The sequence below is a fragment of the Panthera pardus genome, unplaced genomic scaffold (assembly GCF_024362965.1).
Source record: "Panthera pardus isolate Hobbes unplaced genomic scaffold, ASM2436296v1 HiC_scaffold_22, whole genome shotgun sequence".
In the NCBI taxonomy this organism is placed as follows: Eukaryota; Metazoa; Chordata; class Mammalia; order Carnivora; family Felidae; genus Panthera; species Panthera pardus.
Window position 1 is genome coordinate 7,293,573 of NW_026526788.1, and position 102,438 is coordinate 7,396,010.

At 43.9% G+C, this 102,438-nt stretch overlaps 1 protein-coding gene across 2 annotated transcripts; it reads left to right on the top strand.

Moving 5' to 3' along the window:
* Positions 1–26,834: 26,834 nt before the first annotated feature.
* Positions 26,835–98,928, top strand: ACTN2 (actinin alpha 2). 2 transcript variants are annotated; one of them, XM_019418903.2, is made up of 21 exons: positions 26,835–27,139; positions 55,701–55,815; positions 56,741–56,860; positions 57,653–57,739; positions 61,463–61,550; positions 63,307–63,385; positions 67,236–67,317; positions 71,611–71,696; positions 73,349–73,441; positions 75,204–75,434; positions 78,184–78,331; positions 80,072–80,222; positions 83,667–83,775; positions 85,681–85,821; positions 88,008–88,190; positions 90,002–90,136; positions 91,270–91,449; positions 92,097–92,243; positions 95,714–95,779; positions 96,891–97,049; positions 98,714–98,928. In XM_019418903.2, the coding sequence occupies exons 1-21, from the start codon at positions 27,014–27,016 to the stop codon at positions 98,870–98,872; spliced, it is 2,685 nt and encodes an 894-aa protein (XP_019274448.1). In that variant the 5' UTR covers positions 26,835–27,013; the 3' UTR covers positions 98,873–98,928. The 2 variants fall into 2 exon arrangements, with proteins under 2 accessions (XP_019274448.1, XP_019274449.1); XM_019418904.2 differs by lacking the exon at positions 71,611–71,696 and adding an exon at positions 70,377–70,462 and having other exon boundaries at positions 26,890–27,139.
* Positions 98,929–102,438: the final 3,510 nt, after the last annotated feature.

Here is a 102,438-nt window from a genome sequence, read left to right on the forward strand (position 1 = left end):
GTGACAGGGCATTTGGGGTACTTTTGGTTGGCTGTTGCCAGGGAATGTGACAACTTGTCTCTCTTTCTCCATCTCCAACCCCCCTCTCCCACCGGAAATACACACATAGAGACATAGTCATGCACACAGCAGTTTTCGTCAACTAATACACACCTGGACATTGTAATTGTAACGGAGATGGACAGAAGAGGCTGTGGTTGGGGAGGGAGCATGGAAAAAAATAAAAGGAAAGGATGAATTGGCTGTTTAAAAACTGGGGCAGGTGAAGGGGTCTTGAGCAAAAGTGTGAAGTCTTGAAGTTGAAAGATCTCGCTAAGAAAGGTCTCCAAATGCAAGCAGAGCTAAGTGGTGTTCCAGATGTGACAGCTGGAAAGAAAGCCCATCTCCTGTCTTCTGCACAGACTCGGATAGTACCCAGACATCCCAGGTCCTGGAGGTGTTGGGGCTCCTAAGTTGGTGCCCTACTGTCGGGCAATCACTGAAGGTGGATCCAGGGTCCTTCCATAAGACAAGAGGCAGAGGAAGGCGAGGTCTGGCACTGCGGGGAAGTGAAGAGAACAAATTGCTTTGTGACTACCTGAGGATCACCTCCTCCCCAAAGTTTTCTAAAAATAAGTGTGGGAGTCTTCCAGTGGGCCCAAGATGCTGTTGTTATGCACATGGTGCTGTTGAACTAGTCAGTGTCTGGGTTAAGAATGACATCCTGTTTGGGGCACCTGGGAGGCTCAGTCAATAAAGCATCCACCTCTTAATTTGGGCTCAGGTCATGATCTCTTGTTTCAGCTCACGTCACGATCTCACGGTTTCTTGAGTTCGAGCCCTGATTCCAGCTTGGCACACTGACTACCTGGAACCTGCTTGGGATTCTCCCTCTGTCTCTGCCCCTGCCCAGCTCACGCTCTCTCTGTCTCTCTCAAAATAAATAAAAAAGAGAGAGAGAGAGAGCATGAGCAGGAGAAGAGCAAAAAGAGAGGGAGAGAGAGAATCTCAAGCAGACCTGTGATCGCAGTGGGGCTGGATCCCATGACCCCGGGTCATAACCCAAGCGGAAATCAAGAGTTGGGTGCTTAACCAACTAAGACACCCAAGTGCCCCTTTTTAAGTTTTAATGCAATGAAAATATATCCTGCAGAAATGCTAACTGCTCATTATCTTGTATTACCACAGTCTCCTTTGTAAATAAAATTAATAAAGCAGAGGTCTGGGGAAGAAAATTGGATTAATATTTCTGGGACCTTCTCATCTGTAACAATGATCTCCAATTTCCTCTAAGCTCTAACCATACCAAGCTTCCATAATTCTATGACTTAATTCGACAGGGCTATTTGCAAAACAGGAAGGTTGGATGGCTCATGAAGCAAAAATGAAATGGAAATTTTCATTTCCTATTTTATCACTTTGAGTCAGGCTCAGCTGTAGTTGTAAGTGTCTCAACGATCTGGAAGCAGAATCTTCTAGAAATGAGGTCCCATTATGAAGGGGCGAGTTTGTCTCCTGTTCCATTCGTAGTACTTTTGCCCTACCTGGGCAGAACCTCTGAGCCCTCTCACACCTCCCCACCCATCCTCCCTGGGCTGATGCCCTTGCCCCCTACACTGGTGACTCCAAGAGTCATCGTCCAAGGACCACGCCCACGAGCCAACGTGCATCTGTGCACTTCAACTCCCTGGTTCCTCCTCCTTAGTGGAGACCCCTCCCAACCCACCCCTTGCCTGTGTGCTCTGATTCCACCCCAGCAACCCCTGCCAGAGACCCTTCCTTGTTTCCCATTCCTCCCTGGAATCATCACTCTTGCTCCTGGATTCTTTCCCTCAACATTCAGATTTGCCTTCATATGTTCTATTTTTCTGCTTCCTTCCCTTTTTTCTCATCTCTTTATGGATAAAGTGTTTTTTTCCCTCAATCCAATTTTTCCCCTTTACTACTTGAAAGTTATTTCAAGTATTGTATTTCTACTTTTTATGGTAACTACAGGCGAATTACCACATGATATATAAGGTAACAGCTTCTGAAGTTATACGACATCCCTATCTTCCCACTGGACCGCACAAGGAACATGTCACCTTTTCCTAACGTACACATTATTGTTGCCACGTCTTTACCTTCCAACTTGACTTTTTTTTTTAATGGTGGTAAAATATACATGACATAAAATGTACCATTTTAACCATTTTTAAATGTATGGTTCAGAGGCATTAAGTCCATTCACATCGCTGTACAGCTGTCACCACCACCCATCTCCAGGACCTTTCCATCTTGCAAAATTAAACTCTATACCCCTTAAACACTAACTCCTCATTGCTTCTTCCCCCCAGACCCTGGCAACCACCATTCTATTTTCCGTCTCTGTGAATTTGAACCCGCTAGGTACTTCATATAAGTGGAATTATACAGTATTTGTTCTTTTTTCTTTTTAACGTTTATTCATTTTTGAGAGATGGAGAGACACAGAGGGTGAGTGGGGGAGGGGCAGTGAGTGAGGGAGACACAGAATCCAAAGCAGGCTCAGCTGTGCTGAGCTGTCAGCACAGAGCCTGACGCAGGGTTCAAACTTGTGAACCACAAGATCATGACCTGAGCTAAAGTCAAACGATTCACCAGCTGAGCCACCCAGGCGCCCCCTACGGTCTTTGTTCTTTGTGTCTGGTTTATTAGCATAATGTCCTCAAGGTAACCTATGTTGTAGTATGTGTCACAAGTTCTTTCCATCTTAAGGATGAATAATATCCCTTCCTTTTTAAAGGATTAATAATATTATAACTAATTAATTATATAATCGATTAATAATACAATGAATATGTGTCACATTTTGCCTCTTCATTCATCCATGAATGGACACCTTGGGTTGCTTCCGTCTTTTGGCTATTGTGAATCACGTTGCTATAACATAGGTATAATGAATCCCTTTGAGTCCCTGCTTTCAATGATTTGGGGTAGATGCTAAATCATATGGTAATTCTATGTTGCTGGCTGATACGGTCATTCTATAGTTAACTTTTTGAAGAACACCATACTGTTTGCCACAGCAGCTGAGCCCTTTTATATTTCCATCAGCAGTACGCAAGGGTTCCAGTTTCCCCAACGTTCGCCAACATTTGTTATCGTCTGTGTGTGTTTTGTTCAGTTTTTGGTTTTGGGTTTTTTTCGTTCGTTTCTTTTTGCTTTGTGTTTGGTTTTTGTTTTTGTTTTGTGTAGGAACCATCCTAATGGGTAAAGGGTGGCAGATTTGGTTTCCTTTTAATCAACATGACGTTTCCACGTTCAAAGTGTGTGAAATGTTAATGATAGGAAAATGTGGTCAATACCAAAGTCCCCATTTGAGTCTGAAACTTTTCCAGATACGTGGCTGTGTGTTCGTGTGGGCAGTTCAAGTACTCTGGCACTGAGTTCTCTTGTGACATTGTGGCTTTGTAAGATCAGGTGGCTTTTGGGTTATAAAGGGAAAATGAAACAGCGTTCCAGTTTTGTGCTTTTTTTAGGGCAGAGGCTGGCAAACGTTTTCTGGGAAGGTCTGAATAGTAAACACTGTTTGGTTTTGTTGGCTACGTATATGGTATCTGTTGCAACTATTTGTTAGTAGACTTTGTCCAAACAGGGTTCCATTGTCCGCACATTTTATTTTGACTTTTTAACCATCAAGACATTACTATTTTTGTTGGTAGTTTGTTTTTAAGATTACCTATGTACTCGCCGCTTTTGGGGGTGTGTTTTCTTGCTTCTCGGACCTTCTGGCTGAATTTCCTTTCTTTTCCATTTTTTAGAATATCCTTCAGAAAGGGTCTATTGATGACAGAACCTCTTAGATTTTTGCTTTCCCTTAAATGTCTTCAATTGACTTTAGTTGTTCAAAACCAGTTTTGTTGAATATGATTCATGTTGATGATGATGTTCTTATAACACTTTAAAGTGTCACGGGTTCAATGCTTTACCGCACTTTTCTACTGTCTTCTGGCTTCTGTTGTTGCTGTTGAGAAGTAGATGTGAACCTAACTGTTGCTTCTTTGTGGTAATCTGTCTGGGTTTTCTAACTGCCTTCTCTTAAGATCTTTCTTTCTTTTTGGTGATCTAGAGTTTAACCATGTGTCTACATTATTTCTTTTCTTTATTATACTCTCTTGCTTGAGAGTCAATAAATTTCCAGAATCTGAAGAACAGAATCTTTCATCAGTCAGGACAATCTTAAGTCATTATTTCTTTGAATATTGCCTTCTTCCCATTCTCTGCTTTGTCCTCCTACAAGTCCCAAGGGTAATACTTGGATTGTCTCGGGGCACCTGGGTGGTTCAGTGGGTTAAGCATCTGATTTCAGCTCAGGTCATGATCCCACAGCCTTTGAGTTCGAACCCTGTGTTGTGTCGGGCTCTGTGTTGACAGGTCAGAGCCTGGAGCCTGTTTCTGACTCTGTGTCTCCCTCGCTCTCTGCCCCTCCCCTGTTCACATGCTGTCTCTGTCTCTCTCTCTCAAAAATCAATAAACATTAAAAAAAAATACTTAGACTGCCTCATGTTATCCTCCATATTTTTAAACTTTCTTTCATATTTTCTAGCTCTTTCTCTCTGTGTTGCATTCTGGATCTTTTTCCTTTTTTTTTTCCCCCCCACATCAGTCTCTGGTTATTTACTTTCATTTCAAAATATCTGTATTAGTTTTCTCTTTCTGCCATAGCAAAATACCACAAATTTAGTGGCTTCAAACAAGTACAAATGTATGATTTCACTCATCAGTAGGTCAGAAAGCCATTGACTATGGCTGTTTTCCCCTTGCCCATCTCCCACAAGACTGAAATCTGTGTTGTCAGGAGTGTGTTCCTTTCTGGAGACTCCAGAGGAGAATCTGTTTCCAGCTTATTCACATTATTGGTAGAACCGAGCTCCATGTGGCTGTAGGACTGAGATTCCCACTTCCTTTCTGGCTGGTAATCAGGGATTGTTCTCACCTTCTAGAAACTTCCTCAGTCTTTGGCTCGTAGCTCCCCTGTTCTGTCTTCAAAGCTAAGAGGGTCGAGTCTCTCTGACACTAATGCCTCCCATGTCTCTCTCCTGCTGCATCTGTCTCTGACAGCAGCTGGGGAAAGTCCTGTGCTGTTCAAGGCTCAGTATGACACTGGGCCCACCCAGATAATCCTGAATAATCTCATCTCAAGATCCATATCCTTAATTCCACCTGCAAAGTCCCTTTTGCCGCGTAACATAACATATCCATAGGTTCTAAGGATTAAGAAATAGACATTTGGGGGAGGATATTATTTGGCTTATCACAGTATATTCCTAGCTGTGTCTAACCTGCTATTTAACTCTTTTGGGTTTTAATTTCTAATTATTATATGGCTTTTTAAAAAAGTTTTACTTTGGTTAATTATTTTAAAAAATTTAAAAATATTTATTCATTTTTGAGAGACAGAAAGAGACAGAGTGTGAGTGGGGGAGGGGCAGAGAGAGAAGGAGACACAGAATCCGAAGCAGGCTCCAGGCTCTGAGCTGTCAGCACAGAGCCTGACGCAGGGCTGGAGCCCATGAATTGTGAGATCATGACCTGAGCTGAGGTCAGACGCTCAATCGACTGAGCCACCCAGGCGTCCCTATTTAATTATTTTAGAATAGTCTTGTTTTTATAGTCCCTTGCATCTTCCTTATGTTTTTAATTCTCTTTTATTTCTTTCAACATATTAAGCACATTTTATTTTATATCCTGACTTTGACAATTCCAGTACCTTAAATGTTAGTGAGTCTGATTTTGATACCTTATAAAATATTTTTGTGAGTCCTTTCTTCTGTCTTCCTTACGTGTTTTGTGAATTTTGAACAGGAGCTTACATTCTTGTGGGTTTAATTGGTGGGGAGTTTTTGACACCATTTTTTCAGGTGTGTGATCTCCCAGACAGTGTTTGGGTTTACTGCTACCAGGAACACTAGCCATTGATGACCATTTTTTTGGTTTCGTTTCATTTAAAAACTTTATTGAAGCACAATTAACATATCATAATGTACACAACTTTAAAATGTATCACTTGAGGGGGCTCCTGGGTGACTCAGTCAGTTAAGTGTCCAACTCTTGGTTTCGGCTCAGGTCACGGGCTCATAGTTCATGAGTTTGAGCCCCACATCCGGCTCTGTGCTGACGTTGCAGAGCCTGCTTGGGATTCTCTCTCTTTCCCTCTCTCTGCCCCTCCTGTACTCTCTCTCTATATGTTTCAAAATAAATAGATAAACTTAAAGAAAAACTCATAAAATGTATAATTTGATAAAATGCATATGCATATACCTGTAAAGCCATCACCACAATTAACAAAATCAGGGGTGTCTGGGTGGCTCAATCGGTTAAGCGTTTGACTTCGGCTCCCATCATGATCTCACGGTTTGTGAATTCGAGCCCCGTGTTGGACTCTGTGCTGACAGCTGGGAGCCTGGAGCCTGTATCTCCCTCTCTCTCTGCCCCTTCCCTGCTCATGCTCTATCTCTCTCTGTCTCTCAAAAATGAATAAATGTTAAAGAAAGAAAGAGAAGAAAAGAAAATAAAATGAACATACCTGTCACCCCCCAAAGTTTTCGGGTGCTGCTTTGTAATGTCTCATTTCCACCCTTTTCCATCCCCCAGGCAAACACAGATCTGCTTTCTGTAACCACAGTTTGCATTTCCTAGAATTTGCTATAGATGGAAATCATGCAGTATGTACTCTTTAGTGCCTGGCTTCTTCCTCTTGGCATAATTATTTCGAGATTTAGCCATATCATTTTGTGTGGATCATGTGTTCATCCCTTTATTTACTGAAAAATATCTTTTTTGTTGTATTAGTTTCCTGGGACTTCTGTAACAAACTGCCACTAAATGGCTCTGAACAACAGAAGTGTATTCCCTTGTGGTTCTGGGGACCAAACGTCTGAAGTCTGGCAAGACAACGCCTGCAGGGCTCTGGGGGAGAAATTGTCCCCTGCCTTTGCGAGCTTCTGGTGGCTGTCTACATTCCTTCCCTTGTGACTGCCTCCCTACCATTGCTGCCTCTGGGTCACATGACCTCTGCCCCTCGGCTGCTTCCTTCCTCCTCTGCAGGTGGCTCTTATTAGGTCACTTCTCATGGTATTTAAGGCTCATCTGAATAAACCAAGATTGTCTCTTAGCTTCAAACATCCTTAACTTAATCCTACATACAAAGACCCTTTTTCCAAATCAGGTAAACGTCATTCCAGGCATCAGGAATGTCTTTGGGGGGCAATTTTTTCAGCCTATCACAGCCTACATGGATCATGATGATTTTATCCATTCACCTGTTGATGGATGCGTGGTGTATTTTCAGTTTGGGGCTGTAACAAATATGGAAATTCGTGCATACATCTTTGTATGGACATATGCTTTCTTGTCTCTTGGGTGGGTATCTAAGAGTGGATTGATTGGAACATATGGTAGGCATACGTTTCACTTCTTAAGAAACTGTCAAACCATTTTTCATCAGCTGTGTATAAGTTCCAGTTTTTCTGCTTCCTGTCCAACACTTGGTATATTAAGTCTTTTTTAATTTTAGCCACTCAAGTAGGTAGGTAATGTTATCTCATGGTGGTTTTAATGTGCATCTCTCTAATAACTGTTGATGTTTGTGCATCTTTTCTGTGATTATTTTCAACCCCTAGGCTTTCATTGATGAAGGGTCTTTCCAATATATTGTCCACTTTTTAATTGGATTGGCTCTTCTCTTATTATTGAGTTTTGGAACATTTTTATATATTCTAAATTTTTTAATGTTTGTTTTTGAGAGAGACAGAGAGAGAAGGAGAGCAGGGGAGGGGCAGAGAGAGAGGGAGACACAGAATCTGAAGCAGGCTCCAGGCTCCTGTCAGCACAGAGCCTGACGCGGGGCTCAAACTCACAAACCACGAGATCATGACCTGAGCCAAAGTTGGACGCTTAACTGACTGAGCCACCCAGGCACCTGTTACATATTCTAGACATAGTTATTTCACTAAATACTATTTGCAAATATTTTCCCTCAGAGTGCTGCTTGTCTTTTTAGTCCCTTCACAGTGTCTTTTCACAGGCAGAATTTCCTAATTTTGATGAAACCCAATTTATCCATTTTTTTCTCTTTTGTGGGTAATGTGTTTGGTATTATATCTGAGAAACCTTTGTCTAACCAAAGGGCAGATTGTCTCCTAGGTTTTCTTCCAGAACCTCTACCCTTCTGTGTTTTACATTTAGGTCCATAATCCATTTTGAGTTAATTTCTGTGTAAGACATAAGGGATGGGTCAAAGTTTATTGTTTTGTATTGTTTAGTTTTAAACTTTCTTTTGCCTATTTTTCATATGATTATTTGTTCCATCACCATGTTTTGAGAGGACTATGTTTTCTCCATTGCATACCTTTGCAACTTGGTCAAAAATTAGCTGCTCATCGGGGCACCTGAGGGGCTCAGTCGGTTGAGTGTCCGACTTCGGCTCAGGTCGTGATCTCACGGTTCGTGGGTTCGAGCCCTGTGTCGGGCTCTGTGCTGACAGCTCAGAGCCTGGAGCCTGCCTCGGATTCTATGTCTCCCTCTCTCCCTGCCCTCCCTCTCTTGCACTCTGTCTTTCTCTGTCTCTCAAAAAATGAATAAATGTTAAAAAAAAATTAGTTGCTCATATATATAGGGGTCTATTTTTGGGGACTTTCTACCTTGTCCCATTGAACTATTTGTCTCTTATTATGTCAATATTACATTGTTTCATTGTTTGGTTGTATAAAAATTCTGGAAATTAGGTAGTGCTTGCTCTCTGACTTTGTTCTTCTTCAATTTTGTTTTGGCCACTGCAGATTCTTTACATTTTTACATAACTTTTGAAACCAGTTTTTCAATTTTTACAAAAAGCCTGCTATGATTTTTGACTGGGATTGCACTGAATCTATAAACCAGTCTGGGGAGAAAGTACAGCTTAACAACATTGAGTTTTCTGAGCTATGAGCACAGGTCAGTATATCACTCCTTTTATTTATGTGTTTTAAAATAAACTTTTATAATTTTCAGTGTATAGGCCTTCTATATCTTTTGTCATATGTATCCCTAAGTAGTGCATGCTTTTTGATGCCATTATTAATGCCATTATTTTTAAATTACGCTTTCTGATTGTACACAGATGGTATATAGAAATATAATAGATTTTCGTACATCAGTCTTACATCCTACAACTTTATAAAACGCATTGGTAGAATTTACCAGTTAAGCCATCTGGGTCTGGGGTTTTCTTTGTGGAAAAGTTTTCAACTACAATCTCGATTTCTTCAATCAGGCTATTTAGGACACTTATTTTTTGTTGAGTGAGATTTAGTGAATTATGTCTTTCAAGGAAGCCATCCATTTTACCTAAGTTGATGACATTTAGGCGGGGGCATACAGTTGTTCATGATATTCCTTTATTATTGTGAGATAATATAAAATACATGTATTGGTCTCTCCCTCTAGCTCCTGGCACAGAGCTCCTGAATCCCTTGCAATTTCCTACGTGATTAGAACATTAGAAGTATAGCTAGTTCTAATATTTGTCTTTGAACCCATCCCTGACACACGCCTTTTAAAAGCCCTGTAAATTCCTGGGGCGCCTGGGTGGCTCAGTCAGTTGAGCGTCTGACTTCGGCTTAGGTCCTGATCTTGTGGTTTGTGAGTTTCAACCCCACATCAGGCTCTATCTCCCTCTCTCTGACCCTCCCCGGCTCATGCTGTCCCTCTCTCTCTCACACACACACACACACAAACACACACACACACACACTATCTCTCTGTCTCTCTCTGTCTCTCTCTCTCATGTACAGGTATGTGCACACTCTCAAAAATAAATAAACATTAAAAAAACAGGATTTTCAGGAGGATGTGATTTACCTGTGGGGGAAGCGAAGGGGAAAAAAATAATTACAAACAGAGAGGGAAGGAGGCAAACCATAAGAGACTCTTAAATACACAGAACAAACTGAGGGTTGATGGAGGGGGAGAGAGGAAAATGGGTGATGGGCATTGAGGAGGGCACTTGTTGGGATGAGCAACTGGGTGTCTACCCCCAAAACCAAGAGCACAGTGTATACACTATATATTAGCCAACTTGACAATAAATTATATCAAAAGAAAGAAAGAAAGAAAGAAAGAAAGAAAGAAAGAAAGAAAGAAAGAAAGAAAAGGAAAGGGGCTCCTGGGTGGCTCAGTCGGTTGAGTGTTCAACTTAGGCTCAGATCATGATCTCATGGTTCGTGAGTTTGAGTCCTGCATCAGACTCTGTGCTGACAGTTCAGAGCCTGGAGCCTGCTTCAGATTCTGTGTCTCCCTCACTCTCTACCCCTTCCCCACTCTCTCTCTCTCTCTCAAAAATAAAATAAAACAGAAAAATTTTTTAAAAAGCTTAGAATTTCAGCCTCACCCTCCATCTTCCAGAGAGAGAAGGGGGATTAGAAATGGAGTTAATAATTAATCATGCTTATGTCAGGAGGCCTCCAAAAAATCCCAGTAGTTCAGGATTCAGAGAGCTTCTAGGTTAGCAAGCACATCCACGCCGGAGGGTGATGCACCCCAACTCCATGGAGGGTCCTGTGCTTGGGACCCTCCCAGACCTCCCCCATGTATCTCTTCATTTGGCTGTTCATCTGTATCCTCTATTATATCCTTTAACAAATTTTATAATATCCTAAGTGTCTCCCTGAGCTCTATGAGTCACTCTAGCAAATTAATCAAACCCATAGAGGGGGTCATTGAAACCTCCAATCAGTAACTGGTTGGTCAGAAACACAGGTGACAACCCAGGTTTGCAACTAGCATCTGAAGTATGTCTATGGGATGGGGGCAGTCTTGTGGTGCTGAGACCTTAACTGTGTGATCTGATACTGTCTCCAGATAGATAGTGTCAGAATTGAGCTCAGTCAGAGGATCCCCAGCCGGTGTTGACTTGCTTATTGTTGAGAAAGCCCCGCACACAACTGGTGACCCAAAGTGTCAAAAGTGAAGTGTTGTGTGTGAGAGGAACACACAGGAAGAAAGACACAGTCTGGAAGACCTGGCTTTTTCCCTTAGGAAACTTTTTTTTTTAATTTTCTCTTTCAATTTCTGTTTAATGTCTGTTTTTAATTTCTATTTAATATTTGCAGAATCTGGTATTTGAGACTTGGAAAATGGATGTGAAAATGTTGATACTCTGGTTACTTTATTGTTGTGAGCAATAAAGTCCTTTATCTCTGATCCAGTGGTCTCATGTCTTCTGCCTGCATCCATGACACTGAAGCAAGGCCAGATCATTGACTTGCAAATAGGGTAAAAATCTGCCATTTTTTACTTCCTGACATCCATCCTTTACTTTTAACCTTTTTGTGACTTTGCATTTAAGGTGAATTTCTTCTATCTTTAACAAAATGCAAGGGGAATCTATGGAATGAGAGACAATATTTTCAAATCATGTAACTGATAAGGGATTAATACCTTAAATATATAAAGAGCTCATACAACTCTACAGCCAAGAAAAAAATTTTTTTGATTAAAAAATGAGCAGAAGAGAGACATTTTCCCAAAGATATATAGATAGCCAATGGGTCCATGGAAAGGTGCTCAACATCATCATCAGGGAAATGCAAATCAAAACCACAGCAAGATGTCACCTCACGCCTGTCAGAATGGCTCGTATCAGAAAGACAAGAAATAGCAAGTTTTGGCAAGAATGTGGAGAAAAGGCAATGCTTGTGCACTCTTGGTGGGAATGTAAATTGGTGCAGCCACTATGGAAAAACAGTATGAGGCTTCTCAAAGAATTAGAAATAGAATTACCACGTGAGCCAGTAATTCATTTGCTGATTGTATGGCCCTTTGGAACGTCAACTTTTCAAGGAAGACTCTTGCATTTGACTTTCTCTACCAGTGTCTCCTAGCCTTTGTCTTCTGTGCTTTGCGCCCTGCGCGTATGTCCATGAGATCCTGCTCTTTTCTTCTGTTTTTAGCAAATGTCCTCAGGGTGAAATTTGGCTTTGGATGTTAGTATTACTTCTCATAGCTCCTACTTTGAATTAGTTTGGCCTTCTGGGCATGTTTTACTTTATTGCCAGTTCATCCCTGTGTGTGCAGAGATGTTTTTAAATATTTCATCCAGTCTACTAATTGACTTACGTGATTGAATTTCTTTCAATACCCTGCCCTATTAGAAAAACTTCACCGTTTCACAGAAGGGAGAGTGAGGTGGATGGAAGAGGGCTTCCATCGTCTCATAAACTTCACTAGACAGGTAATTATCTCTCTCTATAAACAAAACCCATCCTGTCAACTTCTCAAAAGTACCTGTTCTATTACCAATGGAGTCACGATGATCCCCTTTCTTAAAAGTTGCCTCTCTATGGTACTAAACATTTATAAACATTTTTTTTTTTTGCATATAGTATGTCATTTGCTTTTTATAATACTCCAGTACTCCTGGTAAAATATGTGAGGCGGAGATTATTCATATCTTACAGCTAGGGAGGCGGAGGCTTGGAGAATAGTTTGTCCAGCATCACACAAGGGATAAGTCATAATGCCGAATTCTGAATTCTCAAGTGCTGGTAATGTGAGATGTGACTTCGATCCTTACAGGAAGTAATTTGTGCAAATATGTCTCCAACTTGTTTACTTATTTTTAGTTTAAACGCATTACCTGGTTGCTATAGTTGAAAGGTTTATGATCAATACTATAGCACAGAATGTGCAAACACAGTGTTTCTCCAACTTTATTGTGCACACATGCCTGTTAATCCTGTTAAAATGCAGATTCTGATTTGTGAGTTCTAGTCTGCCTATGGTTCAGCCTGAGGCTCTGCTGTGTAAGAAGTCCCCAGGTGAGGTGCGGCTACGGGTCCAGGAAGAACCGGCCATTCTTGGAGTAGCAGGGGTTCGGCAATGTTTGCAAAAGAACAGAAGTTACAGCATGAGGGGCAGGAAAGAGTGGTTACAATGTCCTGGGCTAGCAACCGGGTAACGTTGCCTCTGAGCTTAAAAGAAATGCTTGGCTGCTCTATGCGTGTCCCTCCCACCCTTGTGTCCACCCATCATTGGCCCATGAGTGAGGCAGCAGCTCCCTCCTGGCCTGATGATAGGGCACATTGCATATAGGTGCAATGAAAACACCTACATCAACACAACCAACCAAACAACCAACAAGAAAGCGTTTGCAGGATGCTAGAATTTGAAGTGACCATCGAGATTTTATAACCCAGGTTTTTCGTTTTCTGTATGTATTGAAATCTAGCTCAGAGAGGTAACGAAAGCTGCCTGCAGCCCCATAGCACAGCCGGGACCCCGGTCAGCTTGCTCTAATTCCAGTTTGTCTCTGCCATAGCACACCACTTCTCCAGGCGGCAGCGATGGTTAGAGTGGGAGCAGGCCCCTTAATTTCTCGGCCTCAGTATCCTCATCTGTGAAGTGCGAGAGCTAGACCTGATCTCTAGAGTCCACTATCTCTAATTCTCTGAAAGTCGTGTCTCCTTTATTTCCCATATTAGAAGAGAAGAAGAAATGGGTCCCCCTCCTTTAGACCAAAGGCAATTAACCCAAGCACATAGTGGTGTTTAAAATAAAATTTCAAGTGGGAATGTACTCTTTCTGCTCTTAGAAGCGAGTTTCTGATTCTAAGACTCTATCAAGTGAGAAAATTGCATTGCCTTTTGCCTCATGGCACTGTCTTATTTTCAGCTGAGCTGCCTTAAGGACTAAATTACAGGAGGGACTTGGAACCTAGCTTATCTCTGTGACTGAGAAAACAACAAAAACTCATCATCCTGTCCCTTTATTATCATCCAATCCCCCAGGAGGGAACTTTAATAGCTCCTCAGTTGTGGTCTTTCTAGATCTTCTCCACTGCCTGGCTTTTTATTTTGTTCAGACTCTCAGGGTCCATTATGAGGGATTGGGAAAGAGATACAGTGTAATGGGTCCTTAAAAAGATGCTTTTGAAGATTTCTTTCTGATAAAGGAAATAAAAATTCCTAGGGATTTTGTGATTTTTTGAGAAAGCAAGCATATTTTGTATGAACATTCAGAAAAAACAAATTGCGTTACTCAACACCCCATACAAAATAAAGAAAATGACAACAGAACAGGAAAATTTCAGGCTTTCTGCCAAAGAAAAGCAACCAGCCTTTTAGTATATTCAGTAGATCCATAGAACTTGATTAAATGCAGACTAACAATAACTATTTTTTGAATCTCTGCTGGTAAAGGTTGGTCCCACCACTAGGCTGTGTCCCGAGCATGGGACCTCACCTCTGCAAACACGCTTGAGCAGGACATTAGCAACGAAGCCTCCCAAGTCTTTCCTGACCAGACCTCTCTCCGGTGTTCCAGATCACAAGCTTGAGTCTGACTATTGGACATGTCTTAAGATGAATTCACCATCTTCCCCGCTCCTTCCCCATACCCGCCCCTGTCCTTCCTCTGTTGTCTCAAGGAATAGTACATATACCCACTGACCAAATCAGGAACTAGGAAGGAATCTACATTCCTTTTTCTCTCTTCCTCTGTCTCCACTTAATCCATTAAAATATCTTCTTCTACTTTCCAAATGTCTCCCAGAGCCATCCCGATTGTCACTGTCCCGGCTGCCCCTTGGCTGCTGGAATGATTTTTCTAACAGGATGATCCAGTTATGATCCCCTGGGCAAAATCTCCAGGGGGTCCTCCTGACTTACAGAACAAATCTGCACTGTCCAGTGTGGTACAGAAGACGCCACCTCAGGTTTGGACCAGCCCATGTGCCCACGTGTCCAGTTGTATTTCCTGCTCTGCCCCACACTGTCACCGCACATCAGATTCTCATGCTCAGGGCTCTCTACCCTGAGAGCAAAGGCTCCATACCTTTGCCCGCGTTGTTCTCTCTTCCTAACCACCGACCTCAGCTTCTATACCTGGGAAACTCCTGCTCATCTTTCACACCTTAGCTCAAACCCAGCCTCCTCTGAAAAGTCTGCCTCGTCTCACCTGAATCCTGTCTTCCCGTACACCTGCATGTTTGCATATATTTCCATTACAACTATTGAATTATTGTACTGCAGCCCTTCTGTTGTGTGATTCTCTCCCCTGCAGTCTGTGAGCCCCTTGGAAGATAGCAATTTGTGTTGTTCTTGGTATCACCAGCATGTACCATGGTCCTTGGTACTTAGAACAGACTCAAAAAATAGTTGCTGAATAAAGAAGTGAACTTTTTGACCTGCCTTGTCCAAATTGTTTGGCTAAGCCAGAGGTGATTCATAGACAATTTCTGTCTTGTTATACTGGAGTATTCTTAAATTGGAGTGGCCCAGGGAGGTGGGTCATCCAAGAACAAGAGTTGAACCTCCTTTCCCCGAGCACGTTTGGCAAATTCTTTTGCCTTGGGTTTCCTTATGCTCTCTTGACGAGAATCACTAGACTAAATTCAAGAATCGCATCAGAGGATATTTGACCAACCTGGATCAGAATCAACCAGCTAAAATGAGATAGACTCAAAGGGCTAAGAAGTTTGAAATCGGGCAGATATGTATTTGAACCCTAACTGCAGTATTTACTACCTGTGCACTGATTTACTCATTGATTTGACAATCATTCCTTTTAATGGTCTACTACATGCCAGAGGTTGTCCTAGATCCTGGGAATAATGAAGTCTGATATTAGTGACGCACTTTGCATGTGCCTAGCATGCCCTTGACATGTGGTCAATATTATCAGTACATTCCTTTACTAGTTTTGACATCTAAAATTCAGACACTGGCACCCTAAGGGATGAAAAATATGTCAACATGGCATTTAAATGTGGTATTTAGTATGGTGCTAAATACATACAGTTTTTGAGGAATTATTCCGTCACCCAAGTTCCATCAAAATTATAAAACATGCAAAAGTCTTGGCTCACCTCTTTCACTTCCTCCTTGTTCCCTTCTAGCACAGTGCTCTGCCCTTTATCTCACATCCTACATTCCCACCCGCCATAGCATTCTCATTTTCCAGATGTTTAAATTAAATCAGACTACCTAGAGCTTAATCTCAAATTCACCAAATCCATCTTGAACGTTGCCTGACTAAAATAAATGGGTGTTTGCGAACAGTCCATCAACCCTGCATATCATCCAGCGTCCCAGCCCCCACAGGAGAATGCCCTCCTGGGGCTAACCTGGATTGAGTGATTCTGAGGGGCAAGTCTGGCCAGGAGAGGGTCTCTTCCTTAGAGATTCAGATTTGCCAAAATGGAGAGTAGGGGAAGTGGAGTCAGATGGAAGGCAGGGAGTCCAAAGGCATTGCCCAAACAAGGGCAAGGAACTGAGGCAGATACCAAGGGCTGGAGAAATAATCCAGGGTGTGAAGGAGCCGTGGACTTGAGTCTAGTGCCTGGTGGACTGAGCAAACGGGATGTGACCTCCAGGAATGCATGAGACAGGGCTGCTGCTGCCCCGGTGCTTTCTGAGCTGTGATGTGAAGGTAATCTGCAGAAACAACATCTACATCCTAAATGGTCCTCCAGTTAGTGGACTATTTGGGACATACATTTTTGAGCAGATGGAATTCTGATGTTCCTTGCCTTCTGAAATTTCAGGAGGACACATATCCTTCCCCTCTCTACCCTTCCTACATACACACCAAGACTGATGGTCAAGAGGTTAAATAAACATTATTGAGACAGTGCTGCCTCTAGGAAGAATGATCTGCCTGAAAGATACACAGAGGTATACGAGATATAGTCTATGGCCGTACCACCCTCAATGCACCAATCTTGTCTGACATGCAAGATACAGTGTTACAGTATTAAAAAAAAGTTGCATACACTTCATGTAGCTTAATCCTATCTTAAGTTTTTAAAAAATAATACTCACGTTGTGTGAATACACATACAAAACTCTGAAAAGGTTCCACACGAATCTGTCAACGCTAATTGTTCGTAGGGTTAGGGAAAAGCATTCCATTTATAAATGTACATTTATAAAAAACAAACAAAGTGAAATACCCCAAAGCACTGTTGAATAGCTGTGTCTGCACCCCACCCCCCTGTCCTTTTTCACTTCCGGGGGGGACTCTGAACCTTGGGCAACTCAAGAAAGCTGTAAACATCATCATCAACAGAAAGAGGATGTGGGCTGATGCACTAACAAATGTGGAAAATGCCAAGGTTTCCTGTCGTTCTACGTCTGTTCTTAACAATAAGTAACAATAATTGTATTGGATTTTATCTTGTGTAATTTTACCCACACGGCTTTCTGGTTCTGTGAGAAAAAGACCTAGGTGTCTTAACTGACGGTAAGTTCAATAGAAACCAGCTGTAGGCGGACAAAAAAAATCAAATGCAAAATTAAGCTGGATTAATGGATGTGATGTTTGGTTCTCGATGGTGTATTGTTCTCTGAGCTGGTGAGAGCACAGCTCGAGCAATACAAGCTATCATTTATTATAGATGTAACATGTGCCCATGGTAAAAAACAAATAGTTCAAAATTCTATGAAACAAATAGTTGAAGTTCCCGCATCTTTCCACCCCCTACCTATTCCCCACGGTTCTCTGATAGGAACAGTTTGGAGTGTTTTCTTCTAAATGCAAAACATTTTATAGACATATATAATTTTCTTCCACAAAAGCCATCACTTTTGAAAATTGCCTTTCGTTTCTAAATCACAGACATCAAAATTGAGAGATTCAGCCTCCTACACACGGACATGTGTCCATGTCTAAAGGGTAGATTCACAAAAATACAATTTCTGGGTCAAAGGGTATATTTATAATTTTTGATAAGTGCTAATAAATCCTTTCCAAAAAGGTTGCATGGAATTCACATTTTAGAAACCTGTACACACACGCACACACACACACACACACGCACACACACACACGAGTGTGTTCAGAAAAACAATTAAGAGGGTAATATGACATCGCTGTTGAATGTATGGGTTTTGTAATAATCCACTTCATGTTTGAGCTGTGTGACCTTGAAAGAGTTCTACAACCTACAATCATAGCCCCTTTCCTCCTGGGTGGATGAGCAGATTTAATGGACACTTTCTATAACAAGATTACCACAGTGTTTATCACATCAGGAGCCCTTAATAGATACTATTAATGTGGGAAAATCTGGAAAACAAGTGTCACTAGATAATGGAAACAAACTTTCTGTGTATTGCTTATTGTCTTAAAATATTTGAAATGTGATCATGTAGAATCAGATTAGACATCTCTACAGCTCCAGAAGACAGGGCTACTAATGGGTAGAGGCGACCTCACTTTTCCCAAAAATAAGATGAGTTCAGGGGCCCATAGATTATTCCATTTGGTGGGCCTACGTAAGAAAAAAGAACACAAAATTATGAACGCAAAATTTGGTACAGAGTCTTTGAAAGGCCATACAAGCAAAGATCTCTGAAATTTAAGATTCAGTGAATCTACTTTTCGATAAGTCACTTTTGAGGTGGTGAGTCTTCCGCGACTAGAAAATTATTTTCCAGTCATACCAGCCATCCCATAGGTCTAGAAATAATGCAGGTAAGCAAGTCAAAATTTTTTTCTTTATGGTATTCTCCAGTTGGTTCCTATAGTGGGCGGGAGCTGGAGTAGCTAACATCGAATAGATCTGAAATTCCTGTTTCTATGAATCTAGAAGTTATTACCCTATATAAAAATGGCCTAAATATATGTATTCAGAAAAAGAAAGAACAAGTAATTCACAATGTTAGTTACTATCGTATACAATCAGTATGAAATCAGAGTTAAGTTTTTTTGGGGAAGCAAGGATTGTGTGATTGCAGTGAAACAGGAGATTGGAAAGGGGACTGGGCAGGCCCAAGAAAAGATGACAGGAGGAGACAATGGAAGGAGGAAACCAGGAAGGGAGGAAATGAGTAAGGTTGGAATATCATTGGCAGGCTATTTGGATTCTTAAAGAGAACGTGATTCTTGAGCCATGGGATTTTTCGTTAGCTTGAGGCGAGAGAATGGCTGGTGAGAGTTAAGGCAGTTGACCTCAGAGAAGCCTTGATGAGGAGCCTGTGAGAATGGAGACATGCCTTCTCACTGTGGTTCTGTCGCTGGTTAGTTGATCTCAGCCAGATCCCAAGAGTGCCTGGTAGTGTTTAACAGCAGTCCTGGGTTCAACTTCTGTTTCTGACAACTGTTAGTGATACCATTTTGGGCGAGTCACTTAATTTCTCTAAGCCACAGGTTTTCCCTCTGTGAAAGGGGATAGTTATACTTACTTTGGACATAGGTTTTTGTGAGATTTAAATTAGGTAGCATCTGAAACATTCTCCGTAGTTCCTGACACAAAGCAATTAATATATGTTGACTGTATTTATCGATTTTTTAAAAATTATGGACATCTACCATATACTGTTTTTTTTTTAATCAGGTGTAATTGGTATTCCAAATAGTATAAGATAAGTCCTCTAGGAGTGTATAATCCAGTGAGTAAAATTATATATTATTATTTGCCATTCAAAGCAGTATTTGTTAGTTACATATCTAAAGGTTATTTAGAATGCAGAGGTGACTCACTTCAGGCTTCAATTAGCAGGCGTTGTGTTAGAGGAGAAGGCATTTTAGATGAGTCTCCCAAAAGAGGCAGAATTTTAAAATTGAAACTTGTAAGATATATTGAAAGAACTACCATTGATAGATACCGAACCAGTACAAATTATTGAGGCAACAGGGAAATACACAGTTAATTTTAATTGTAATTTTTTAAAGTTTATTTATTTTGAGAGAGAGTGAGAGACTGCAAACAGGGAGGGGCAGAGAGAGAGCGAGAGAGAATCCCAAGCAGGCTCTGCGCTGACATCTCAGAACCAATGTGGGGCTCAGTATCACGAACTGTGAGATCATGACCTGAGCCGAAATCAAGCGTTGGGTGCCTAACTGACTGAGGCACCCAGGCGCCCCCAGAAAGTTTTCTTATGCCCTTTGTAAGCCTCCCTCCTCACCCTAGCTTGCATTTTCTGGAATTTTATATCAGTTGAATGGCTGATCTATATGTAGGCATATGTTTAATTTTTTAAGAAACTATCAAACTGTTTTCCAAACTGGTTGTACCATTTGATATTCCCACTGACAACATAGGAGAACTCTAATTCTTCCATGTTCTTGCCAGCACTTGACATGTTCAGACTTCTTAATTTTAGATATTTTTATGGGTGAAGTGGTATCTCATCATGCTGTGTGTGTGCGTGTGTGTGTGTGTGTGTGTGTGTGTGTGTGTGTTTTAAGTAGGCTTCACACACAGTGTGGAGCCCAATGTGGGGCTTGAACTCATGACCCTGAGATGAAGACCTGAGCTGAGATCAAGAGTTGGATGCTTAACCAACTGAGCCACCAGGTGCCCCATCACGGTTTTAATTTGCATCTTTCTAGTGACCACTGATGTCGAGCATTCTTTCATGTGCTTGGTTGCCTTTAGTATTTGATGAATTATCTGTTCAAGTCTTTTGTCCATCTTTTCACCGAGTTGATCATTTTCTTACTGTCGCACTGAGTTGTTGATATACTTTTGGATATAAGTTTTGATTCAATATATGATTTGCAAATGCTTTTACTATTTTTCCATACTACTGAGTTCAATTTCCTAATATTTTGTTGAGGATTTTTGCATCTGTGTTAATTAGGGAAATTGGACTGTAGTTTTCTTTCTTTTTTTCTTGTTTTGTTTTTGTTTGTTTGTTTTGGATTGGTTTGTTTTGCCTGGATTTGGTACCAAGATAATTCTGGCTTCATAAATGAATTCATAAAATGAAATGTTCCTCTCTCTTCCATTTTCTGGAAGAGATTGTGTAGGATTGGAGTTATTTCATTTTTAAATTTTGTTAGTATTGTCCAATAAAGCCAGCGAGGCCTGGAGATTTCTGAAGATGATTTATTTTTTGCACATTGATCTTATATCCTGCAGCACTGGTAAATTCATTTATTAGTCTAGTGGCTTTTTTGAAGAACCCACTGAATTTTCTACATATTTATTCTGTAATAATTATTATTATAGAACTTATTCTACACTAATATAATAATCCTATAATAATAATGATTTATTATAGAAATAAAATAAAGAGTTTTATTTCTTCTTTCCTAATTTGGATGACTGTTTTTCTTCTTGACTGGTTGCCCTGGCTAGAATTGGTAGTACAATATTAAAAAAAAATTTTTTTTAACGTTTATTTATTATTGAGAGACAGAGCATGAGCATGGGAGGGGCAGAGAGAGGGGGAGACCCAGAATCTGAAGCAGGCTCCAGGCTCTGAGCTGTCAGCACAGAGCCTGATGTGGGGCTTGAACCCACAGACTGTGAGATTGTGACCTGAGCTGAAGTCAGACGCTTGACCGACTGAGCCACCCAGGAGCCCTGCTAGTACAATATTGAATAGAAGTTGTGATATCAGATACACCTGTTACGGTCCTGACTCGTTTTTGTTTTTAAGGAGAAAGCATTCAAGTTTTTAATAGTAAATTTGATGTTAGCTATGGTTTTTCTGTTCTTTTTTTTATATGCCCTTAATTAGCTTCAGGAAGTTTCTTTATAATCTATTTTGCTAGAGCTTTATCAGTAATGGATGTTGGATTTTGTCAAATGCTTTTTCGTATCTATTGAGATAATCATGTGGTTCCCCTTTTTGAGTCTGTTAAGATGGCAATGAATCTGTTTTTATAATCCAGCAATTCCACTTCTGGGTATTTATCTAAAGAAAATGAAAGCACCGACTTGAAAAGATATGTGCACCCTTGCATTCATTGCAGCGTTATTTCCAACAGCCAAGATACAGAAGCCACCTAAGTGTTTACTATAGATAAATGGACAAAGAAGATGTGATACATATGTTTTTAACAATGGAATATTATTCAGCCATGAGAAAGAATGGAATCTTTCCATTTATGAGAACATGGATGGGCCTAGTGGTATTACGCTAAGTGAAATAAATCAGACAGAGAAAGATACATACCATATGATTTCACTTACATGTGGAATCTAAAATCCAGGCAAATGAACAAACAAAACAGAAACAGAGTCATAAATATAGAGAACAAATGGGTGGTTGGCAGAATGGAAGGGGGTAGCATACACGTCAAATAGGTGTAGAGGATTAAGAGGTATAAACTTCAGTTTTCAAATAAACAAGTCACAGGATATAAAGTATATAGTCAATAATATTGTAATAATTTGGTATGTTGACAGATGATCAACTAGACTTAGCATGATGATCATTTCACAATGTATATAAACGTTGAATCACAATGTGGTACCCCTGAAACTAATATAATATAGTCTGTCAACTACACTTCAATGAAAACTATAAAAATTGATTGATTTTTGAATATTCAAACCACTCCTGAATTCCTGGAATAAATCCCACTTGATCATGATGGATCCAATTTGCTAAAATTTTGTTGAGAGTTTTTGCATTGATTTTCATGAGAGATACTGATCCATTGCTTCCTTATACTATTTTTATCTACCTTTGGTATCAGACTAATACTGGTCTCATAGCATGAGTCAGAAAGCAGTCCTTTCTCTTTAGTTTCCTGGTTGTATATAACTGGAATTCTTTCTTAAATGTTTGATAAAATTTACCACAGAAGGCATGTTGCCCTTAAGAGATTTTATGTGTGTTTGGGGTGGAGTGGGTGGGAGAAGTTTTAAACTACCAATTGAGTTTCTTTAATAGATGCACGGCTATTCAGAATTTTTATTTCTTCTTGAATGAGCTTTGATAGTTTGTGTCATTAAAGGAATTTTTTGATTTCATCTAAGCTATTGAATTTATTGGCATATAGTTGTTAGTAATATTCACATATTATTCTTTTAATATCTACAGAATCTGTAATGATGTCACCTCTTTCATTCCTGATATAGATAATTTGCATTCTTTTTTTTTCTTTTACAATCAGTGTGGCTTTAAGTGTATCAATTTTATTGATGTCTTTTGGTTTCGGTGTAGGCTTACTGATTTTATTAATTTTCCTCTACTGGGTTTCTGTTTTACATGTTTTCTCAATTTCTGCTTTGATCTTTATTATTTCCTTCTTTTGTTTACTTTGGGTTTACTCTGCTTTTTTTTTTTTTTTCTAGTTTTTTAAGGTGGAAGCTTGAGGTCATTAACGTAAGATAGTTCTTTTCTTTCTTTTAAATTTTTAAAATGTTTTATTTATTTTTGAGACAGAGAGAGACAGAGCATGAGCAGGAGAGGGGCAGAGAGAGAGGGAGACACAGAATCTGAAGCAGGCTCCAGGCTCTGAGCTGTCAGCACAGAGCCCGATGCGGGGCTCGAACTCATGGACCGTGAGATCATGACCTGAGCCAAAGTTGGACGGTTAACCAACTGAGCCACCCAGGCACCCCAGATAATTCTTTTCTAATATAAGCACTTAGGACTACTAATTTTCCCTTAAGGACTGTTTCAGTGGCACCCCCAAACTTCTGATCTATTGTGTTTTCATTTTCATTTAGTTAAAAAAATACTTTCTAATATCTCTTTTCATTTCTCTTTTGATTTTTTGGGTTACCTAGATGTTACTTAATTTCCAAATATCTGGGGATTTTCTAGAGATCTTTTGGTTACCCACGTCTAATTTAATTCTATTGTGGTCTGAAAGCATACTTTGTAAAACTTGTATCCTTTTAAATTCATTGAGAGTTGTTTTATGGCCATGAATATGATCAATCTCACTGCTCATGCTGGTTTTCCATAATCCCCAAGTTTCACAGGTGTAGCCGGTTCACACAGTGGGTTTCATTAGAAGAGAGGAACACTGAACTTGGGGATTCATGACTTTTATGGCAAGAAGCAGCAAGACTGCTCTTTGTTTATGGGTAGACATTACCTCATCTGTCAAGGTTGCCCATTGCAAATACAACCTCGAGAAATGGCCTCAATAAACTGCTGCCAGGGTCCTGCAATTTTGGCATACCTGCAAGAATATGTAGGCATCCTCAGGACCACGGTGGATCACCCCTCCAACGATGTCACTGAAGCTCTTTTCGTTCTTTTGGATTATTTTTTTTCTCTCTGTATTTTGGATAGTTTCTATTTCCATGCTTTCAAATTCACTAATCTTTTCTTTTGCAGTGTCTAATCTGCACTTAATCCCGCAGTGTATTCTTCATCTCAGATATTGTAGTCTTCATGTCTAAAAGTTTCACTTAGGTCTTTTAAAAATATCTTCCATGTTTCTATTTAACTTTAAATTTTTTAAAAATGTTTGTTTCTTTTTGAAGGAAAGAGAGAGACGGAGCATGAGCAGGGGAGGGGCAGAGAGAGAGAGGAAGACACGGAATCCCAAGCAGGCTCCAGGCTCTGAGCTGTCAGCACAGAGCCCAACATGGGGCTCGAACTCACAAGCCACCCAGGTGCCCCTATTTAACTTTTTGAATATACAGAACATAGTAGTAATAACTGTTTTAATGTCCTTGTCTGGTACCTAATTTGTGTGCCAGCCCTGGGTCAGTTTTGATTGATTGTTATTCTCATTATCATGGATGATGTTTTTCTCTCTCTTTCACCTGAGGGAATCTTTGATTGCTTGCCAGATTGTGGTTTTTACATTGTTGGGTGCTGGATATTTTTGTATTCCTATAAATCTTCCTGAGCTTTTGTTCTGCGATGTAGTTCAGTTACTTGGAAACAGTTCAGTCACTTGGTAACAGTTTATCCTTTTGGGTCTTGCTTTTGTGACTTTTATGACTGTTTGATGATTTGCTAGTCTGGGTTAGAGTCATGCTCATTCTAGGAGTAGCCAAGGAATAATTAGTTCCACAGTACTGAGACAAGTCATTCCCAAGTACTCTACTCTGCTCCACTGCTCTGTGAATTATGAGTCTCTGCCATCCGGTGGTTGGAGCAGACACCCGCCTGGCCCTGTGTGAATGCTGCGCAGTCTTCCCCTTACTCCTCTGAGATGGCTGTCTCAGTATATCATTTAGTGTAGGGGTAATTTCCCCCCACTTCTGAATACTCCATCTGATGCCCCGTGAATTGTGAGGTTTTCCACTCTGGTTAAGGAAAACAGGAACGACTCAGGCCCTTTATGAATTCCAAGGACCATTGCTTCCGGGTCTTTTGGCTGCTTCCTTCCTTGGCCTCGGGTATTTTTCTCCCATGCATTCACTGATCAGACTAGAGGGACAGTCTCTGGAAATCTCCAGGGTTCTCTCTCTTTGCAGCTCTCTCCTCTTCTGTAATTGGGTCTTGCAAAATCTAGCCACCTTGGTCTCTCTGAACTCCCAGCCTAGGGAGACCATTGAACTACCCGTGGGTCCCCTTTTATTGTATTGCACCTTAGAATCTACTCTAGGCAATAAACTGGGGAAATCATAGTTTTCATGTTTTTTTTTTTTTATTTCCTTCCATCATCCTCCTTCTTTGCCTGATGACCAACGTCTTGAAGATCTTTGTTTCATAGATATTTTTCCCCTCGATTTTGGTTGTTTCAGGACGGATGGTAAATCTGGCTTTTATTCCATCTCAGCTGGAATCTGAGGTCCCCCAGTTAATTTTTTTAAGACTAAGATGACAGTTTTTATCATTGTCGATACAGTTTCTAATTGTTAAAGTTTAGTGACAAACTTGTTCAGAGAGTATGACTTTAATGCAAAATATAAGCTTAAAATCTTAAGTTTAAATCCAGGCAAATTAGTGCAGTCACTGTTTCCAAGAGTGCTTATTCCTTCAACAAATATTTGAGCACCTACTAAGTAGTAGACATCCTTCTAGTTGCTGGTAATTCCGGCTGTGAACAAGGCAAAATTTCTGCTCTCATGGAGTTCATGTTCTTTCTAGTGAGTATGTTTCACAAAATGTTAATGCAGCATATATGCTAATTTGTCAAAGTCGTTTTGCAAAAAGCTCAAAATAATAAAAGTAAGTGATGTAAAAATTCTGAGGAACAATGATAAATCTGAGCATAGTTTCAGCTTGAAACATGTGAAGAAATTAAAAGCTTTTGAATCACGAACAGCTATGGAGCATCTGTGGGCAACTTTTATTCAATTTGGACATGAACTTCAGAAGGCACGTTTCCTGCCTATCAGCTCACATCTAGTATCCCAGTGTGTGGATTACAGGAAGCGCTTAATAAATATTCGATGAAAAAAATTTCAACCTGCTTGTCCCAAAGGACCTCACCTCGGTTCCTCCAGGGCATAACCGATAGGGAACAGCTAACCAGACCACAGGAATGAAAAGGCTTATGTGCAACATATCAAGGCGAGTTTTAAGTGTAACATGAAGCTGGCTGCTTGTCCTCCATTGTCAGTTCTTTTAAATTTATGACTGGCAGGTGAGAGCTGATCCTTCCCGCCTTTGGTTCGGTTCCTGACATTTTAACACGGTTGATCCAAGTCCCCTGCCTTGATTTCCCCCAGGTGAGGGCGGGTAGAAGAAAACGAGGGGATTCTGTAGCTTTTAAACTTTACTTTTCAGGCGTGTATGTGCGTGTTATCTATGGAAATAGGTGGAAAACGTGAATATGCAAATGATATCTGGAAAACTTGGAGGCGTTGGAGGTGGTCAGGGATCCCGACCATGGGTGCCCCCTGCCCGGGCCCGCGTACACCCACCCCTCCTCCCCTCCGCCCCGTAACCGGCTCGGGCGCCCGCAACCGAGCCCGCCGCGAGGCAGAAGGGTAAGTGGGAGGCGTGGGCTGGTGCATGCAGGCTCCGCTCGCGGCCAAGGAGGTTTGCTGCAGCCGGGCGATCGGGGACCCCCAGCCGCCCCGCGTCCCAGCCCGCCAGCACGTGCTCGGCGCAGCGGGGGCGGGGGCAGAGGCGGGGGCGGGCGGAGGGCGGGGCGGGGGCGCGGCCCGGCGGCCACGTGACGGGCGGCGCGGGTATTAAGCGGCGCGGCAGCTGCTCGCGGCTCGAGCTGGTGCTTCGCCCGCGACCCAGCGTCTAGGCGTGCCGCCCCGAGAGGAGCCGCGCGAAGGTCACCCCGCGCCCGCCAGTCCGCCGCCCGCGCCTCTGCCGAGCTCCGCGCGCCCGCCGGCCCCGCCGCGTCTCCGCCCGCCCGCCCGTCCGTCAGTCCGTCCGTCAGTCCGTGCGCGCCCCGCCGCAGCCCCGGCCCCCCGAGCGCCATGAACCAGATAGAGCCCGGCGTGCAGTACAACTACGTCTACGAAGATGACGAGTACATGATCCAGGAGGAGGAGTGGGACCGCGACCTGCTCCTCGACCCGGCCTGGGAGAAGCAGCAGAGGAAGGTCAGCAAGGGCCCCGTGCCCGCCGTCTGCGGGCTCGGCCCGCGCGTCTGTGTGTCCCGGTCCCCCCGCGGGCTCGCCCACTGCGTGCACCTGCGAGTGGGCGCGCGGTGGAGGTGTTGTGTTGTCCCGTGTCATCGTAGCCCGCGTGCCCCGTGAGGAAGGAGAACACGTCCAGGGACGGGCACGAACCCGGGCGCCCTGCGTGTGTGCGCGCGCGCGCGTGTGCGTGTGTGTCTGTGCGCGCGCGTGTGTAAGTAACTGAAGAGTCACAAAACGAAAAACGTTAAAGGGGGAACAGTGTATGTGTTTCTGCTTTAACCAGTGTCAGACCAGAACCTGAAAGTCTCAGGTCGGTCTGCTCCTGACCCCTGGCGTCTGTGACCTTCGCCGCAAGAGTTATACTAACCTGCACCACTGTGTTCACTTGCCCCCAGCCCATCTCTCCTCAGATGAAAATGTCAAGTGAACATCAGCGTCAACGGGATAGTCACAGGGCTGCCCGAAGAGTAGATTTGCAAATCATTTCTTAAGTGTTTGGGGCTCCTAAGAGAGGGATGCTGTATGGACACTAGACATTCACCAGTGAAGTAATAATTATTTCACGCTCTATTTGTGGTTCATTGAGGTAAGCACACAGGGACGAGGGAGTCAGCCAACTCTGAAAGCTCCCTGCCCAACTTGGTTGGCGCTCTGGGGGCCCAGTGGAATATTCCACTATTTCAAGGTTTCTTCTTGATCCCCTTGGCTGGAACACGTAGAGAATGTTCATCAGGAGGCTAAACCCACCTCCTGTTTGACTGGGCACAGAGCCTGGTGGGGTCAGGCATGCCATCGCAGACCTGCGAACCCAACTTTATGATGACAGTGTCATGACAAAAGCAAAGTGCCCTACACTCCCGCCTCCCCTATTTTTCTGGGGGTGGAGCAAAGTGGATTTCCCTTCTAAGGACCTGCTTTGACGTGAATAACCTCTGTTGACCATATGCGTGCATAGGAAATGTAGCTGCCACTGTGAGTGAGTGTGCTGTGTTACTTGGTGAATTAGTGTACGGCCGTGGGAAACACGTACATCTGTACTTTCTCTCCCAGTGAGCAGTGTTAGCGAAGGATCTCTCCTGGAACGATCTCTCCCTATTTGGATACTTGTCAAATAGCCAAGCATTGTTCTTATATCAAGATTCCTCTTTGGTTGTCTACCCTCTCTGGTAAAATACATTTACTGTTACTACTTTAAACCTCAAATTTGGCTACATTTCACCCTCCACGTTAGTTTCCTAAGACTTCCACTATCCCCACTTTCTTGGAAGCCAGAGAATTGGAAGTGATAAATGTAAAGGAAAATAAAATTTCAAATCTTCTACAATTTTTAAATGACACTGTGAGGGAAAACACATGGATTATGAACGTGTCATCTGGACTAGGTGATGCGTGGTCAAGCAGAAGTGCAAAAGTGACTTTAATTTTTAGCGTGAGTGTTTCTCTTTAAAAAATTTCCCCAAAGTTTTGATTGGTACATTTTCATGGTCATGTTTTTGTTTTTGTTTTTTTTTTTTGTATGGGAAACAGTAAATAGCTAAGGAATTGGGCAGATAGTCTGCCCATCATTTTTAGGAATAATAGTCTGATCACAGTGGTTTCTGCTTTTGTTTTTTAGTTTTGGATAGAGCTGATGTCAGTTTCCAAAAGCCACATTGACATATATCTCCTGTCATATTTTTTTTAATGCATTCACAATATTTTTTTGATATAATGGCATTGTTGTAATTTTTGTTTTAAGTTTGGGATACCTGCATGAATATAATATGATAATTGGATAGCCCTTGACATACATTATTATACTTCCTGTTCCCGATTCAAAAGAATGCTAAGTTTAAAGTGAGAATTTATTTTTATTTTTATTTTTAAGCTAAATCTGAGCTCACACACAGATCTTGCGGGTGTGAGTGGGGAATCCACTGCATTAGGACACAGGTCTGAACAGATCCAGAAGAGAACTCTGTTTCTACTTTTGGTATAGAACCTACTCAGGTCAATAAAATAATATCGAGCTGTGAGCTCAGTGTAGCCAGAGCAGTGGCCTCTATTTATGTCGTATGAGACAAACTGTTGGAACGGGACAAGGGTAAAATGCCATTGTTTCTATTGTGGGCTACCTTCTCCACACTTGCCATTTCAGTGATATGCTGGGTATGAGATCTGTCAACAGATGCTGGTAACACACGATGACGTCTGTGGCGTTATAATGGATGCGGTGCCTAATTATATCCACGGTTCAGAGAGTCTCATGGGCTGTGGTAATCCTTGCTCCCTGGTGTGGAATTCTTTGGTACAGAAGGACTTAACAAAAGTAGAGTGCTTGTTTCTTTCTTTCTTTCTTTCTTTCTTTTTTTTTTTTTTGATGATTTTTACAAATTTTGGTAAGAAACATATAAAATTGACCATCTTAAGCACGTTTCAGTGTGCAGTTCATCGGAGTTAAGAATACCCACATTGTTGTGTTATGCAACCAATCTTCTGAACTCTTTTCATCTTCCAAGACTAAACTCTGGATACCCATTAAAGAATAAGTTTGCATTCTCCCCTCTCCCCAGCCCCTGGCAACCACTGGTCTACTTTCTGTCTCTAAGAATTTAACTCCGCTAGGGACCTCATATAGGTAGAATCATAACGGTATTTGTCCTTTTGAGTCTGGCTCATTTCACTTAGCATAATGTTCACAAGGTCCACCCGTGTTACGGGCTGCGTCAGAATTTCCTTCCTTTTTAAGGCTGACTGATATTCCGCTGTATGTATCTTCCACGTTTTGTTTATTTATCCGCAGGTGGACACTTGGACCGCTTTTGTCTATTGTGAATAATGCTGGTATAAACATGGGTGTACAAATACCTTTTCATGACCCTGCTTTCAATTTTGCTGGTTTTATACCCAGAAATGAAATTTCTGGACCATGTGGTAGTTCCATTTTCAATTTTTTTGAGGAAGTGTAGTGTTTTTTCCAAAAAGAGGCAATTCAGAAGACACTGAATTTAGCAGAAGTATGTGCAGGCATTTCGAAGGGCTCCCTTTCTCTTTCAGGGGTGTTTAGTAACAGGGGTAGGGATATACATATTCATGTAAGTTAGGCTGTCTTCAGTGGACTTTTGAAACTCCTAGAGCTTTGGTATTTAGAAGCAAGCTTCTCTTGGAACCAAGGAACACATTCAACCTTCAGTTCAACGGAAGCCTAATCAGGAGGTGACTTGTGAGAACAGCAATGCTGAATATGTGTGCTATCTCTGTGAGCTTGGGGCACTGTCCTTCACTCTGGGAGCCTCGCACAGGCCTTTTAAGGAAATGACTATGTGTTTTGAAGTATAAAGGGTCCCTACATCCTTAATTTGTTTATGGCTAGAGGACGGATAAACTTTTGTACCAGTCGTTGGGAGAATAAGAGAGTGGTTCATTTATTCTGTGTTCGGAACTCTCACTGGTTTTAATCATTCTGGAGAGAAAGTCAAGTTGTTTTGCATGTCTGTCATTTAGAGGGTCCGATTCACGGTTCACCCTGGAGCAAGTCTGCCATCCAGGCCAAAGTGTCGCCGTGTCAGCTCAGGCAGCATGGACGGACACGTGTGGGAGCAGCTGCCCACAGGGTCCAGGTTAAACAGAGAGCCCAGGGACCTGAGAGTTCTGTGTTCTGAGGAGAGCAGCTGCTGGTTAAGGGCACAAGGTGAAGCTGTTCCCCGCTGCATGTTGCAGTCTGCCTCTGCCTGAATATTTCCCTGGAGAAAAGGCACTGTGTGTTCCAACAAGGTGAACGGTTGATGAAACGCTTGTGAACTTTCTCAGATTGATGAGACCTAGAGGAATCCCAGCGCTCCCTGGTACTCTCTGACCGCGATCAAGTCCCTAAACCTTCAAGTTTCTGTTTCTTTATCTAGAAAATAAAGATACGTGGGACCTTTCTCACCTCGTCATGCTTTTCAAGATCCAGGGGTTAAATCAGTTTACGTTGAAGGGGCTTTAGACACTATACATGTTCAAATGTTATTACCTTCATGTGGCAAATATTTGTTTTAGCAACTGGTGTAATGGTGGTTAGCTGTGCAGTAGGTCTGCACTTGGACTGCTGGGGGACAACAGAGCACAGATTTGTTCCTTAGTGACTTTGCTGTACTTTTGTTTTTTTTATTGCGGAGAAATATATATAAAATTTACCATTTTAACCATTAAAATTTTTTTTAGTGTTTATTTTTGAGAGAGGGAGACAGAAAGAGACAGAGCACACACGGGGGAGGAGCAGAGAGAGAGAGAGAGAGATAGAGAGAGAGAGACAGAATCCAAAGCAGGCTCCAGGCTCTGAGCTGTCAGCACAGAGCCTGACATGGGGCTCAAAGTCACAAACCATGAGGTCACGACCTGAGCTAAAGTTGGTCACTTAACTGACTAAGCGACTCAGGCGCCCCTTAACCATTTTTAAGGGTACGATTCAGTGACATTAATACATTCACATGGCCATGCAGCCATCATCCCCATCCATCTGAACTTTTCCAGCATCCCAAACTGAAACTCTGTGCCCACTAAACACTAACTTCCCATCATCCCCCTCCCCTGATATACATTTTTTTTAAGTTTATTCGTTTATTTTGAGAGAGAATGAGGGTGTAAGGGAGGGGCAAAGAGAGAGGGAGACAAAGAATCCGAAGCAGGCTCCAGGCTCTGAGCTGTCAGCACAGAGCCTGACTCGGGGCTCGAACTCACAGACCACGAGATCATGACCTGAGCCAAAGTCGGACACTTAACCAACTGAGCCACCCAGGCGCCCCTTGGTGTACTTTTAAAAAGAATGGATTTACACACTTGAACTTAGAAAATAAGACGTTGTTTAACATTAAGTGCCAGCGCTCGTTGTGTAAAGAACAAAAATTATGGGAGGTCAAATCAGGAAAGTCATCGTGGGTGAGAATAATGAGGAAGTAGCTTTGTAAAGGAGTAGGACTTGGGCCAGGCCATAATTTAAGTAGTAACTAAATATCAGCTGAGTGGCCAGTCACCCTTTCGTGCTATGAAAGCACCCTCACCCTTTTATTTCCTGGACCCCTGTCACCACCCTCTGACAAAGGGCGAAGGGAACAAGCTTAGAGAGTGAGAGCCTGAAAGGAGAAAGTGGCCAATGTGGCCAGCCTAGGACACCCAGCTCCATATTCTTGGATGCGTCTGCTGCTTCTGATGTGCTTGAGGGAGCAGGAAGAGACAGGCTTAGCTAAAGCTCAGGATGCAGGTTGAACTTCAGAGAGAAGAGAGAGAGGGCCAGCTTACAGGGGACCCAGGCTGCAGGTGATGGAGTCCAAGGGGCCGTGCTTGAAGAAGCCGACTGTTTGCGGAATGAATCGGATGCAGGAGGACCTGAGGCCAGGAGACCCAGGCAGAAGCCTGAGATGGGACCCGCAGGGTAGAGTGGCCAGGTTTAGATCTAGGGGCTGGTAGGAGAAATGGTGAGGAAGGCATCAATTTGAGAGTGGTCAGGAGGGATTATAAAAGTATTAAATGGCCCTGTGCTGTTCCACGGGAGGCTGCTGTATAAATCCAGTTAAGCAGACATGATCCCGCCGTCAGAGCTCCTGGACTGGAAAGTCAAGACCATGGTATTGACAAGGAACAAGCAAACTGATGAGGAGAATCGGTTTACCTGCCAGGAGATAGAAAGTGGCATATTTACAGGACATGTCATCCAGGGCAGGGGGGTGAGCTCCGGGGCTGTGGGACAAGTCATGTGTTCCCGAGGCCATCCATCACTTGAAGGGAGGGCTGGAGTTCTAAGGGGCCCCTGATGTCCAGAGAAGGATGCCGATGGGTAGGTGTGGAAAGGCAGAATCTAGTATGAGCACCAACACACCTCTGACCCCGGAGGGACGGTTGTTCTAAATACACACTTGGTTCGAGTGGTAAGGCAGAAAAGTCACTTTTTGTCTTCAGACCCTCCCCGAGACGCTGGGGCCCCACGCCTTCAGCCAAGTTCACCAGGGAAGAAACTTGAACTCAAAAGAAGATTCTACAAGGGTGTGGGAGGACGGATATAATTCTTAGCTGGGAAACTTAATGAACGTGGCTTCAGAAAGCTGTCAGAAAGCTGCAGTCAGTGGCTGCAGCTGGGAGACACCTACAGAAAAGGCACAGTCCCCGAGTGGGCGGGGGAGCCACCATGATGAGCAGAGGAGTCGGTACGGAATACGTTGGAGGACAGTCAGAATTGTACCGCTGTTTCCCTGGGAACGGTACTAATTCTTCCAGAAAGAACAGAGAGCAAAGATTAGGGGGAACGTTTGCTAACTGCTGTGCTAGACAAATTCCAAAGGAAGGAAAATCTTGAGCGCAAGGGATTGGTCTTTCCAAAGAAGTCTGGGGGGAACATTTTCTACACAAACGCACATCTGGGGGCACGCACCTGTCCCCCTCCCTGCAATTTTCCAGATCGGAAACGTTCTTTGCTTTTTTGGTTTTTTTTTTACCTGCAGCCCTACCGAAGAGCAAAATCTAAACGGACCACAGGCATGGTCTTTCTTTCTTTCATTCGTTGGACATTTTTCGTGTCCAGGGATAGAGAATTGAGTTGACACCACCTTAGGCCTTAAGGAACTTACAGCCCAGTTCAAGAGACAGAAAGGTCAGTGCGAAGCGCACAGGAAGGACACCCCATTCCACTAGGCTGGTGAAAGAAAGGAGAGAATATTTCCCTAATGTCCCACCTGGGTGGTTTCCTGTCGCGGTGAATGGAAACATCTTCCTCCGTGTCACCCAAGCGGGATTCTGGGAGTTATCCTTGGTGCCTCCCTCCCTGTCAACTCTGGTGGAGCCCATCTGCTGAAGTCCTCTGGACCCTGCCCCTTCCTCCTGTTATATACGTTAAGGTCTTCAGAGCTTCTGTGTTTCCTGCCTGGATTAGGGTGGTGGCCTCCTGTGCTGTCACCCTCCCATAGCTCATGCTTCTCTGCAGGCTTTTCTCCATGATCCTGGCAGGAATGATCTTTATGGAACACAAGCCTGGTCATGGTATTTCCTGCTTAAAGTTCCTCTGTGTTTTTTTTTAATTGCCATCAGGAGAGAATTTGGACCCCATGCAGTGGTTTGTGAGGCCAGGTCTCACCTAGCCTCTGTCTACTATTCCATTTCTCCCCCACAGGTTCAAGGTCCAACCCCACAGAGTGGTATTCACCCCTTTGCCTTATGCCCAGCCCCTATGTCCTCTGCTCATTCTGGAGTTCCTCCTCCATCAGGTCCCTCCTCCAGGAGGCTAGCCTTCTAGAACATGGGTCACCTGGTAGTGTTTTGGTCTCCCTCTGAGGGCTGTGGGCAGACACTCTCTGGTTCCCGGAGCCCTGCACTGAGCCTGCTCAGACTCTGAACTCATTTGTGGAATGAAAAAAGTTATGAGTTCTATTTCCAAAAGGCATTTAGTACAATTAAAATTTTTAAGTGTAATAATTAACAACCTAGTTTTGCAGTCTTTATAACTCCTTGAGCTATATATGTATTAACTCCAAATCATGCTTACTGTCTAGTGCTTTTAAAAAATATTTTCTTGGAGCGCCTGGGTGACTTAGTCAGTTAAGCATCCGACTTCGGCTCAGGTCATGATCTCACAGTTCATGAGTTCAAGCCCTGCATGGGGCTCTGTGCTGACAGCTCAGAGCCTGGAGCCTGCTTCAGATTCTGTGTCTCCCTCTCTCCTTCTGCCCCTCCCCCGTTCGTGCTCCGTCTCTCAAAAATAAATGTTAAAAAAAAAATTTTCTTAAAGTGTTTTTCTCAAGTCCTCAACATGATGGAGTTGTCTGACTTAATCCTTAGTCTAAGATTGAGCCTTCAAAGACAAGCTGCTTAATTTAAAAATAATTGGAATTTAGAGATTTTTGGAATTAAACTTTCATACATGCAGATTTATTTAAATTATAATGTGTCACCATCTTAATGAACAAAGTTTCTGGTAACCTAAATTTGATTTGAAATGACCAGTTTTATTTTCCAGATTGAAAATCTTTACCCACTTAATAAAGAAAATTACAAATTCACTTATGATTCAGATAAGTATAATTTAAATGTGTGTTTTTGTGGTAAAACCAATTTTTTTGGAAAATGTGCTGTACTTCCCAGTAGAACTGGATAAGAGAGAATAGACGTGGGTGATTCTGAAGAATATATGTGTCCTGGAAAGGACAGGCCAAGTTCATGACTAAGACGTTAGCATGACTTAGGGTTGTCTTGCTTTGTTTGTTTCTTTTTGCCAGCAGGTAAATTTGTTAGTTATAACCCCCAGGAATCGTTATACATTATAAATAGATTCTTAATAGTATCTGTGACAACCTTTTCATTAAAAGGCATGCTGTCTTGGAAAAATCTCCTTTTTTAGTGATCATGAGGACCAAATGGACAAAGAGGTGAATATACACTTATTTGGGGCAAATGAGACCTATACTGAATATGAACCTGTGATTGAGTCTTACATAGACAATTATAATTGAGACTGGCCAACCAAGAAATCCTACCTTTTACAGTCATAAGGAATCTTTAAGTTATTTCATGATAGTCAAATAAGATGTGAAAGTAATATTTATTTATTAAAGTTTATTTATTTATTTTGAGAGAGTGAGAGAGAGCATGAGAGAGGGAGAGAGAGAATCCCAAGCAGACTCCAGGCTGTCAGCACAGAGCTTGACACGGGGCTCGATCTCATGAACCATGAGATCATGACCTGAGCCAAGAGTTGGACGTTTAACCTACTGAGCCACTGCTCCATGAAAATAATTATTTAGAAGTTACGTAATGTCATTGCTCTTTATTAGAATTTTGAGGTATTTTACACGTATTAGGATGAACGTATGAAATTCTCAATATTGACCACTTCGACTTCCAAAAATTGCAGTTTCTTCTGTTCAACCCAGTAAAACTATGTTACCACTATGTCCCGTTGTATTTGAGATCCTTGACCAATACCATGCAATAGCCAAACCATAAAACTGAATTCTAATCATTTCTAGCCTTATCTCTAATGCCTTTGGTGTTCATTTAGGGAAGTAAAGGGATCGTTGGGTTTCATAGAAGGTAAAAATGGGAGCTTTGGATCAAGAGCTTGATATTCAATGGAAATATCAAGGAGAAAGGTCAAGCCTGGAGGTTTAGGTGTAGCAGTTATCTGCTCATAGGCAATGGTTGAAACTATGGGGAGGGGAACATGGGAGAAATCCAGAGAAGACAAGAGGACTCTAGATGGGGGGTACCTGGGTGGCTCAATCGGTTAAGTATCCGACTTTAGCTCAGGTCACGATCTCATGGTTTGTGGGTTTGAGCCCCGCGTTGGGCTCTGTGCTGATAGCTCAGAGCCTGGAGCCTGCTTTGGATTCTGTGTCTCCCTCTCTCTCTGCCCCTCCCCGACTCACACTCTGTCTTTCTCTCAAAAAATAAATAAACATTAAAAAAAAAAAAAAAAAGGCTGTAGAGGAAGCAGTGTCATTGCCTGCACCTGGGAGCATTGCTCCTCTGCATGAAGATGGGGACACATCAGAGGACTTGGAACAACTCGAACTGTCACAACGTCTTTGATTTTCTTCCTGGAGAAATCTCACCTTGGTATTCCAGTGGAGCTTCGCCAGTCTGAATGTGGCATTTGAATTGATTTAGTTGCTGGAAGAGAAACGCAGGGATTTGGCACCGTGGGATGGGATATCTTTTAGCCGATGAGCTGAGTTATGCTTTCAAAGGAGGTGAAAAGCTGTAAGAAATTATTTATGGTGATGTGCTCAGGTCTGTGGCATGAAACGCTTACTGCAGTTCAAATGGCCAGTGGTAGGCTTTCCTGAGGAAGACTATACTAAAATGTCACGAGGATTGCTGAAGACAGTAGAATTTGTTTCATCTTCTACTAAATGTAGAATTTAACCCCCAGATAGGTTTCCTTTTTTTCTATGTTATCATTTATATAATTAAGGGAGTAGAATGAATTGTTGCCCTCATTTAGATATTTGGTCTTGAGGATTTTAGAAAATATTATTAGTATTTGGGGTTGGGAGAGTATTGGTCAAGAAAATGATGACAGATATATTCAGAATTGTAATCAGTTTAGAGGTCACCCACAGAGGATAATATTTTTCTATTTTGAAACAAACACACTTTTGAGAGGAGGCAGGGGTGAGAGGGTGAGCGTCAGATTGGGCTGGGATGTGGGGAGAGATTTGTTGGAAAAAGGCAAGGCATGCATTTTACATTTTGCAAACTGTGTAATTTCTATCCTATTATTGGAAATTTATGAAATAGGAAGTGGCTGATTATTTTATTGCATACTTTGATCTATTCTGTTAAATTTTGAAACAGAAGAATATTTACAAGAAAAATTTGTTTTCAGTATAACACTAAAACAAAAAGAATTCCAAGACAGTAAAAGTGATACTTTAGTATGTGAAAGATTAAGAAAAAGGGTGGGGAAGGGATTTGGTCTGTTATCCTTAGTATCCCAAACTATGCACTGTGCAGGGCAGAGCAGTTATTTATTGAGAATTACTAGGCACTGTTATAACCATAGATATTATTTTATTAAATCTTCACAACAACCTTGAGAATGGAGTATTATTATTCTCCTTTTTTTCAGCCAGGTTAAGTGACTTGTCCAAGGGTTGTTGAGGGTGGGGAAGTGTAGCCAGAAAACACACACAGAATTCTAGATTACAAAGATACAGTTCTGTCTCACAATGAGAGCTTTATCAAATGCAGAGATGCTGCTATTTTATGGCATATTCTGGTCCACCAGGGACGGAGCTGAGTTTTAGAGCCATGCTGCTTAACTCTGAAGGCTGTGCTTTGAACTACTAATCGTTTTCTGGGGTTTTTCAATTGCTTTGTACTCAGACTTATCACCTACAACTCTGAGTAGAATTCTGGGATTCTGTATTCCTAATTTCTCACTTACCAATAACCTGTTGCCTTTGTGGAAGGCTGTGTGTGCCTGTGAATTTTTCGTTCCACAATGTGTTCAACTGGGAGTGTCTGATGAAATGAGAGAACTGAGTTTTAGGGCATGGTAAATACTGTCATTCAAGGGTTTTTCTCCAGGTCAGGCTGTGTAGCAGTTGCTTCGTCCAACAGAGGTACCTACAGGAGGAGAAAAGGCACCACAGGGAAAGCTAACAAAACCCTCTCAGATGGAGTTTAGTAGGACTCGCCATTAAGGGCATCCCTTTGGAGTTAACTGCTGGTCTGACTCAGTTCCAAAAGAAGCCAGAGTTCATGATGCCTAAGAACTCGAGTCAGCTCTCTTTTGGAACCAGCCAACGAGACTCCAGGAGGCAAGAGCACAGATCAGTTCTCCCCGTGCAGGCGTGCTGTCTTAGTGCAGGAACGCTCTCTAAGATTTGGGTCCCACCAAGATTCAGCATAAACACTGTGACGTCGCAGTGCCAAGGACTCTCTTTATATTAAAAAAAAATTGCTGGGGCTCCTGGGTGGCTCAGTTGGTTAAGCATCTGACTCTTGGTTTAGGCTCAGGTCATTATCTCAGTTTGAGTTTGAGCCCTGTATTGGGCTCTATGCTGACAGTGGGGAGCCTGCTTGGGATTCTCTCCTCTCTTTGCCCCTTCCTGGCTTGTTCTCTCTCTCTCTCTCAAAAAAAAAAAAAAAAAAAAAAAAAAGATTAATTTTAAAAAAATTAAAAGAATTCTGCTTTTCTTTAACTTCACATTATGGAAAGTTTCAAACATACACAAAACCAGGGAGAATGCAGAACATAGTGAATCCTTCTGAACCCAACTGCCAACTGGCCAAGGAAAACCTGTTTCGTGGATAGGGGATGTCTGATTCTTTTCCCCCCCAGCTTTATGGAGGTGTAATTGGTTGACAGATAAAAATTATAGATATTTAAAGTGTACAGGATGTTTTGATATATGCATACATTGTGAAATGGTTACCAGGGATGTCCACCTCTAAAAGGGAAACAGTTTTTATGCTCAACCAGTGTTTTATTCCGTAAAAAATTTTTGAAAGACTCAGCACAAAGCAGAACTTTGAAGGAGGCCATTTGTCACCTGCTCCCTTTAATCTTTTTTTTTTTTAAGCTTATTTATTTATTTTGAGGGACAGAGAGAGTGAGGGGGAGCGGGGCAGAGAGAGAGGAAGACAGAGAATCCCAAGCAGGCTTCGCACTTTTCAGCATGGAGACTGATGTGGGGTTTGAACCCATGAACCGTGAGATCATGGCCTGAGCCAAAACCAAGTTGGACACTTAACCGACTGCGCCACCCAGACGCCCCTCACCTTCTTCCTTTAAATGAAAGATTCCCAAGACCTGCCTTTCCAGACATCACCCGCATTTTAAAGGTAACCTTTCTAGGATGATAATCCCGTTGTCTAATTCCAGGAAGAACCCTCCGCATAGATTTCAGGCTGACAAGAGGAGAGGCTGGCATGGTGTGAGGCGTTTTGGGCAGAGGCAAAGCCTCTTAGCATCCTGTAAATGTGAATGGTTCACTGCTACGAGTTTGTGCCCGTGTGTCTGTGCCGATAGGGTGTGTGCTGTGTGTAAGGAGTCTCTCTCGCCTCCTGCTGCAAACTGATCTGATAAAGTGACCCTATAACCTCTTGCAGGGTTATTGGTCTAGTTCCCTCTTAGTTCGTATGACCTCTGCTTTCACCGCGTTGGACGGTGAGCTTGGATCAGAGACAGGAGGTGGGGAAGGTGTCTGAGGATGCTGAATTTGATACATCTGTGTCTTTATTTCCTCCACCACCCCCAGAGTACAGCCGGAGGAAGGAGAGAAGAGACATTTAAAGGGTTCTTGGGGAAAGGTTATTTTTAGGGGCAGTCTTGCCAAGACTGCTTCCGGGGATTTTATTTAGACCTAGATCAGGCCCTTGCCTGCTTACATGTGTGCATATCTAGGGGAGTCCTGGAAGTGAGGGGGGGGGGGAGGGTGGCCGCATGCATGCCAAGTCCCAGGCTACCTCACTCTGTGCAAAAACTCACTTTTATTTATTTTATATCCCCCCCCAGCTTTACTGAGATATAATTAACATAACATGGGAATGCAAGCTGGTGCAGCCACTCTGGAAAACCGTATGGAGGTTGCTCAAAAAATTAAAAATGGAACTACCCTATGACCCAACAATTGCACTACTGGGTATTTATCCAAGGGATACAGGTGTGCTGTTTCGAAGGGACACATGCACCCCCATGTTTATAGCAGCACTATCAACAATAGCCAAAGTATGGAAGGAGCCCAAATGTCCATCGATGGATGAATGGATAAAGAAGATGTGGTATATATATATACAATGGAGTATTACTCAGCAATCAAAAAGAACGAAATCTTGCCATTTGCAACTACGTGGATGGAACTGGAGGGTATTATGCTAAGTGAAATTAATCAGAGAAAGACAAAAATCATATGACTTCACTCATATGAGGACTTTAAGAGAAAACAGATGAACATAAGGGAAGGGAAACAAAAATAATATAAAAACAGGCAGGGGGACAAAACAGAAGAGACTCCCATAAATATGGAGAACAAACTGAGGGTTACTGGAGGGGGATGGGCTAAATGGGTAAGGGGCACTAAGGAATCTACTCCTGAAATTGTTGCACTATATGCTAACTAATTTGGATGTAAATTTAAAAAAATAAAAAATAAAATTAAATACAGTACAACTTTAAAAAACATAACAACACTGTATAAATTTAAGGTGTATGACATGGTGTTCATTTCTCAGGGCCTCTGTTCTTCAGGAAGGGATATGACGAAAAGGTGGAGTGAGAGGTAGGAAGCCCACATCCAAGTCTGCCCAGAAAGGTCCCACTGGGGGCTGTGGCAATAACCGCGTTTCCTTGGACTCTCAGAAGTGGTCCAGGCTAGATGCAGACTCTGTGGTCCCTGTGTTCCGAGGACATACACGTAGCAACCTCAGAACATTAAAATAATGTTGAGACCCAAGTAATGTATATATAGGATAGCAATGCCTTTTCTCAAAATACGGGCCTATTTCTGAACTTTAAAAAATGCAGATATTGGCGAAGTGAGATTTCTTACGTTTTGAACAGATTTAAATACCAGAGTCTAGTAATTTCCAAATCTTTTAATTCATGTATCTTTTAGAAGGCCAAGGCTTGCAGAGAGCCATGGGGGTGGAGCCCTGTGTGTGGAGGGACACGGGGCCACCGACCCCCCACGGTGGGTCAGGCTCCCCTCTGAAATGCATGCCACCATGTGCTTTTGGTATTTGATATGTTATCTTTATGGTTTCATCAATACTGTGTAGATTCACACTTCAGACAGTTTGACGTTAATATGTGCTGTGCTTTAAGAATGCTTATTTTGCGAGTCTGAAAAACGAAGGGTCACACGTTATTTAAATAGGTAGCGCGGTCACCAAAGTCAAATTCTATCTAGCTTTGTTCTTCAGACAATTTAAGTTTTATGTATTTATATTTATATTTGAAAACATATATATATATATGTATATATATATATGTATATATATATTTATATATGTAAACTCTGGGAGTGCAGCAATGCTAATAAGTACATTTACTGTGTGATAAAATCATGCTTACTGTAAAAATTCCCCGTGTTTCTATAGTCAGACACAGGTGGGGCTGTCACTGGTGGAGTCCTTTAAGGACTTGGTAGGGAGGCCGGAAAAATCCTGTCAGAAATACCTGGTGTGTGACAGTGGGTTGTATTGCTGTAACTGGCATCTGGGTAACTGGATATTATGGACTCCAAAGGATTTCTGTTCTGCGATCCTAGAACTTGGACAGTGTGTACCTTCTCCATTAGGGTTTTGAAATGTGATGTCGAAATAGGGATTTTAATGTGAAACTTGAAAAAAAAATCCTGGAGGCGCCCTCCATTGGCTAACTTCAGAAATCTGGGGTTGCTTAATTATATCCAATTTAGGTCGTTTTTCTTTTTCAGGGAGCAATATGGAGGATTAATGAAGTAAAGCTAGCTTAACGTAATTACGGATAACCAGGATGAAGACCAAAGAATCTAGGCTAACACGTTGCGTATACTTCCCCGAGTTACTTTTTTAAGATACATTTCTGCATAAGTCATACACGTTCCCTACAGAAAATATGGATAAGAAATTTTTAAAAGTCACAATCTAGAGAAAACTGGTGTTAACATTTTGCCATATCGTCTACTAGAACACTTTATGCTATAGTATGGAAGCATATGTTTATGAATTTTGTATCATAGTATGTGATTGTCTGAAATGGCTCACGATACGAAGGCTTCATCGTATATTTTTGTGAACACTGTCCACTCAGCATGAGCCCTAGGCAGGAACTTTTTGAAGGAGGAAATCGGAGCCTGGTTCCCTCAGGACGGAGTGAGCAGGAACCTTGGAAATGGCCGGCTCCCCTGTTTTTACCCCTTCTGCTAACCAGAGGTTTCCCCTGTGGAGAGGAATCCTGTAGACGTACCTGATGGGGACTATTTCTGGTTTAGGATTGCGCTCTGGCCCAAAACACCAATGCAGAGCATGTGGTGTCTTACGGAGAGCTGTTTCGTTCTAAATGAGCGCTGTAATCCCTTATGAGGCAGCCATTTATTTGGGTCCCTGAAAGTAGTAACATTATGGTGAACTGTTTCTTCAGTTCCCCGGATGGGCTGAGGAGGGAAACATCAGTTTGCTTTTCTAAAGAAAAGCCTTGCATTCATCCTCAGGAACAGAATAATAAAAGTATAATAAACGTTGCTGTTGCCTAAAACCAAGCAACAGTTGGGTTTGCCCTGTCACTGAGCCACATCTTGCCCATAATTACCCAGGCTGCAAGGGAACAAGTTATTTTGGGAAGCATAGCTCAGGATCAATCATATGTAAGGCTGTTTGTTGGGAGCTGTAGATGCTTGCTTACCAGAAAGTCCTCAAAGGAATTCTCCACATAGCTCATGCCAGCTTGGGGGAGGCAGGTGTGACCCCAGAGAACTCCCAGCCAGTGGCTAAGTCAGGCTCCTGGCCCGGGAATTGCTCTGTCTTGGCTGACCAGGCACCTGAGAGCTTTCATGTGGTTCTTTGAGCTTACCCCCACCTCCTTTATTTAAAAAACAAAAAACCTTTTAGAGCAAGAATGACTGAGACTTTGATATTGAAGATACTTGATCTGATTAGTTTAACATATGCTTCCAGCCCTCGAATAGTTTGGGTAGAATCTGCGTATTTCTAACCTCTGCCTTTTTCCGTTCAACAGTTACAACGGGGGAGTTTCACCAAGATCATTTACTAACGGTCCTTTAGAAGAGCTAGGGGTTTTTTTAAATAAAAGGTTTTAAAAATAAGTTTTATAAATTTTTATTTAAAAATTTTGTTTCCAAAAAATTCAAAACAATTTTTTTTTGGTTTCAAAACACGGGGAATCGGTGGAGCAGAGACGTGTCTGATGTTCTTGCTTGTTACTTTACGTACTTTGCCGATAATAGGAATTTAGAGATGAGTAAGTGGAGCTGAGAAATGAAAATCAAGAGCATGAGTAATAAAGACTCCTGTAAGTGGTGATAAAATGTTTGTGGGAAATTTTCTTGAGCAGGGAGGAAATTAACAGATGGAAATACTTTAGCTTCTAGATAAATGTAAGATCTTTATGAAACAGGGAAACGTGCTAAATAATTCAACCCAAATTTAGTATTATTTATGGTGATTCGTATGAGAGGGAACATGGGGACACGTATTAGACTTTAAATGGAGGCTTTGACATGGAAGAGGAATCCAGTAAGCTGAGACTTAGGACAGTTGTCATTTTCACAGGACAAGGGAAGCATACCGTCACTTAAGATCAGCAAATGATAGACTTCGATTCCGCAGATCATTCTTGTCTTCACTGAAATCAATAACATTTTGATCGGAATAACGAATATTTTAGCATGTTTGAGGGTTGACCTGTCTTTAGAAAATGGACCCTAAAGCCTGAAGTATGAAAAGACAATTCTTAAATAAAGGTAAAAAGCGTGACTCTCACACAAACATAGAAGTGAATGCATGTTAAAGATGTTATTTAACTCATTAAAGAAAAATGAAGAGGAGTTAACGAGCAGTTCAAGAGAAAATCCAAAGAAGAGGCACATTTATAGGTTAGGAATAGCGAGATGAACGTCCACAGGGCAGGAGACGTTTTTCTATGGGAGGAAGGAGGATGGTCCCTGTACAGAACAGAATGCCTTTCTTGTCTATAGGCAAGAATTATTTGACTGCTCTCCTTTATCTATGATTTAGGAGTTGGACAATAGCATAGATGGGGTGCTGTAGACAAGGCACAGGTTTCCTATTGAAGCCTAGACTTTTCCCGATACAAAGTAGCCTGATTAGCTGTCCTTACCCCTTTCCAAATTCATAACTTTAATCTGTCCCGTCCTTTTCTGGAAGTTGTGGAGGAGAGTCCACATACTGGAGAGGCCATTCCTCAAGCCGGAATCAGTCTGGGCTAGATTTGGCTTTGTGAAAAAACCTAAAAACCATTTTTTTTTTTTCCTGTTAGCAGCCTTAGGGCTTTACAGAACCTTTCTTTCTGTATTCTGAACAGCCCAGGACCTAAATGGAAGTCAGTCTTAGGAGCCTGGTGACTGAAGCCCAAAATGCACGGTTCAGAATTTCTGATGAAAACCAGACATGGGTGGAACTATCTTTCCAAGTGCTGGGAGAGCCATCTTTAACCTACCCACTTAAAGGATCATCCATTAGCCTGATTCTATTTTCGGATACCCTCAGCCATGAGGTTGTCTTTTATTTTTTTACAAGGGGTTTTTTTTTTTTCCTTCTTTTTTTGGCAAGGTTACAGAGTCTCTTTTAACATTTAAGGATTCCGTAATGAAGTTTGACACGATAATTTTTTAAAAACCTGGAACTTGAACAGATAACAGATTTTAAACTCCTCAGTCTTTTTTATTTTTTCAGCAAAAAAAAAAAAAAAAAAAAAAAAATCTGACTGCTTTCGTCTTTACTAATTGTCCCAGAAAGTCTGGCAAATGAGATCCTATTGAGCAAATACTGAGTGTTAGCATGCTCCAGGCACCTGTCAGGAGCACAGAGCAAAGACCCCCGCTTATAAGTGTATCACTTACACCAGCATTTTATTTTATTTTAATTTTTTTAATATAATTTATTGTCCAGATGGCTAGTATACAGTGTATACAGTTGCTCTTGGTTTTGGGGGTAGATTCCCCTGATTCATCACTTACATACGACACCCAGTGCTCCTCCCAACAAGTGCCCTCCTCAATGCCCATCCCCCATTTTCCCCTCTCCCCCGACCCCCCATCAACCCTCAGTCTGATCTCTGTATTTAAGAGTCCCTTACGGTTTGCCTCCCTCCCTCTCTGTTTGTAACTATTTTTTTTACGTGGTGTCCCACGTCAGGTATTTCTGACAGTATTTTTTCTGCTTTCCCACCAGGTCCTTTAAGGACTCTGATAGTGACAGCCCCCCTTGAGTTGTTCGTAGGCTACCCTACCCCCCAATTTGAGATTGCCAGACATCCTAACTTTGGGTAGAAGAGACCCCCGAACGCTGCTTGCTGACAGAATTTGGGGGGGAGGCAGTGAATCATCAGTGGAAAAAGACTTCTTCTTTTTTCCCCACTTACTGTGTCTTTGAGTAATTAAATTTGTATTTCTGAGTATCCCTGGGATTCAAGTTAAAAACAGTATTTTGGGGACACCTGGGTGGCTCAGTCGGTTAAGCGCCTGACTCTTGATATCAGCTCAGGTCATGATCTTATGGTTGGTGAGTTCCAGCCCTGAGTCAGGCACAGAACCTTCTTGGGATTCTCTCTCCCTTTCTCTCTCTGCCCCTCCCCTGCTTGCTCTTTCTCTCTCTCAAAATAAATAAACATTAAAAAAAAAAGCAGTGTTTGGTACTGTTGAGCTTCCAGCTTATTTATGACTGGAATTGTCACCATTTCAAGTGTTGAAAATTCAAATAAGTGCTAGTCCTCTCTGTGTGAATCCAGGTATGCCTGCTGGGTGTTGGGTTCTGTGGGTGATACAGAGGTGAGTAAGACAGGATTACTGTGGTCGTTTTGGTGTCGGCTTGCAGGCATATGAAAGTCTGAGAAATCAGTGTGTGTCTGCCATTTGCAATGGGATGAAATGGGATTTGCCTTTTTTTTTTTTTTTTAGAGGGAAAGTGACTCATCTTTATTTCAAGGATTTGCCTTTTTATAAGAGTTAATTTTTAAAAACTTTTTAAATGTTTATTTACTTTTGAGAGAGGAGCAGGCAGAGGCAGGGAGAGAGGGAGACACAGAATCCGAAACAGCCTCCAGGTCCGAGCTGTCAGCACAGAGCCCGACGTGGGGCTTGAACTCGTGAACAGTGAGATTGTGACCTGAGCCAAAGTCGGACACTCCACCGACTGAGCCACCCAGGTGCCCCTTACAAGACTTAAATTTTAAGGCTCTTTATACTTAGTGTATTTGGAACCAAGTCCTGATGCAAATGTAGCCCTTTATATTAATTGTCTCTTGGGAATACGTTAAAAAAAAATTACACAGGCATAATATTTTTTCCTGCTATCAGCCAGAATTAATGTTCTGAACACCTTGTGCCTTGAGGAAGTGAAGAGATGCTAACGATGTTCTTTGTTCTCTGACCAGTGGTGTGAGTACTTGTGGAAAATCCGGAAAAGATGAAGAAGACCTGGCATCTTTCCGGCTTCTTGGATCCCAGACCTTCTCGCCTCCCTTTTCTGTCTGTATTACTGCAACAGTTTATGAACTGTGCTAAGCAACAGCTTGTTTATGCTTAGTTATTGGAGGTGGAATATCTCTTATGCTCAAGTAGACTGAGATCGTGACTGTAGGCTGTCTGTTTTTCTATGCAATGGTTTAATTCCCTTTTAAATTAAACCCCAAAGCACCTCAGCTCTCTCTGAATTATTGCCATCACTGAGTGCTGTTCTTTTGTGTTTCTACATTTGTGACATATTTTGCGTTCTCTTTAATTCATCACGCATCACAGTCACCTCGTTGAATTAGGTCAACGGTGCATTCCTTAGGGGAAGAAACAAGCCATAGGAGAGAGGAGCCGACTTGCCCACACCAGATGCTGAGCCGGTCACAGAGCTAGGCTTCAGATTTTAGGGCTGCTGTTCTTCAGCGACTGCTGACCTGAGCGGTTGCACGCTGTGTTACCTAGCAGGATCTTGGAGCTGTAAGCCGAGGGCTGCCCACTGTGTGCTTAGGTCCCTGGTTAACATTAGGGCTCCGTCTTGCAATTGGTTGTCGCACAGGCAGGATCCTTACAAGTAAGCCTTTAATGCTTACATACTTCTTTCTCTGCTTACATTTTTTTGTAATGTTGTGTGAGTATGATGTTGTGTGGCAACCTTGAAGGTTTGGGATTTTTTTCAAGATCAGATGATTATGCTGACCAGTCAATATTGTGAGTGACTTCTGGGTCCACAGCGCTTCCTTAAATGTTTTCCAAGATGGTTATGTGTCTGAATATTTAAATGAAAGGCTATGTTGCTGATTTCTGATGTGATTCTGGAGTGGCCCATCGTATGGATCGCCCAGCGCGTGTCCTCACGTGGTGTGTGGACTGGAATCTCTCTCTCGGCTGAGGGGACGGTGAAGCTTTGTGGTGAACCAGAACGTTCTGCCTCTGCAAGCCACAAGGGGCAGGAATTTCTGCCCTCTCTGTCAGTGGGCTCCCTGCTCTTTGTGAGGGCACTGTCTCCTTTTTAAACACTAAAGCTGAAATCACGTTTACTCCAGAGGAACAGCTCTGACCTCCTCTCCTGCATTAACCGGAGATTTTATAAATCTGTGCAGCTTTCTAGATGCTCCCCACCCCTTACTTTTCAAATATTAAAACACACACACACACACACACACACACACACACACACACACGAAAGTGATTAGAAGAAATCTTGGCAAATTGGGAGTCTATGGAGTGGAAAAGAACACACCATTAAAGTGATTATTGTAAATAGAAAAATAAATGGAGCATTTTTAGAAAAATCAACTTAAACCACAGAGTGGTTTCCGGTAGGCGTACATGAGAGTGTGTTCAGAACCAGTGCAGTAGGTAACGTTGGCTGACCGGCTTTCACAGTTCTTCTCCTCCTGATAATTTTTTCAGCAATTTCATAGAGTTGATCGTGACAATTATCCCGTGTTTTTGTAGCTGGGAAAGTGTCAGGGCATGAAGGACAAACAGTTACATGGAGTCAGAGTCAGAAATAGAATCTGAGTTCTGAGCCATGACTGCAGGCTGGGCCGGGCTTGACCTCCGCCTCTCCTGGGGCCCACTGCCCCCGCTTACCTGGGGCCAGTTCGTCCCACCCCACAGGATGCGGGCCAGGGTGGACACGGCGAGCCTCCCGGCGTCTCCACTCGCTGGGGAAAGCAAGCTATCGGCAATCTCAAAGTCACAGAGCGCTTGGACAATGCCCCAAACTGATTTGGATCTGACAACAGTACTGTTTCATAATTGGTGGGCTTGAAAGCTAAGACCTTTCTACCCCTGAGCCTCATGCTGTGGGCCTCTGCCCAAATGTCCCAGCCCTCAGCGGGCCCTGTTCTGTTTCATTCAGAAAAATCCCGTAAGCTTTTCTGAGTACCCATTTCAGGAAATGTGACCTGAAATGGGTATTTTATGGCATTATCATCAGTTAAAGCTAGTTTAACAAGCATGAAAGAAATGTATAGGTGTTGTCTTGCCACATTTTTGTTTAGTAAATTGAACAGTTAGTCTTACAAGAGGCAGGCCACACCTAGAACCAAATTGCTGAAAGAATTAATAACTAACTGATAGCATGAAATAGATTGCTATGCAGACAACCGTGTCAGACTCAAGGTGGATTTTTTTTTTTTTTTTTTTTGGTCCTTATCTGGGTAATAATCTCTTCCAGGTAGAGATAGGAACTTGTGTTATGTCAATGACCATAGTTATTACACATCTCGATTAAAAGACCTTCTTCCCTTTTTCTCTGTGGAAAAGTCTAAAATATAGGTGTTTATGTCTATAGGCTTAATTCATTGAAAAAGAAACCAAATGCAAATGTATAGCCTTCAGTAACACAGGCTTATCTCAGCATTTCATGTAGTACTTTTTTTTGTCATTTAGCACAGTGTGCTGATTGGCATAGAATTCATCTTTGAGAAAGACAGTGGTCAGTATTATAGTTCTTGTGGACTTAAACTAGGGGCTTTGCCGGTACATTCTTCATGAAGAAGGAGTGGCCTCGCCCACCGCTGAATGGGACCGACAGTTCTTGGTAACAGCTACTCCTGGGAAACTCCTTCAACAGATATTGTTCTCAGCCACCATGTTTCAGGGGTTAAAGAACATTTTCTGTGCCTCTTGATTACGTTTAGGAATATAACAGAGGAGGGACTGCTGATAGTTTGAATATCCTTCAGGCTTTCTGTGTGAAAACCTCCTCCTACAAGCCATGGGAACACAGCCTTCACCTCTGGGCCCTTCTCCTTTGCACCGTGTTTCTGAAGAGTTTTTATGCCATGGCCAGGGCAGGCCTGTATTCAGGAAGATCAGTCTGTGCCCCCAGGACTGCCCATCCTGGCCGGTGCCTCACAGGTGGTGATTCCTTCTCTTTTGGGAAGAGATGCTGATATTTGCTCCTGTTGTCTCAGGAATATACATGTCGAGACCGTGCTTTCCACTGCCTTCCCGCCTTTTCCTTTTGTTTTCATGTGAGCTTCTTTGGAAGGTGGTAAGTAGACTTCAAAGACTATCAGCCTTTCCTTTCTGGAGATACGGATCTTCCTTGACTTCTGATGGGGTCATATTTGGATAAACCCATTGTAAGTTGAAAATACCATAAGTCAAAAATGCATTCTCTACAGCTAACTTCCTGAAAATCATAGCTCAGCCCAGCTGACTTTCATCGTGCTCGGAACACTTCTGCTAGCCTGCGGTTGAGCAAGAGCTTCTAACACCACGCCTGTTTTATAACAGAGTGTTGACTGTCATGTAGTTGAATACCGTACCAAAAGTGAGCGACAGAAGGGCCATGTATACGGGTGCAGAATGTTGGTAAGTGTATCAGTTGTTTACCCTCATGGTCCTGCGGCTGGCAAGGAGCTGCTGTCCCTGACCAGCGTCACAAGAGAGGACCCTACCACATAGCACAAGCCTGGGAAAAGCTACAGATCCAAAATTCCAAGTATGGTTTCTACTGAATGCGAATGGCTTTTATGCCGATAGGAAGTCAAAAATTAGAAGTTGGACCATCGTAAGTCAGGAACATCTGTAGATGGTTCTGTGGTTTCCTGTCTGGTTATCTTTGGATGGCCCTGAAATTTTTTTTTCACATGCTTGTCTTTGAGCTGCAGAAAGCATTGGTACTTATCGCTAGGTGTAGAGGTGTGGGGAATGAACTGTTCTCTAGGAGGGAGGTAGAGGAAGCAGGAGAGGAGGTTGGAGAACCTCACCTGTGACTGAGCAGTTTCTGGGTTGAGCTGTGACCTGTGGAGACTGTGGCCTGTTTCCTTGTTGGACTCTGTCTAGTTCATAGAGCATCGTTTTTCCTAAGAAAGGACATCTGGCTTGGTAGTCTGGTTTGACCCAAGGAGCCTGCCTCAAAAACCGTGTGGACCTACCCTCATTCCACACTAGTCCTCCAAGATTTAGTTCCCACAGACTTTAAAGATGTGCGTTGCTATCAACCAGCAAGACAAGCCACAAAGAAGCCTTCAGGGAAAATGTATGGGGGTTTGCTCTGGCTGTTGTTGCTCTGTCTCCTCCATAATTAGCAGGCTTTTCCGAGAAACCGAGGACGATTGGAAATGCATTAAGAACGGTCTCTATAGACCGTGGTAATTAAAACTGTAAATAGAATGAAAATGAAACGTTCTAACAAAGCTTAAAATTCCTTTTCAGAGTGCACTGGCCTCTTTGCCAGCTATTATCTCAGAGCTGTTGGGGTCCTTTCTTCACATTCCAATTGGTTAGTTACCTTTATTGGCTCCTTGGAATGCTCATTAAAGATAGGGACCCTTCATTAGACTTAACTAAATAAATTGACCTTTTAGATTAGATTCATTCTCTGGATTTGCACAAAGGAATAATTACCTCTGGGAAATTACCTTCCCTGTTATGTATACCTATAAAAAGGTAGGATCAAACAGACCTCCACGGCGTTGCATAGCGGGGTCAGGAAGCTTGCACGGATTTCATGAGCAGCTTTGGGGTTCTATCCGGGAGTGTTTCTGATACTCTTATTATGAAAGGACTTAAATCATGTGGTAACAGGATAAGGTAATTTTCATCAGCAGTAGTTGCTCATTTTAAGTTGAATCTGAACAAAAAGAACTCGATAAATATTTTAGGTCATGATATTCTTTGCCTGTCAATTCAGTTTTTAAAAAGCATGACCTACAACAGACACATGAAAAGATGCTCAATGTCACGCCTCATCAGGGAAATACAAATCAAAGCCACACTGAGATACCACCTCACATTGGTCAGAGTGGCTAAAATGAACAAATCAGGAGACTGTAGATGCTGGCGAGGATGTGGAGAAACGGGAACCCTCTTGCACTGTTGGTGGGAATGCAAACTGGTGCAGCCGCTCTGGAAAACAGTGTGGAGGTTCCTCAAAAAATTAAAACCAGATCTACCCTACAACCCAGCAATAGCACTACTAGGAATTTATCCAAAGGATAGAGGAGTGCGGACGCATAGGGGCACATGTACCCCACTGTTTATAGCAGCACTTTCAACAATAGCCAAATCATGGAAAGAGCCCAAATGTCCATCGATGGATGAATGGATAAAGAAGATGTGGTTTATATGTACAATGGACTACTATTTGGCAATGAGAAAGAATGAATTCCTGCCATTTGCAACAACATAGATGTGGAACTGGAGGGTATTATGCTAAGTGAAGTAAGTCAGTCAGAGAAAGACAGATGTCCTATGTTTTCACTCATATGTGGAATTTGAGAAACTTAACTGAAGACCATAGGAGAAGGAAAGGGGAAAAATAGTGTCAAACAGAGAGGGAGGGAAACCATAAGAGACTTTTAAATACAGAGATCAGACTGAGGGTTGATGGGGGTGTGGGGAAAGGGGAAAATGGGTGGTGAGGATTGAGGAGGGCACTTGCTGGGAGGAGCACTAGGTGCTGTATTAAGCAATGAATCACGAGAATGTACCCCCAAAACCAAGAGCACACTGTATACACTGTATGTTAGCCAATTTGACAAAATATCATATTAAAAAAAATCATGGCCTGTTTTCTTGTGCCTGTCCCAACAGGTTAGATATATGATTAATCTCAGTATTGTGAGTTAAAAAAAAAAACAAAAAAACAAAACCAAAACCCAAACCATGTTTAAAGTAGTTTTTCTTGCTGAAAATGGGGCCTGGGATGTGTTCTACTGAAGGATAACTGTCTGGAAACAGCTTAACTGTCCATCCACAGGGAGCTAGTTACATAAAGTATCGTATATGCACTACAGGGAAATACTATGTAGTCATGAAAAAGAATGATCTGTACTGATGCAGAATGACCCCTAGGTTATATTTTTTAAGTGGGTAAAAAAAAAAAAAAAATCCAGGTAGAGAACAATGCGTATACTCTGATTTGTATTAAAGGGACAAAAAACGATGTGTGTGTCTGTCTCTATATCTGTCAAAGATCATTGGGAGATACACAAACGAATGTGTGTGTTCCCTCTGGGGAAGAAAGCTGGGTGGTTGGGAGTAGGAAGAAAGGGATGCTTTTCACTTCATACCCTTTTGTACCACTTGAATTTTTTTTTTAAGTTTTTGTATTTATTTTGAAAGAGAGAGAGCAGGTGCACATGCGCAAGTGAGGGAGGGGCAGAGAAGGAGAGGGAGAGGGAAAATCCCAAGCAGGCTCTGCACAGACAGCACAGAGCCCGATGCGGGGCTTGAACCCACGAACCGTGAGATCATGACCTGAGCCAAAGTTGGATGCTTGACCGACTGAGCCACCCAGGTGCCCCTACGTGAAGTTTGAACCAAGGAAATTCATTACCTATTCAAAAAGTAAATAGATAGGGGTGCCAGGGTGGCTCAGTTGGTTAAGTGTCCAACTTGGGCTCAAGTCATGATCTCATGGTTTGTGAGTTTGCATCCTGCATCAGGCTCTGAGCCTGCTTCGGATTCTGTCTCCCTCTCTCTCTGCCCCTCCCCCAACTCATGCTCTGTATCTCTCTCTCTCTCTCTCTCTCTCTCTCTCAAAAATAAATAAACTTAAAATAAAAAATAAATCGCTTCTCGGCCTTTTGGCTAAGATCAAGTGTAAAAAAAGAAGTAAATAGATAAACTAATATTGAAATAAATAAATGATGGACTCTTTGTAACAATCTTAGTTTCAAACACCAAAGTTGGGTTATCTAGAGTAACTCTGTCCCATAGAGCTTTCCATGATGCTGGAAATGTTCCGTATGGGCACCATCCAGCTCAGTAGCCACCAGCCACATGTGGCTTTTGAGCACTTGAAAAGGGGCTGTGCCCAGCAAGAAGTTGCTGTGGCTGAGGTCAGAGAGATTGTTGCCTGTTTTCCCCTCTAGGGTTTTGATGGCTTCCTGTCTCACATTTAGGTCTTTCATCCATCTTGGGTTTATTTTTGTCTGTGATGTAAGAAAGTGGTCTAGTTTCATTCTTCTGCCTGTTGCTGTCCAGTTCTCCCAGCACCATTTGCTAAAGAGATGGTCTTTTTTTCTGTTGGATACTCTTTCCTGCTTTGTCAAAGATTAGTAACCAAGAGCACACTGTATACACTGTATGTTAGCTAACTGGACAATAAATTCTGTCTTAAAAAATAAAAGAGAAGTGGCTTGTGCAACTGAGGAACTAAAATTTTAATTTCCTTTGATTTTTATTAATTCACACTTAAATAGCTACACATGGCTAGTGGCTGCCCCATCGACTGGGGATAGATCTAGAGTATATGTTTTCAAGTTGTTCTTCTGTTTAAAGCTGACTAAAGTTTAGATGTGTTTTGGGAGACCTCATTATTACTGTAGGCTCTCCGAGTAAAATGAATTCTTCTAAGTCCAAGAAAACGCCTACATTTTTGCCCTTGAACTTAATGCCATCACATATTTGTTGAAAAAAGTGACAATCAGATTTTTAAACCTTCTTTATTACTCAGGAAAATCATTTTTATGGAAACTATGTCTTTTTGTGGCGTTGCATGAAAGCTGTTTATTTTTTAGGTATTCATTTTTTCATCTAGAACACAGACCCTATCTGCGTGTCTCCCCACAGAGTAACGTGCCGGGCATTTTGTTCTTGAGCCCCACAGCTGTTGTGAGACAAGGGGACAGTTTGCATTCTTAGCCAGCAGCTGCCAGAAGCACTTCTAAAATGGTTTTGGCAGGAAATCGTGCACAAGTGGAAGCCAAGTTAAATGCGGCTTGAAAAATAAACAGAATGACTTTGGATGTCACTTCATATATAGTCCATCTTTCCACTGAAGATTGTCTTTGTAATTTGTTAACCTGACTAGGCTGTATCTAATGGTCTTTGAAATGCAGGGTCTAGCTCAGGGCCTGAAATATGCCAGCCAGTAGGAAGTTATTCTTACTATTACTGTTATCATTATTTTTAATGACTGACTCTACTGCAAATCTGTTTAATTAATTTAGTTACTGGCTTAACATTGTTGTGCATTCAGGATAAACTAGATGTAGGTAATTAGTGGTTATGGGTCCCCTCCTCTCTTCTCCTTTCTGCGACACAATACCGCCCACCCTCTGCTCTAAAGTAAGACATTATGAACATTCCTGAAACATTATTTATTCATCTGTTCTGCAAGCAAGCTTATTTTTGTTGTATGCAGGGAATAAGCACACTCTAATGTAGTCTGTATTTCCTACAAAGTAAGAGGTTTTCGGAAGGCATAGGTGTGAACATGGTACCTTTTTTTAAAGTCCATTTATTTTGAGAGAAAGAGCACAAGTGGGAGAGGGGCAGAGAGAGAGAGAGAAAATCCCAGGCAGGTTCCATGCTGTCAGTGTAGAGCCAGACACAGGGTTCGATCCCATAAAATGTGAGATCATGATCTGAGCTGAGATTAAGAGTCGGATGCTCATCCTCCTGAGCCACCCCAATGCCCCTGATCATGGTACCTGTTTTTTTTTTCTTTCTATGTTTATTTTTGAGAAAGAGACAGAGTGAGCAGGGAAGAGGCAGAGAGAGAGAGAGGGAGACACAGAATCTGAAGCAGGCTCCAGGCTCTGAGCTGTCAGCACAGAGCCCGACACAGGGCTCGAACTGACCAACCGTGAGATCATGACCTGAGCTGAAGTCGGATGCTTAACCAGCTGAGCCACCCTGGCGGCCCTGAACGTGGTACCGTTTTAAACAGAAGGCACAAATTCCTCAGGCTGGCATATCAAATAAATGATTTTCTTTTGTCCCTAAAGGGGAAACTAACAAAATCTTACTTTAGTCTTTCAAGTCGTTCTTTCCACCAAATTCTCCCCAGAGGAGTTCCAGCCTCTTAGACTCCCCAGAGTGCATACGATGTCAAGTGTTGTCTGCATGGAGGGGGGCTGACCGCTGATGGGTCTGTGCCCAGCAGTGTCTGGTTCTCGTTGCAGACCTTCACGGCCTGGTGTAATTCCCACCTAAGGAAAGCTGGCACCCAGATTGAGAACATCGAGGAGGACTTCAGGAATGGCCTTAAACTCATGCTGCTTTTGGAAGTCATCTCAGGTTGGTCCTGGATATTGCATAGCCGTCCTACCCGAATCCCGTGCATCCGCGTGTGAGCGCTAGATATGCGTCTAGTTAGAGATGACTGTATCAGAAATTCCCTTTGAACCTGGCTGGGCAAGAACATGGTATTATTAGCAAAGAAAACCTTTCCAAAGAGCAGTCTGCCTGGACTTCTTTTTCTGCCCTGAAAAAGGAGTAAATTCTGCTTAAAACTGACTAATTAGAACCATGTTTGTACCACCCACCTCGAAACAAAATAAAAGAAAAAAAGTGACGTTTATGTGACTACCCACCAAGCTGCCCTCTCTACTCTTAGCCCAGCTAGCGCATCTCCCAAATGTTGTCGTTCATGCAGCCAGCCGCTGTATGTGTTGGCGTAACTCGGAAAACATGAGCTCAAATCCCAGAGGGGTTGTGTTTTGCCCTGAATTTCAGTTGGCTGGATTAGAGTTTGGATGAGAGGAGGGATCACCCTTGAAGAAGTGTGACTGGGAGGGCGATGGCAAGTCTGCCCCGATCCATATATCTTCATAATCAGGTGTCTCAGCCCTGGCAGCCACCGCGGTGATTTGGACTAGGCTCTCCTGACTTCCTCTAATAGCTAGTCGGCGGCTCCAGACGCTCCCAGGATACCAACCAGCTTTTCTCCGTTCTCCTTTGTAAGTTGGCTCGTATGGGGACCAAACTGGAGTCTCCCGGCAGATCTGAAAAGCATATGGCTCCACATCAGTCCATTGGTCTTGAAAGTTTTTTTGGTCCGTGTTCCTCTACACTGTGATTTACAGAAGCCAGAGACCCATCAGAAATAGTCCGATACCGTGCTTTCCATTTAAGGAAGCACCGACTCTGAATGTTGGCATCTTGGTTCCACGTCAAGGGATTAGCTTCTCTGTGCCTACGCTATTCTTTTTTCATCTGACAGGGGAAAGGCTGCCGAAACCTGACCGAGGAAAAATGCGATTCCACAAAATTGCTAATGTCAACAAAGCCTTGGATTACATAGCCAGCAAAGGCGTGAAACTGGTGTCCATCGGGGCTGAAGGTAAATGAGGTGTGAGAAGAATAACCTTGGCTGCCACACTGATCTCACAGTGGGGGGCAGGTGTGCCTGCTGCCAGGTGAATTCTTCCCTCCCTCCCTTCTGTTGCTTGTGTCTGCTTCACGTCAGGCTCTCTGGTAGGCTCTGGTGTCTAGAGATGAGAATGAAAGGTAGCATGAATGGGAGACCAGGCTCCGAGATTATCCGTAAAGACGAGAGTCAAATATAATGCTGTCTTCTTCACACCGATTATCGGCGTGAGAAAGACCTTAACCTTCCCAGTCACTCTTAAAAAGAACTAATTAATAGGAGGAAAGTGACCTCTTCATTCTCTGGGATATTGGGAACCCTGGAGAGTTTGGTAGGAGCTGAGACGCCCCTGCTTCTTAGTTTACACAACTGAATCCTGTGAACCTGCCACCTGGGGACCACTGGAAGGATCGGGGTCTGAAGAACAGCCTGTGTTCTGTGTATCTGATGACTTAGAACCCTAGCCCATCTAGTCTTTACACTTTGGAAACTCTTGGGTTGTTTTTGGTGATTATGCATTCGCAAGATTTGTGCTTATGATTAACTCAGAATTCATTTAATCTAGAGACATTTGGTTATGAATACTGTATTTATAACTAGACACGCTGCCACACTTACAAAAACATCAACTGGTCTTTCTGCGTATGGATGTAGTTTCCGATAGCTCGGAAGTCAAAGCTTAGGGGGAGCGTACAAGTTATAGAAGTTTATGCACCGGTTATGTTATCATGACGCTAATTTGTTGTTGTGTTTTCTCACCTAAAGAAATTGTGGATGGCAACGTGAAAATGACGCTGGGTATGATCTGGACCATCATCCTTCGCTTTGCTATTCAGGATATTTCAGTTGAAGGTAAGAGACGTGGTTGAAGATCTGATGGTAATAAGATACTTGGAGTGATTGTGTAAATTGAGTTCGTAAAGTCAAATTTGAATAGGGCTTTTAAACTGGAAGTGCCATTTACATGATTTAAGGAAAGATATGGGAGTTGGGTTTTCACAGGTTTTATATTTGTATGGGAAAAGACCCCAGCAATACTGTTTCATTCATGGGGGTGGAGTCATTTGGGGAAAAGATGAGCACGTGTTCAGAACAGAAGTTGCTTTTTAAAATGAGCATTTTTTTGAGCTTCTAATTGCTTATTATACTAGTAGGTTCACAACTAGAACAGTGCTGTTAAGACTTAAAGCTGAAACACTTTTTTTCAGGTGCAAAAAAACAGTTGAAATCTGAGTTCATTCATTCACCCTCTCTCCTTCCCTGCCTTCCTCCCTTCCTCCTTTCACTGTCTGTTTCTGTCTTTCTGTCCCTCTTTCTGTCTTTCTGTTAACAAAATCTCTATTGTTATTGTATCTTTCGGCCCAACAACTGTTCTGTCGCTATAATAGAATCGTAATCCTTGGCGTTCCACCGAAGATGAAAATCTTTAGTCTTTTACGCCCACTGTACTCCTAAATATTTTGATGAATTCAGCACTGTTGAAAAGTGTCAAATTGACATTCTCAAAATTAGAAGTTGGCCTGTTTAGGCTTCACATCACAAAATGTATAGCCGCAGAACATATTTAAATAAGGCGGTGTGAATTGTCCAGCCAGTCAGCATCCTGTCATTTGTCACCTGACAGGTAACCAGGTACCTGCATGGTGAGGGGGGCGTTGTTTATAATTCTGCCCAGGATGGAGTCCCTGTTGACGCTGGTTTTTCAGATGACGTCAGTTGCTAATCAACCAACAAACACTAAAAAACCACTAATTTATCTACTGCTGGACCAGATGGCATGAAGCCTATGGTATTTACCCTTAAGGAGTTTCTTACCCACTTAGATTATTCTCGTCTGGCACTGAAGTCCCACTTGTGTCATCTAAAAATCCAAGTAAGATATGATGTATTAAAATCTCAATAATTCAGGCTCAGAAATGACAGCCAGCTTGAATTAATAAACAGCCTGAATTTGAAAACTTCCATAAATGTACTTTTATTCAAGCACATTTCTTTCATTCCGGCGAAAATAACAAAATGCTTCTTAAAAGTTCTCACTGTATTAAGAGGCAGTAACTCGTAATAACTTTACCAATTTTATGTACTTCCAGATATAGATATTTAAACGGTTAAACCCACCTTAAAGAACAAATATGAATTTTTTGGTTTTACTATTTTAAAAATGTTTACTTATTTTGAGAGAGAGAGTGTGTGAGCAGGGGAAGAATAGAGAGAGAGAGTCCCAAGCAGGCTCCATGCTCAGTGCAGAGCCCAGTGTGGGACTTCATCTAACTAGGAGATTGTGACCTGAGCTGAAATCAAGAGTCAGACACTTAACTGACTGAGCCACCCAGGTGCCCCTATTTTTATTTATTTTTATTTTCTTTTACTTTTTTAATGCTTGTTTGTTTTTAAGAGAGAGGCGGCACATGAGCAGGGGAGGGGCAACGAGAGAGACGGAGACACAGAATCCGAAGCAGGCTCCAGTCTCTGAGCTGTGAGATCATGACCTGAGCTGAAGTCGGATGCTTAACCGACTAAGCCACCCAGGTGCCCCAGTGACTGGCAAATTAAATTTCCATAGCAGTTGTGAGATTTTATTCATCTACTTTACCTCTGTTTGCCTTGCTAGCCTGTTTCGTTTAAACTTTGTAATGTACAGTACATTATTTCCTCCTGACGTACTTTTTCTTATTAGTTCTATTGGCCAGGACCACTAGATAGGGAGTTTCATCCTTCAGCATCTGTACCAATTAATATTTGAATGAGATCTTAGAACTTTCAGTTGCTTTTCCAAACAAGAATTTTCTAGAGAAGAGATGTGAACAGGAATCATTCAAGTTATTCCATAGCACATGAAATTTTGGGAGTGTGTTTATTTAAACTGGGTTATAGGTCAAAAGGAAGTCAGAACTAGAATGGATAATTTAAATAAATAATTACGGAATACTTATTTTGATATTAAAAAAAAATAAACTTCAAGCTCTAACTGAAATGGGAGGCCAAGTTCCAGAGTTAGTCAAGAGTCCATGTGTTTACAGGGGTTTTCTAAACTGTTAACACTTAAATACAGACAGAATCCTAGATTTTAGGAGCGGGTTTGAGGAACTGTTTGGATATATGTAACTTTGGGTTCTCCAAGAAGCAAGTGCCAGGTGGGTATTAGATGCTGTCTTAGTCTGCCCAAAAACACCATAGACTGAGTGGCTTGAACAGCAGAACTTTATTTTCTCATGGTTGTGGAGGCTAGAAGTCCAAGATGAGGGTGCCACTGTGGTCAGTTTTTGATAAGGACCTTCATTTTGGCTTGTAGGTGACCACCGTCTTGCTATGTCCTGTATCTCTTCTTATAAGGGTGCTAATCCCATCATGGGAGCCCCACCCTCATGACCTTATCCAACCCTAATTGCCTCCCAAAGCCTCCCTATCTAAATAAGGTCAGGGCTTTAACATCAGAATTTTAGGGGGATAGAAACATTCAGTCCAGAAGAGACATGCAGGAGATTGGGGGGGGGGGGAGGGGAATGCCTGTGAAGAACAGGAAATGGCCAGTGCGCTTGGCCAACACCCATGCTGGAGAAGGGAAGGGAAGGCTTGGGGGAGAAAAGTCTTACCTGCAATGTGGTCCTTAGGTCTGTTCACAGGCTGGCGGGGAGCCCTTATGCCTCAGTTGCTCTTAGAGGAGCCCCACATGCACAGGATGGCCCAGTTCTAGGGCCCCTCCCTCGCTCAGTCTTTGTCTGGAGCAGCTGAGGAAGTATGGCCTCTGGGGAGTGCAGGGTGGATTCAGAGTGCCACCTGGGACCTCTGTGAGCTGCCCTGTGCTCCCAGCAGCAGGACATCGGAGCCGCACACCTTCATGGCTACCACAGGGGGGTGGTGTCGTTTCCACTTGGTCAGAACTCAGGTGGCCAAACCTGAAATGCACTAATGAAAGCCTTTCAGTATTATAACAATCACTGGGTAAGGGAGTAAATCTGAGACACTGTGGCCTCTAGTGAATTCCATTTACCCAGGATTCCAAATGGTAAGTGAATTGAATGACAGGTTAGTGAAGTCATAAACTACACACAGATTTTAAAGTTTCCTTTAAAAATGGTAAATTGCCCAAATCCCTGAAGTCTGGTTGTTTGATACTTAGGGTATCATAACTGGCAGTTGCTCCTGCATTGTCCTTTTCAGGTCTCTCTTTTTATTGTTTGAAGTTTATTGTATTTATTTTGAGAGAGGGAATGAGGGAGGGGCAGAGAGGGAGAGAGAATCCCAAGCAGGCCCCACGCTGTCAGCATGGAGTCCAACGCAGGGCTCGAACTCATGAACCGTGAGATCATGACTTGAGCCAAAAATCAAGAGCCAGATGCTTGACTGACTGAGCCACCCAGGTGCCCCTCCTCTGCAAGTCTCTTAAGTGTCATCACAAGACAGTCCCTGGGCACAGGGTTCTGGCTCCCGCCCTTCTACAGAGACCACAGGAAGAGAGGATGTGTTTGATGGTTGGCCCCCCCAGGACGTCTCCTTTTAGAAAGTGACTGGGAGTTGGGTGCATTAAGTAGTGAGTATTTCCACGCGGACACTTTTTCCTGGCTGTCATTACAGAAACCTCTGCCAAAGAAGGTCTCCTGCTTTGGTGTCAAAGGAAAACCGCTCCTTATAGAAATGTGAACATTCAGAACTTCCACACCAGGTAAGCAGCCAGGGCCCTGGGTTCTTACATTCTTACTGGGATCCTTAGATGGCAGGGAAGACAGTGGTTCCTTATACTGGTGTCTTCCTGCTCCTGTCTGAGCCATGTTTTATGTATATAGAGGAACCGAGGCCATAGAATCTCTAATGCTTAAGATCTCTCTGGGGGTGTGTGGGGGTGTCTGATTAAGGCTTGAGGCGCTGGTAGAACAGCTTGGTATTGATAAGTGAATACCTTGCAGCACCTGAATGGGGCTTCACAGTTTGGGGGTGTAGGACTGCACCTCACCGTTGCCTTCACCTGGTGTTGGGAGGAGGTAGAAGGCGGGGCTTCTCGGTGAGAAGGCCTCGGAGGCAAAATGCGTGTTCCCACAATGGATCGTCTGCACACCGATGCCTCCCTGTGTACGACGGGGAAAGACGCTTCATCGGCCAACTTCGTATGCTGGGATTCGAGAGAAGTAGAACACTCACATTTGCAGAATGACAGGAACCTGGATAAATGAAAGCTAAATGCCATTCGAGAGCACGGTTTTTCACGTGCTTCAGTATTCTACCTCATGCAGGTCTTCTGTCATTGCTATCTGTGGGTAGACGAGCTGTCTGTATTGTCGCCCTTTATACCGTGGGTTACCTATGAATATAAACGAGTCCCCAGCCACTGTGGGTAATCAGAGAAATGAAGGGTGAGGATGAGCCACAGGGGAAAATCGGGGAGGTTCTTCTGGGGAGACAAGTATCAGTAGAGTGTCTACCAAGTGTCAGGCACCGAGCCTTGAGGGGCAGAGGTGGGAAAGAGGACTTCCTGTCCCTGTAACATGCAGTCTGGAGGGCATGAGGAGCCACCAAGGGCTGAGACCTTCTGCCAGCATAGAAGTCAACCAGTTCCAGACTTGCTTCTCATTGACCTTCTTGCTTTCCTCCTTGGGCCCAAGATTGGCCCAGGCAACTTCAGCTGTGTTGCCCCTGGGGCTTTCCTCCTGCCCTGCCTCCCCTTCCTTCCCTGGAGGAACAGAACTCCAGCTCCCAGCCCTCAGTGAACCCCTGGTCATCGCTGGGAGGCTCACAGCCCTAGGTCGTCTGAAGAACGGTTAGCGCAGGTGTCTCTGGGGAATCAGACCGGAAGCCCAGGCCCTCCTTGCTAAGTCCCTCAGGTGCTCGCTTGTCTTTGCCTTTTTAAAAACATGTAAAGAACCTTATGAGGAAAGACATGGGAGTACCTGGGAGCTCATGGTGACTTTTCAAGTATACTAAGAATCTTGGAGAGAAGTATGTCGTGGACGTTTCGGGGTAGATGTCCTCGTGTGTGTTTATTGGGTAGAGCCTGGCACTTGGATCCACATGGGAGACTTGGAGGAGAGAGGGAGGAGGGGTTTAGGATGGAGGGCACTGAACCGGGAGGAGAGCAAGACACAGTAGAGGGGCGTCTTCCTTCTTGTCACTGCCGGGTCTCCCAGCCCAGAACCAGAGTGGGCTGGCGGGACGGGGAAGAGTCCTGGGCCCGAAGCTGTAAATGAAGAAGAACCGAGGACGCTAGAAACACCCCAGAAAGAAGACTGGTGTTCAAGGAAGGGACCACAGTATACTGGGTTGGGTAGGGAGGGAGGTACATGGGGCCTTTGGTGCATTAAGTCAGACAGAAGGGCGTTAGGGGCCATGCGTCCCAAATTTCGGGGCTCCATCTGACCCAGGGCAGACCCTTGCTGCTGCTTTTTCTCCATTAACATGTGTTCCTGTTCTTCCTGACCATCATGCAGCTGGAAAGACGGCCTTGGACTCTGTGCGCTCATCCACAGACACCGGCCCGACCTCATTGACTACTCAAAGCTTAACAAGGTCATTCTGGGGACCTGGCATGCAGCGTCCCCCCGCCCTGCCCCTCAGCATGTTGTCCTGAAATGAGCACATCAGCACTGAACTCACACGAACACCCAGGCTGCCACCGGCATCGTGTCCCCAGCTAGCCTTGCACGTAGTGCAAGTGGGAAGGGGAGCCAGGAAAATCCTTTTATTAGCGATTAATTAATTATTAATATTAAATAATGAAGATGGGACAAGACCCAGAGGCACATCAGCCTTTTGGCCCAAATTAAGATATGTTCGTCCATTTGGCTTGATTTACTCTGAAGGTTTTTAGAGATGTGTCTCAGAGATTTTACGCTCCCAGATTGTAAATATGAGAAGAGAAACATCTATGGTTTGGGGTAAAGAAAGGTTCAAATTCCCTACGCCTTCCTTTCAGATTCCCTTTACCTTTCCTGCAGGGTTGAGCTGCAGACATTCTCACTCAGAATTGATTAATTTCTCACACAAGGGACCTTCCATAATCATCTTGCCATTGACAGAAGGTATTAGCCGTAGCCTCGGAAAAGGGTTTCTGTCGTTCAGTTTTGCTCTCTTTAGAAACTTCAGCTGAGGAAATTTTAATTCTCTGTTTAAGCTTAAGCTTCAGTTCGCTTAAGTTTCCATTAGCGTCAGAATCCTTTCTTTAACAGTGGTTTAAAAGCGTGAATCTGTGACCGAGAAAAGAATGCCAGGCCCCTTCTAAACCTTGCAGTTAGGTAGTCCTGCTGCCCTAGACTTAACGACATGTGAAGATCGAGGGCTAGAGGCGTTGCCTGCCCTGAAGATGTTCCCCCAAGCGATGGTTACGGCCCAGTTCCTCCCGGTTGCTGGTGTGCTTCGTGGCCTTCATGTTGAGTCACGTGTTTTGCTGTGGAACTGTTGCTGCTGCATGCTGCCCTCACCTGTGTGGTGCGCACGGTCATGGGAAGAGTGTCCTGGCTTTTGCCACCTTCTTATTACTTTTTTGCAATTATTATTATTTTAATGGTTGTTTTTGTTGTTGTTTGTCTTTAAAAAAATTTTTTTTTAACATTTATTTATTTTTGAGACACAGAGAGACAGAGCATGAACGGGGGAGGGGCAGAGAGAGGGAGACACAGAATCCAAAACAGGCTCCAGGCTCTGAGCTGGCAGCACAGACCCTGACGCGGGGCTCGAACTCACGGACCGTGAGATCATGACCTGAGCTGAAGTCGGACGCTTAACCGACTGAGCCACCTAGGTGCCCCTAATGGTTGTTTATTTTTGAGAGAAAGAGGGCGCCTGCAGGGGAGGGGCAGAGAGAGAGGGAGACACAGAGTCCGAAGTAGGGTCTAGGCTCCGAGCTGCCAGCACAGAGCCCGATGTGGGGCTTAAAGTCACGGACCGTGAGATCATGACCTGAGCCGGAGTCCGACACTTAACTGACTGAGCCACTCAGGTGCCCCTGGCACCTTTTTAGCTGTCACCTTTTTAGCTGTCACCTGCTCACTGCCTCCCTCCCGGCCTGTCTCCGATGACAGTGAGCTACTCCTGAGAAATTTACTTGTACCGTAACGGAAGGTTGCCTGAGCGCCTCAGCTTTTCAAACACATTCTCTTATTCTGGAGTTATTTTGAAAAGTTTCAGACTTGGAGATAGTGTGTATTTTTTTCAGTGAATCTCTATCTTGTTTGCAAAATGAAGAGATTGTTCTAGATCGAACGAGTTTCATTAGCAGTTTACGGTGGTCCATTTTTATTACCAATGGTCCACAGACCTGTGGTAATTTGCCATGTCTGATGAGTGAAAAATGATAGCAATTAACAGTAGCAGTTAATACTTACACAGCTCTAGATTAGAGTCGGTTATAAATAAATACGTATATTTATTATACACATACGTATGTATTAATATGTAGGTTGCACATGCATAGATATCACACGTACATATATTCATACATGTACTAATACGTATATTGTGTATATGTATTATTTTGTGTATGTTACATATACATGCATAATCATTCAGTACAATGCACAGTAAAATATAATGCACTGATGAAGTAGGTACTGTTATTATCCCAGTTTTATAGATGAAGGAAGTAATGGAATTCAGAAATCTGCCCAAGGTCACACGGCCAGTAGCTGAGCCAAGAAAATACTTAACTGCCACATTTTCTCTCTCTCAATCACAGTATAAATGAGGTAGTTTTCACAGAGTCGCAGAATCATTGTTGTAATTTTTTTGAGAGCGAAAGAGAGAGAGAGAGTGTGCAAGTGAGTGAGGGGCAGAGAGAGAAGTGGGGCTTACAGGATGTATGACTTGATCTCACGAACTGTGAGATCAGGACCTGAGCTGATGTCAGGTGGTTAATGGCTGAGCCACCAAGGCGCCCCATTATTCTATTTTTAATACTGAAATTTTTCTTACGTGTTTAAAACAAAAAGAAAGATACTTTTACTCAGCAATTTGGCTTTATAAATAGATGCATAAAACACACAGGTAAGACTCACTTGATGATAAGGCTGCTTTTAATGAAATGATGATATGCTTTGTTAAAACATTTACTGGAAAAAATGTTTTGCCTGAAATGTATACTCTGTGGGGCCAGGAAGCTTACTTGGGTTTCTTTGCTGAGCCTTGTGAATGTGTTTTTGAAGGCTGCCCTTCTAAAACCACTTCAGCATATGAAACTCATTCTGCTCCTGTAAACCATCGCAGTTTCTAAAATATTTAAATGGCTTTGATGTTAAAATTCATTCAAGCGATCCCAGGACTAACACTACTTTTCAGTTTGATTTTCTATCTTACCTACCCCCATCCCATTTAAGGTTCCTAATAATCTCTCAAGTGGATCAAAACAAGAAGGGTTAAATAAGTCTTTAAATTTTTCTATGTTTTGGATATACACCTCTGGTTAAATTTGTTATGTTATAAATTAACACACACACACACACACACACACACACACACATATAATTTAACCAATCTTACTGTGAAGGTAAATGCAATCTTAAGAACAAAAATTTCTTCACAATTTTCATAATTTTAGTCTTTAGCTTCCCAGAAGCATACTTTTTTTTTCAAATGTTTTAATGTTTGTTTATTTTGATTATTTATTTCGAGGCACAGAGAGCATGAGTGGGGGAGGGGGCAGAGAGAGAGGGAGACAAAGAATCCAAAGCAGGCTCCAGGCTCTGAGCTGTCAGCACAGAGCCCAACACGGAGCTCCAACCCACGGACCATGAGCTCATGACCTGAGCCGAAGTAGGACACTTAAGCGACTAGGCCACCCAGGTGCCCCTAGAAGCATAATTTTTGCTCTTGGTAGCCATCTTGGTAGCCGTCTTGCTCAAGGGTAGCCACCCTTGCTTCTTTAGGGATCCAGATGTTTCACCGGCTACCATGTTTTGTCCTCTTTACCCCTCAGCTTTCTTACATCTAAAACAAAGGTGTTAGACATTCTCCATTGATGCCCCTCCAGATCTGGAAAATGTACGTTTCGTGATTTCTTCTGGAATCATTTAAATGTTGTTATCAGTAGAGTTGAAAATAAGCTTGGAGGTCTTCAGGCTTCTTTCCGGTCCAGGAGAGAATATCTGTCAACTTTTCTGTCTACAAAGCAGTTGGCCTCTTCATTTGGCTCACATCTTATGATTTGCAGTGTGCATGGCTCGTGTGGCTTTCGCATCACTTTTGGTTTTTCTCTAAATGTTTTGAGGGATTGGGAAAAGATAAGAAGGAATATTACTTACACTCTCATGGTTATGTGGTGGGCATGAGAGAGTCTCCTCTGAAAAGTAAGGTATGTAAAAAACATTACTCGTAACCCCTGTCCAAAAGATACTTTCAAAAACTGGCTATGCTGTGTTTCACACAGGATGACCCAATAGGAAATATTAACCTGGCCATGGAAATTGCAGAGAAACACCTGGATATTCCCAAAATGCTGGATGCTGAAGGTAAGAGGAAAATTGTGTTTACCGACTCGTATAAAATCCATGGACTGTGCATGCTATGGCCACGTGTGGGGGTTTGTAAAACTTTATAGCCAAGTTACATCCGGAGTACTTAAGAATCCGAGGAAGTTTCTGTCCTTGGCCACAGGAGGGTTAAGGGAATTTTCCTTGTACCTGGCTCTTGAATTCTTTTTAAAAATCCTGCTCAAAACCACGTAGCAAAACTATAGTGAAAATAATTTGATAAAAGGTTCAGCTTTGGCAAAGAAAAGGCGGAATGCTTTGCTTTGTGATTTGCTTTGTGATTTTTATTTTTGTAACAACACATCGTTATTTCTCTTAACAATGGAGACAAGTTTAGCAAAGAAATCTTGTGAAGTGTCAGGACTTCACAAGGGAAAAAAAATCCTTCCAGCCAGAAGAAGTTACAGAATCGAAATACACAATACTGAATGTTCAGCCATCAGTGTGCCTCTCAAGCTTCCACGTTTCATTTTGGGTCTAAATTACATTTAGTTAGATCTGAAAGAAGCTAACTTTCTCAGCATTTTTCAGCTGAGCACCATTCATTCTGGGGACTGGTTTCCAGTAACTTCTGTGCTCTCTGCATGTGATGAATTTGTGTGCGTTGTACCTACGGCACACCATTGAAAGGACAGATATGTGGAGACCATCCATTCAATTCACTTGTTTGCGATTCTCTTCTCACTCAACAGACATGTATCGAGCGCCCACTGTGTGCAGGACCCTGCTAGGTCCTGCAGGAGATCACAAGGTGTGGAAGGCAGGGTCCTACCCTCAAGGAACTTCTATTACTATGTTTGTTGTTGATACTATTCTTCCCTGATGGTCCATTTCTTCCCCTAACTGACATGGTTGGGGGAAAGCAAAGAACTTGATTAGAGGCAATTGTCAATCTTCTGATCCTCCTTATTTTTGGCGATTGCATTTTGAATTATAAACTAGGTGGCTTGAAACAACACAAATGTATTCTTTCATGGTTCTGTAGGCTATGAGTCTGGAATCGAGCTGTCGGCAGCCTCGTGCTTCTTGCAAAATCTGGAGAAGAGGTTTCTTCCTTCCTCTTCCAGCTTCAAGAAGCCCCAGGCATTCCTTGGCTTATGGTATCATCCATCACTCCAACCTCTGACTTTGTCCTTACATGACCACCTTCTGTCCCTGTCTGTCTCTCCATCTCTTTCCCTCTTCTTATAAGGACACCAGTCATATTGGGTTAAGGATCTTCCCTACCCCAGCATGACCTCATCTTAACTTGAGTATATTAGTGAAGGTCTACTTACAAACAAGGTCACATTCTCAGGTACTGGAGGCGGGAGTTAGGACTTCAGCATATCTTTTTGAGGGACACAGTGCAACTCAAAACAGTGATCTTTGAAGTAGGGTTCTAATTTTACCCACTTATTTGAGCATTTAAAGAAATGTTTATTCATTTAGAGAGAAAGAGTGTGTGTGTGCGTGAATGGGAAGGAGAGAGAGAGAGAGAGAGAGAAAGAGAGAGAGAGAATCTCAAGCAGGTTCCATGCTCAGTGCAGAGCCTGACACAGGGCTCAATCTCACGAACCTCAAGATCATGACCTGAGCCAAAATCAAGAGTCAGATGCTCAGCCGACTGAGCTACCTAGGCGCCCTTTAATTTAATCATTTTATCAAACACCCACATTATTGGGTGTTAACACTTGAATATACTCCTCCGAATCTGTGTACGGTTTTCAAAAGCTCTTTAGAGAGAGAAAGTAATAAAATAATGAAGTAGCAATGGAGAACAGTTGCTTTTCCTTTTTGTCTGTCTGTCCTCTCTAAGCCAAGTTTACATTTGTGCGATATCTCCTTGGACCTTTCCATAGAGTAAATAACTACCCAGAGTTTACCCACTTGAGTTAATAGCTAGAATACTAAAGGGAGGAAAAAACAGGAGACACTTAGCTAATTAATGCCTCCTTAATACACTGCAGTTGAGGGTGAGTTCAGGGTCACCATCATTATTCCTCTGGCATGCTGACATGCTTCTTAGTCAGTAGGTTTTCCCCCTTAGTTTCTGAGCCCTGGTCTGAGCATGTATCCATCCTATGTATCCTTCCAGGCCAGTGAGATGTCCTGGTACGCCTTCATTTCCTCTTCCCTTGTGACACATCTTAGTCTATGCCTTTTCTTTTCTTTTCCTTTCAAATGGTTCAGAAAAAGGCTTACATACTATATTATTTTGTTTGTAATTTCTCACAGGAATCTTCTGGCAGTGTCGTGAACTTGACTGCCTTGAGTGTGGGGCATGTTGTGATATGACTGCCCAACAGGTCCCGGGCTATGTGACCGACCCTTTGTCCTTGCTACCTGCACTCAGACTTCTCATCACCACAGCACTGTATTAGCATGTCCCTGTTTTGGCCACAGCACGTGCTGGCCACCTCCTCTCAGAACGTCCACCCCTCTGGTGAAGGCTTGCCTTCCCGCCTGCTGCTGCTGACCTCACTTCCTGTCATTTGTGTTGGTCTCCGGACCGTATGTGGGGATTTTCCAGTGGCTACTTGGGTCTCTCTCCCATGAACAGGTTACCTGTAATAAACACTGGGGAAACTTTTCTAATCTTACCCGTCTTCCCTGCTTTTAAAACATTCTGGAAGTTGTTTCCCTATTTTCCTCAACAAACCTTTCCTTAAGGTGAGCACCAGGCTTCGATTCGTGGGTGCGTATGTTCTGTGTGGATCTTGGTTGACCATGGGGCCCTCCTTGCGTACCGCGGTAGAGAGTCTCTGGGAATGTGCCGTTGTGTGCATTCTGTGGAATCCTGGCGTTCTGATTCTGGCTGTGGTTGTGACTTCCTTGCCAGTCTAGGGGTCTTCTGCACTAGCCGTGTTCTTCTCTTTGGCAATTCTCAGAAGTATACAGAGAGTAACGACTTCTTTGATTAGAGCCAAAGTTTTGACAACATAAGTGTGTGGGGGTGAGGGGGGAAGATTCATTGCTTTGGCTTCTCTGAGGCCGCACTTGGCAAAGCCTGTGGGTACTAGAACATCCGAGTAGTTAACCTTCTTTTCTCCACACAGATTTAGTATACACTGCCAGACCCGATGAGAGAGCCATAATGACTTATGTTTCCTGTTACTATCATGCTTTTGCTGGTGCACAGAAGGTGAGGATGTAAAACATGAGTCGCCACTCACCCTTCACCTTCTGTGTCTTAATTTTTGTTTTTTTTCCCAATCATTTTTCTCTTTCCCCCTCTCCTCTGAGTAAGGAGACCTGTCTGGTTCTGAGAAGGCAGTCATTTGTCTTTTTTAGTCTAGTTTTCTTTGCAACTTCCTTTCTGTCCATGCAGTAGTATGCTGTTCGTGTTTGTTTTCCAGAAGATTCCATACTGTTACACAACCCCCGCATCCTTTCTATTAATACCCTCTGAAAACCCAATGACTAGGTTTTCACTCTTAGGGAATTACAAGGTATCTTTTTTTTTTTTTTCTTCAACTTCGTTTTGTCCAGTGACAGAATGGAGTTTACAGGTAAAAAGCAATTCAGAAAAAAAAAAAAAAAAAAAAAAAAAATGGTGTTGCCAAGGTGAAGGAAGAAAGGATGTGTGTTCACACGGTTCTGTTTTCTCTCTTCCTGTTGGTTATTTCGGCAGCTAATGCAAACGGTAGCAAGAGTCACAATAAGTACAAGCCGTGTATATCCTTCTCTTTAGATGTTTTGTTACCCATGGTGATTTCTGTAAATGGCAAGGTAAGTACGCGCAGAAGGCATTAAAAGCCATGCCCTCTCCGGTGAACATCCTCCTTACAGGATCCAGAAAGCCAGCAGTTACAAAGGTGGGGTGGGAAGGTGGCAGGAGAGATGGGGCCTCGGAGCGCTGCCCGGATTCACAGCATCTTGCGAGGTCACGTGCGTCGCTCAGAGCAAAAGCGGCAGATGACCCGATGTGGTCAAAAGATGAGCGGACGTGGGCCTCCCACGTCATTAGGAAGTGATAGCAAGCCCTGAGGTGCAGCACCCAGTCCCCCCCCCAGTTAATGCCTCAGCTGTACTTTTACAAGCTCATCATGGGGCAGGGGAGGAAGAAAGGCCCTCCGTTGGATTGTTTTAAAGCTATGCCGGTCCAAATCGTTCTGTTCACAAACCACGTCAGGGCTGGAGAGCCTTCCTGAGCGCCGGCACTGTGGGCCCGAGAAACACACAGAAAATGGATCAGTGTAAACCAATTTGTTCTTCCCTTTGTTCACCCTGGTTTCTACTCTTCATCTGTGTGTGTGTTTGTTCTCTGTGTTATTTTTTCCCTCCCTTCAGACATTGTGAACACTCCCAAGCCCGATGAAAGAGCTATCATGACATACGTTTCCTGCTTCTACCATGCGTTTGCGGGCGCGGAGCAGGTATTCAACACGTGTCGATCTGGGCTGCTGTTCTGCATCGGTTTTAGTTGTGTGTGTGTGTGCGTGTGTGTGTGTATGCGCGTGCGCCTACCTGGGCGTGCATTTGTACGCTTTACATCTTACCCTGGAATCCTTCTAAGTGTTCTGTAATGACCTAATATGGCAAGTTCCAAACTGGGAATTGTTTTTGGTAATAGCTTTAACTTTAGACAGTTCCTGAAGGTTTTTTTAAATTTTTTTTTATCTTTCCTCCTTTTTAAAAAAAAATTTTTTTTTTATCGTTTATTCAATTTTGAGAGACAGAGACAGAGTGCAAGCTGGGGGAGGGGCAGACAGAGAGGGAGACACAGAATCTGAAGCAGGCTCCAGGCTCCCAGCTGTCAGCACAGAGCCTGATGCACGGCTCGAACCCACGGACCGTGAGATCACAACCTGAGCCAAAGTCAGACGCTTAACCGACTGACCTACCCAGGCGCTCCTATCTTTCCTTCCTTCTAAGCTCCTGCTTTTATTTCATTAGTAAATTGTGGGAAACATTTGTGCTTTAGGAAAAAACAGGTGCCTTGAAAATGGCGCCACGTTCGTTGAACAGTGAAGGGGACATTTGTTGAGGAGAGACGAGCATCTTGCTGGTGTCCCTTATTCTCCTCTGCCTAGAGACTGCCTTCACTGCTCAGTGATTGGTTCTGACATCCTTCAAGACTAATCTTAATTGAAATAGCAAAAGGATAGTAAGGTTAAAACCTCAGAAAAATCCACATTTCTTAAGACACACGTTGTGGGTGATGGTCCCTCACCTACCTCCATATGCACCTGTCTCTTGCCCCTTCACCTGTCTCTGCTTGGAGAAAACCGATGGATTGGGGTGACAACATAGTATTGTTTTCTGTGATTTCTTTATGACTGTCACCAGCACATGATGCTAACTGCAGATGGGCCCTCTGGCGGGCTTTAGAGGCAAGGCTTCGGGACAGGTTGGGGGGCCGGGGGGGGCAACTTGGCTCTTCTTGATTCATCACATGGTCGTGGTTCGGGGCACTTTGCCACTCCTGGCCCAAGTGCCCCTCCACAAAGTGATGGCCGAGAATCATGTACACCTCAACCACTTCTCATGTACGTTAAACAAATCTCGCTCTGTGGAAGGATCCCACCTAGCAAGATCCACATATTTATTTTAGGACAAGAGGTCTTCTGTTAATTCGGTGCAATGCCAATATATATTCAGGAGCCAATTATTTTTTGCTTTGATTTCCAAAGGCTGATGGTATTTAGAGAGTTCTCACCCCACTGTCAGGAGGTCAGTAGAGTACTCGGGTGGACATTCAGGGACGGGAGAATTTGGCTTCCTTGACCCATTTATTTCCGTCACTAACTTGCTTGCTGTTTTACGAAGCTTCTGTTTTAGACTAATGGTATCTCCCCGTTACTCCCCACAGTACATTCAGCCTGCCGTGTAAGTCTGTGTAACAAAAGGTGTGAAACGATCCATAGTGTTGAACAGCCATACCCTCAGCCTTACTCCACCCTAACTTTGAATCTGCACTGTTTACAGCACGCCATCTCCTCATCCCCTCTCCTGCCCTCTCACGCTCCGTTCTGTGCATGCGCCTCCCTGTCACAGAGCTGTCCTGTTTACCTATTGTGTTTTACAGGCCGAGACAGCAGCTAACAGGATATGTAAGGTTCTTGCTGTGAATCAAGAGAATGAGAGGCTGATGGAAGAATATGAGAGGCTAGCAAGTGAGGTAAAGGAAGCGGGTGACCGGCAGTCCTGTCCATTCCCACCCAGAGGGTGAGGCACGGAGGGTGAACCCCGACCGTCAGTGTTGCCTTTCTTTGCATTTTTCATCTCAGATGGAATCAAAAGTAGGGAGCTACACTCGATCTCAGAGGTGGTTCGTCTCGTAACAACCTACTTACTGGCCCAAAAGCAATCCTGATGGGCTTCCCAGCCACCCCGAGGCATAGAGGTCGTTTGTGTGTTTTAAGAAGGGGGGGTGTGTGATGCCATTCTCAGCTCTGCGCCCCCAGGGTCGGACGCCCCCCGACGACTCACTTGCATTACTTGTTTTTTCTCCCTGCTTCATTGGTTACTGACCTCACATAGGGTACCCTGTGTTATTCAGAAGCCCTGCTCTGCACAGTGACCGAGCATCATAGGAACTGTTGTGAGACGAGGCTCAGCCTTGTGTTGTCTATGAAAACCTAGAGGGAAATGTGGGGGAGATAGGGCCCTCCATCCAACGTGCTTGCACGTGAGTTTCCATGATGCCTCCTGCAGCTCTTCAGCCAGATTCTCAGTTACAAAAGCACTTTCCACGTCGTTCTTCTTTCTGTTCTGATTTTGGCCGAAGTAGCAACTTGCACAGCCTCGTCCTGCCGCGACGTGGCTTCTCCCATACAAGGGATGGGCTGAGTGCCGTGCACGGCCACGTACCCCTCTGGCTTGATCTCCGTGACAGTGACGCATTATCACAGACCAAATAATTTTCGCTCTGACTGAATTTAGCTGATACGTGGTCCGTCCTGGCAAAAGTGTCGGGATCCTGGGAAGCAGTCTTCCAAAGGAGTGTTCATGGTAATCCCGCCGGATGGTGCCGAGTTTCTATTTCCATCCTGCCGCGATGGGAAAATTCAGTTTGTCAGCAGTGTTTAACCCCAGCAGCCCACTTCAGGCACCACCAGGATCAAAGGACAGATACTCCTCAGCAATTACATCCTTCCTTTTCTCCCCTGGTCCTTTGTTTATCCTCCTCAGACCCTTAGACTGCCGGTGTATCACCGTTTTAACTAGCTTTCATTCTCACCTGCTGTCATTTTCCGAGTAATAAATGCAAATTATTAGTGGCCTTTCAGCTTGTCAGCAATTTAAGAGAAGGGGGTATATCACTTCATGCTTAGAAATTCACTACCATTTTCACTTCGACCATGTGGATTTCCTTGAAAGCTAGATAACAAATCAAAATATACATTGGTGAGGAGTCGGTCCCAGATTGACAGTACATTTCTCTGGTGAATAGCTTCATTAGATTTGAGCTTGTTTAAAAGAGAGTTACATTTTTAAGCCAAACCCAAGTCTTTGCTGATTTTCCATTTCACCCTGTCAGGTTTTTGTTTTTCATTTGAAAGCTCCATCCAGCATTTGTCTGCTAATGTCCGGTCCCTGAATTTCCTGTTAATGTCCCATTTTTGTGAAAACATGACTCGTGCTGACTCTAAGTTTCCGACCTGTGTGTGGCATCGTTGGGGTGATCGCCAGTGGCCATGGTGGGAGGGACATCGAAGTTTTCATTCATGCCACTGTGCATTGGGGTGCCGTTTTATTTTCTCCTCTCGGTCAGGAGTCACTGTATTCATACTCTGTAATTTTAGGAACGTTAGGTGAATCCGTGCCAATTGTTAGGTGCTTCTGTTTTTTTGGTTTTGTTGTTTTTGGTTTTGGTTTTGTTTTTTAACGGGGGGCAGTTTGCTGGTGTTTTCAGCAGCGTTTCTGTGTTTTGGGAGCAGCTGTTGGAATGGATTCGTCGCACGATCCCCTGGCTGGAAAACCGGACCCCCGAGAAGGCCATGCACGCCATGCAGCAGAAGCTGGAGGACTTCCGGGACTATCGGCGCAAGCACAAGCCGCCCAAGGTGCAGGAGAAGTGCCAGCTGGAGATCAACTTCAACACGCTGCAGACCAAGCTTCGGATCAGCAACCGGCCCGCCTTCATGCCCTCCGAGGGCAAGATGGTGTCGGTGAGTGCCGGGCCGGGTTCCCCCTTTTGTTCAGGGAGCCTGTTCTCTGATGGGCCGCCCACAAGGCCGCCTTGACTTCTCCAGTCCTTGCAGCTACCAGATACAACTTTGGCCCCGTAACCCCTTCCTTCCAGATGTCTCCTCCTCACCAGCATGCAGGTCTCTACCCCTCACTGCTCCGGGTGCGGGGCCTTGCCAAGAGCAGCCTCTACCGCCCTCCTCCCCTCCCTGCCCTCCTGCGACCTGGCCTCGTCTTCCCAGGCCTCCTAGCATCTACATCTCGTTCCCTCTCTTCCCTGTTCTTACGACCCGGGCACCTTCCTGGGGCTGGTGCTACATGCGTATCCCTCCCTGCACCTTGGCTTCCCAGCTCCGCTGACTCACTCACACCAGCACACGGGGGACTGGAAAATCCCAGACGCCACCGCCTTCGCTGCCTCCCTGTGGCCCAGGCCTGCCCTCGGCTCCCCTCGCAGCAGGCAATCCAGAGGGAGCTGTCAGTGGCAGCCCTTCTCACCTCCTCGCTGCTTCTTTACTCCTTCTGCCCTTCACCACGCGGCCACCTGGCGTGTCCCCTCCTGAGACAGTTCCTGTGCAGCTCAGCGGCATCCGTGGTGACATTCTGGTTGTCACTTTTATTTTCATACTCTCTGCTGCTTTGACCCCATTAACCACACCTCCTCCTCGACACTCTTTCCGCCCTGTTTCCTTCCCACTCCATCCAGGGCTCGGCTCAGAGCTTCGCCGCCTCCTGCCCCCTGCCCCAGGGTCCATGGGAGGACATCTCTCGGGGGGGGGGGGGGGGCTGACGCTCTTCTCCACCTCCGTACTCCCATGCGATCTCCCCCTCAGCACCTGAACGCCATTGCCTCCCAAGCTGTCCATCTCGAGCTTTGATTCCTCCCCGACATCCAGGTTCACGTACCCACGTGGACGTCTCAGAGCATTTTCAAAGCTGACCTGTCCCCGAGCCCCTCTGTGGCTTGCTGTCTTAGCAGATGGCATCACGACCCCCCGAGTTACTGATGCCCCAAACCCTGGCCTCATCCTGGACTCTTCCTGTCTGTCACCTTCTCGCAGGCAGTTGTTCAGCAGTCCCACCGGCTCTGGTCCAGATTCCAGATTGTATCTTGTCTGTGCCCTGGCCTGCACAGCCATGCTGTCTGCTAAGCCACCTCTCTCTCTTCTAGGGCCCCCCGTGGTCCTCCTCTCCCTGGCCCCTAACATTCACTTTCGGCACAGCAGCTGCTGGGCTCTTTTCAGAATGTAAACTAGGATGTGTCTCTACTTAAAACCCTCCAGTGACTTCCTAGAATATTTCAACTAAGGTCCAGATTATGTTATATATATTATATTATTATCTGGACTAAGGTCCAGATTATATTATATAATATATAAGCCTATATTATAGGATCCCGTGTGATCTGACTCCCTTCCCACCCAGCTGATCCCCACTCCATGTTGTGTCACGTGCCCTTGGTGCTGTTCCCTGCACACAGGGCCATCCCCGCTTCAGGCATCAGTGCTGACTCCCACCTCTTCATGTGACTGGCTTTTTCTGTCATTGAGGTCTTGGCTAAAATGCCACCTCCTTGGATGTGTCTTCTCCAAGTGACCTACCTGAAGGAACACCGCCCCCCCCCCCCCACTAGTCTCTCAGCATCACTCGACCCCATTTTGTTTTTTACCTCACAGCCGATCACTTGTTTAATTATAGTTGTCCCTTGAACAACACAAGTTTGAACCAAACCGACCACATGGATTTTTTTTTCCAGTAAATACAGGACAGTACTGTAAATGTAGTTTCTTTTTGATTTTTTTCTTTTTTTTAATGTTTATTTTTGAGAGAGAGAGAGAAAGAAAGAGAGCACACACAAGTGGGGGAGGGAAGAGAGAGCAGGAGACACAAAATCTGAAGCAGGCTCCAAGTTCTGAGCTGTCGACACCGAGCCCTACGTGGGGCTTGAACTCACGAACCACGAGATCTTTACCTGAGCCAAAGTCGGAAGCCTAACCGACGGAGCCACCCAGGTGTCCCTCCTTTTGATTTTCTTATAACATTTTCTTTAGTGTGCTCTATGGTAAGAATATAGTATATAACCCATATGACATACAAAATATGTGTTAATCAGCCGTTGATGTTACCAATAGGCCTTTGGTCAACAGTAGGCTATTGATGGTTAAGTTTTGGGGAAGTCGAAGTTTATCCGTTGGTTTTCACCTGTGCAGGAGGTTGGTGCTCCTGTGTTGTTGTTCAAGGGTTAACTGCACTCACTTATTCTTTCCTTCCCGACAATCACGAAAGCTACTTGGGGAAGGGAACTTCACAGGTGTCGCTTACTCTTGTACAAAAGTTTCTCCCTAGTGCCTGGCACGTGTGTGTTGTCCAGGAAATGATTGTTGGTGGCTGGCTGGCTGATTGAGCACAGTCACTGAGTAGTAGTCAATTTGAATTGAGTCACCCCGCGGCTTCATGTTTTTCTAGCCAGAAAATTCAAGCCCTGTAAGCCTCTGTCCACATCTGGATGAGTGTCGGGCATTTACTGGCTGATACGAACAACCATATGGGTTGTAAAAGGCCCTGGTGAGAACGAAGACGTTGAAAAGCCAAAGCAGTTGAACAGTTAGTTATTTGGGGATAGGGAGGGCGGGTAGCAAGGAGAAGAAAAGGCTGTCGGACTCGTAGCAGAGGGGATTTTGTAGAGGAGCCCAGAACGTAACCTGCGTTTTCATCCTCGAATGCCCCCAGGATATCGCCGGCGCCTGGCAGAGGCTGGAGCAGGCGGAGAAGGGCTACGAGGAATGGCTCCTCAACGAGATTCGGAGGCTGGAGCGCGTGGAGCACCTGGCGGAGAAGTTCAAGCAGAAGGCTTCGACGCACGAAACGTGGGCTTATGGCAAGTACACTAGCCTGGGGTTGGGTTTGTCAACACCGGACAGGGCCACACTGTGTGGTCTCTGCTAACCCTGTCCCTAATGCCAGTGACCCTGTGGGCAGGTGTCCTCACCTCGCCCCACCCTGCTGTCCCAGTACTAAATTTCTTCGGGAGGTGGGCGTGAAGGCGTATTTTCTAGTTGAGCAGATAATGTACTTTTTCACAAAATGGCACTCGAAAATGCATTCTTCCCACGCTTCCTTATGTAAGTCCTGGCCTCCTTCTGTCTTCCCCCACTTTCTTTCTGTTTGATCCATAAGTATCTGTTTATTCCCTGTCGGTCAGACAGCCCTGGCCCAGATACTGGCTCCTGCCACAAAGCAACATAATTTCCCATTTAGAAGATCTGCTTGGAAGGAGGAATGCCAGGGATCGTTTTCTATAGTCTTAGCTTCCTGATTTCACTGGATTCATCTATTTTCAGCCCTTGCAAATCTTTCCACAGCCGTGACACCATGATCATAATTTTGCTGAGGTAGAGGAACAAAACCTTCTCCCCATAATCTATTTGGAGAAAGGTCAGGGAGGTTCCCTTCACCCTTTGGTTCCTTTTGCTTTAGTGTTGTTTGACGGTTGATGTCGCACAGCACGATGGTTGGAGGCGTGGGCCTGGAGGCAGGGAGGTGGGAGTCCCAGCTCAGACACTTCCCAGCTGTGCGCTTTGGATGAGCTCCCGACCTATCAGTGCCTCAATGTCCTCTTCAAAGTGGAAGGGCAATGATACCTCCAACACAGGCCTTTGATTTAATGACGATTTAATGAGTCCACATTATAAAGTATTTAAATCGGTATCTGGTGCCTAGTAAGTGCTATGTTGTCACCGTTAAATATATGAACAATTTGCTTTCCGTTTGTAGCTGTATAGAATTAAATTTGTTAAAAAGTTTTTGCCTTATTTATTTATTTTGAGAGAGACAGAGACAGCGTGCGTGGAGAAGGGGCAGAGAGAGAGAGGGAGAGAGAGAATCCCAAGCAGGCTCTGTGCTGTCGGCACAGAGCCCGATGTGGGGGGCTCGAACTCATGACACTGCAAGATCATGACCTGAGCTGAAACCAGGAGTCGGATGCTTAATTGACTGAGCCACCCAGGCGCCCCTGGAATTAAATTCTTAAAGGTCATCAACTGGGGAATAAATGTGGGTCCGGTTATAACCGCAGCAGTTGCTTGACTTAAGAAATACTTGTGGGGAAATAGGTGGAGGTTCAAAGAGAAAAGCTTCTCATACTATTAGGAAGGAAACCACAGGTTATATTTAACCAGAGAAAATGAGGCTCTTAAGCATAAAGAAGTGGGGTCAAGGTTGAACCCGAGGGTGGGCCAGTAGAGTACGAGTGTGTCCAACTATCCCAGGTAACGCTTGCGCGCTAATCATCGCTAACTTAACCGAGCGTCACGATGCACAATCAGTTACTTGTTACTCAGGGTTATGGAGAATGTGGACCTGTTAGTGTGGACTCCACATGCTTCCCCTCTCTATGTGTAGACATGAGCTTTTAGAACACAGAGGGGCTCGGGCAGCAGCCTTAGCACAGCTACAGCCTGGAAACCGATTGAAACAGCACCTCTGTGTCTTCGGTCCCGTCATTCTCGGTCCTTCTCTTGGTTCTTTGGAGTCCTAAGGATCGCCGAGAACTTTGCAGGTGCAAGGAAGCCGATGCGTGACATCAGAGTAGTCATATCCCCTTATGCAACCTTTGCAGGCAAAGAGCAGATCTTGCTGCAGAAGGACTACGAGTCGGCCACGCTGACCGAGGTCCGGGCCATGCTGCGGAAACACGAGGCGTTCGAGAGCGACCTGGCGGCGCACCAGGACCGGGTGGAGCAGATAGCGGCCATCGCGCAGGAGCTCAAGTACGTGCTGTGCGTGCTGTGCGTAGGCGCGCTGCTCGCGTGCAGCGGTGCGGCTCCGCCGGGCGCCGGGGCCGGGGGCGCGCTGGGAGGGTTCCACCAACAGCTTCTGCCCCCGGGGGGCGTCCAGGGCCGGTGAGGCTGGCTCGCCCTTCCTTCCTGGTGCTCAGTTTAGGGGCAACGAAGCTGGAGGCCCTGCCTTACCTCGGAGGAGGAGACATGATGGCCCCGCTTTTTCTTTGTCGACACATACGTGCTTTCTCATTTCCCTGCTTTCTGTTTTATGGGAGGGACCCAGCCTGATTTAAGTCTTGAGGCCCACTTGCTCCCGGGTGCAGCGTCTGTCTGTGGCCGCCCTCTGGGGGAGGCCCCTTCCTGTAGTCTTTCTAAGCCTTTTTGGGTTTTAATTTTTTTTGTTTTTAAGTTTATTTTCAGAAAGACAGAGACAGTGTAAGTGGGTGAGGGGCAGAGAGAGGGGGAGAAAGAGAGAGAATCCCAAGCGGGCTCCCCACTGTCAGCACAGAGCCCCCATATGGGGCTTGAACTCATTGACCATGAGATCATGACCTGAGCTGAAGTCAAGAGTCAGACACTTAACCGACTGAGTCACCCAGGTGCCCCGAAGGGGGAGGGTCTTTAAAGAAGTCTTGGAAAGGGGCACTTCTGTGGCTCCGTGAGTTGAGCCTCCAACTCTTGATTTCCGGTCAGGTCATGATCTCGGGTCAGGTCATGATCTCGCGGTTTGTGAGTTGGAGCCCTGATTCGGCCTCTACGCTGCCAGTGCAGAGCCTGCTTGGGATTCTCGCTCTGTCCTCTCTCTGCCCCTCCCCACTCACGTGTTTTCTCTCTCTCTCTCTCTCAAGAATAAACTTGAAAAACAAAAAAGTAAATACACTAACTCTCTTGATTAATAAAATATTTCATTCCCTACTCCCGTCCCACTGATACAGCTGCAGAAGTTTGAGTGCCTAAAATCACATAATGATAACTGTCACAAAACAATTTTTAAAAACATATAATAAACATTTACTACGTTACATTTTTATGACTTCCGTGTTCCTCACAACTCGTTAATTACCAGCGACGGCCTCTTTTAAGAGTATCCTACTGTTTTTTTAGCCTTGGTAAATAAACTCTTAATTATTTGCGATCTTCATAACCCAATTTGTACACTGTATTTGTGGTCTTGACGTGATCTTCTCATGGTTCTTGAAGATTGGGTGTTTGGCTGCTTGTTAACAATTACAATTAAAATAAGGGATGAAAGGAACTCAAGCTATTTAATGCCCTTTAACCACTCCTGTGAGTAATTTGGAATGCTTTTAAGTGTTGCCCATAACATTTAAGTAGTAATTTTGTATCATCATTCCTGGTATCCCCAGTGACTGTTTCTTCACATGGTCAAAAGAGGCAGCAGGTATAAAATTTAAATCTGCATTCTTCTTTTTTTGTTAATTTTTTTAAAAGTTTACTTTTGAGAGAGAGAGAGAAGAGTGCAAGTGGGAAGGGGCAGAGAGAAAGGGAGACAGAGGATCCAAAGCAGGCTCCGCACTGACATTGGAGAACCCGATGCGGGGCTTGAACTCATGAACCGTGAGATCATAACCTGAGCCCAAGTGAGACACTTAACAGACTGAACCATCCAGGTGCCCTCGTGTTCATTTTAATGTATTGCTTCTTTGTCCTTTTTACCTTTCCTAAAATAATAAAGTGTTTGTGCAGCTCTCAAAGTGTGCACAGTTATGCAAACCCCTCACTCCTTGACAGCAGGTATGTATGGAACTCTTACGAATGAATTAGAAAAAGGAGAAATGTATATACCCCTAAAGGTAATTATGGAGAAGTGAGCATTGGTGTCTCCATCATGGGGTCTGTAGGATTCAATGTTTCGGTTTTTGTTCTCGAAGCCTTTATTCTCTTTAATATTTGCACTTTGAAGAGCCATAGCCTTTTCACTTTGTATTCAAGGCTGTGCAAATTGGTGGTGCATTTTGGGGTTTTTTGGGTTATAGCAAAGAACACAAGAAGTTAAGTCTGTCTCAGACTGGTGATGTGTATGTGTATGTAAAAGGCTGCTTGTAAGAGCTGGACAAGCTTTACCCACTGAAAAGAACCCTCAGATCACAACCACATGCATTCAGTGGCAGAGGCAATAACATTCAATAAGGACAAGTTAATATTATTTAAGAGGAAAAGAAAAGCACAGGATGAACGACCATTGCCTTAAGTTAAGGTCAAAGAAGAAATAAACAAGCTTAAGTCTCAGGGAAATGAATTTGGCTGGAGGGGAGGGATTTTCCTTAAAGCTGTCTTATCTTGGACTGTTCATGACAGAGGAGTCCGCTAAAGGTGTCTTTAAACCTCTGTGAATCAAATTTTTATCTTAACTGAAAGGGTGACTACATTTTATACATCATTCCAACTTTTTATCCCCAGCAATACTAGGTTAACCTTCTAGTTTGAAATTTGTTTTAATGCTAAGTTCAGGGGCGCCTGGGTGGCTCAGTTGTTTAAGTGTCCAGCTTTGGCTCAGGTCATGATCTTGCGGTTCATGGGTTCAAGCCCCGTGTTGGGCTCTGTGCTGACAGCTCAGAGCCTGGAGCCTACTTCCGATTCTGTGTCTCCCTCTCTCTCTGCCCCTCTGCTCACACACTGTCTCCCCCTCCTCTGTCTCCCCCTCCTCTGCTCACACACACTCTCTCTCTCTCTTTCTTTCTCTCAAAAAACCAAAAAACATTAATTCTAAGTTCAAATTACTTCACCTTACAAAGGAGAGGGGGTTGGTGAGGAAGAATAGTTATTTAGCAAGAAGTCATTTTGTTCTTACTGTCACACCGGTGGCATTAGACAAGTCAGAACTTTTGTTTGGAAGAGGAAGGGCTGTGTTCTGCTGGTTTTTCAAAGTCCTTGCAATGCTAGATAAAGTCACAGCGCCCCTTCTGGACTCAGTGCTCCATCCCAGCCGCAAGGCCTGTGCCCTTTGAGGGGAGCCAAGGACACAATGGGGTGCAAGCCGATACCTCCCTCCCCCTTGACTCACTTTGGTGTTCCAGTCACTGTGGCTTCAGGCGGCCCACAGGACTGTCCTCCAGGTCAGATGGTTGGCTTCATTTACAGGTACATCGCCACTTAAAAATAATACTCTGGGGGCCTGGCCAAGAAAACCAAGGGAGAATGGAGTTAGCTGGGGGCACTGAGAAGACAGCATTTCTGTCTATTCAGAAAACTGTTTGACCAGCAAGAGTTTTACTAATTTTTCTTGTAGTCCGTCGAAGAGTAATGATCCTGTTTGCAGTGGTGGCAGTTAATAAAACCCCAAAATACCCTGCCATTTTTCTATCAGATCTTTGATATTTAAAAAAAAAAAAAAAATCTGTTTATTTTGAGCCCATGTCCATTTTCCTGATAGCATCAGGGAAAGTTAATCTTTCTTTTCACTTCTAACAGTGAACTGGACTACCATGATGCTGTGAATGTCAATGATCGGTGCCAGAAAATCTGTGACCAGTGGGACAGATTGGGAACGCTTACTCAGAAGAGGAGAGAAGCCTTGGAGGTGAAGCCTGTTGACATGAAATCTTTTCTTAGAAGCTCTTAAGTTCCTGTTTTTGTTTTTCCGTGGCGTGATGTGTGTAAAACACAACAGGTTGTCTCATGAGAGGAGCCACCACAGAGAATATGAAAAATAGGAGAAAGTGGGAAATGTATAGTTGGTGGCTTTGTACTGTATTTATCCGTATAGCAGTGAAGCGTGCTTTTTTTTCCCCCCCGGGGAGCCATACTTTCTATTTCCAGTGAAGCATTGGTTGTTTTTGTTTTTTGTTTTTTCAGTGAAGCATACTTTTGAAATAAAAAGAAAAATCCAGGGGTAATAAGATTATGGTATAAACCCATTTTGTATCAGGTAGTGATTATAGTGAATTTCCAAAGGGCCTTCTCTAAAGAGTAAATTGAGCTGTGATGGAGTCAGGGAATCAGGAAGAACTTCACTTGCAGGTGGGCAAAGGGAAAATGGCAACAAATGTTGGAGGATAAAGGGAAATGAAACAGATCCAGGATGAACTTGGCCTTATTCAAGTAGAAGAGTTGGATAAGCAACAGGAAGTGGCTGGTAGGTGGCTGTGCCCCGTTGTCTCTCCCCACGGAAGACGCACACGTACGCTGCAAAGGAAGGAAGCAGTGACCCGTTTTCTGAGTCTGATGAAACTTTTATTATTTTTTTTTAACATTTTTTTTTTAAATTTTTTTTTCAACTTTTTTAATTTATTTTTGGGACAGAGAGAGACAGAGCATGAACGGGGGAGGGGCAGAGAGAGAGGGAGACACAGAATCGGAAACAGGCTCCAGGCTCCGAGCCATCAGCCCAGAGCCCGACGCGGGGCTCGAACTCACAGACCGCGAGATCGTGACCTGGCTGAAGTCGGACGCTTAACCAACTGCGCCACCCAGGCGCCCCTTTTTTAACATTTTTTAATGTTTAGTTTTGACCGACAGAGCATGAGTGAGGGAGGGGCAGAGAGAGAGGGAGACACAGAACCCAAAGCAGGCTCCAGGCTCTGAGCTGCCAGCACAGAGCCCGATGCGGGGCTCGAACCCATGAACTGTGAGATCATGAGCTGAGCCAAAGTCAGACGCTCAACCGACTGAGCCACCCAGGCGCCCCTGATGAAAATTTTATAATATGTGATATCAAGCTTCCTAGATGCCAAATGGCTGTTAGCATATCCACCTAAAGAAAGGAAGGTTGAGGGAAGAAGCACCAGGCAAACAGAGACCCCTCCAAGATTTTAGGGCAGGAGTTAAAAATGAATAACTATGGGACATCTCTAGATAGGGCATGCTTGTTTTCCCTGTCTGCCCCCATCATCTCTGTCAGATGAAACAGTTACAGTGTTCTCTCTGGCTCGAAGCCAGGTGCTTCCCCGTGCCCAGAAGGGCAAAGAAGATCTCTGTATTAAATCCCGAATGAAGATTTGAGGACATTAAATTGTAGTTCTTCTGTCGTCTTCACTTAGGCAGGTGACTTCTGGGAAAGGCGTGCATCTTCTCTGCACACCGTTGTGTATAAAATGAGGAAGATGCCCTGAATGATCTGGTTAACATGGTTAGGGAATCAGATCTAACCTTAAAGGTACTGCTTTAGCTGAAAGCAAGTTACCATATCCCCCATGCGGATTCTCAGTTTTCAAAAAAAGTAGCACTTAGCAGAGCATTCTTTCAAAACAAGGCTGCGCTGGCTGTTATTCAATCCTTTTTTGATTCGGAAGGCACTTCAGAGACCTGCAGGGCTCAGTCTCCTCATTGGACGTTGGCTAATCTTTGGGACACACGAGCTAGTGGTGAGAGCGTGTTGCGATGAACACGATGTCAGAGGAGAGTTTATTGTCCTGGAATGCACGTTTGTGTCTTCGGAGAACAGTTTATCAATCTAGGATAACACTCCTATTTCACTGATCTCCAGAGAACTGAGAAATTGCTAGAAACCATCGATCAGCTTCACCTGGAGTTTGCCAAGAGAGCTGCCCCTTTCAACAACTGGATGGAAGGAGCTATGGAGGATCTGCAGGACATGTTTATTGTGCACAGCATCGAGGAGATCCAGGTAACCGAACCCCCCCTCCCCCGAACCCCCGGACTCCTGCCGTACTAGAAATGAACTGCAATTTTTAAAAACTTAGAATTCTTTTTTGTTTCGTTGCTTCTTCTTTCTTCTTTTGTTTTTGTTTTTTGTTGTTTGTTTTTGTTTATTTTTTTCCCCTGAGGAAAATGTTAACTGGGAAGCCAAAATTACCCCTTGATCTTTAGCTTAAAAATGGGTATACTGCTATTGGCTGCAGCTAAATTCATATCAATCAGACAATGGTGAATACATCTAAAAGGGCCTGTTTTTAAAACATACTGTGGAATCATCGAGCAAAATAGACCTATACGCTCTTGGGAGGTATCCACGGAAAGTTGTGAGTTTATTGGCTGCTGCGTTAAGTACTTTCTTAATTTTTTTTTTAACATTTATGTATTTTTGAGACAGAGAGAGAGAAAGAGTGTGAGCCAGAGAGGGGCAGAGAGAGAGGGAGACACAGAATCCAAAGCAGGCTCCAGGCTCTGAGCTGTCAGCACAGAGCCCGACGCAGGGCTCGAACTCACAGACTGCGAGATCATGACCTGAGCTGAAGTCAGACCCTTAACCGATTGAGCCACCCACTCGCCCCAAGTACTTTGCAAATATATCCACACGACTGTTTATTAAGATCTGTATACTTTTGCTGGGTCATAAAGCAAAAGAAACCATGAAGCAGCACCTCCTGTCTCCCACAGACCAAAATGTTCTGCTTCTGATTTCTTCTGGAACTTCAAAGTTTGTAAATAAGACTTTTCAGGAGTCACGTGAGGGAGGAGAGTTACTCTTAAATAGCCAGGACCCAGTTTATTGAGAGACCAGTGTACCATGAACTTGATGTACAATGGAATAGAAAGGGAAATACTTTCAAATTCTTCTTTCTGTAAAATAGTCATCAAAAATAATCCAAATATAAAGAATGCTAAAGGTTGGGATTTGGACCCACCTCTCCCCGCTCAGGAGCGTTCTAGAGTGTTCTATTTGCACCTAGGTGGAGGGGGAAAGAAATTACTTTGTTGAACATTGCGTTTTTTGCATGAGCTCTGAAGCAGAGGTTAGCAACCTGAAATCCTTTATTTTTGGAATAAGTGAGATTTCTAAGTGTCGTGGAAGCTCTACCTGATGCATGAAGCAGTTTCTCTGTTTAGTGAAAGGTCACTCTACATTGCAGCGCCTGAAGCGACCGTTAGCGTGGCAGACGGTGGTTTCCATGGCACCTACAGACACCAGAACCAAGGGGCTGAGGTCTTACACCTTAGGGCCAAAGGAGAGGCTTTTTTTTTTTTCTTTATTTTGAAAGAGAGACAGTGTGAGTGGGAGAGGGGCAGAGAGAGAGGGAGAGAGAGAATCCCAAGCAGGCTCCACACTGTCAGCGCAGAGCCTGATGCGGGGCTCGAATGCATGAAACTGAGAGATCGTGACCTGAGCTGAAACCAAGAGCTGGGTACTCAACTGGCTGAGCCACCCAGGCATCCCCATGGAGGTTTTTAAAGACGTAGAGGAACAAATTGGTTTTTGCCGCCTTTTCTTTTTGAGAGATGTATTTCCTGGTGGTCTTTAAATAGAAAGACAGCAAATGTTATGTTCTCTTGTTGGACTGCAGAGGTTAGGAAGGGCAGCTAAGTTCTGTTTGTCAGTGGAGGGTAAGACCTAAATAGTAGCTGGGGAAGCGGAAGTGATGGCTCAGCTGGTTGAGCATCCCACTTCAGCTCAGGTCATGATCTCTTGGTTTGTGAGTTCGAGCCCCACTTTGGGCTCTGTGCTGACAGCTCAGAGCCTGGAGCCTGCTTCAGATTCTGTATCTCCCTTTCTCTCTACCCCTTTCCCACTCATATTCTGTCTGTCTCTCTCTGAAAAATAAATAGACATTCAATAAAATAAAAAATTGTGAACGCAAACATGATTTTTGTTTAAAAAGAAAATGATGGGTTTTTTTGTTTTTTTTTTTCAAGACTTTGGATTACTAGCCATCACTTCATCATCCTGGTGTCCTTTTTCCATTTCTGAGGAACTCCTGTGCACAAAATAGCATCTTTGAAACATCCAGAATTTGTTTCCCCGCAGAGATTCCTGCAATTAAAAAAGGCATTTGCACGTGTGCAGAAGGGAACGTTGCAGCCTGTAACATTCGCGCTGTCATAACGTTTTCCCCACTTTTGTCTCCGGGTTAGAGTCTGATCACTGCCCACGAGCAGTTCAAGGCCACGCTGCCCGAGGCGGATGGTGAGCGGCAGTCCATCATGGCCATCCAGAACGAGGTGGAGAAAGTGATCCAGAGCTACAGCATCAGAATCAGTTCCAGCAATCCCTACAGCACTGTGACCGTGGATGAGCTCCGGGCCAAGTGGGACAAGGTGGGTGACTGAGGACTGGCTGTGGGGCAGGGTGGGCACTCCTGAAGCCGAGGCTGAGGGGAGAGGTAAAAACTTGGGGGAACCAGAGTGACTGATTTGCATCACGATTGGGGTTTTCCTTTGCCCCGAATGTCACAGATGTGTTTGAAGGTAAACTGAGGCATAGTAAAAATTTAAGAGTTTATCTGAGCCAAAATCGATTCGAATCCTGCAAACATCCCATCCGGCAGCTACAAAGGAGCTCTGGGGAGCTGTACGAAGTGAAAGACTTTTGTGGGCAGAGGGGGAGTGGGAACAAGGAAATTATACTAGGCGAAAAAAGCTGGTTGGTTATTGCAAGGTTACTTTCCTTCAGGGGATGCTGGGGGTCTGTCTGTCAGCCGATGACCTAACTAGTGCGGATCAGGTGATTGGCCAGTTTAAGATTCCATTCCTGGGCAACCTGAAACTGTAATTGAGTTCTCCAGTTGGTGACATGGGGCTTAGCCTAAGTAACTCCATTTTGGACTAGTTGTCTTGTTTCTAGCAGATGAAGTAAGTTAAACTCTTAAATGCCACTCGGCAGTCTTGGGTTTGTAAGGAAAGAAAGCAGAAATGTTTTTCTTTAAGGAAAATCTTACAAAATGTTGGCAAAATCAGTATAGGCCAGGATGCTAATACCATAAGGGAAACCATTTTTAAAACCCCAGCTGGAAATTGGGTGCACTCGAGCTTGCCTACCGTAAGAACTTCATTAAAGAATTTTTAGAATGTGGGGTAGACATTTCCCAAATGTGTGTGAAATTTTAAATGCAGAAAAATTGCTCAGAAAACTAGGGAGGGAAAGTATTCCTGCTAACTTGCAGCCCTTTAGATTTTGGGAAACTGTCCACGGATTTAATTATAGTCCAAATGGGATCATTTGAGCCTTTTTGTCTTACTCTTAAGAAAGATTTATTTCCACGGTTTAAACGATAGCCCAGCTATCTGTGTGTGCCACCACGTGGCCTCCAAGGAATAAGTCCACCGAGTGGATCGGAGGTGGCTTCGTACAGAAACACGCGTACGACAATTGTGTAGTTGTCAACAGTGCAAAAGAGGAGAAAAACAGGTACGGCAAGGAGAGCGTTTATCTGGGAGACGGGGACTGACTTCAAATTTAGCTGCAGCCTTCTGACAGCCGACATGGAAAGGGAAACATGTTGAGCTAAGTAGTTCCCCTGAAGAGAAGGGAAATCTGTCATTTCTTCAAGTGGGGCAAACATTCCTCCCAGCGCGAAGTTAAAAAGCAAATTGGACACGTGGATTTTTGTGAAAGGGACATTATGAATGGTAACGTCTGTGGGAGCAGTTTTGCAGAAGACCCAAAAAAGACTTCTGAGGTAGCTCCTTTGTGGATTCACAGAGAACTCACGTTATATGAGAATGTCTGTGATTTCTACTGTGATCAAGTCACAGTACTCCTAAATACGACTGTGGATTTGCTGCCCACATTCGTAATCGAAGGAAACACTAACTTTCAATTAGAGATAGTGAAAATAAAGATGTCCGCTTTCCCTCAGTCAAGTTCACAAATCCTCTGCAGGGAGCCCCTGGCTGGAGGAATGTCCGTGTCCCTAATGCAGATGCACCCAGGTTTTCAGCAGGCACTGGGGGGGGGGGTGGGCATCAGGACTAGACTGAGCTCTCCCTTTGGTTCCTGTAGTGGGGGCCCCCACTCCCCCCGCCCTCTCTGTTTCCACCCCTCCGCTCTGGACTCTCAGCACATATCTCGGTCACTCCTGTTGGAAGAAAGCTGGTGTCTTATCCCTGTTGCCCTTGGTCCCTGACAGGTGAAGCAGCTTGTGCCCATCCGGGATCAGTCCCTGCAGGAGGAGCTGGCCCGTCAGCATGCCAATGAGCGTCTGCGTCGCCAGTTTGCTGCACAGGCCAATGCCATCGGGCCGTGGATCCAGAACAAGATGGAGGTAGTGTGGCGCCCTTCACAGAGAGCTTTTCCCCAGCCTCAAAATTAGTCCCTGAGTTGACCCAACGATGACACCTCTTCTGCTCCCGGTTGCTCCACTCAGGGCTGGGAGGGCCCTTCCTGTCATGCTGGGCTTTGCTCTTTTGGGCTCCTGAGCTTTTTGTGGCCCGTGGACACTGGTGCAGTGTGTGGGGGCACACTAACGGGGACCAGGCTGTTCTTGCTGCCATCCGTTCATTGTGTCATTAAAAAGGATGACGGGGCTCTTTCTCAGTGCTTAGCTTCTATGGGACCTAGATTTTAAACCATCCATCCCTAAGGAGGACATGTGAAGAGTCACAAAGATTGCATTTTCAAGGGCACCTGGGTGGCTCAGTTGGTTAAGTGTCCAACTCTTGGTTCGGACAGATCACGATCACACGGTTTCATGAGTTCGAGCCCTGCCTTGGGAGCCTGCTTGGGATTCTCTCTCACTCCCTCTCTACCTGCCCCTTCCCGACTCATGCTACCTCTGTCTCTCTCAAAATAAATAAACTTAAATTTTTTTTTTTTTAAAAATAAAGCAGATATTTTGCATTTTCAGAACATTTAAGGAAAAGTGATCTTTGAATGACACTGATTTCTGGGTTCATTTTATCCCTGAGAACAGCCAAGAGACATATATTGCCCTTCTTGTGTTTCTCCCAACCTCCTATGGTGGTAAATTGTTACCTTCTTTCTTAAAGGGAGAACATATAAAACTATAAGAAATTCTTTTGACTCTCCAGTGGTCTTACATCTGTCCACAGCTCGTTTCATGAAGAACCTCACACCGCCGCCTCCAGAACAGGGCAGCGCTGACCCAGGCAGGCCTCCGTCTTTAGTGGAAGGAGGCTGAGATAACGCTCACCCCTCTTCCTGCTTTGCTCTTTCGGCTCTCGGTTGATTTTTCCCCACCCTGTAGATGAATCATAACCAGAGCTGCTTTCACACTGTGGTCCTGCCCCGTTTCCCACCCCGCCTGAGAAAATCCCCTGACTCTGGCTGCAGCTGAATGCCAGCATGGCGTCTGCAGCAGCATCAGGAACTGGGACTCCCACACGGTCATCGTAGAGGCCCACTCACCCGTTTCTTCCCTCCTCTTGCCTCCGTCAGGAGATTGCCCGGAGCTCCATCCAGATCACAGGAGCCCTGGAAGACCAGATGAACCAGCTGAAGCAGTATGAGCACAACATCATCAACTACAAGAACAACATCGACAAGCTAGAGGGAGACCATCAGCTCATCCAGGAGGCCCTGGTCTTTGACAACAAGCACACCAATTACACCATGGAGGTACAGCGGCCACACAGGCGGGGGTCGCTGTGGCTTTTAGTCGTGACCATCTCACCTTCTCTTGGGGTGTTTCCCCCCCACCCACAGTTGTCTGTGTCTGTTCCTGTGAAGTTCTGCATGGTGGAAGTTAGGGATCTTCAGGCCTTCCCCATCACTATATGTGAAAAAGCTTTGTGAACTAGATCAAGCACTATAAAATTGTTGGTTTCCACGGTCACCACCACCATCACCATCACCATCATCATCATCATGACAATGAATCCAGTGCACTGCTTTGAAAGCCAAAACAAATGGTTAACATTGCTACCAGTTTGGCCCAATTTCCTGTCCTTGGAGTGAGCAGGTGCAATCCAGGGCCCTTCCCGCTATTTGGTAAATGGAAAGATATTTGTAATGACAAATAGACTCTGTATTGTATGTTTTGTTTACGAAGTGCCAGTCACCACCGTTAGAACCCCCACTCTCACTTCTGAGCACTTCCTACTACAGAGTCTTAGGAAGAGTGAAAAATTAGAATGGAATAATGAAAGAGTTTGGTAAGCCCTACTTACCTCCCTTTGAGTCTGCTCTCCGGCTATGAAAATGAGGAGGCAAGATTGATGTGCTGATAAGACCCAGGGCTGATCATTTCCTTTTTGCTTTGGTAGCACATTCGTGTTGGGTGGGAGGTGCTGCTGACGACCATCGCCAGAACCATCAATGAAGTGGAGACCCAGATCCTGACGAGAGACGCGAAAGGCATCACCCAAGAGCAGATGAATGAGTTCAGGGCCTCCTTCAACCACTTTGACAGGGTATGTCTACCTCTCCCTGTAGTTACTCGAAAAGCAATACTGGGGACATTAAAAAGTGCATTTGAACTAATATTCGTGCTATTAGTTTAAGTGTTAATGCCCAATAGATATTACAGGGAAACCGGATAATTAATGCCAAATGAAAACAGCCACCAAAGATGAAGTGCTAGGCTCTGATGTTGTTCAAGGTGATTCAGAGTCAAGGTTCACGTGTGGCTTTATGCAGACCACCTGACGGATGCCTTTGTAGTTGATGGCAAAGCTAGATTTGTTCCAAGCAAAAGTGCATCCTTGATGAGATGTGGTTGCTGGACTTAGATCTTTTCTAAAGACTCAAAGACAACATTCTGAGATGCTTTTCCTAAGTAACTACTTAGATAAAGCGCCTAATGAAAACTTAACCTACCATTTTGACACATAAAACTTAATTTGTTTGCTTGTTTTAATTTTTTTTAATTAATAAAACTGACTCACGACATGTTTTAAGGAAAATGCACCAACAGAATGATGATCATTTGCATGGTACAGGCATATAAATAGTTAAGTGCTGTTTCTAAAATATTACCTGGTATTTTATTTGAATAATAGCGAGTAAAACCAATTATAATTTTTTAAGGTTTATCCATTTATTTAGAGAGAGAGAGAAAGTGTGGGTCAGGGAGGAACAGAGAGACAGAGGGAGAGAGAGAGAGAGTGAATGCATGTGGGGACGGGACAGAGAGAGAAGGAGAGAGAAAGGATCCCAAGCAGGCTCTGTGCTGTCAGCATGGACATTGACAGTGGCTGGAATCCACGAACTGTGAGATCATGACTTGAGTGAAAAGTCTGACGCTTAGCTGACGGAGCCACCCAGGCGCCCTTAAAACCAAGTCTTTGTAAGAAAATTCCCAGTTTTCTTATCGTAATGGCTAAAAGAGACTTCTAAGACCACCTTTCATTTGGTAAAAATCCCGTAAAAAGGGATATCCCAGTACTCTGAACAGGACTCTGTGTATGCTTTACAGTTTTCAGTAGATGGTTCTTAAAAATGCCTCTGGGCTGTGCACCTGTCAAAGAGTTCAGACTGTAGACCTGTGATCGGGGCCTGAGACACAATAAAGAGTGAAATACAGAGAGGAGTACAGAAGTCAGCATGTTGTGAGCGCTGCTTTACTGCGTAGGAACATGTTCCACTGCTGACCCGATCCATACATTCAAGTCCACGTCAGGGATCGCTGTCCCCGCACAAACCCAGCCGGGCTCCTTGGAGGACCTCTCTGCCTCACTGGGGCCGCCTCACAGGAAAAAGCACATTTATTTGAATCCAAGATAACGAGATTGTCTTTTGCAACTGAAGTCCAAAGGAGGGCAACACAGGATGTGCCAAGTTTTTTTTCTTTTAAGGTTTATTTGTTTTTGAGAGAGAGAGAGAGAGAGAGAGAGAGAGAGAGAGAGAGAGAGAGAGAGAGAGACAGCATGAGCAGGGGAGGGGCAGAGAGAGAGAGAGAGGCTCCAGGCTCTGAGCTGTCAGCACACAGCCCGTCGCGGAGCTGGAACTCCCAAACGGCAAGATCGCGACCCGAGATGAAGTCGGACACCTAACCGACTGAGCCACACGGGCGCCCCAGGACCTGCCAAGTTCAAAAGTTCGTGTCAATGTTAAGAAGTGTATGTCCTGGGGGGAACGACGTTTGCTTGAACTTAGTGGGGAGAGGTGTCAGGAATGTGGATCTACTTTGCTGCGTCCTCTCATTGAATAGTAAGGGTTAGGAATGGCAGAGGACCCAGCGGATGTGCCCTCAGGGAATTCTTGCTGGGCTTTCAGAGCACAGACGTAACCTGATCGTGGCTGTGTTTCAGAAAAAACGTGCCTGGCTGCAGTGGCTACGATGGACTGGACTGGACGGTAGGGGGCGGGGAGTGGAGGCACAGACCGGAGGCTCTTGGAGAAGGGAGAGGAGAGGAACGGGAGTTCCTGGGCGGGGGCATAGCAGAGGTACAAGTGAGGACAAGAGGGCAGAGCTGAGATTCGCTGAGACAGAAATCGGGGAGAACGTAACCACAGGATTGGGGGGGCGGAGGAGAGAGAGAGATTACAAATAACACGGATATTCCAAGCCTTGAGGGCATGAGAACAGGAGTGCCGTGCAAGTGGAGTGAGCATTCTATGAAGAGGTGCCCTGGCCAGCTGGCAACCCGGTTAGGGCTCAGGGCTGAGCCCTGCAGGGGTCCCCACGTGCTGGTGTTTGTGGCAGCGCAGCCTGGAGAGCAGGAAGAGGGAAGGGCCCAGACTGTGGGGAATTAACTGTGTGTGAAGGAGGCAGAGGAGCCAGGGAAAGAGAAGTAAGGAAAGTCAGCGTGAAATAAGTGTCAGTGAGGTAGGAAAGCATGTTCCCGGGAGGGCAGGTCAGTGACTGAGCCCCAGGCACAGGCATGAGAACAGACACGTGCAGTTTCCATTCATAGGAAAACAGAACTTGCCATTCGCTTCTGGGACGGGCCACTTCATGGGCAAGTGAAAATGTCAAAAAATAACCTTAAAGGTGTTTTCTTATTTTTAAGTTCATACTGATGCTGAGCCTTAGCTGTCTCCTCAATACTCGCAAGAAAATCTTCAGCACGGCACGCACTTCCTATCACACCCAGGGCTTTGTGGGGACACCTGGGTGTCTGTAGAGTTGAGGGCACTGTTTGTCCTGACCCGGCCTTTCCTCGGCTGTGACAGCCGTCGTCCCTTTGGGCCGCCTTGCACGCTGCTCTGGGCAGACGCCCACTGCATTTCCGAGCATGGCTGTCTGATGCGTGGGAGGGCCGCTCGCTCCATCCTGGCCCACGAGCCGGAGAGTGATTTGGGGGTCGCTGTGCCATTGTGGGAGTCCTAGGAATGCTGGTGTCTTCCGGGAGCTTCACAAAGAGGACCGCCTGGGGCCATGAGAGCGTGATAATTTCTCTGGACCATTAGTGATCTGTCATCAGTAGGTGGCAGTAGTTAGTTCTGACCGGGCCATTCTCTTGGCACTAGGTGGTTTTTTTCCTGCTGCTTTCTTGCAAGTGTCATCTCTTTTAATTTTTGTCTGGTGGTTAGCCCCCTTTCCACTTTTTTCCTTTTTTTTTTTTTTAAGTTTATTTATTTTGAGACAGAGAGAATGAGCAGGGTGGGGGGACAGAGAGAGAGGGGGACAGAGGATCCGAAGCAAGCTGACCAGAGAGAGCCCGACACGGGGCTCGAACTCCCCCAACCATGAGATCATGACCTGGGCCGAAGTCGGACACTCAGCCAACTGAGCCACCCAGGCATTGCCCTCCTTTTTCCTTTTTAAGAAACTATTTTGTAACATCCCCGTGTCAGCCCCATCCCCTGATAAATAGAGTGACCTTTACAGTCTCTTCGGCAGGGCTCAACATGGCCCTTCTCTTACTGGATTCTTACTGGATTCTTACTTGATCTGTCCCTAACGTTCAGCTTCTCTGTTCATTTTCTTTGTTGGCAGAGGAAGAATGGCCTGATGGATCATGAAGATTTCCGAGCCTGCTTGATTTCCATGGGTTATGATTTGGTAAGACAGAAGTGAAAATTTTACTAAGATTTGATATTTTATTGACTTTGGACTTCTAGGAGGTGACCCACTTAAATTATGATGGCACACTTGGGATCAGTGCACTTTCATCGTATAGGATATTTTTGAAGGCTTGCCTGCTACTATATAGAAAGAATTTCACAGAGCCAGAATATGTGTGTTTATTCAGGAATTGGTCAGATTTTTATTTTCTAATAAAAGAAGAGAACATGAAGTTTTCTGATGATTTTTTTTTTTATTCTTTAAAGTTTTTTTTTTTTAAGTTTATTTATTTGAGGTGGGGGGGAGGAGTTGAAGGAGAGCATGAGCAGGGGAGGGGCAGAGAGAGAGGGAGATAGGGAATCCCAAGCAGGCTCCACACTGTCAACACAGAGCCCAGCATGGGGCTGGATCTCATGAACCATTAGAAGGAGGTGAGATGGAGACCTGAGCTGAAATCAAGAGTCGGATGCTTAACCAACTGAGCCACCCAGGCACCCCTTCTGATGATTTGTTAACAGCCATGTTGAGATGTAATTCATATACTGTACAGTTTATCCTTTATAAAGTGTATACACTTGAATGGTATTTAGTAGCCTGATGATTTTCAAAGTGCTTTTCCCACTAATATCTTAGAAGGTAAAAACTTTTTTAGTAATAAATCAGCTAAGAAAATCTTACATTTACAGTATACCCCGGCTTCTCTATTACCCATCAATGTGGATTTTGAACATGAGCTACTTTGGTTCTTCTCAGACCCTTACAATAAAAATCATGAGAGCCACGTTCTGAACTGCCTTCCATTTAGCAATGTTACTCTTGTTGATTGATTGGAGTCCGAGAAAAGGCCCATCTCTCTTTCTCTCTGAAGTCCTCTTCCGGAAATATGTTAAGGCCTGAAGGCTACATGGGTCAGAGGGAGGAAGGAATTCTGACCTTCAGCAGCTTCTGGCTTGATGCTACAGCAACTTGTAACATCATTTCATGGCAATAAACTTAAGTCGCTATTTAAATTTTCAGACGCTAAGGAATTTGCATGTCGGGAGGTAAAAAGGCCTCATTGAGGGTTGTGTCCCGTTGAATTACATGTTTCTTTGCAACCTTGCCTCAGGGCGAAGCTGAATTTGCCCGCATCATGACCCTGGTGGATCCCAATGGACAGGGCACCGTCACCTTCCAGTCCTTCATCGACTTCATGACTAGAGAGACGGCGGACACGGACACGGCCGAGCAGGTCATCGCCTCCTTCCGGATCCTGGCTTCTGATAAGGTCTGCAGTGACAGATTTCCTTCTGCTTTTGTGGTAGTCCGGTGCATTGATCTGGTAAAACAAGAAACAGCGTTGCCAAGTAAAAACCATTTTGATATTTTGTACCACATCAGCATTGAAATCAAAAAGCAGCAAGTAAACCTAACGATGGCAAACACAGAACAGAGAAAACACAGACATTCTGTTCCTGGCACTTTGTGTGGGCCTCACAGTGAATTTGACAGAAGGAACCAAGTGCATATTTTGTAGAGTTTTTTTCTGTGCTTCACTGGTTAAATGCCAATTTACATTCTGGGTCAGTAGATGCCACACAAATCAGATACCGTGGAACCGGGAACCTTTTCTTAAGGATCAGTGACCTCAACTTTGTGCCCAACCACGGGAGCAAAGTTAAATATAGCCATTCGGTCATTTAAAATATTGGCAGGCTTTTCATTACGTGTGGGCTAGAAATGAAGTAGGAGTTTAATTGCATGTTCAAGATTTTTGAATCTCATTCCCCAAACAATAACATCTCAGTATGTATAAATTCAATGTGGGACATGATTCTTTTATTCTGTGTTCTGGCTGAGAGGGAAGAGGAATTTAGGGTGTTAAAACATCAGCATGGCCATGCTTATTACCTTAAAACATCAGATAGGTTAAACTATCCTAAAAACAATAATGTTTATTTTAAAATTCATCCTGTTCTCATGAGAGTGGGGGTAGAGGGAGAGGAGGTAATAAAGCAAAGCTCATCTAATGCACCCACCCCATAAGAAAACTACTATAAGTTATAGTGTATTTGCTATTTATTTTTTTGACTCTCACCAACCAGTCTGGTTTTTAAAATTTTTTTTTAATGTTTATTTATTTTTGAGAGAGAGAGATAGTGTGAGCAGGGGAGGGGCAGAGAGAGAGGGACACACAGAATCCGAAGCAGGCTCTAGGCTCCAAGCTGTCAGCATAGAACCCAATGCGGGGCTTGAACTCACGAACTGTGAGATCACAACCTGAGCTGAAGTCAGACACTTAACCAATTGAGCCACCCAGCTGCCCCCAGCCAGTCTGTTTTACTAGAATTATGCTGTTTCCTGTTGGACATTTGACATTTACCAAAAAAAAAAAAAAAAAAGAAAAAAAAAAGAAAAAAAAATCCATTGCTAATGTTAATTTTATTTTGCTTTAGAAAGAGGTTTTCTCCAGTGGCAAAGTTAGCTTTATAATAAACTGAGTAGGAAAATGACTCCATTTCCTAAAAACACAATCACATACGTTAAAAAAAAGAAAACGTTGATCACGTTAAGTAACCATCCCTATATTCTCATCAGTGTATGATATAAACCAACTGTCCCTTTATCTTCCCAGTGTGAATCTTAGGCTGTAGTATTTTCCCCTTGCATTATGGCTCATTTTGAGGAATACTGGTGATAGTCCTCCCTCTGCCTTTATGAAGCATATTACGATTTCCTGCTCTGGCCACAAGACAAATCACCTTGCACATACGCTCTTAGGAGTGAAACGCAGCCTTCCGTCCATTGTCCGCTACCGCCCCTGTTAGACCCCCGACTTCGATCCTTTGTTTAAATCCAACAGATGCAGGTGATGTGTAAGTATCAACGCCACTGACATTCCTGTGTTTTCTGCCACTGATCTTAACCGACACTTGTGTGTTTTTTTTCCAGCCGTACATCCTGGCAGAAGAGCTCCGTCGAGAGCTGCCACCAGATCAGGCCCAGTACTGCATCAAGAGGATGCCCGCCTACTCCGGGCCGGGCAGCGTGCCCGGCGCCCTGGATTACACCGCGTTCTCCTCCGCCCTGTATGGGGAGAGTGATCTGTGATGCTGGGGCCCTGTAACCACTGATCCCATCAGAACGCAATAAAAGCCGAAGTCACAGTTGGTTTCTTGGAACCTTTGACAAGCTTTATTAAGTTAAGAGAGAGAGAAAGAAACACTTTGCAGCTCAGTGATTGGCAGCAGTGTAACTTGGCTGAGATTAAGTTTCTACAGTGTATGAGGTAGCGTGCTTTGTAAGTAGGTTTCTTTATTTCTGGATTTTTAGGTAAAGACAAGGAGATAGCAGGTTTTTCTTGTTTTCTTTGATAAAGCAAATTACTTGTGTAGTATGAAATTAGGAGGCCCCTGGGACAGAAGGAAAGTAAAAAACGGGAAATTACAAGATAACCCAGGATTCAAGATCGGGGGGGGGGGGGGACAAAATCACGAATTAGGTAAACGTTTGATACTTTAAAAAATATTCTTCATATTTAATGTGTTTACGTCATTATCCCTAGGGGAATATATTTGGGCTATTAGCGTTTTACTTTACTGCTCATCCAAAGATTAGGTATATTTGAATTTAATACTGTCCAGGGAACAAAAACGACCCGAAAGATCTCTAGTACTGAAAACTTTTTAAGTAGAGATTATAGTCAGTTCTTCATTATTTAGGATTATGTAGTCAATTAGTGGGTCTCAATGCCTTACAATCGTCCAAACTAGGGACCTCCTCAGGAAATACGAGAATCAGTTTAATTGCCAGAGAGGAAGAAAAAAAAGCACGAGATAAAATGAGTTTTTAAGGATTATTTATTGAGTCCAGGTTTCTGTGCTTTTTCTAGAGCTTGTGAGTACAGGTCCTCCATCCGTAAGTGCTCGGTTTGTAAACAAGTGTCTGTGGTAGCAGTTCATAACCGGGGACAGGTCAGAGACTGGAACCCTTCCAGCTCTCCAGGCCGAACTGCCTTATGCCTCTGGTTTTACGACCTGGGAAGAAGGAGTTCTTAGGAAAAAGTAGCAAAGGCCTAAGTCTCAACAGGGGCAGAGGTAAGTTCTTGCATTGCAGAAGCTTTACGTATCTTCGGGTAAATGCATTCTGCGCAGCAGGTGTTTCCGTGAGCCCGTGGTGTGCATCCACCGCCGGGATTAGATGTTACATCCTAACGGGTTGGGAGTCTGGCACCGTCTGCATCTGAAGCCTCCTCACAGAGGACACCCCATGTGTGCCCAGCACCTCCTTGGTTTTGTCAATGTTCATCCATTTTTCTGCTTGCGCTGTGGTATGCTGTCACTCCCCCTCTGCTCCTTCCATCTTGTTGATAGCTTCTAGAGAATAAAGCAGGAATTCTTTTTGTATCTCGGTCCTCAACGATCAGGAAATGAATTATAAACAAGCAACAACAGTTGCAAACAGCAGTTAAAGTGTTACTAGAAAAGCAGTAATGTGCTCATTACCTACAGTCTGTTTCCTCAGATTTTTATAGACTTCCATCAACAGAAACATGGTATTTTCCATTCATAACTGTCTGGTAACTTAACACTTTTACGGCATTGGCCCATTTAGAACCTTCAGCCTTTATAAATTTAATCGGATGGGCTTCGTTTTCGTAGGTAGCTGGTAGTTTGCAAATTCCTGAAATATCTGAGTCCGTGAGTTTAATGCCAGACACCTTTGGGGTCGTGTTTAAGTGAACTCTGAGTCCCTATTTTATTTCAACCAGGTGCTATATTCCAGCCATAAACATTACGGAAAAACTGGGGAGGCGTTTTGCCTTCAAGGCTACTAGGGATTTGTGGTGTTTTAGGATGGGAATAGGTAGCTCATCTACCTAAAATTTTAATTTCTTTATAACATTCAGGCAAGAGAATGGATCAGCACTGTATGCAAAGAAAGAAAGAAAAGAAATAAACTCTGAAAAACACTCACTAAACATATTTATACTCTTCATTTCGGAAGTTATTTTTATTACTGAAGCTGAATTATCAATTAAACTTCATTTGGAAAAGGAAAAGAAAAGAATTCCTGTTTTTTATCACTCCAAACAATAACCGGTTTCTTTGGTTGACCACAAATTTCATCACTTAAAATCTCCATCACATTTTAAAACTCTTGTTTGAGTTCGTATTTGTCTGCCTTGAAGAGTCAGAGATGGGCTTTTTGGGTAGAGGGTGAATTTGAGATGAGGAATTTAAGGTTGACCCAGTTAGAGATGAGTGGACCAGGAAACTAAATGGATTAGGAAGGAGTTTTTACCTAGCAGCTCACTTTCAGAAAGCTAATAGGTATTTTTAAAATGTGTGCATATCCAGCTTTCACCCCAGAGTTTCAAGAAGGTCCAGGTTAAGACCTGGACATCCTTATGTTTTTAAAAGCTCCTTGGAGGATTCTCATAATTAATTGAAAACCACTGGATTAGGGGTAAAGGAAAGGATTGTTAGAATTAAAAAGTCTAAAAAAATAAAGAACCTCTTAGTGGAAAGGTAAACAGTAGGACAAATATAAATGGCCAAACTCCGGCAAGGTCTGGTTGCTGACCTAGAAATGCCTGGCAATGACTTCGTTTTAGATGGATACATTGGGCTTGGGATTCTCTCCTACTGTGTACCTGACTCATGTAGGTTCATGAAATACGCTGGAGATGACCTCCCTACAGCCCTTAAGTGAAAGGACACGAATCTAAATGATACAAAGTTAGAGACTTGAACTTTAAGGCGAATCTAAATGATACAAAGTTAGAGACTTGAACTTTAAGGCGAAGTTGCCAGTTGTTAACAAGCTGACAAAAGTTCACCCATAGTTTCTCTGGATTATTTGACAGGAAGACACTGTGTCCTTGAGCTTTCTTTAATACCCAGGGGCCTGTGCAGTGATGATACTGTCCTGTGTGGGGCATTTTCATGTTCTATACAGAATCAGCATCGAGGAAGACAGGTTTTATTTCCCTTTTACATTTATTAACAACTCAATACTTAAGAAACTGACAGACCATCATTCATTTCAAACCGGGAGCTGGAGGCGGTTGTGATTTGTCAGTGGGGATCTCTGGCCAAGGATTCCCCAGGGCCTTAAAGTCTTTCTGAAGTTATCCCCACAGCAGTGCAGACATCCCCACTGATAAACATATGAGGAGAAGAAATGCCTGGGGGTCCACCAAGGTACACGTTGCAAATCCTTTTTCATGGCCAGGAAACCACAGTGGCAAATACACCGATAAAAAGTCACGGTGCGTCCTTGCATGACGAGCTACCAGAGATGGAGAAGGATTTGCTATAGAAACAGTAGTTGTTAAGAGAAAGAGACTTTTTGAATACTTGGTATGAACGATGAATTGGGATTATGGTCAGCATTTAAGTGTATAATTTCAAAATCACCTGGGTGCCCAGTGGCCAAAACCAAGCATGCCAGCCCTCATCAAAATTACCTCCCCGCTCAGGGGCGTACCGTCTGCTCCAGGCCCCTTCCTGGTGCTCAGAGCCCTTGTGCTGCCTTAAAATTCAAAGGTCCTGTCCATGCAGCATCGCTGGGGACATTTCCTTCCCCTGACCTGTTTTTTCCTCAACATGTCCCACTCCTGTGTCTCAGCTCCAGATGTATGTGAGGTTCACCAAGAATGCTTTTTTTTAAAT

Bases quoted from the DNA above. Each gene is read 5' to 3' on its own strand.
- ACTN2 (XM_019418903.2), top strand. From the start codon at position 27,014: ATGAACCAGATAGAGCCCGGCGTGCAGTACAACTACGTCTACGAAGAT. The intron at 61,551-63,306 runs GTAAGCAGCCAG...ACCATCATGCAG, and splicing joins ATTCAGAACTTCCACACCAG to CTGGAAAGACGGCCTTGGAC. The intron at 75,435-78,183 runs GTGAGTGCCGGG...GAATGCCCCCAG, and splicing joins CCGAGGGCAAGATGGTGTCG to GATATCGCCGGCGCCTGGCA.